The sequence below is a fragment of the Thalassophryne amazonica genome, chromosome 20 (assembly GCF_902500255.1).
Source record: "Thalassophryne amazonica chromosome 20, fThaAma1.1, whole genome shotgun sequence".
NCBI lineage: Eukaryota > Metazoa > Chordata > Actinopteri > Batrachoidiformes > Batrachoididae > Thalassophryne > Thalassophryne amazonica.
This window is the reverse complement of record NC_047122.1, coordinates 59,963,909-60,085,804: the sequence shown is the minus strand read 5'-3', so window position 1 is coordinate 60,085,804 and position 121,896 is coordinate 59,963,909. Positions and strand designations below refer to the sequence as shown.

The window sequence follows — 121,896 nt, the reverse complement described above, 5'->3', positions numbered from 1 at the left end:
TTTGTCAAAGCTCAAACCTTTAGCGCATGCCTTTAAAAGATCTGTCATATGTGTGATATTTTCTCTCTGTAAAAATGACAGTTCCCGTTATTATCAACAAACTGTCCGGAATTAGTTGTTTGAGTAAAACCGTAAGTGAAAAGTGAAAAAGTCTTTTTGCATGTCACAGCCAGAGAAGCCTGTAACTTCTTCTGGGTTGTCTGGGTGTCTTGGTGGCTTTCCTCACTCTTCTCCTTCTTACACAGTCACTCAGTTTTAGAGAACTATCTACTCCATACAGTTTTACCATAGAGTGCCACTGTTTGTATTTCTTCATAACTGATGTAAATAAAGTTCAAGACATATTCAGTGACTTGGAAATGTTCATGTATCCATGCCCTGACTTGTCTGAAGAAAACTGGCAATTAAACTCATTATTTACAGGTATTATACCAAAGGGGCTGATTACGTATTCAACCCATCATCTTGGCTTTTATATTTTTTATTAATTTATATTAAGATGTAGAGATTTGCTTTGAGTTTAAGGAAGATAATTTGACATTTTTATAGTGAGAAGCCTGATTTACTTTTTGTATTTGAAATGGCATAAACAAAATATGTGAAATAGAAAGGGGCTGAATACTTCTGTAAGGCACTGTATGTAAACGTGTATCTATCTGATATTTTTTTATGACAATTGTGTCAACGATACTTATTGATTCATTGATCAGAATGATCCCATTCTGACTGATCATTCCAATTGGAAACCATGTAAACAGAGCGCGTGCTTCGTTCTCACTTTCACAGCCTGATCTGGGGCTTTTTTTTTCCCACCACTGCTCGGGCAGAACTGATGCCAGCGAAGCTCCACCAAATCAGGCGTCTGTTATCTAATAAATAAACAAATGACGATGGCATCACAAGGTCACAGTTGGCAAGAAAATAAGCCGAGGTTGCATATCAGAATGATAATAACCGCAAATGTAAAAACACGATTATGTGAAAACGTGGGTTTTTATTTGTCATCTTTAAAAAAACAAATGGATGAAGGTACAAGTGGCTCGAGACAAAGAAAAAATATCTTTAACTCAGGAACAGTCACGCCAAGCTGCCGTGCACCTCATTTAAGGCACATTTATTTTTATACTTCAGGGTTTAGGGTCCGACGAATCATCACTCTTTGGCTGCACATAGTTCAAGACTGTTACTGAAATCATTTCAGCACAACAGTGAGGCAGGAATGTAGCATTCCTGCATTAAAATTAAAAGGTGCACACATAAGAACAGCAGCAGGATAGATTAAAAAAATAAAAACATATGTATCTCCCAAAATTCTGCAGCCCTACTAAAGTATCTCAGGGAGTTTGTTGTGCGTCGTGATGGTGTCCTGAGATGAATCCTGAGAGGGTTCGCTGGAGTCTGAGGCAACAATAGTAGAAGTGTCCTTGGAGAGGTGTTGCACAGTCTCTCCAGCAGAAGCTGGGGCTTCTGAGGAACTCTGGACCTGGTTACAAACCGCATCCAACCTCCGCTTTTTCTTCACATGGTGGTGATGCGTCTTGGACTTGAGGTGAGCTGTGATTAAGTAAGATGCAGACAGAGGAGGATCTTTAAATGTATACTACTGTCATGGATCACAATCGAACCCTGAACTCAACAGTCAAGTCTCTCTCTCTCTCTCTCTCACTCACACACACACACACACACACACACACACACACGCAGAGTTTTACTTTGCCTACAGCAGAAACTAGCCCCAGCCTCCTGCAGACTGAAATGAAGCAAACCTGGAAGTGGAGAATTTCTTTTTTTTTTTGCAGTTACTTGAATGGCTGCTTAAGGCCATCTCCAAAGGGGTGTTATTTCCCATAGAAGTCCATGTTAAAATGCCCAACAAAGCAGAAATTTACATGTGTACCACCTGGTACAAAAAAAAAATAAAGTTTTGGCCTCAATAGCTAGTTTTCTCCTCAGCAGGGGTGGTGGCCAAGTGGTTAATCCACTTGGTTTCAGTGCAGAAGGTTCCGGGTTCAAATCCCACCCCTGCCACATTTCTCCATGTAATGTGGAGTTGCGTCAGGAAGGGCATCCGACGTAAAACCTGTGCCAATTCAACATGCAGATCCACCTTGGATTTGCTGTGGCGACCCCGAGTGCAAACAAGGGAGCAGCTGAAGGGACTTACTTTTTTAGGTAGTTTTCTCCTCCATGACAACTGAACAGCGGGCTGAATATTTTTATATAGCATCAATTTAACATATTTTAAGCCATAACGTTATGAATAATTAGGAGCAGGGTCACTTTGAGTGTCAGGAAGAGTGTCCTGGTTTTCTGTGATCAAAATACGGTCACACTATGAGGTCTGTTAGAAAAGTATCCGACCTTTTTATTTTTTGCAAAAACCATATGGATTTGAATCACGTGTGATTGCGTCAGACAAGCTTGAACCCTCGTGCGCATGCGTGAGTTTTTCCACGCCTGTCGGTTGCGTCATTCGCCTGTGAGCAGGCTTTGTGTGAGCAGTGGTCCGCCCCTCTCGTCGGATTTTTACTGCGAATAAAATGTCTGAACGATTTGGAGCTTTGCTGCATCAAATTTTTCCAGAAACTGTGAGAGACCTCCAGGTGGACACCATTTGGAAAATTCAGTGCGGAATTCCTCTGCACGTCTGTCTCAATGAGAAGTCTGTCTTTAAGAAGACAGCGCTCCAGTAATTTAAATTTTTTTTATTTGTTATGTTAATACCGTTAGGGCTATTAGCAGGTGTCGGTGGCTTGGTGATGTTAGCTCCACTGCTACGCTACGCTACAGTTACTGTTGCAATAAGATGGCCTTAACTTTTAATACCTGTACCCAAGCCACCTGTCATGAAAACCACCACCCAGTCTGCAAAACGATGCTTTAATAAAACACCCAAACCAAGGTTAGCCTGTTAGCTTTAGCTTGTTCAGTAACTCTGACAAAGGGGGCGTGTTAGGGCGTCATTCGTTCCGCCCAGATCCTGCAGGCTCTCGCCCACGTTCCACCTCTTCACTCATTTATGGATTGGCTGGGACTTAAAGCAGACTGAGCACGATAGATCTTTAAAACGGTTCTCCAGAAAACCCGCGGGTGACATCACACAGGGTGATCTGGCTGGTAAAGTCAAAAGATCCACATCATACTGTGAGACCTGATTCAAACGGCTCACCGCTCCATTCCAGGTCACCGATGATCACTCTGTCGCACATATTGCACATGTGGCGGCTCCGCTTGTTTCTCGTCTTTTCTCCTCCTACTTTGATTGGCAACACATCTGGCTCCTCCCCCTGATTGAAAAAGAAAAAAAAAAGAAGGTTCTAATTTTCTACTTTTGAATCTTGATCTTCATATAACATTGTGATTATCTGCTCAGTGATAATCACCCTGGAAACATGGAAAACTTCAAGGTCAGAAGATTACTATGAGGATTCAACACTTCAGCGTCTGCTAAGTGTTTCTGGTGACAAACATCAAAATCTGTGTTTAAGACTCCTGGTGGTCAATTGTCGCTTCCTGACAAGGTGCATAATACGACCCCTTAAACACCCACGGCCATGACATCGCTTTTGTTTTTTGCAACACTGTACACCCTAATGACGGACCAAAGAAAATAATATAAGAACAGGAAACAAAAATGCAAATAAACAGAAGGAAGAGTTTCTTAATTTGTGACATGCAACACTACATCTGTTCACCTGTTTCAGGAGCTCAGTTTTTGTTTGGTTTGTTTTCACCAAATGTAAATGAAATTAGAAGCATATTGGTGATATAAGATTGTGAATCTGTTATTTGAATACGAAGAAATAAAATTCTACTTCCACTTAAGAAAATCCTTTTTGACAGATTAAATGTGGAAAAAAATTCTTCTTTAAATAAAAATTAGATGAAAAGATGTGCCACAGCATATTTCATCTGAATAAGCTTATAATGGTTTAATTCTTCTGAGTCATTAAAAAATGATTTTTTTTCTTTTAAATATCCAAATTATTTGGTTCAACTCCTTAAATGTGAATATTCTGACACTTTACAGACCTAACAACTAATCAAGAAAATAATCAATTTATTGATTATGAAAGAATGGTTAGTTGCAGCACTAGTGTGAACAAAGTCCTATTTAGGTCTACAACTAATGATTATGCTTGTTACCAATGAAGCTATCATTTTTTATTAATGTATTAATGGAGCACTTATAGTCGGTTAGTCCTTTAATCCAATAAATAATAATCATATGTTCTACCAATAATTTTTTTCAGCTTTACAGTCGAGCATTTTTTCATAAAAAGTATCTGAAAAGATTTTGTGTAAAATCAGCGGATATTTGAGTGCCAGTCTGCACCTCACTTTCAAATATGAGCATGACTGGGGCACGTTTGTTTGAGATACAATGTCAAATATACATTAAATGGGGATTCAATGTTAAATTTAAATGGGCACAAAATCTGGAATCTGGATCAGATCTGGATCAAAATTTGTCAGGTGATACTGAGTGCCAATCTGCACTTCACTTTCAAATATGAGAGTGATTGGGGCACGTTTGATTGAGATATGATGTAAATATACATTAAAAGGGGGTTTCAATGTTAAATTTAAATAGGCACAAAATCTGTAATCTGGATCAGATCTGGATCAAACTTTGTCAGGTGATAGTGAGTGCCAATCTGCACTTCACTTTCAAATATGAGAGTGATTGGGGCACGTTTGATTGAGATATAATGTAAATATACATTAAAGGGGGGTTTCAATGTTAAATTTAAATGGGCACAAAATCTCTAATCTGGATCAGATCTGGATCAAACTTTGTCAGGTGATAGTGAGTGCCAGTCTGCACCTCACTTTCAAATATGAGAGTGATTGGGGCACGTTTGGTTGCAATATAATGTGAAATATACATTAAATGGGGTTTTCAATGTTAAATTTCTCTCATCCAGATCAGATCCGGACCAAACTTTGTCAGGTGATAAAAGATACCATCCTGCATAATAATCTCAAATATGAAAGACATTTGATCTTTTTTGACAGACCTATGAATTTTGGAAAATTTGTTCAATGTTAAAGGATAGGGATTTTGCTCTTTGACATATAACCTTGAAAATTCAATCAGCTCTTGCCTATCAGGATATGAATCTTTTCATAATGATATATGAAAAAATGTGGGCTCCAGGCTGTTCACAAACAATCAAACAGCGGCGAAAGCATAACCTCCTCCAACTTCATTGGCGGAGGTAACAAGTGTCCCATTCGACAATCCAAAGACTGTCAGATGATGTATGTTGTCACTTTTAGACACAGAGGACAAACAGAACTGGGGATTAAATTCAAATAGATGAGTGAAGAATGTGTTAAAAAAAAAGGGTGAATTCAATGGAGAGAAACCAAGAAAGTGATGACAGATGGGAATGAAAGAAGAAAAGAGGGAGTGGCTGCAGTTGGTGGTGGTTGTCAGAAGACATCAGTCCAGGGACCGGGTGGGCACCTTGCTGAGTCGGTCTAGTATCTGCAGCGCAGGGTTCAGCACTTTCGTCTCCCAGTTCGATACGTCCGTCACATCCAGACCGTACACCACCGGCACGCCCACTCCTGGTCCTGCACACACACACACGCCAGTGTGTTGAATTAAACAGTCTTTTTTCTTTTCTTTTCTTTTAATAAATGATATTCAGACTGTATTATTCCAATGACTGTGTGTTTCCAGTAGACCACTGAGGTATTGATTAGTTATACAATCAATGGCTCATCAATCACGCAGCAGCAGGACATCCATCATAATGAGGAAGGTTAACCGTAATAAAAATGTTTAATTCATGACGTATTGATCTGCTGATGATGTAAGTTATAGCATTAATCGAACAGATGAAGGTCCGCTCTGAGTGACGGTCGGAGCGGCTGGAAGCCGAAACAGTTGGAGACGGCAGCTGGAAGCATCGGTGAGGTGAAAAAACACGGCCGCGCCCCGGAGCTCTGCTGACTCACACCAGCTCGATAACGTCCGTCTGTCTCTCCTTCCTCCCAGTCAGTTCTCTTCCACATCCCCCATCAGCTTCCACCCCACCACCCCCCATTCCTGTCACTCTCTCTCTCTTCTGTGTTTCTAAAGCTGCACCAGTCAGCAGTCTCCCGTCCGGGCCTCAGCACTCTGTTTGTTTGTGTTCCGCATCAACAGTCATTGACTGAAGACAGACGGACGTCTGTCTGCGCTGTGGCACACAGAGACAAACGCTCCTCTGCAATAACAACTGCACAGAATGGAAATAAAATCAGAGTGAGTAATCCTCAAGATCTTAAAGATCCAGAGCCACATGAGTTCCTGCAACTGGAACCCTTCATATGATTTGTTCAGCATTAGTGAGCTGCACAAGCAGACATACATTATTTATTTTTCCTAACCCTGTTTGTGTGTGGCACAGAGTCCCAAATAACTAAATAAATGAATAAAGAAAAAGTCAAACAGTGCTCCATTAGTGAGAAGAGGCCATATTTTGATGATCTATACCCAGATTGAATACATACTCCGGTTTTCTGATTCACGGGTTTGATGCGGAAGCAAGGCCGCTTCAGATGGCGCTATCATGGCGGTGCCTCACTCCTGTGCAACCAGTAAACGGGTAAAGAGGTAGAATGTGGGCAAAATCTGGGTGACATGGGTGAGATAAATCAAACCATAACACACCCACTTATCTTCTCGCAATGTTATCCAACACTACTAGGCTGTAGGTGCCCTGACACTTGCACGACTTTAATCCGCGCACTTGCACCCACTCTGCTGTGCATGAGAGTAAACTAGTCTCAAACCCATTGTAAACGTACATGGCTTCGTGCAAGTGCACAAAGAAAATTTTGAAATGTTCAAAATCTGTTACGCATTAATTACGTGAACTTCATGTGAACATTATGCAAACAATTTAAAAACACTGCGTGAATATGAGTGATTGCGTCAGTGCAACGGATCAGAGTGCAGCTCGTCTGAACGATTATAACGAGATGTTAAATCTATCATAAACGTCCTTTAACAGCTACTCATAAGAAGGAATGAACATGCAACTGTTTTACCAAGCCAAGACAATATAAACATGACAAATAATTACCTTTTTAGACAGTGCCAAATGCATTCTCCACCTCATTTAGCGCACAAGAGAGAGAGAGAGAATAAAAAGCTTCTGCTGGAGTGGTCCTCTGTGATTCCGGAAGCAATTGGAGGCGTTTTCAACAGCCAACTCTGAAGAAGAAATGATTAATACGCTACGAAAGAATTATTTTATATACGCGGCGTCCACCGCACAACGCAGGGCATCCAGTGGAACAAAGCGCGGTGTCCAGCTGGGAACACAGGGGGTGGAGATTGTCACAACGATGTGTGTGCAAGTGTGCGGATCAAAGTCATGCAAGTGTCAGGGCACCGTATATATGTAAAAAAACAAACTTATTTGTTCCTGTTGTAAAGCTGGAGATTTTAACATGGGGGTCTAAAGGGAGTGGCAAGCTTTTGTCGCCTGCACCAAGTGGTCGATCATGAAACTGCAGGTTTGGCAATTCTACACTGGCTTTATTTTTCAGCACTGGAGGCTGGGGCGATCTAAGGTGCAGACACGCTGCTAGTGTTTCATGACACTTCGCTTGAGAATAGTGATTTATAAATTATAGAGTCTATTAATGGGTCTTTAATGACAAAATCAACAGAAAAAAATTATATAATCAATCAATCAATCAATCAATCAATTTTATTTATATAGCGCCAAATCACAACAAACAGTTGCCCCAAGGTGCTTTATATTGTAAGGCAAGGCCATACAATAATTACGTAAAAACCCCAACGGTCAAAACGACCCCCTGTGAGCAAGCACTTGGCGACAGTGGGAAGGAAAAACTCCCTTTTAACAGGAAGAAACCTCCAGCAGAACCAGGCTCAGGGAGGGGCAGTCTTCTGCTAGGACTGGTTGGGGCTGAGGGAGAGAACCAGGAAAAAGACATTCTGTGGAGGGGAGCAGAGATCAATCACTAATGATTAAATGCAGAGTGGTGCATACAGAGCAAAAAGAGAAAGAAACACTCAGTACATCATGGGAACCCCCCAGCAGTCTACGTCTATAGCAGCATAACTAAGGGATGGTTCAGGGTCACCTGATCCAGCCCTAACTATAAGCTTTAGCAAAAAGGAAAGTTTTAAACCTAATCTTAAAAGTAGAGAGGGTGTCTGTCTCCCTGATCTGAATTGGGAGCTGGTTCCACAGGAGAGGAGCCTGAAAGCTGAAGGCTTTGCCTCCCATTCTACTCTTACAAACCCTAGGAACTACAAGTAAGCCTGCAGTCTGAGAACGAAGCGCTCTATTGGGGTGATATGGTACTATGAGGTCCCTAAGATAAGATGGGACCTGATTATTCAAAACCTTATAAGAAGAAGAATTTTAAATTCTATTCTAGAATTAACAGGAAGCCAATGAGAGGCCAATATGGGTGAGATATGCTCTCTCCTTCTAGTCCCCGTCAGTACTCTAGCTGCAGCATTTTGAATTAACTGAAGGCTTTTCAGGGAACTTTTAGGACAACCTGATAATAATGAATTACAATAGTCCAGCCTAGAGGAAATAAATGCATGAATTAGTTTTTCAGCTTCACTCTGAGACAAGACCTTTCTAATTTTAGAGATATTGCGCAAATGCAAAAAAGCAGTCCTGCATATTTGTTTAATATGCGCATTGAATGACATATCCTGATCAAAAATGACTCCAAGATTTCTCACAGTATTACTAGAGGTCAGGGTAATGCCATCCAGAGTAAGGATCTGGTTAGACACCATGTTTCTAAGATTTGTGGGGCCAAGTACAATAACTTCAGTTTTATCTGAGTTTAAATAGTCCAGCCTAGAGGAAATAAATGCATGAATTAGTTTTTCAGCATCACTCTGAGACAAGACCTTTCTAATTTTAGAGATATTGCGTAAATGCAAAAAAGCAGTCCTAAGATTTGTGGGGCCAAGTACAATAACTTCAGTTTTATCTGAGTTTAAAAGCAGGAAATTAGAGGTCATCCATGTCTTTATGTCTGTAAGACAATCCTGCAGTTTAGCTAATTGGTGTGTGTCATCTGGCTTCATGGATAGATAAAGCTGGGTATCATCTGCGTAACAATGAAAATTTAAGCAATGCCGTCTAATAATACTGCCTAAGGGAAGCATGTATAAAGTGAATAAAATTGGTCCTAGCACAGAACCTTGTGGAACTCCATAATTAACCTTAGTCTGTGAAGAAGATTCCCCATTTACATGAACAAATTGTAATCTATTAGATAAATATGATTCAAACCACCACAGCGCAGTGCCTTTAATACCTATGGCATGCTCTAATCTCTGTAATAAAATTTTATGGTCAACAGTATCAAAAGCAGCACTGAGGTCTAACAGAACAAGCACAGAGATGAGTCCACTGTCTGAGGCCATAAGAAGATCATTTGTAACCTTCACTAATGCTGTTTCTGTACTATGATGAATTCTAAAACCTGACTGAAACTCTTCAAATAGACCATTCCTCTGCAGATGATCAGTTAGCTGTTTTACAACTACCCTTTCAAGAATTTTTGAGAGAAAAGGAAGGTTGGAGATTGGCCTATAATTAGCTAAGATAGCTGGGTCAAGTGATGGCTTTTTAAGTAATGGTTTAATTACTGCCACCTTAAAAGCCTGTGGTACATAGCCAACTAATAAAGATAGATTGATCATATTTAAGATCGAAGCATTAAATAATGGTAGGGCTTCCTTGAGCAGCCTGGTAGGAATGGGGTCTAATAGACATGTTGATGGTTTGGATGAAGTAACTAATGAAAATAACTCAGACAGAACAATCTGAGAGAAAGAGTCTAACCAAATACCGGCATCACTGAAAGCAGCCAAAGATAACGATACGTCTTTGGGATGGTTATGAGTAATTTTTTCTCATAATTTTTTCTCATTTTTATTAGCAAAGAAAGTCATGAAGTCATTACTAGTTAAAGTTAAAGGAATACTCGGCTCAATAGAGCTCTGACTCTGTCAGCCTGGCTACAGTGCTGAAAAGAAACCTGGGGTTGTTCTTATTTTCTTCAATTAGTGATGAGTAGTAAGATGTCCTAGCTTTACGGAGGGCTTTTTTATAGAGCAACAGACTCTTTTTCCAGGCTAAGTGAAGATCTTCTAAATTAGTGAGACGCCATTTCCTCTCCAACTTATGGGTTATCTGCTTTAAGCTGCAAGTTTGTGAGTTATACCACGGAGTCAGGCACTTCTGATTTAAAGCTCTCTTTTTCAGAGGAGCTACAGCATCCAAAGTTGTCTTCAATGAGGATGTAAAACTATTGATGAGATACTCTATCTCACTTACAGAGTTTAGGTAGCTACTCTGCACTGTGTTGGTATATGGCATTAGAGAACATAAAGAAGGAATCATATCCTTAAACCTAGTTACAGTGCTTTCTGAAAGACTTCTAGTGTAATGAAACTTATTCCCCACTGCTGGGTAGTCCATCAGAGTAAATGTAAATGTTATTAAGAAATGATCAGACAGAAGGGAGTTTTCAGGGAATACTGTTAAGTCTTCAATTTCCATACCATAAGTCAGAACAAGATCTAAGATATGATTAAAGTGGTGGGTGGACTCATTTACATTTTGAGCAAAGCCAACTGAGTCTAATAATAGATTAAATGCAGTGTTGAGGCTGTCATTCTCAGCATCTGTGTGGATGTTAAAATCGCCCACTATAATTATCTTATCCGAGCTAAGCACTAAGTCAGACAAAAGGTCTGAAAATTCACAGAGAAACTCACAGTAACGACCAGGTGGACGATAGTTAATAACAAATAAAACTGGTTTTTGGGACTTCCAATTTGGATAGACAAGACTAAGAGTCAAGCTTTCAAATGAATTAAAGCTCTGTCTGGGTTTTTGATTAATTAATAAGCTGGAATGGAAGATTGCTGCTAATCCTCCGCCTCGGCCCGTGCTACGAGCATTCTGGCAGTTAGTGTGACTCGGGGGTGTTGACTCATTTAAACTAACATTCATCCTGCTGTAATCAGGATTTAAGAAAATTGGACAGATTTCTAGAAATGAGAGCTGCTCCATCCAAAGTGGGATGGATGCCGTCTCTCCTAACAAGACCAGGTTTTCCCCAGAAGCTTTGCCAATTATCTATGAAGCCCACCTCATTTTTTGGACACCACTCAGACAGCCAGCAATTCAAGGAGAACATGCGGCTAAACATTTCACTCCCGGTCCGATTGGGGAGGGGCCCAGAGAAAACTACAGAGTCCGACATTGTTTTTGCAAAGTTACACACCGATTCAATGTTAATTTTAGTGACCTCCGATTGGCGTAACCGGGTGTCATTATTGCCGACGTGAATTACAATCTTACCAAATTTACGCTTAGCCTTAGCCAGCAGTTTCAAATTTCCTTCAATGTCGCCTGCTCTGGCCCCCGGAAGACAATTGACTATGGTTGCTGGTGTCGCTAACTTCACATTTCTCAAAACAGAGTCGCCAATAACCAGAGTTTGATCCTCGGCGGGTGTGTCGCCGAATGGGGAAAAACAGTTAGAAATGTGAACGGGTTGGCGGTGTACACGGGGCTTCTGTTTAGAACTACGCTTCCTCCTCACAGTCACCCAGTCGGCCTGCTTTCCCGGATGCTCGGGATCTGCCAGAGGGAAACTAACGGCGGCTAAGCTACCTTGGTCCGCACCGACTACAGGGGCCTGGCTAGGTGTAGAATTTTCCACGGTGCGAAGCCGAGTCTCCAATTCGCCCAGCCTGGCCTCCAAAGCTACGAATAAGCTACACTTATTACAAGTACCATTACTGCTAAAGGAGGCCGAGGAATAACTAAACATTTCACACCCAGAGCAGAAAAGTGCGGGAGAGACAGGAGAAGCCGCCATGCTAAACCGGCTAAGAGCCAGTAGCTGCGCTAAGCTAGCGGATTCCTAAAAACACACAAAGTGAATAATGTGTAAATAATTTAGAGGTGATTCAGCAGAGGGAGTGCTTTAGTTAAGGCACGTGAAGATTACACTGTGAAACAAATCGTTATCTAGTTAACTAGATCAATCTAACTGCGCAGATTAAACAGCTAACAGATACAGCAAAACACCGCTGTGCTCCGGAACAGGAAGTGAGACAATACCGCAGTGAGAGCCAACCACCAGTAGAGGCAAGCAAAAGTGTGTGTATATATATATATATATATATATATATATATATATATACACACACACACACACACACACACACTCAACAAAAATATAAACGCAACACTTTTGGTTTTGCTCCCATTTTGTATGAGATGAACTCAAAGATCTAAAACTTTTTCAACATACACAATATCACCATTTCCCTCAAATATTGTTCACAAACCAGTCTAAATCTGTGATAGTGAGCACTTCTCCTTTGCTGAGATAATCCATCCCACCTCACAGGTGTGCCATATCAAGATGCTGATTAGACACCATGATTAGTGCACAGGTGTGCCTTAGACTGCCCACAATAAAAGGCCACTCTGAAAGGTGCAGTTTTGTTTTATTGGGGGGGGGATACCAGTCAGTATCTGGTGTGACCACCATTTGCCTCATGCAGTGCAACACATCTCCTTCGCATAGAGTTGATCAGGTTGTCAATTGTGGCCTGTGGAATGTTGGTCCACTCTTCAATGGCTGTGCGAAGTTGCTGGATATTGGCAGGAACTGGTACACGCTGTCGTATACGCCGGTCCAGAGCATCCCAAACATGCTCTATGGGTGACATGTCCGGTGAGTATGCCGGTCATGCAAGAACTGGGACATTTTCAGCTTCCAAGAATTGTGTACAGATCCTTGCAACATGGGGCCGTGCATTATCCTGCTGCAACATGAGGTGATGTTCTTGGATGTATGGCACAACAATGGGCCTCAGGATCTCGTCACGGTATCTCTGTGCATTCAAAATGCCATCAATAAAATGCACCTGTATTCTTCGTCCATAACAGACGCCTGCCCATACCATAACCCCACCGCCACCATGGGCCACTCGATCCACAACATTGACATCAGAAAACCGCTCACCCACACGACGCCACACACGCTGTCTGCCATCTGCCCTGAACAGTGTGAACCGGGATTCATCCGTGAAGAGAACACCTCTCCAACGTGCCAAACACCAGCGAATGTGAGCATTTGCCCACTCAAGTTGGTTACGACGACGAACTGGAGTCAGGTCGAGACCCCGATGAGGATGACGAGCATGCAGATGAGCTTCCCTGAGACGGTTTCTGACAGTTTGTGCAGAAATTCTTTGGTTATGCAAACCGATTGTTTCAGCAGCTGTCCGAGTGGCTGGTCTCAGATGATCTTGGAGGTGAACATGCTGGATGTGGAGGTCCTGGGCTGGTGTGGTTACACGTGGTCTGCGGTTGTGAGGCTGGTTGGATGTACTGCCAAATTCTCTGAAATGCCTTTGGAGACGGCTTATGGTAGAGAAATGAACATTCAATACACGAGCAACAGCTCTGGTTGACATTCCTGCTGTCAGCATGCCAATTGCACGCTCCCTCAAATCTTGCAACATCTGTGGCATTGTGCTGTGTGATAAAACTGCACCTTTCAGAGTGGCCTTTTATTGTGGACAGTCTAAGGCACACCTGTGCACTAATCATGGTGTCTAATCAGCATCTTGATATGGCACACATGTGAGGTGGGATGGATTATCTCAGCAAAGGAGAAGTGCTCACTACCACAGATTTAGACTGGTTTGTGAACAATATTTGAGGGAAATGGTGATATTGTGTATGTGGAAAAAGTTTTAGATCTTTGAGTTCATCTCATACAAAATGGGAGCAAAACCAAAAGTGTTGCGTTTATATTTTTGTTGAGTGTGTATATATATATATATATATATATATATATATATATGTAAAAAATCCACTTGGAACAATTATGTCCAGAGACAGACAGACAAAAAAAAAAGTACATTGTTACAGCATGACATACAGTAGTGTTCAGAATAATAGTAGTGCTATGTGACTAAAAAGATTAATCCAGGTTTTGAGTATATTTCTTATTGTTACATGGGAAACAAGGTACCAGTAGATTCAGTAGATTCTCACAAATCCAACAAGACCAAGCATTCATGATATGCACACTCTTAAGGCTATGAAATTGGGCTATTAGTAAAAAAAAAAGTAGAAAAGGGGGTGTTCACAATAATAGTAGTGTGGCATTCAGTCAGTGAGTTCATCAATTTTGTGGAACAAACAGGTGTGAATCAGGTGTCCCCTATTTAAGGATGAAGCCAGCACCTGTTGAACATGTTTTTCTCTTTGAAAGCCTGAGGAAAATGGGACGTTCAAGACATTGTTCAGAAGAACAGCGTAGTTTGATTAAAAAGTTGATTGGAGAGGGGAAAACTTATATGCAGGTGCAAAAAATTATAGGCTGTTCATCTACAATGATCTCCAATGCTTTAAAATGGTCAAAAAAAAAAAAAAAAAAAGATGCGTGGAAGAAAACGGAAAACAACCATCAAAATGGATAGAAGAATAACCAGAATGGCAAAGGCTCACCCACTGATCAGCTCCTGGATGATCAAAGACAGTCTGGAGTTACCTGTAAGTGCTGTGACAGAAGACGCCTGTGTGAAGCTAATTTATTTGCAAGAATCCCCCGCAAAGTCCCTCTGTTAAATAAAAGACGTGCAGAAGAGGTTACAATTTGCCAAAGAACACGTCAACTGGCCTAAAGAGAAATGGAGGAATATTTTGTGGACTGATGAGAGTAAAATTGTTCTTTTTGGGTCCAAGGGCCGCAGACAGTTTGTAAGACGACCCCCAAACTCTGAATTCAAGCCACAGTTCACAGTGAAGACACTGAAGCATGGTGGTGCAAGCATCATGATATGGGCATGTTTCTCCTACTATGGTGTTGGGCCTATATATCGCATACCAGGTATCATGGATCAGTTTGGATATGTCAAAATACTTGAAGAGGTCATGTTGCCTTATGCTGAAGAGGACATGCCCTTGAAATGGGTGTTTCAACAAGACAATGACCCCAAGCACACTAGTAAACAAGCAAAATCTTGGTTCCAAACCAACAAAATTAATGCCTGGCAGATGTGAAGAAATCATGAAAAACTGTGGTTATACAACCAAATACTAGTTTAGTGATTCACAGGATTGCTAAAAAAGCAGTTTGAACATAACAGTTTTGATTTTGTAGCGTCAACAGCAGATGCTAGTATTATTGTGAACACCCCCTTTTCTACTTTTTTTTTTACTAATAGCCCAATTTCATAGCCTTAAGAGTGTGCATATCATGAATGCTTGGTCTTGTTGGATTTGTGAGAATCTACTGAATCTACTGGTACCTTGTTTCCCATGTAACAATAAGAAATATACTCAAAACCTGGATTAATTTTTTTAGTCACATAGTACTACTATTATTCTGAACACTACTGTATATCATGAAGTTCATTGAAAACTAAAATGTTGATAACTGTCTCCTAATGATCAGGAATCCTTAAATCCTTTTAAGACTCTGGGTCCAAGCTGTCAAAATCATAATCAACAAAGTTTGTGAGAGTTTGGTAACATCAGGGCAATTCTACAATAACGGAATTACAATAATAGCAAAATTTGGTCTTATTCTAGCTTCCCATTAAGTTAAATGACTGAATTACCAAGAAACAAAATCATTTCAGGGATACAAAGTGTTATTTGTCTGTACTCAAAACACACTATCAAAGCCAACAGACCACAAAGGCTGAAGCTGGTTTAACCAGGTACGAATTTTGCATGTGAGGTGTGTTTCAGTATAATACACACACACAATTAAATCCCATTAACCTCCAAGACACACACAGCCAACTCAATTATGGCTTAATCTCTTTGACACACAAAGCAGAGAGGTGACTGACGTTACTGCGCCGCAGCCACGTGGGACCAACCTCAGGAACGTCCGCGTGCACAAGAAAGTCAAACTGCATGGATGTGTTTTTAAATTTCAGTTCAGCGAATAATTTATACTTTGTATTTGTTATCATGGGTATATGTATATTTATATGTACATTTTTTATTTTTATGGTTAAAGGGGTGGGCGGTTATAAGCTTTTGCTTTTGCTTACACCATTTCGGGCACATGGCCACGTTGTTAAACTGTTTTCTTTATGACAGTTTTTTTTTTTTGGTATTTTTGAGTGTGTGTGCTGAATAAATAAATTCATTCATTCATTCAAACTGCAACCTAGATTTCAGCAAAAAGCTACATTTCACTGCATCACCGTCTGGTCAATACTTTCATGTTTATGGCTTTGATTACCGTCAAACACTCAATCATACGATGCATTTTATGTACTTCCTGCGGGAGGCTGGCGTGCTGAATGAAACACCTGCACCATGTGGCTGTGTTCACGTCCATGTGTGTGCGTGTGTGTTTATATACAGTACACAATTGTGCAGTCAGTTTGCCTTTTTTTAAGCAGTAGTTACTGTTCATCAAAGGCTCATGTTTCACTGGCATGGCTATTGTGCCTCTTTTGTGTTGTAGGGAGCCTGTGTTTGGGGCACATTTTGGGCACGGCAGGTGGTTGTGGCAAGCGTCACCTGGCACGCTCGCACTAGATGCACAGCTGATACCGCCCCAGCTGCCCTCCTGTTGCCACCATCTCACCCATTACACTGTCCTTTTATCTCCCTCCACTCCAGCCTCCCACTGGGCAGACTTGGTAAATAAAGGCCAGATACGGCGGGTAACTAGATGCTGGACGGCGCTCAACCAGCCCTAATCTTGTTTGAGATCTCGGTGAAATTTAACCCCGCTAATCCACTCCACGGTGAATGGAAGCGGATAAGAAACGTCGGACAGGACAAACGGCGCGGCGGTTGGCACTGCAGCTCGGACGTGGATATGACACAAACTGTGCGTGCGCCGGTTTTGGGGGGTGCGGGGGGGGGGGGATTGCTCTGCTAACATGAAAGCTCACCTCCTGTCGGCAGCTGCCTGATGAAACAAGAGTCCACCTGTTGTAACAAATGGGCCGAGAGCCATTTGCTGTGTTCCTCTTGTGTTTGTGGTGTGAGGATGTGTGCTTTGCTATAAAACGTAAACCGCCGGCTTGGCTGTGGTTGTCCAGCCGCGCTCCTTTGGCTGCCGTCCACGCTGAAACAGGACAGCTGCTTGTATTAATTAAACAGCCTCCTTCCTCTTTTTTTTTTTAGTTCCTCTTCCACATTTTGGCTCCCTCACCTCTTTCTTTCTCTCTGGAAATGTGATCACCTACAATTCTTTGTCTCTCTACAATACAGTAACTCACAGTCATAGTTTTTTTTTTGGGGGGAGGGGGGGTCAATCAGTCTCTGAGTAGGTCATCAAAAGGTCAGCAAGTAACTCCATTAAGACTACTGCGTATTGATCTCTGAAACTTTGGGTCCTGACTCCTGACAGATACAGGGGAGGACCAGTGAACCTCCTGTTTATCCAACGCAATACGATTCAGTGAAGCGCTGACAGCACCGTAGTGTTTTCACTGGTGTGTATGTGTGGACAAGATAACTCAAAAACAGCTGGACAGATTTCCTTCAGACTTTGTGGGAATGTTACCTGGATAGATATCGAGAGGTGGCAGGGGTGTTGGCCAAGTGGTTAGTGTGCTTGGTTTCAGTGCAGAAGGTTCCTGGTTCAAACCCCACCCCTTCCACACTTCTCCATGCAATGTGAAGTTGCGTCAGGAAGAGCATCCGGTGTAAAACTTGTGCCAAACTGGCATCTCCAAGTGAAAACAAGTCACCACCTTCATGTTTCTGGGCACCTACATCTCTGCAAACCACTCCTGGACCTCCAACATCAGGGCTCTGGTTAAGAAGGATCAGCAGCGGCTACACTTTCTGCATGTCCTCAGGAAGAACAACCTGAACACGAAGCTGATGCTGGCCTTCTGCTGCTGTTGCCCTCTGCCCAGCCTGGAACCAAACGTCATATCTGACTGTTGTGCTCGTCATGCTGCTGTGTGCTCGGGCACAACCTGCCCACCCCCTGCTTGACTGGTTGCCCCCAGGGAGACGCTACAGGTCAACAAAGTCCCACACCAGCAGGCTGACAAACAGCTTCAGCCCCTGGGCCATACATACTGCAAACACCTATGGATACACACACACTCGCCCACAGACTTACTCCCATAAAGACACCCCCTCCGACAAGAAACAATACAACCTACCTCCTCCTGCCTTTAGCACCTTAACACCTTCTGTGCGCCAGCGTTCAAATCACCACCCTAAATGTGCCCCCAATGTTTCGCAATCACCGCCCTAAATGTTTACAGCCACTTTATTCATGTTTCCATTCATATACATGTCCATCTTTTTTTGCACTACTACACAGTATATCTCAATATACAATACAGATTTCATATTTAAACATTTTTTGTGGTGTATAAGATATCTTTTTTCTTTTTTGTGATATATGGTAGCTCAGTCAGAGCACCCCCAATTTCACTGTACCCTGACTACCTGACTACTCTATTCTATTCATTTTCAAAGGGAAATATTTTCCACAAACATTTTATGCTCAAAGTTCTTTTTTTTGTCAGGTGTCTTTGAATCATACTACCAACGTCAGAGCTGCCATGACGGCTGTATATTCCCGCCATGAACAAGCTGCTGTTCAAATGTGAGTAAATGGCAACAGTACAGTAAATAAACAGGAAGAAGTCACACGCTGCTCTTGTTTATAACATTTCTAGATCACATCAGAAATAACTACAACAAAAAGCAAGTCTGGATAAACTGGTTTGATGGAACCCTGTCAATCATCTACAGACACACAGAGGTGACAAAGAGGTCCTTGTGGTGACAATACCCCAGTTTTTCTTCACCTCCATTAGCAGAGTTGCGTTACTGTGTTTGTGCATACTCTATGTGACAGCTACACACTTTGCTGGAAGACAAGGGTGCAAACTCGGCCCACACCTGTTGCCCAGCTGGATCAAATTAATGTCTCTCTCTGCAATCGCCCAGCTCTCCATGTGTCACTCCTCTCTCCCTCTTTACACAGCCGCCTCTCGCTTGTTCAAGACACCAACACCCCCGTTACTTAACACTCACGAGGCCCAACTCAAACGACCATAAACCTGTGTATCCTGGATACAGCAGGCGTTGTTCATGCGTGTCTTTGAGAACATTTCAGGGCACTAGGAATATCCACATACAATAAAATTAACTCCTAATTACTTTAAAAGGTAAATAGTCTGTATTTTGATAACTCTTCTCCATCTGATCTAGATGCTCAAAGTGGTGTAAATGTCAGCGTGCTGCCTCTGAAGGCGTTAATGGTTCTTCCACATTCTGATGAGAATCAACGTTTAGCCATATCAGTAGATCATCGGGAAAGTGTGTCCAAACATTTGTCTGGTGATGTCCGTACTCATATGATGTCCTGGGTGATGGGACTAGAACTGGATGTTGTGAGTTGTGGAAGCCAGCAATAAGGTTTATTGGCCTTGACTTCACGGACAATGCTGGAATCTTTGGAGAATCCGCAGAGACCCTGACTGTAGCACTTGAGAAGCTAAGAAAGGAATCAGGAGTGTCTCGGTTTACAATGGTCCTTCATCAACACGAAGATCCAGGCTTTCAATAACTTCTATCTACTCAACCATGAGAAGTGTATCTGCACTTGTAGAGACATTTGGCTATCTTGGCAGTGAAATTCATGTCTCCAAGACCCCTGCCTTTGAGATCAGGAGGCGCCTGGGAAGAGCTTATGGAGTTGTGACGTTGCTGAACAGACGCGTTTGCCAATGGCAGTATATTTTCTGAAGAATGAAAGTCTAAGTCTTTAAGATGCTGGGGCTTCCCATCTTACTGAATGGCTGTGAGACCCGGATGCTAAACCGTGACTTAAGGTGAGGACTGGACTTTGGGACTTCACCCTAGGTGCCGCCGGAATTAATCTGTGCCAAATTAATGGTTACTTAGGAAGATTCAGATGAGGAGCATCACTTGCCTGGTGAGGGAATGTCAGCATCAACAGTTTGGACATGTGGCACGTTTCCCTGTGGATGATGTAGCACACAGGTGCCTCTACATGACCCCCAGCAGCTGGAGAAGGCCGAGAGGATGCCCACATTTTATCTGATTGAGACAGACCGATGGTTACTTTCGAGAGTTGGAGATGGACCAGTTGTTTGCCTGGGTGGTTGCCATCCAGTACCTACTCTAAGACTGTTCCATAGTGCGGTGGAAGTAGGGATGTGCAGCCCCAGCACAATCTCCCAGACATTACCTAATCTGATTCTAACACAGAATCTCCTCTGGTGAAACATCCCTTCACAGAAAATCATCTCAACACATTTTGTAGTCACACTCCATCCAGAAACTTAAATTCAAGCCAAATTACTAGAATCTGAACTGGTCTGATCTATGGACAGCACAGCATACTAATGAACTGCAAACTAACAGTCACTCTGGTGGAACAGCATCCAGCACAAGAAGGTATTTGTGACTTCACATGCTTTGTTTCTACCTCTTCTCATCACACAGCACATACATTTGTTTGATCTATATTCTAGTCATAGTTCATTATGTTTGCCTGACTGAGGCCTCCTGTCCTTCCTGACCCATCTTCCCCTTTGACCCACTAGTCTCCGTGTGCTTGGGTTGCTCTGTGCAGCCAAGTGAAAACAAGTCACCACCTTCAGGTTTCTGGGCACCCACATCTCTACAGACCACTCCTGGACCTCCAACATCAGGGCTCTGGTTAAGAAGGATCAGCTACACTTCCTGTGTGTCCTCAGGAAGAACAACTTGAACGCAAAGCTGTTGCTGTCCTTCTGCTGCTGCTGCCCTCTGCCCAGCCTGGAAAATGACACATCCTGTTGCTGTGTGCTCGGGCACACCATGCCCACCCCCTGCTTGACCGGTTGCCCTCCAGGAGATGAAACAGGTCAACAAAGTCCCACACCAGCAGGCTGACAAACAGCTTCATCCCCTGGGCCATACAGTAGTGTTCAGAATAATAGTAGTGCTATGTGACTAAAAAGACAATGATCTCCAATGCTTTAAAATGGACAAAAAAAAACAGACACGTGGAAGAAAACAGAAAACAACCATCAAAATGGATAGAAGAATAACCAGAATGGCAAAGGCTCACCCACTGATCAGCTCCAGGATGATCAAAGACAGTCTGGAGTTACCTGTAAGTGCTGTGACAGTTAGAAGATGCCTGTGTGAAGCTAATTTATTTGCAAGAATCCCCCGCAAAGTCCCTCTGTTAAATAAAAGACGTGCAGAAGAGGTTACAATTTGCCAAAGAACACATCAACTGGCCTAAAGAGAAATGGAGGAATATTTTGTGGACTGATGAGAGTAAAATTGTTCTTTTTGGGTCCAAGGGCCGCAGACAGTTTGTGAGACGACCCCCAAACTCTGAATTCAAGCCACAGTTCACAGTGAAGACAGTGAAGCATGGTGGTGCAAGCATCATGATATGGGCATGTTTCTCCTACTATGGTGTTGGGCCTATATATCACATACCAGGTATCATGGATCAGTTTGGATATGTCAGAATACTTGAAGAGGTCATGTTGCCTTATGCTGAAGAGGACATGACCTTGAAATGGGTGTTTCAACAAGACAATGACCCCAAGCACACTAGTAAACGAGCAAAATCCTGGTTCCAAACCAACAAAATTAATGCCTCACAGATGTGAAGAAATCATGAAAAACTGTGGTTATACAACTAAATACTAGTTTAGTGATTCATAGGATTGCTAAAAAAGCAGTTTGAACATAATAGTTTTGAGTTTGTAGCGTCAACAGCAGATGCTACTATTATTGTGAACACCCCCTTTCTACTTTTTTTTTTTACTAATAGCCCAATTTCATAGCCTTAAGAGTGTGCATATCATGAATGCTTGGTCTTGTTGGATTTGTGAGAATCTACTGAATCTACTGGTACCTTGTTTCCCATCTAACAATAAGAAATATACTCAAAACCTGGATTAATCTTTTTAGTCACATAGTACTACTATTATTCTGAACACTACTGTACGTACTGCAAACACCCATGGACACACACACACTCGCCCACAGACCTAGTCCCATAAAGACCCCCTCCCCCACCCCAAGACAACAAACAACCCAGCATACCTCATCCTGCCTTTAGCGCCTTAACAGCACTGACTTCTGTGCCCCAGTGTTCACAATCACAGGGGCCAGTGCTTGTGTGGTCATTGCAAATTCCTGGCAGTGCTGTAATGCTTCAGGAGATTAGCCTACTCAGGTGAGGCGCACTGGTACAGAGCTCAGTCGAGAACAGGAGATCAGCAGTCACAGCAAGACAAAGGGGTAAAACGAAAAGGTGCAGGCCAGAAACGTGGGCCGGATTAAAGAGCAAAATTCCTGGACTATAGGTCAAACCAGGACATATGCAAAGCCAGTCAATGTACGTTCTTCTCCGTTCCATTCCACCATGAAGCTGTGGTTGTTGACGCAACGGACAAAAGTTGCACTATGCAATCTCTCCAATCACACCCACAGAAGCCACTAACTCATCCAGAGCTGTTTAAGATGTCTTGGTGGCTTCCCTCGGCCATAGTTTCTGAGAACTGCCTACTCCAGACAGATTTACCAAACAGTACCATGTTGTTCACTTCTTAATGTTTGATGTAAATGATGTAAGACATATTTAAGACAAATCAAGTCTGGTGCTATGTGCTGCCACATCCACCGCACCACAGAACTACCTAGGAATCTGGATGGCAACCACCCAGGCAAACAACCGATCTGTCCCCACCACTCAAAAATACTGTAACCACCTATGTGCCACAGTCAGGTTACACGTGGCCGTCTTCTTGGTGGCTTCTAGAGCAGTCAGTGTCCTCAACACTGCCTCAAGACATATTCCATGCCTTGGAAAAGCTCATACTGTATGTTCACTCCTTGACTTGTCGAAAGCAAACTGAGTGTAAAAGTGATGATTTACTGTAAAGCAGGGGTGGGCAACGAGGGCCAAGACACTGCAGGTTTTCCTTGCAACCAATCACCTCACCAGGTCGGTTGCTGATGATCTTCTCCCCTGCACATAAACACCTGGTCATCAATGAAATCACTTGCTGAGACACCTGAACATTAATGAAATCACCTGTGAAGGTGACTGGTAGCAAGGAAAACCTGCAATGTCTCAGCCCTTTATGGCACATGGTTGCCCACCCCTGCTGTAAAGGCATACAAAGGGTGCTAATAACTGCTACGTATTCTTTTATCTATAGTTTTCAATTTCACTAGATTAGATTAGATGGAACTTTATTGATCCCTTGGGAAGACTCCTTCAGAGAAATTGAAGTTCCAGCAGCACTGTATAGCAGCACACAGGGTAAGAAGCACACAGAGTATCAAAAGAGAAAAAGAAAAACAGTTTGCAAATATCAATATAAAAACAAATACATAATACAAATACCAGACATACCGATCAATACTGGTTTACTGGCTTCTACCGTTGCTCTCATTCCTGACCTCTGTCTTCCTGTTACTCCTCCTCCCCGACTGAGAAGTTGTACAGTCTGATGGCCTGAGAGACAAAGGAGATTTTGTTGTTGACTAAAATTTCTAACTATATGATGATTTTTGTTTGTTTGTACAGATATTTTGGCATGCACGATCGATAACAATTGTATGGTCTATGATCTATCTACAACCCCTGGCAAAAATTATGGAATCACTGGCCTGTTTAATTTTGTAGAAAAAAAGCAGATCACAGACATGACACAAAACTAAAGTCATTTCAAATGGCAACTTTCTGGCTTTAAGAAACACTATAAGAAATAAGGATAAATAATTATGGCAGTCAGTAACGGTTACTTTTTTAGACCAAGCAGAGGGAAAAAAATATGGAATCACTCCATTCTGAAGAAAAAATTATGGAATCATGAAAAACAAAAGAACGCTCCAACACATCACTAGTATTTTGTTGCACCACCTCTGGCTTTTATAACAGCTTGCAGTCTCTGAGGCATGGACTTAATGAGTGACAAACTGTACTCTCCATCAATCTGGCTCCAACTTTCTCTGATTGCTGTTTCCAGATCAGCTTTGCAGGTTGGAGCCTTGTCATGGACCATTTTCTTCAACTTCCACCAAAGATTTTCAACTGGATTAAGATCCGGACTATTTGCAGGCCATGACATTGACCCTATGTGTTGTGTGTTGGGGGATTTGGCTGGGCATTGTTTTGCTGTTTTTGTGTTTATTTTCCTCCCAGGTGGTTTGGGGCTGATCTCTGGGGAGAGTGTGCTGCAGAAGAGTCTCTCACCTCTGTTACGGTGATCTGCTGCACCTGTTGCACTCACGTGCGGCTCTCTATCAGGACGATCTACGACACCTGTGGCATTCACGTGCAGATCTAAGGACTCTCAGCTGGTGCCAATGAAGAAATGAAGAGTTGCATTTAAGCCAGCAGTGATTAGGGCTGAATTGCCGGAGAATACGACCATGTGATGATTGTTTGGGGACGCTGAGGGCCGCTCCAGATTCTGACATTGCGCCTGTGAAGGAGGACGAGGGTGAGAGGCAAACGCGGTCAGCACACGTCAGAGGTGATTATTCTGCAAGGCTTATCTGTAATTGTAATTTGGCGTTTTTGCGCAGCTATAATTAAATATTGGTGAAAATTGTCTGGTCTGCTCCTCACGGCAGTGGCGCACGGATTGATTATCCTCCACTAGCTGTGAGCAGCAGCCCTTTTGAACTAAATCCGAAAGCAGACCTGAACGTGTAGCTGATAAGTGTGCCTCTAAATAATATTTCGTGGTAACAGTGTTGAATAACCTCACCTCTGTTCCTCCTTCACAGAGTACAGTTCTGGGAAAAGCCACCTGGGGGGGTGTCGGCGGAATTCCTGAGTCCAAAACGTTCAGGCTCCGATCTGTTGAGACGCTGAGAAAGCGCGCCGCCTCTTCACCTCACCAGTTTTGTTTAGTATTTCATGTACAGCACTAGGTGAAAAAAATAAAACTTGTTTCTTTTGGAACTGCTTCTGGTTATTTGACGCTGGGTTCAGTCAGACGCTGGATCGCTCCTCAATCCACGTCCAAACCATGACACTATGTGTCTTTTTGCAAGGAATGTTTTCACAGTTTTTGCTCTATAGCAAGATGCATTATCATCTTGAAAAATGATTTCATCATCCCCAAACATCCTTTCAATTGATGGGATAATAAAAGTGTCCAAAATATCAACGTAAACTTGTGCATTTATTGATGATGTAATGGCAGCCATCTCCCCAGTGCCTTTACCTGACATGCAGCCCCATATCATCAATGACTGTGGAAATTTACATGTTCTCTTCAGGCAGTCATCTTTATAAATCTCACTGGAACGGCACCAAATAAAAGTTTCAGCATCATCACCTTGCCCAATGCAGATTCAAGCTTCATCACTGAATATGACTTTCATCCAGTCATCCACAGTCCACGATTGCTTTTCCTTAGCCCATTGTAACCTTGTTTTTTTCTGTTTAGGTGTTAATGATGGCTTTCGTTTAGCTTTTCTGTATGTAAATCCCATTTCCTTTAGGCGGTTTCTTACAGTTCGGTCACAGACGTTGACTCCAGTTTCCTCCCATTCGTTCCTCATTTGTTTTGTTGTGCATTTTCGATTTTTGAGACATATTGCTTTAAGTTTTCTGTTTTGACGCTTTGATGTCTTCCTTGGTCTACCAGTATGTTTGCCTTTAACAACCTTCCCATGTTGTTTGTATTTGGTCCAGAGTTTAGACACAGCTGACTGTGAACAACCAACATCTTTTGCAACATTGCGTGATGATTTACCCTCTTGTAAGAGTTTGATAATCCTCTCCTTTGTTTCAATTGACATCTCTCGTGTTGGAGCCATGATTCATGTCAGTCCACTTGGTGCAACAGCTCTCCAAGGTGTGATCACTCCTTTTTAGATGCAGACTAACGAGCAGATCTGATTTGATGCAGGTGTTAGTTTTGGGGATGAAAATTTACAGGGTGATTCCATAATTTATTCCTCAGAACTGAATGAGTCCATATTTTTTTCCCTCTGCTTGGTCTAAAAAAGTAACCGTTACTGACTGCCACTTTTTTTTTTCTTGATTTCTTATAGTGTTTCTTAAAGCCAAAAAGTTTGAGTGCCATTTGAAATGACTTTAGTTTTGTGTCATGTCTGTGATCTGCTTTTTTTCTACAAAATTAAACAACTGAATGAACATCCTTCGAGGCCGGTGATTCCATAATTATTGCCAGGGGTTGTATAATCTACCATTCTTTTAAATGTAGATGAAAATAAACTGCAACCAATTTTCTCCTAAATATTACTGACTCTTTCTTCTAGAATTATTTCAAGTAAGTTCTTTTGGATTCTCTTTTCATGCTCTGGGTCACCACAGCGGATCCAATACGGATCTGCATCTTGGATTAAATGGCCACCATGCCAGCCCGAGAACTGACTGATATGATGTTGAATTTTCTGGTTTGGACAAAAAACAACATTCGAGGCCATTCAGAATGCTTGTGCTAGAGTTCCATTTAGAAAATAAAATTTTACATTACGTCAATTTTAGTCACATTTCATGGGTTCTTCTTGTTCATGTGAGGTGACATTTTCAAAGGTTCAGCACTCCTACCCGATACAGCTTGCTAAACCCTATGTGCCACCCTGTGCTCTGTGTTTTCTGAGTGCAGAATTATTTTGTTTCCCAAGGATAAAGAAGAGGTCAACGGGTCACAGAACCTTTTCATATTGTGTGTCTGTTCTATAAGCACTTTGCCAGTTGACATAAGATTCTGCAGGAGGAAGAAGACACTTTACTGTCATTGTACATACAGTAATACATACATCCAAATTCATCCTCTCCATTTAATCCATCCTAATTATATTTAGACACAATCCAACCACTAGGAGCTGTTGTCGTAGTCAGGGGCAGAAACAGAAGCAGACCCCAATGAGCATGTTTAGTGGGCATGACAGTAGGAGGAGACTGGAGTGACCAGAGGAAACCCAAAAAAGAACATGCAAACTCCAGACAGAATGTAACTGGGCATGGGTGGAACTGAACCCCAGACCTTCTTGCTGTGGGGCAGAGGTGCTAAATACTGAGTCACCGTGCTGCATAAATAAATCAAGATGTAAGATATTGGTATAAGACACTGGTTCACTCTAAGTGGAATGAGGAGTAATGCATTCTGTCGTATTTCATGGGTGCTTGGTGTTTGTCTATTTATGCTACTGTTTACAACTACAGTGTTTTATGGCACTTACAATGTGTAAGTGTTGTGAAGGACTTCAAATTTTAGCACCTGAACTGAAACTGTACGTATGGCTTAATCCAATTAAGGGTCGGGGGGCTGGAATTCATCCTAACGGTATGATAATTCATCCTGCTTGATATATTTCATTGTCAAAGAGGTAAACATGATTTCAACCAATGCTTTACTATCATATGTATGTGCTGTGAGAGTTTATGAGTTTCAGACTTTTTAATGGTTCCGAGCTGATGTTATCCGCTGCTAACAGTACAGCGAGGACTGACACTGCAGACGACCGCTGTGTTCCCAAATCCACTGAACGTGAACTTGTTCAACTGATAATGGAATGGAACTCTAAATGCACGGACCAGAGGCAACAGCCACAAACACATTCATGCACAAAGGCAGCTTCAGGAAGATTAACGCGTATGTAAAGGAACAGAGGCATGCAGCGGGGAGGTAGGCAGTCAGAAAAAGTGGTGTTGAGGTTTAGGGGCTGGTGTGGCCTAAGCCACTCGGGTCTAACAGGATTAGGAGGCTGGGTTACTTGCAGGGCATTCTCTGTTGGGGCAGAGACACAGCTGTCTGCGTGGGACACAGAAAACCATTTAGCTTTTATAGAAGTTTCAGGAGTTGCAATAGGGTGGGAAATCATCACCTGTCCCACACAGTTTGGATGAGACTGGAGGTTGTGCAACCGACCCCAAGATATCTCAAAATGTAAGATTGTTTTCAACTACATTTTTCACAGAGATGCTATTATGGTTACAGAAGATGATTCTATTAAATTATAGGCGCCAAAATGTTTCCTTGCATTGCTTTAACACTGCAAGAAAGGTTTTTTTTTAAACACCATTTGGACGGTTACATTTTTCTGCCTCTGTGCATCAACACAACAGAGTTGAAATTATATGTTTTTATAGTGTCGATTTTCAGCTTTAATTCAAGGGGTTGAACAAAAACATCAGTCAGTCTAATTTCAGAGCAAATACGTAATTGAACAAACTAAATATTAGGATTTTATTTGAATATAAATGATCACTTTTACAGCCTTTTTTCTGTAGACATGTCAGGGGATGGACACAAACACTTCCAAGTCACAGAATACATTTTGGACTTAATTTCCACCAATCAGCACAAAAACTGACTAAATTACAGGAATAAATCATTTTATGACTGCATGACAGCATTTGCATTCTAAATTTCAAATAATGTTGATAGACATCCACACAACATTCCAGGAAGAACTACGTATAAACGAAGCCAATGCCAAGATGTGAATCTTGGTCAAAATCAAATTAGGTGTTCTTCAGTCATCCTGCAAACACACAATATATACATGTATACTGGTCACTACAAACCTTTACAATGTTAAATGATGACATCACTGCGGTATCACATATACATTACAATATGAAATTCCATTTTCTGATTTATATGCACTCCAGATCATCCTTCCAGCTCTTCTGGCTTTAAGGTTACTGAGAAAAATGTGGTTTTGAATCATATGATGCCACATACTGATATCATCATGACGGCACATACAAATCAGCATAGAGAAACCCATTTGCTGATTCACATACACCTGAAATCACTGTGGAAAGTGAACTTTTTTTATCCTTTAATGCCACATGACATCATTGGTGACATCATCAAGACACCGCATACAGATCAGAAAGATGACAGTGTGTTGGCTGATTCAGATGCACTTAAAAAGCATCGCTCTCGCTCTCTTTGCGTCAAAGTTTTTACAAAAAAAAAAAAAAGTGATTTTCAGATTATTTACTGGTAAATGGACTGCATTTATATAGTGTGTTTCCATCTGCATCAGAAGCTCAAAGCGCTTTACAATGATGTCTCACATTTACCCATTCACACAGACACACTCAAACATTGATGTCAGGGTGCTGCCATACAAGCCTGACGCTTAACCACTACACCATCACCTCCCCACAATATGAAAGTGTTCAATTCTTCTTCATTTAAGAACGAGCTCGCCGGGCAGCCATCAATAATAAAATCATCATCTTTATGTAACTTCATCTTTAACATGTGATACAGCGACCGTCTGTAAAACTCTAAACATAAGAACTCTTGATTGTAAATCTTCTCTGAATACAACTATAAACATGAGCTTCATCACTTTCTATAAATTACAGTATTAAAATAATAATAATGACTAATGCTGCCTGGCATAGACCATTAACAGGAAATAAGACATTTAACTTAAAAACAGAGTTGGGGGAGAAAATATTTGATCTTTTTTTAAGCACAAATAAGGGATTTAGAATTTAAAAATTAAAAATTATCCTCCTGTAGTAACAAACTACAGAGCACAAACAGAAAAAAACGCAACACTTAGAATCAGGGGTGCTGAAAAAGGGGAGAATAAGAAGGATTCTACGGCCCCATGATTGACAAGGACCCAGAGAGGCCCCTAATACAATTATAATACTGGCAAAATAATATGGGGTAGCCCAGTAAAATTTCTTTTCATGGGATCCAAATTCCCTGGCTGCACCCCTGCTCAGAATTCTACATTCTGTGCATCATCTCATGTGAACAAATATTTCCTAAGAGGCCTTCAATACATTTGTTAATTTTTTTTGTTTAAGCACCCAAACCTCATCTCAGGCTTTCAGATTTGACCCTGATTGACCTTTACCTTTGACTGTCATATTCATGTCATGCAGAGATTTTATTGCTAGGAATTTAAATGGGCAATATGAATGAAACTGGCCAAGCGGCGCCTCCAACGACCAACAGACAAGACGCACAAACTGATTACAACAGAATCAAAAGCATGTCTGGGTGTTTGACCAGTCATTTTCTTCAGGGGGTTGTAGCCTATCACAGCAGACATGGTGTGAGAGGCAAGGGTACACCCTCACTAATAATTAAGAATAAAATATCCGAATTCCAGAGGAAAATCTACCTCACAACATAAAGACCAGTTCATAGAACTTAATGAAAAGATGAAACGGACAACTTCAAAGCAGATCAGGATTGTCGGCGTGAAAGCAGCTCGCTGGTTCCAAGTATCATCTCTGCACTTAAACGTGTTGAAATCTGACCACCAGCTTTTTCTCACAGCACCCACAATCACAGCTGATTGTACAAGCTCCACCTCCTTCCTCAGCAGGAAGCGGTAATAATTAAAGTCGTGGAAGGGCAACGAAGCGAGCACAAAATCAGCCCGCACGTCTGCCCGTCTTCCAGTGCTAATTTGGAACCACCTGAGCACACGATGCGCTTTAATGAACATCCATCCAACTAAGTGAATGCTTGCTGCAAATGTGTGGTTGTTTGTGCGCCAATTTAATGAGAAACGATAAGGAGGAGCGTTTCGCACGTTAACTATTTCAAAAGGAACAACCCAGTGCTGCTGTACTCATCTGTAGACACACATTAAACCTCGGCTGTGCACCCTGGATAAACAACTCAATACCCTGGATGAGAGGCTTATTGTGCGTCTAATGGAGTGCATGAATCTCATCTTGTTACACAAAGTGCAGATTGTTGGGGAACTGAACTGTGGAGCACAAACACACTGTGAGCGGGGCGGCTCAAGGGCACTCACGCTCAAGGAAGCGACTGCGGACCCATTTGTTCTGTCTGCGGGCGTAACGCCTCGTCGCCATCTTCAAAGCTTCGACACCTACAGTGAGTTAACAAGCAAAGAAAAAAAAAAGAGGGTGTTATAGAAGTCAGATCAACTAACCGCATCACCAATCCACCTCCCGCGGGCGGCTCTGAGCGGGTGTTCCTCTGACCTTTGTCTCGCAGGGCTTCCTTCTCCTGCTGGGTGATGCTTTCAGGAGCAGTCAAGTAGTCGTGGAACTCCTTAAAGCCAATAGACTGGAAAATCCCGTGTTGATAGTCCTGACTGGGAGCAGAGGAGAAGAGCAAAAAAATTCTATCATCATTTGTTTCAGATGTTTTTTGATAAGTTGACATTTAGAGACAGCCGGCAGTGACTCATTCCTGATCCTTTATCTCCGCCTCCCTCCCTGAAAAGAGAATATCAGTGTGCACAGATGCGAGGCCCTGCAGGGGACAAACTGACAGAATGACATTAACAGAACTAAACGGTAATGGCAGAGTGACCCACAGGTGCCAGGACTCACTATCCCGACCGCAATGACACCAGACTGGGGCAAATTGTGGAGCAGACGCCTGTTGGTCAAGTCGCCAGACAGAAAAGACGCAGAATGTGACAGGAAATGATTGAAGTCGGTATCAGACCGCTTTGCCTCAATTTGACCCCTATGACCTCGAATAGTTGACACGTTCAGATTTTTATGACATCTTTGAAATTGGCACCTGAGACATGTTCTTTCACCTGAATCCTCTCAAATTTTGGAATGATCACTGATACACACGTTTAGCTGCAACAGAATTCAGTTATATTTTTTACCCGATGGCCATATTGCGAAGGCTTTGCGTCCGTCCGTCTGTCTGTGCTCAGCATATGTCCAGCCCTATTACTGCCTGGTCTTCAAGTTCACAGGGAGCATTCTACTGGATCAGCAAACCTGAGATGGATTAAAGTCCACAGAATGCAGACACGCTGATTCTGAAGGGAACTAAAACATAACATCACAGTTAATCATTTCTTCTGCATCAATCAACATTATGTCATAGACCTTTATAGAAACCAAAGCACTGTTCTCATGCAGAGGTATCGTTTTCAGTCTATCTGGCCATGAACAAAATAACGCCAAGAGTTTTCACCCAGTCACCTTGCAGCACCTTATGTTGTGATTTGGTGCTGTATAAATATACCAAATTGACTATATCCGCTCTCTGTTGGTCAAATGACCTTTGACCTTGGGTGGCCTCAATAGCCTAAACTCAAGGTTTCACTCAAACAGTTTGGGGCCAACATGGATTAATGGTGGTGGAAAGGTTGTGTGTTCATCAAGGATAAAGTGGTTCAATTTAGGAGAGACTTGATCAAACATCGAGGGCATCTCACAGCAGAATATTACGACATCAGTGATTCAAAAAGAAATCATCTGCATGAATCTGTGTTACACACTGAAGGGGTGGTACATGGATACCCATCTATATTATAAAGCCAAGTGGCCTCTGTGTGCGTGTACAACCCCTGGCAAAAATTATGGAATCACCGGCCTCAGAGGATGTTCATTCAGTTGTTTAATTTTGTAGAAAAAAAGCAGATCACAGACATGACACAAAACTAAAGTCATTTCAAATGGCAACTTTCTGGCTTTAAGAAACACTATAAGAAATCAAGAAAAAAAGATTGTGGCAGTCAGTAACGGTTACTTTTTAGACCAAGCAGAAGAAAAAAATATGGAATCACTCAATTCTGAGGAAAAAATTATGGAATCACCCTGTAAATTTTCATCCCCAAAACTAACACCTGCATCATATCAGATCTGCTCGTTAGTCTGCATCTAAAAAGGAGTGATCACACCTTGGAGAGCTGTTGCACCAAGTGGACTGACATGAATCATGGCTCCAACACGAGAGATGTCAATTGAAACAAAGGAGAGGATTATCAAACTCTTAAAAGAGAGTAAATCATCACGCAATGTTGCAAAAGATGTTGGTTGTTCACAGTCAGCTGTGTCTAAACTCTGGACCAAATACAAACAACATGGGAAGGTTGTTAAAGGCAAACATACTGGTAGACCAAGGAAGACATCAAAGCGTCAAGACAGAAAACTTAAAGCAATATGTCTCAAAAATCGAAAAATGTACAACAAAACAAATGAGGAACGAATGGGAGGAAACTGGAGTCAACGTCTGTGACAGAACTGTAAGAAACCGCCTAAAGGAAATGGGATTTACATACAGAAAAGCTAAACGAAAGGCATCATTAACACCTAAACAGAAAAAAACAAGGTTACAATGGGCTAAGGAAAAGCAATTGTGGACTGTGGATGACTGGATGAAAGTCATATTCAGTGATGAATCTCGAATCTGCATTGGGCAAGGTGATGATGCTGGAACTTTTGTTTGGTGCCTTTCCAATGAGATTCATAAAGATGACTGCCTGAAGAGAACATGTAAATTTCCACAGTCATTGATGATATGGGGCTGCATGTCAGGTAAAGGCACTGGGGAGATGGCTGTCATTACATCATCAATAAATGCACAGGTTTATGTTGATATTTTGGACAATTGAAAGGATGTTTGGGGATGATGTAATCATTTTTCAAGATGATAATGCATCTTGCCGTACAGCAAAAACTGCAAAAACATTCCTTGCAAAAAGACACATAGGGTCAATGTCAATGAGCAGATCTGATTTGATGCAGGTGTTAATTTGGGGGATGAAAATTTACAGGGTGATTCCATAATTTTTTCCTCAGAATTGAGTGATTCCATATTTTTTTCCTCTGCTTGGTCTAAAAAAGTAACCGTTACTGACTGCCACAATCTTTTTTTCTTGATTTCTTATAGTGTTTCTTAAAGCCAGAAAGTTGCCATTTGAAATGACTTTAGTTTTGTGTCATGTCTGTGATCTGCTTTTTTTCTACAAAATTAAACAACTGAATGAACATCCTCTGAGGCCGGTGATTCCATAATTTTTGCCAGGGGTTGTATGCGCGCGTGCGTGTATATAGCTTAGATCATGGTGAACCTGGGGAGAGCTGACATTTTCCATTTGGTATGCTTATGTATTTTGGGTCAAAGATGAATGTAGCGAAAATGGAAAGTTGACAGGACTAATATGTTTATGTAAAAAATTAGCCACATAAGCAAATAACAGTGAACAATGTGAGCTGCAATGCACCATGGGAGTTCAGGGTTTTGAGGTTTTACATGCTATTGTGAGCAGCGGAATGGACAACATTAGTTTAACAGTGTTGATAGTGTTACTATTTTATTGTGTTTTTGTAGTTCAATTGGTTTAGTCAGTTTAGTTAAGTGTCATGTTGCTATTACCATGAGAGAGAAGTGCAGTGATTTGATGCCTTCTGCAACAGTCTCTGTTTGTGGGTGTGTAAAAATAAACGCACCTGCTTGCAGCAGAATGCAGAAAAGACAAAAAGCTCTGTGTGCCTATGTGTGTGTGTGTATAACTTCGATCACGGACAAACTGGGAAGAACTGACATTAGCCATTTGGTATGCTTATGTATTTTGGGTAAAGGATGAATGCTGCCCAAACAGAACATTGATATGACTAATATTTCTAGAGAACTATGGATATTAGCTAACAAACTGAACAATAGACATTGATAATTACATTCTGGACTCACACTCCATTCCAGCAGAGGGTGGTAAATCACCTACATATTAAAAGTGCACCTGCGTGCTTGATTTTATTTAGTAAGTTCAATGTAAGTACATAATATAATTGGAAATACATTAAAAAATACATGGATGACAAAAAGTGAAAACACTTATTTCCATTGTGGACCATTTAAAAATCAAATGACAAAAGAGAAGCAATAATAAAATAAAATATAATAATAGTGATAATAAAAACAATGAAAATAATAGTGTATATGTGATAACAAGAACCTAAACAATTTCGAAATACATTAAGACAGTAAATTAACATTAAAAAAAATTATACAATTACCAGGCAATAAAAGGGTCGAGTTCTTTTTGTAAAAACTGTTGAGGTGGTTCTAAAAACATTCTGGACTCACACACCATTCCAACTCATTATAGAACTTTACATTATTTATTACCACCTGTGAAAAATATCAGCTACCTATTTATAAACACTACCCAATCTAGAGCCCATGGATCCCCACGGACAGCATGCTAGATCTAGTTTAATTATGAATTTCTTCACTGTTTATTCCCATTAAATTTCCTTCAGAATTAATAAAGTTCTTTCTTATTCTTTAGGTCTGATGCATTATTTGCCTCTTTGTGCTTTAACTCCCTCTTGTGTTTTCTTGTGGAAAATTTATTATATATGACAGCATTTTAGGGCAACATTCAGGTTTTTTTTTTTTAGACTTCGAGAATAAAGTCATAATATTATGAGAAGAAAGTCGTAATTTTATGAGGAAAAAAAAACTTGTAACGTTACGAGAATAAAGTCATAACATTACATGAATAAAGTCATACTTTTATGGCTTTATTCTCATAATATTGTTTTTTTCCTCATAAAATTACGACTTTATTCTCGTAATATTATGACTCAATTCTCAAAGTCTAAAAAAGAAAAAATGTGGCACTAAAACGCCATCATAATTATAATACGGTTACTACTGGAATAATTACAAGAAGAGGATGGGCAGAAAGCAGAACTAAATCTGGTACGATGTGGAGAGACAGAAATGTGAGAACAGCGACAAAGCTCAATGGAGGAAAGAAAAGAAAGGGAGAGGAGGAAAGGAGAGATTTGACCTTGATGTCTGGCCACAAAAGCAAGGGATGGAGACATGAGGGTAAGGAGGGAGGGGGAGAGAGAGAGAGAGAGAGAGAGAGAGAGAGAGAGAGAGAGAGAGAGAGATATGCAAGAGGAGGGGCGAGCAAAGAGCTGGATGATCAGATTGCTGAGAGGGCAAAAAGTGGTAGAGATGGAAGGAGAGGAGCGAGGGGGGAGGAGGAGGAGGAGGAGGGTACCAGTGGATAAGGTGGGATGGGGTGATGAAAGAAAGGAGGGACGTAAAGACAAAAATGGCAGCATTCCACCAGTGCATCAGCCCCCTGCAGCCACACCCCATCACACACACACAACATGACAACCTCTGAGGAAATAAAACGCTGCACAGCGCATCAGTGAAGCCAAACACGCACAGAACAGAACATACTTAAATGAGAACAGGGAACAGTTCTAGTATATTAAAGGGGTCATATCCTCAGCTTCGGTACCCTGTAAACAGTGCTGAGTGAAGAGGTGGATAGAAAAATAAGCACAATCAGTCCATCTTATTAACACGACTCAAAAACGATAAATACTATCGTCCAGTAACTCTCCAAATTAAAAGGGCTCATGAGGACAAACTGATCAGATGTTGGTTAACTGTGATGCATCAGGTCAAGTGTAACTGCAAGTTTATTTTGCTAGTTTAGCATACCTTATACCTGTTCGCCACCAAACTACAATCATCAAGCTAGCAATAGTACCAACGTACAAATTAAACAACAAAAAATTTTACTTGACGAAAATACTGGAGCACATACTTCTTCGATGGCCAGACAGCAAGATACTATTTCAGATATTTCAAAAGCAACAAACACATTCAGTCCACAGCAACGAGCAGGCCTGTGGACTCAGCTCGCCGGCGCATACAACCCGTCACTCAAACCGACTCCGCCATCATAACTTTATGGCTTAATATATCTTAAACTGACCTTTTTTTAAATAACCACCCCTGTACAAATGTCATGACAGGGGAAACTGGCAATATGGGCCAAACGTTTTACTCATTTTTTTTGTACCAGGTTGTACACGTTTATTAATGCTCTAAATTCAATGAGGCCTCATTGAATTTAAAGCAGAAATTTGTTTGCAAATTAATACAATATAAAAATGACAAGGCTCTATTTTAGCCATTATATAAAACAAATAATGAATGTTTTTAATTCAGTGAAAGCTGGAACATACAGCAGATCTTACTGACTGCACCCGACATATTATTCATTCCCAGGGTTTGATTAATTAGTGAGCACCAGATAAATCCTTAAATACTGGAAGTGCATTGGGGCAGCTGGAGCCCCATAAATCTGAGTGAGTCTGTGTTGGCTTTAGCCATGTTTGTGCCCCGGGCGACGTAAGTGGTTTTTCACAAATATGACACTGAAGAATATTTTTTACCTCCACCAAGTTGGAAGTAGGAGCAGGTTATATTTTCTCCTGTTTGTTTGTTTGTGAACAGACTGTAACCCACAATTTCTCATATATCGTTATGAAATTTTTACTATCTTTAACATTGAATAAATTTTCAAAAAACTTATAACTGTCAAAAAAGATCAAATTTCTTTCATATTTGAGAGCGTTATTTAGGATGGCATCCTTTAATAAGTGACACAGTTTGAAATCTGGATCTGATCCAGATTACAGATTTTGTGGCCATTTAAATTTAACTTCTTAAACCCAAGTTCCCCAATTTGGGGACTTGCCCCGTTTCTGAACATTTGAACACTCATAACTAACCAATGCTGACACCAACATACACTTATCATACATCAAAATGTCAAGCGAAGTCTCCTCTACAAATGTATCCACTTAAATCACATGTCAACTAGCCACAGCTCAAACGCCAAGCAAATAAAGACATAAATCGGAATTCATTTTTTGGGCAAGAAAAACTAATTTACTCTTACCAAGTATTGTTTACTTTCAATTTTTTTTTCTTTTTTTTGCATCCACAACATCCCCTAGGACCTGTCTTATAGCTGATCCAAAGTTTTGCATTGTTGATCTTGTACAAGCTGAGAAATAAATCATAATGTATGGGTATGTGATTTTGGTGAAACAGGACCTAGGGTTTAAGAGGCTAACACCGAAAACCCCATTTAATGTATATTTTACATTATATCTCAGTCAAACGTGCCCCAATCACTCTCATATTTGAAAGTGAGGTGCAGACTGGCACTCATTATCACCTGACAAAGTTTGATCTGGATCTGATCTGGACTGTGGATTTTGTGGACATTTGAATTTAATACTGAAAAGCCCATTTGATGTACATTTTGCATTGTATCTCAATCAAAAGTGCCTCAATCATTCTCATATTTGAACATGAGGTGCAAACTGACACTCAATGAATAGACTAAGTTTGATCTGCGTCTGATCTGTATTGTGGATTGAGCAGATATTGGATTTTAACACTCTGCGTCTGATGCAGATGGAAAAGCGCTATATAAATGCAGTCCAACACTGAAAAGCCATCCATCCATCTTCTACTGCTTAGTTTAATTAAGGGTTGCGGGGGGCTGGAGCCTATCCCAGCAGTGATAGAGCACGAGGCGGGGTATACCCAGGACAGGACGCTAGTCTGTCGCAGGGCCACAAACAGACAAACAAACACAGACACCCACACACACACCTACAGACAATTTGTTAAAGATTCCAATCCACCTAACCCGCATGTCTTTGGATGTGGGAGGAAACCGGAGCACCCGGAGGAAACCCACGCAAACACGGGGAGAACATGCAAACTCCACACAGAAAGGCCACGGGAATTGAACCCACAACCTTCTCGCTGTGAGGCAACAGTGCTATCCACTAAGCCACTGTGCTGCCCCTGAAAAGCCATTTTGATCTATATTTTATATTATAGTTTAGCTTATAAAAGCTCTTTTTTCCAAGGTAAAAATTTATAGAATTGGCGGAGGTTTGCGCTCTACAGTGCTCTGGTTTCGGTTGATTCTTTACCTGTGTTCCTGGACTTTGTGCTGATTGTAGCGAGTGTGAAAGTCTCTGAGCTCCTCTATGAGTCCTGCAGACAACATCTCATCAACACGAGCATCCAACCGCTGGTCCAGCACTGCAAAGACAAAATGCACGTTGTTTGTGTGCACCGTGTCAAAGTGCATACAGAGATGCTCACAGAAAAAAAAAGAAACAGATCTCATCAGGATTTGGTATGCGGATTGGTCTGCGACGGCATTAACGTTATCTGGAAGTTGCAGTTTTTCCCCTCCATTCTTTGAAGCCCCGTCAGGTTTCACGGGAACCCTGAGTTTGCAGCGTCTAGTCACCTCAGACACACATTTTCAAGCTGGACTGAGATTCAGCAACTTCAGAACATTAACATTGTGGCTTTAAGGCGTGTATGTGCACGTTTTGCTTTAATAATGTAATTTTATTGCTAAAAGCAAAATCAACTTTCACTTAAATCACGTGTTTCTTGCAAACTGCATCCAAAGGAGGACACATCCAGGCTGGACAAACTGATCAGACGGGCTGGCTCTGTGGTTGTCATGAAGCTGGACTTTTACAGCTGGACGCTACAGAACACAAGCTGGCATCGCTGGCTACTTTCATTCCTGGTGACGGTGACAGAGAAGGGAACAATGGACAAACTGCTGGACATTATGGACAAAGCCAGTCACCCTCTGCACACCATCGTCAGCAACCTGAGGAGACTGCACTAAAGCATCCAAGTGCACTGAAAACCTCCTTCATCCCTCAGATCATCAGACTGTAGAACTCCTCACTCGGGGCGAGGAGGAATAACAGGAAGACAGAGGACGGGAAGGAGAGGAACAGTAGTAGCCAGTAAACCAGTACTGATCAGTATGTCTGGTATTTATATTGCAAACTGTTTTTCTTTTTTACTTTCATTTTGATACTCTGTGTGCTTCTTACCCTGTGTACTGCTATACAATCTTGTTGGAACCTCAGTTTCCCTGAGGGAGCTTTCCCAAGGAATCAAAGTTCTATTTAATCTCATCTAGGATTTACCAGTAGTTTGATGCATACTTGTTGTCTTTACAATGAATGCTTCAGGGCTCACACTGGTCTCTTGGTGGCTTCCCTCACTTGCACTTTTTTCAAACAACTTTTTAGTGGCGTACATTGGAGTGCTTTTTTTCCACCCTCATAGTGCAATTTTATTGTGACACTGACTCATAATGTACTGGACCATCCAGACACGAGCAGATTTATACAACAATCCACTGAAACTCTTGGTAAAATATAGGCCATCTCAGTCTCATTAATTATATGATTTCCATAGTCAATTTGTTAAACCATGTGTCATCTTAAAGAAGGTGAATTAATCCAAATCACTTATTTCTCTTTTTCTTTTATTGCAGATGCTTTACAGCACTTTAGGATTTGCAAAATTATGCAATAATTGTGTGTGAATTAAAGCCATAGACAGACAGATATAGGTTGGCCAATATCAGATGATATGATCCTTTCACAAATACATCGTTATCGCTGTTATTTTTGCCGTTATTTTTTACAGAATAGATAATGCAGAAAAAACACTTTGCCTGTTGGAAATGATGAACATTACACAGTTTGTCCAGCAAAGGGTGCTTCCGAAAGCATTATTTACAATGCTGCCAAGCATGGCTAGGACTCCGACACCCCTTGGTCACGCTACAAAGAGAGAGAAAACAAGCAGCGCGCGTTCATTTTCAATCAGAATGGGCGTTTTACAGCAACAAGAGATGAGTGGTCCCTAAGTTACAACACAGGTGGGTCAAAAAATAGACATGAATATGAGTGAAGGCATTGTGATGTACATTGGTTGGTTGTTGGTACATATAAAGTTCATGCTTGAACTGTAAAACATTGAGCCTTAATTACATTTCTTCATCATAAGGGTTTGATAAAGAAATGCTATGACTTTTTTTTTTTAACCACATCGGCAGACATAAGAAATAAAGTTTATACTCTCCAATATCTGTTGCATCAGGCCCCTCCAAAAAATCCAAGTCAGCCTCTCTCTAGTATAAATACAAACAGTAGTGGCTAGGCTAGGCCTGGGAAATGAAAGGAACTAATAATCAAGCTACATTAACTTCAAACACACCTGCTCCTATTTTCCATTATGCATGTGATGATAAGATTATACCTGCCACGAGTCCAGACATGTCCGGGAGGTATCAGTGTTCCATGGGATATTACATAAGCATGTCAAATTTGTTTGTGTGTGCGCGTGTGTATTTACCATCCATCTTAGCATGCAGCCAGAAAATGCACGGGTCGGGGAACCTCAGAGGCCCCCCAAGTCCATTGGCACCATCCTGCGCCCTCTGCTCCTCCAGCCAGCGACTATGAGGAACCCCAGTCTTTTCGTGCACTTGCAAACTCCTGCAAATTATGACCAAAATCATGATGACGAAATCTGCACCCTCACCAGTACATGACGGCAAATCATACACACTGTAGCTTTAATAGAATTTCCTTTCATCTGCACAGTGAATTTAGGTTTCCCCGCCTGTATGTACCTGTTAAATCCAGACTAAATTTAAACCTGTTACCAACCTCTGAGTAAACACGACTATAAAAGCACAACAATCAACACAACACACAGTACACCACATCCCATCTGCTCCACGCCTGCTCTCAGTCTGCATTCAGCTCACGTTCCACATTTCAGATGTCAAGATTCAAACTGAAAGCAAAGGTTTTAGTCGCGTCTGACTGCAGCTCAGAGGTTATGATGGAAAAAATTATTCCCGTCCCCACCCGTCAGCTGGAAGAACAGGGTAACCTAACCTGCTCGCGCATATTACCTGAGTGCCATGACTGCAGTGTGTGTGTGTGTGTTCTGGTTCACTGTAGAATGGACGGACACTCATACGCAGTAACTACTCGATACAGAACACAAGCCTGGGAGGCTACTTTCATCGCTGCTTCTCTACCTGTGTTTGATCCTGTAATCCTACTCAACAGAATGAGGATCAAAGGTCAAAGAGATCAAAGGAGTCTTGAGTTACTCAGTTACAGCTACAGTACTTACAGTAGTTTTGTTCAGTTAACTAGTTAGTCAGTTGCCTTTACTTCAGTTTCCTTACTTACGTATAGTCTCAAGTGTCCTTCTCACTTTTACTCTGTTAGCTGCAATCAGTCAGTTACTTCACTAAGTTACAGTTAACATGTTAGTTGATGAGTTGTTTGGTTGATATTACTTATAGGTTACTTGCCTTTGAACAAGTAGAGCCAGTTACTCAATTGGATAAGTAGTTGGGCTACGAGTAGAGGTGGGCGATACCGGGAACTTTGGTATTGATTCAATAAAGTAAATACAGGCCCAGTATCGCCGATATCGATACTTTTTCATATTTAAGCTTCATAGATCCAAAGGATCCAAAAGATCTAGGATAGAATTTCGCCAAACGTTGTACGCGACAACAAAATACTTTATTATCACAATCAACATTTTTGTTTAAAAAATATCACTCAACACAACTTAAAACAAAATCTCCTGAGGTTGAGGGCTGACAGACCACAATACAAGGGTGCGCTGCACCGTGTTGTGTGACACAGCGCAGCGCTGCTCTTACAGACACAGTAGACTTTGATGAATCTGTGTGCACAGCAGTCAGTGCGTGCGGGAGAGAAAATTGTTCAATATCAATACCAGCATTGGTATCGATATTAGGATCATTCCGCCCACCTCTAGCTACGAGTACTCAGAGCTGAGTTTGACTGTCGGTCATACTACCCGTCTGTGTCCTTGGACAAAACACTTCAACTGCATTGTTCTAGTCCACCAACCTGTAACTGGGTACTAGAATTGGCTGGAGAAGTAACCTGCATTGGACTAGAGTCCAGTCCAGGGGAGTCGTAGATGCTCATCTGCTTCGCCCAATGGAATTTGGGAATAAGCATCAGCACCAACAGGCCTCAGTGTCTATACAGGACTTACTACGACACCGACTGATCTGTTAGCTCATCGCAGCCGGAGGCCTACCTCTCCACCAAACTTAACAGGAAGTGGTTCATCTTTTTGAGATATCCTGTTGGCGAATAAACAACACAGGAAACATAACCCGTTTTATTCTATTTCTTTTCTCGGCTGGCGCAGTAGATCTTCCATCTTCATCTCAACTCGTCCTCTGCACCTTCTTCTGTCGCACACAGACAACAAGCTCATTTTTCTGTTAACAGGAACAACAAGCCTCTCACTGATCGATTCCTTTGGACTTAGTGGACAGCGGCGGTGCCAAACAGGAAGATGAGTAAGGCGGGTGCTGAGACACACACACACACACACACACACACACACACACGTGTGTAGCTCTGTAGGGTTCCTCTCCCTGCTCCCAGACACTTATGACATTTTTGCCTATTCAGTGGTGAAAAGAAGCGGTTTACGAACAGCTGTTCAGCCCACAACAATTATAGCTTTTTAACTCAATGCTCGACCCACTGCGTTCATTTTCATCCCATGCAGAAAGTTGAATCCAAAAACATCTAAAAAGCGGGTCCAGTTTGAAAAAAAATCCAGAACTTCCCCTTTAATCCCATATTTGCAAAGTGCAGTGACATGGCATTGTCATGGTGGGGGACCACCTTTGACGCACAGTGCCAACTGTCTCACCTGGAAATCTTGCGTATGTCATTGTGATGTAACATGGCGGCCATTTTGGGGTCCACCTTCATCAGTCGCTCGTATAACTTGGCTCCTTCAAGTTTCTCCAAGTCCAGTTTTCTCTTTGAAGCTCCATTTACTCCTTCGTCAAAGTCCTCGCCCAGCTGTGTAAAACTTTAGAGTTGGTCTTCATGTACTCATATGCAAGTTTGGTTGAGAAATAACACACAATAGAAATCGAAAGTTAGGCAACTATAACTCACACGGTGCTTAATAGTTTTATTTACTTTTTACAGTTAAATACAGTTGGGGTTCCATGCTGAGCATCACCAAAGACAATTGACTGTGCCTACAGTATCTACCCTGCTTAAAAGGAAAATTTAAGCTTGAAACAGGCTGTTGTAGAATCTGTGACATATGTTACAGATGTTCGTGTCTGAACTCCTGTATGATCTAAGACATGGTCAATAAATTGGTCTGTTACAGGGTGCTGTTCTACCGCGATCAGCCACGAACCAAAAAAAAAAAAAAAAAAAAGGTACAGAAAACGGGATTAAATGACTGAATTTGGCTTGGCTGCCAACAGGCTGGCTTATAAGGTGCAGACCTGGCAACCTGCCCAAAAATGAAAGAAAAGAGCTGTGTCCTTGGCCAGACATGGTCAAAAACTGCAACAAATGCTGCTCCAGCTTTACATTTTTACCCTCTATGGATCAAACACGTTTCAAGCCGTAGTCACTACAAATAGCCCCTTTAAACACATCTGAACATGACTGAAGCCGTTCAGACTACAAATACCCTGAAGTTACCACATATTATCAACGATTTTGAGAAATGCAATGAAATTTTTGAACGGTTCAAACATTGGACGCTGATTTTGAATCTGGTGCCAATGATGGCCGCAACTACTACGTATACCAAGTTTGTTCAAGATTGACAAAGATGGATCAAGAAGTTACTATGATGCTTCAGAATGTGCCCCAGTTTGCAATTCGGGATTAAACAGGAAGGAATGGCGCTCTGTGGAATAGCCCTATAAATCTATGAACCCAAAGCCAACTTTGACCAGTATTGATCAGTATGTCTGGTATTTATATTGCAAACTGTTTTTTTTTTTTACTTTCGTTTTTGATACTCTGTGTGCTTCTTACCCTGTGTGCTGCTATACAATGCTGCTGGAAACTCAGTTTCCCTGAGGGAGCTTTCCTAAGGGATCAATAAAGTTCTATCAAAACTAATCTAGGATTTACCAGTAGTCTGACACATACTTATTGTCTTTACAATGAATGCTTCAGGTCTCACACTGGTCTCTTGGTGGCTTCTCTCACTTGCACTTTTTTCAATCAACTTTTTAGTGGTGTACATTGGGGTGCTTTTTTCACCCTCATAGTACAAATTTATTGTCACACTGACTCACAATGCATTGGATCATCCAGACACGAGCAGATTTATACAACAATCCACTGAAACTCTTGGTTAAATATAGGCCATCTCAGTCTCATTAATTATATGATTTCCATAGTCAATTTGTTAAACCATGTGTTATCTTAAAGGAGGTGAATTAATCAGAATCAGTTATTTCTCTCTCTTTTATTGCAGATGCTTTACAGCTAATTGGTATCACTCAAGGTGACTAAACATTTGCATTCTAGCCTTGGTACACTGCACCATGGCCTACACGGGGTCGACATTTAAAGATGCTCCAAGTACACTGAAAAGTACCCCACACCACATTATTTGTCTGATCATAAAGATTTCAAAAAGCATAGTTTAGTCTTCGTATGACTGAATGTAACAGAGCTCCTTTCGTTTAGAGGCATAATATTAATACTTGTTTCAAACACCCGCTGACCTGTATTAGCCTGATGAATGGCGTGGAATAAAAGTCCTAACTTAAACATATTAAGCTGCATTCAAGTGCACCAAAATCTGAATATCCCGAGACTCTGAAAGGATCACATGCTGAGCTCAAATGCAGTACTTTTTTCCTCATAAAGGAGAATGGGCGAAGATAAATGAGCTAAATGAATGAGATCAATTCCATGACGAGGCGTCGACGCAGTGAGCGGTGTGTCTGTTGGTACCCACCCCTGTGTCCACCAGCACTTTCCACAGCAGGGACTCAATGTAATAGTTTGTCCCGCCTACAATGATGGGCAGTTTGTTTTCTCTGTGCATATCTTCTATGTGGAGTTGAGTAAAGGAACAATGACATCACATGGAAAAGAACAAAACCATCACAATTTCAGCTGGCACTCAGTTCTCCCAACATAAAGCTGTTGCACAAAAAACAAGAAGAACTCAAAAATGAAATCAATTAATTCTTGCACTTGTGAAATTACATTCACAATGTAGTTCAGCGCATCGCTGAGTGACTGGTATTGCTGTTTTGCAAAGCAATACCTCGTTTTTCTGGAAAATAGAGTTTGCATTTTCAAAGACGCTCCTTTAATACTTTCACATTTGACAAATATTTACTACTCTTCTGAGGTACATGAGCCAGTTCCACCAAACCTGTTGGATGTACATAGACTGACCCCACAATTGCCGTTTAGGGGCTCGTTTTGGCAATGGTCAAGGTCACTGGGATCAAAGGTTAAATTTTTGGTTTACCTGCCTGCTTGGTCCTACTCCTTTAGCTAGTTTCTGCCAGACTTGGTATGTGGATGATACTTAAACCCAGAAGTGGTCGAGACTGTTTTTGGTCAAGGTCATTGGGGTCAAAGACCAAAATTATAATTTTCATTCTGATGTACCCCAAACTTGGCACATTATATGTAGGTTGGTTCTGGAAGTGCACAGGCAAGATCTAATTTGCAAAAGGTCAATCACAATGAGTATCAAGGTCATTAGTGTCAAATTTTACAATTTAAGTTTTCACTCTGATTTGCATTGAACTTGGGACACATATCAGGGTAGGTTCCAGAAGTGCTCAGCAAGATCAAATTTGCCAAAAATCAATCTTTGGAGCCAAGGTCATTGGGGTCAAAGACCAAAATTATAATTTTTCACTTTGATGTATCCCAAACTTGGCAAATTATATGTAGGTTGGTTCTGGAACTGCAAAGGCGAGATCTAATTTGCCAAAGGTCAATAATTGGGTCTCAAGGTCATTGGTGTCAAAGTTTACAGTTTAAATTTTCACTCCGACTTGCATTGAACTTGGGACACATATCAGGGTAGGTTCCAGAAGTGCTCAGCAAGATCAAATTTGCCAAAAATCAATCTTTCGAGCCAAGGTCATTGGGGTCAAAGACCAAAATTATAATTTTTCACTTTGATGTATCCCAAAACTGGCACATTATATGTAGGTTGGTTCTGGAACTTCAAAGGCGAGATCTAATTTGCCAAAGGTCAATAATTGGGTCTCAAGGTCATTGGTGTCAAAGTTTACAGTTTAAGTTTTCACTCCGACTTGCATTGAACTTGGGACACATATCAGGGTAGGTTCCAGAAGTGCTCAGCAAGATAAAATTCACCAAAGATCAATCATTGGGACCAAGGACATATCTGCCTGTCTGTTTATTGGGCTACTCCTCACATGTCCTTTTGATCATTCCTACATAACTTGGTACATCAACAAAGGTTGGCCCAGAAAATGCCATTGGATTCCAGAATTGCCCTGGCAAGGTCAGCCAGCTGTCAAACATTTGGGTGACGGTTGAGATTGTTGGGCTTAAATGTCTGATTGCTGTAGCTGTTAATGTCTTCATGTTAGTACAGCAGATAATTGTAAGAATCGTTCAAATCCGGTTACAAGCACCAAAATTTGACTGTGTATACCTTTTGGTACATATTGTACAAAAATAACTTTAGCCATTTGAATTTTCAATAGGGGGCCAAGTAGGGGTCAATTAAAAAAATTGCACAGGGGTCAAAATTAAAAAATGTTCCAATCATATTGAAAGTGATACCACATTATGTGTCTGAAGATAATGATTCCAAAAAGGTATAGTTTGGACTATCTGTGACTTAATGCTCTGGAGTTATGGGATAAAAACAGCAAGAATGATGACAAAGGCCAGTTTCAGTTTGTACAGAGGTCAAAAGTTAAAGTTGCTCCAGTTTTGGTAAAATGTGGTGCAAATTATTGGCTGAACTAATAGGATTAACAAATGGAATAGTTCTGACTGTGTTGAATATTTGGTCTCCAAAGTAAAGGTCAAACAATGTCGACGTCCATTGGATTCTATGATATGTGACATATGTTACCCCATAACATCATAATTAAGCATGACACATGGTGGAAACTATTCCTTTTTAAAACCCTATTAACTCAACCAATAATTTGCATCATATTTTACCATAATTGGAGCAACTTTAACTTCTGACCCCTGTACAAACTGAAAGTGACCTTTGTCACCATACTTGTTTTTACCCCATAACTCCAGAACATTCAGTCACACATAGTCCAAACTATACCTTTTGGAATCTCTGTGATCAGACACATAATGTGGTATAGCTTTCAATATGATTGGAACTTTTTTTTTTTTTTTTTTACCCCTATGCAGTTCTTCAATTGGCCACCTACTGAAAATTCAAATGGCTAACGTTATTCTTCTAAAATATGTACCAAAAGGTATACAGTCAAACTTTGGTGCTTGTAACTGGATTTGAAGGATTCCTCTGCAAATATTCTGTTATCTGCTGCACTATGTGGAGACAATTACACAGATCGACTCATCTCCACTTTCCAACCGTCTGAAATACAGAGCTCTCCCCATTACCGATACCATCCGTGACTGTGTGACTCACATTAAATCAAAATTCGAGTCAATTTCCGAAACAAAAGGCGGCATAACCGGGCATTCATCCGATCACCTTTACATTTGTTCCATATTCATTACTGATATTTCTGGTGTCAACTTGAGGGGTTTTACTGAGCAGTTGGTGTGGAGTTTGTAATAAAAGGCCAATATTGACTCCATGTGTCCAGTTGATGATCTTATCAGCTACACTGCCCTCAGTTACTGTAAATGCAGACAAAAATTAGTAATACCATGTGATAATGCTGTTGGAAGTCTTGTTTAATGTGTATTTGTCTAATATTGACCTGGAAAGACATTGTTTATCAAGTGTTCCAATGAGGATGTTACATTTACGGTCCACGTGCTGTGTTTGTGTGCAGAATCACCAAACTACAGTTCTTGCCTGTTGACATTTTCCAGATTTTCTGCACTGCCTCCTGCTGTAAACTCTGCCAGTTATTTCGTCGCCACTTACACTGACCACTTTGAGCTTCTCCATCTGGTTTATCTAATGCAGATATGGCAAAGAACCTGCTATACGACTCTAAATTCAAATTGTCTAAAAGCCTGTTTTTGTTTATTTTGAGTAGAAATGTCGATGTTAGGAGTGGTAAAATGATGACCGGATACCATCCTACATAACACTCTCAAACATGAAGAAATTTGATCTTTTTTGACAGTTATGAATTTTCGAAAATTCGTTCATTGTTAGAGGGTAAGGATTTTTTCAATTTTCCAAGATTTTTCCTGACTTTGACCTTTGATCTATGACCTTGAAAACTGAATGAGTTCTTGCCTATCAGGATATGAATCCTCTGTAAAAATGTCAAGGATATAAGAAAAATTGCAGGCTACAGGCTGTAATAAACAGAGAGACAAACAAACAAAAGGGTGAAAACTTCATTGGTGGAGGCAGTAAAGCAACTTACAAGATTCAGATGATATCTGATTTGATATTTTAATTTTTTTATATATATATATATTTGTCAGTTTGGCTCTAATTTATCCCACTGAAATGTAGTTGACTCCTTGACTGCAGATGTTCAAAAGCTGATATTTGAAAACATGATTAAAGCCGCTTAAAAGCAATTGAAATCAATTCATGTCAAAGAAAGGAACAATCAATGTTGACGATGAAAACAGTTGCCTTTTTTCTGTCAATAGACTCATTAATTGACTCACTTTACCTTCTATTCATCACAGTCACCATATACTTGCCAATTTTTCCAAAAACTTTCTATATGTAAAGCTGAACATTTAAAAAGCATAAAATGTTTGCGAGTTAATGGCTAGATGTGAAATTTTCTGATGTATTCAAACAGCGGGTGAATTGCGCTGTGCCACGCCCTTTACTGCTCTCACTCTTCTTTGCTGTCGCATTTTCTCCTGTCTTGCAGCTTTCCTTCCCCTCGTGCCCTCCCCCCTCCCCCCAGCTCTCCCCCTGTCCCTACTATAGGATAATTAAATAACTCAAACAAGATAAAGGTCCCATCAGCCCCCCCCCCCCCACACACACACACACAGACACACACAGAGAGAGAGAATAGGGTGCAGACTGCACCACCCTGCTTGCAGAGGAAAAGTGCAGAAGACAGGAAGGAGACTGCTGACAAGCGGCGAGGAAAACTGAGGGAGGGGGAAGATGGGAAGAGCTGAAAAGGAGGGGGAGAGCTGAGCAAAGAGACTAAAAGAGGAAAAGAGGAGCAGGTTAAGACTTAGTTTATGTGTGTGGTGTACTGAGTAAAGGACTGATCACTGATGATGTGTCATATGTCCTCCTCCTAACATATCAATCCTGTCAGCCTTCTCCGGCTGTCACCCCACCGCTGCCGCCCCTCCTCCACTGGTCTCCATCGTTTCACTCCTACTTTACAGTTTGAAATCCTCCGCGCTGCTTCTCTCCCTTCTAATCTGCATTCATCATCTCTTCCAGGCAGCGGACTCAAACAGCTCCCGGCCTATTCCCGGAGCTCCCAAATCCCTTCACCGTGCTGCTTCACAATCTATTAATACCGTCCGCAGGTTTACTGTTTTGTCTCGCTACATCTGTGTGATGGGAGTTGTCTTCTGGGAGGGTGTGACTGCCCGATATATATATATATACACGCCGCCGTCACACCCTCCTATAAACATGGTCTCTGGCGATCTGTCGCTGCACCATCTGCTAAACCAGGACACATCTTCTCCACGCAGCTCCTGGCTAATTAATGCACGACAAATCGACCAACTTCTCTCCTACCGTTTAATAATCTGAGGGAAGGTGTGACAGGGAGGAAGGAGGTGTTACGGAAAATCTCGCTCCTGTTGTTGCACATGTTTCCAGGAAGGATATGAGAGCCAGAGCTTTGTTCCGGAACTGCACCACCGTGTAGTTGCTGACCAGCGGGTCCATGAAGCTGATCATGTGATGTTTGCACTGAGCGCATTCCTCAGGTGTCACTTTGTTGGTGATGATGTCCAGACCCCGGTATACCTGAAGACGAAACAAAGCAACCAATCACCAGAGAGTAATCAATAAAAACACAATTAAAGGATGTAAGGAGTGTGTCACGCATCACATTTGCGAGTGTTTTTTTTTCCTGGTCTGTGTTTAGTTAGTTTCATGTGTGTTTGTCTTCATGGTTTTTCACTCTATTAGACTTGCTCCTGTGCTTTTTTTCTGACATCCTTTCCATGTTCTCTTCGTTAGCTTAACTTCCTGTTTCCAGTCTTCTGGGGTTCACAGGCCTCTACACTTCTGTGTTGAACTGTTTTCTGGACTTTATCACTGCTTTTAGAATGTTCTTTCGTCCCCAGATTGTCTCGCTTTACGCCTGCTCTCTCGCGTTATTTCTTCATGTTTACCTTTGTGTTTTTGATCGATGCTGCTTTTGCATGTTTAATCATTTTTGCCTGCTCTTCCTGGTTTTGGTCACCTGTTACGTTTGTTAAATGCACTCTGAATCTCTGCTTGTCTCTTTGGATTAGGTGTGCAGTCAATCTGAGTGACACCTGCCATCCAGGTGACTGATCACTAGTTTGAGCATTTTATTGCAAATATCTGAGATAATTTTACTTTATATGGAGTTAATTGTACTAATGGCCAATCTATGAAGTCTATGCTCCAATATTTTCAAAGCGAGAAATTTTAGTATTAATTAATTTGTACGTTACAACAGTTAGCGGTAATTATTAGTTATTGATAGCTGTACAATGTGAGCTACACTGATAGAGGGACGATTACTGAGGCTACATGCATATCATAGCATTTAATACCTGCATCCAAGCCACCTGTTATTAGTTACCATCCAGTCTGTTACAATATACATTAATCACCTGATGCTGCGTTACGCAGCTTGTTAGCCTTAGCAAGCTTGATAGTTTCAAAGTAGGCCACATGCTACTTCTTTACCTAGAAGTTAGGCAGAGTTAGGCATCACCAAAATGGCGACAGCCAAAACCACGCGCACTTATGCGTCAAACCTGCTCTTCAGAAATCCAACACGATATCACAGAGAGTTTGAGCAGTATTTTTACAATTTCTCAACCTCAGCGAACAGTGTCTCACACAGTCAGCCAGTGTCCAGGTATGGGGTTTCTGTGACATATGTCACAGAAGTGCAAAACAAGCCACTTCAGGTAAAATTCTGCATACAGCTGGAGAGCTTCACCGTGCACAGTGACAGAAGTGGGAGATTTCAGAAACTCCAGACATATGTCACTGCACAGGATGATAAATAACTTATGCTGCACAATACGACCCCTTTAAGTCAATGCTAGCAGTATGGTGTGGAAGCACTCAGACCATTTCTGAAAATTATCCACGCATCCTCTGGCCAGCTTGCGTCACCCTGAGAAGGTCTCCCTCATGGAATGTAACAGCCAAGTGTCAGTCTGTCAACACACACACCCACAGAGATCAGACTGAAGAGTTTGGTAAAGTACTGAAGAGTTTGGTAAAATACTGTCTCAGAGCTGCAGGATCTTTGGATCAACTTCAAACCGGCAACAAGCATGTCACCGATCCACAGTTTGTGGTTATTTATGTCCATAATATGTTTTGGTCCACAGTGGTGGCACAACATGGTATTTCACATCTGGGTGGTGAGCTCGATTTGGATAATGTTCGCGATCTCAAAAATGGGACTAGTAATTTAACCATCTGTCTCTTTCTGTTGTCAGAATACTAAAAAAAAAAAAAAAAAAAGCAATAATAAAATTGCCGAATACATGTTGCTCATGCTGTTGCTCTCAGTCGCCAAGCAAATTTCTATTTAATAAGTTTAAAGTTGTCCATCAAAACAAAGAAACCAGATTATGGGCAATGCCAATATATTATCACTATATGATAGAATCAAGGATGTTGGATGTAAAATAGTCTTTGGTATGTAAAGAGGTGAGACACTTCATGCTGCTACATGGTTTAAAAAAAAAAAAAAAAAACTTCTTCTGGGAAGAAGTCAGTCATTTTATACCTGCTTGATTAGAAAAATGGGGATGTTAGAAGTGCCTGACTGCCCCACAAACTTTCATCATTCTTTCCTTCCGTCAGTCTCTCCATCTATCTAGCTAAGTCATGGCCTCCGAGTTGTAGGGGATGCCAAGGTGTACTGAGTAGGTTCTCTCTGCAACATGTCCGGGGTGTACTACAGGGTTTTGTTCGATGTGGGAATACCCAGAAAATCCCCATAAGGGAGCTTCCCAATTACCAGTAACTCATAGTTACCTATGAACCAACATAAGTAGTGTACTATTATTACTGGGCCATACCAAAATACGAAATGGAGTAAAATGGGGACTGATATTCAGGAAATGGGGTAATATGTAATGGAATGGAGCAGAGTTCACCAGACTGACTCCAAATAAGTAGTTTTATTTAACTGTTTGGCTTTTGTTTTTTGTGAGATGCACTCAGTACATGTACATGTAGTAGGGGCAGGTGCGCCATCTGACATTCAAGAGATGAAACTTCAGTCAATCGGTCAGTCTGCTTCATTTCGTTACGTTTTACCCCATTTCGTTATTATCAATCCCCATTTCGCTAAGCAAATTAAATGAAAGTACTTAACTGAATCATATTTGGAGTCAGTCTGCTCCATTTTGCTACGTTTTACCTCCATTCCGTTATTATCAGTAACCATTTCGCTTAAAAATTATTAAATAAAAGTACTTAATTGAATCACATTTAATCATATTTGGAGTCAGTCTGGGTCAGTCTGCTCCATTTCGTTACATTTTACCCCCATTTCGTGATTAACAGGCTCCACTTCGCCCCATTTTGTCCATTTCGTATTTTAGTATAGTAGTGCCTTATTCTGCAGAGGTTAGCAGTCATCCATATTCCTGCATCTGCTTGCGGTGTGATCCACACTGTCGTCAGGAAGCAGGTACACATGCAGTGTTCATTTGTGCAATTCAGGCAGTGATGGGCACAGTTCTGCTAATCTGCTAACCGCTAATTAGCAAAGCTAATGTTTTCATTAGCAGATTAGCTTTTCAGCTAACTTTGAAAACCATCAGCGGGCCAATTAGTGTCTGCTAAATTCAGTTCTGCTAACTTTCAGTCCACTAACATTTCTTTGAGCTGGTAAAGTGAGTAAATTTAATGGTCAAAAACATTTGTAAACCTTAAAATCATACATGTTAGTTCCTCTTTATGAATGCAGAACGCGAGCTAACACTTCCGGTTCACAGGTCAAAGCACACAAGCGCTGGTAAGAAGACAAGAAGTTACACTGTGGACAAAAACAGTATGTAAGCAGCTCAAAAGTCAGTAATTTTATTTATTTAACTTTCGTGCATTTGTTTTGTGTTTATGAACACAATACAGGTGAGCCGTAGCTCCGTTAATGGTTTATAAATATATAATATAGAGATTGCCTGAATTTACCCAGCAGCCCCTGCGGCGCTTAAACTCGAAACTGGCGTATCAGTAGCAGACAGTGTAATCTGATGTGGCCGCGACCGAGTCAATACTAAAAGTTAGCGGTAACTTCCGCTAAATTTTTTTTAACGGTTTATCATTTTAACATTATAAAACTTAACTTCTCAGTTAGCGGTTTAATTGTTACCGAAGCTAACTTTTCGGTTAGCTGTGCTCACCAGTGGATTCAGGTGATAGAATTTGGTTAATCTTTTATGAATTAGCAACATGGTTTTCTTCTGTGAGGCAAAGATGATAGAAATCCCATGAAATATCCATGGATAAAGGAGACAAGTTGGGCGAAATTCCCAAAACACCAGAGCAGAGGACTTGGAAAGAGCTTCTGCGCCTTGAGGATGAACTTAATTAGACCAGAAACTTGCATTTATACTCAAAACGGTTTGATACAGAAAAGTAATGTGAAGATGGAACTTCTACCAGGGAACCAAGGAAATGTATTCTGGATTAGGAGTGAAACAAAATCATTGATGTAGCAAAAATCACTGGCAGCAAATGGGGGGGGAAAAAAAAAGAAAAAGAAAACGCTATATCACAGACCCAAATTTTGTATATGAAACGTGTTGCGATCGTGAGGTAACGCATATAAAACTGAAGCATAGTTGCTATGCTCTGAATTAGGATGAGATTTAAATACACGTTAAATATGTAGACTGGTGTTGTTTCTTCACAATGACTGGTCATATGTCAGTCTGTCTCAGTGTTCAGTTCAAACAGAGTCATGGTGCAGACCACATCTTCTCCAATACATCTGAACTTCATTGTCAAAAATCTTCAGGCCGTCTAAATCTCACACTCCAAGACTTCTTTAAGCCAATTCTATTGGGATGCAATTACAATCAGAGGAAATTTGTGATGGTGAAATAAAATACAGACATTTTGGTGTCACTGTAATTCCGTTACCATAAACTTACCCATTATGGTGTTTAACACGACTCGCATAGACGCTAATCAACGCAGCTGTGCACTGGTTATTGGTTGTGTCTTTGATGATATTATGTGAGGATTGCATGAGTGAATGTCAATCTTTAGCTCCAACAAAAAACAGGTCAAAATCGGGGAGCCAAGTAGAGCAAGCTGGCGCGATAAATCATTCACGACTTCTCGAGGCGCCGGAAGGACACTGTCAGCAAAAGGAAGGATGGATGGAAAGACCGGCGAACGCATGAAGCAGATAAAGGAAAAGAACAAATCAATGGTCTGGGTACGAAAGAAGTTTGTAATGAGTGAAATCATTTTAGGGGAAGGGACAAACAACAGGAGGAAAAGAGAGCACACAAAACGGCACGGTGTGCTCGTTACAGGGAACAGGATGCTCCCTCGAAATTTGCTCACATTATCCACCAGCATCCCCGCTTGCTGCATCCTCCATTAAATCTGGACTCTACAGAGCGAAAGATGGAGATGGAGACCAGAAGGAAGGCAAAATTGTGGTTTCTGAGCAACTTTTTAAGTTGCTACACAGTAAATTTTGCAGAGTAAAATATACTCTGCTGGGATAACATTCGGTCCCAGTCCAAATAGAGTTAAATACACTCTACTGTCTTGTCAAATCAAGTTTTTCAACTCCAATAAGAGTCATTCACAGCATGACAGTTGATTTTACACTGTGATAGAGTTGATTTAACTCTATTTGGACTGGGACCAAATGTAGTCCTGGCAGAGTATATTTTACTCTGCAAAATTTACTGTGTACTTGAGGGAAAATACCCTGCAGTGGTATACATACAGGAACTACCATATTTCTTGGAGTATTAGCCACATTTTTTTTTCTTTTACTAGTTTGGGAAGTCCTGCGACTTATATAGCGAAAAATCACGCATTTGTTAACCCCCCCTCCCCCGAGCATCCGCGCACCTTTTCTAATGAAAGCTGACTCAACGTTCACCCAAAATGAATGGTTTTATGAAAGTTGGTTAAACACCCACCATGAAATAAAATAATTTTGTGACCTCAAAACATCGCAAAAAAACCAAAAAAGTTTTTCCTCTTCAACAGGCTTTTTTTTTTTTTTTTTTTTTGACAGGTACGATTTTTACAGGGAGGGTCCACTGGTCCTAACCGCTTTATATTATTTGATTGTGTATATTACAACCCCAAACTGATTTTAAAGTTCACAAATAAATGTAATACTTTCAAATAGATAACAAACCAGATCCAGTTTGGTTCAATTCATAAAAAAGAAAACATGATTTTGTTGACATACATCATTAATCACGCATTCGTTAACCCCCCCCCCGAGCATCTGCACACCTTCTTTTCTAATGAAAGTTGAATAAACGTTCACACAAAATTAATGGTTTTATGAAAGTTAATTAAACACCCACCATGAAATAAAATAATTTTATGACCTCAACACATTGTAAAAAGCAAAAATAAAACATGATTCTATTGACATACATCATTAATCAACTTTAATTCTACTGCTTGCCTATAAATGTTGAATTGAAAATCAACAAATAATTGTAATACACCATAATTAAATAGGGTTTTTTTTTTTTTAAATGTTAACACTTTTATAACATTACTTAACCTACTTTAATGCAACATACAGCCTACCATAAATGTACAAACAACAATATGCTCTCCTTAATACTAGGACTAGGACTAGTGGACCCTAGGGCAAGCAGACCCAAGGACAAGTGGGAAGTTCCCCACTTATACTCCCCAAATTTTGGTACTGGGTCGAGCATCACAGTTTCACCAATCGCTAATGGGTCAATCACAGACTTCCCTTCTGATCACAACCAGAAACCAATCAGCTCCTCGACGGGGATTGGGAGAGTGCACACTTCTACCAAGACAGAGCCCTAACGAAAAAAAATTAGCTTCGCTAATTAGCCATTAGCTAGTTAGCCACTGCATTTTAACCACTTTCAGACTTCGGCTTCTTCTCTCCGATTCTCTGAAAAATGTTTACACCCTTTCATTCTCTTAGACAGTAGCAACATTCTCTCTCCGTTTCAATCTCACTGTCTCCACCGCGTCTCGCCATCTTTCCTTTAGTCCAATCTTGCCTGCCGCTAGAAGAACACAGTTCATCTGCATGTTGCCACATTAAAGTGTGTTAAACATACATACACAGCAGTTATTTTAATTTTGCCGTAACGAGGACAAGAAGACCCAGGAGTAAATGCGGGCAGGAGAAGACGGCCGCGTAAATCAGGCAATTAAAAAGAGCCACTTAAGTGGAAGATGTGAAGAGAAAAAGGCTTTACGTGTGAAATGAGAAAGAAATTAAGGCTTCCAGCTGAAGCGGTGAAATGAGCTCCAAGTTGTAGCACTGTTCACATTCATGAAGGAATCAAAAGATTAAAAAAAAAAGAAATAAACATGCAAAATTGATTTGACACATATCCTGAAAGAACTACAACAAAGATATCAGGAGGAGAAAGAAACACCAATAACAGATCGTCTGTTATAACATAATTAAGACTTCAAATGTAGGAAAAACGTCCTTTCCACGGCACGGATTGGAAACGATAAAGTGGAATACTCCAGGTTTTGCTTCAGCGAATGTTGGTTATATTTTACACGCTTCAAGGAAGCATACAGATACTTTACATTATATATTTCATCATATCTCTGATGTACAGAGATCTTAGGGATTTCAGCTCCGATCAGTACTTTGAAATACCACAACATGTATGACACTGACAGAACTAGTACAGTCTGGTACTTAAATATCAACAGTCAAGATGTGCTTATTGTGTGAACATTCACTTTTAATTCAAAGGGTAAAACAAACATATCGCTTTAACTATTTAAGAGTTGCAGCCATTTGTACATACAATCACCGGCCACTTTATTAGGTACACCTGTTCAATTGCTTAACTCAAATAGCTAATCAGCCAATCACATGGCAGCAACTCAATACATTTAGGGATCCAGACGTGGTGAAGACAACTTGCTGAAGTTCAAACCGAGCATCAGAATGGGGAAGGAAAGGGGATTTAAGTGACTCAGAATGTGGCCTGGTTGTTGGTGTCAGACAGGCTGGTCTGAGTGTTTCACAAACTGCTGATCTACTGGGATTTTCACACACAACCATCTCTAGGGTTTACAGAGAATGATGTGAAAAAAAGAAGATATCCAGTGAGCAGCGGTAGTATGGATGAAAATACCTTGTTGATGTCAAGGGAGAATGGACGACTGTAGCAGAACATCGCCCCGTGGAACAGGGGTGTTAAAGAGATTAATAGTATAGAATAGAATAGAACAGAATATAGAATGCCAAGAAATACAGTATAATTTGTCAGCATTAAACAACAAGAAAAACAGGAAATACTGAGGTGATTGCTGGCCACTAGCCCTAAGCTTCACTAAAAGACGCAGAATTTAGCTGAGGCCAAGGCACGCTCCATTTCCTAATAAAATGAATTAAAAGAGTAAAAAGCGTAGAACTATACTATGCCAGTATGTTAGCTATACAAAAGGGAAAATAAGTGTGTCTTAAGTCTGGACTTGAAAGTCTAGACAGAATCTGACGGTTTTATTGACGCAGGGAGATCATTCCACAGAACAGGGGCACGATAAGAGAAAAGCCCCGGTCACAACCCACCGTGCGTTTTTTTTCGCCGTACGTTTTCTGCGGATGCCACGGCCACTACGTTTTTGTGAAAACATATGGAGGCAGTAGCAAGAGGAGGGAGGGAGTACGTTCAACGCACGTCTCTAGGAGTGTAACGATAAAGAGAGTTGACAATAAAGCAGTGTGTGTGTGTGTGGGGTCGCTTTTCTTTTTTATGAGCGGGACCGGAGCGGCAGGTGTTTTTCGCCGTCGGCGATGCATGAGCATGTCCAGCCTGCAGCGGTAAGTTGTACGAGTGTTTACTTGCCTCAAAAGTTACAGCTAGTTAACAGACTGAAGCTGTGGAGTGTCTGTGTTGCTGACGTTTGGAAATAAAGTCCAAGTTCAAATGAGAAGCTGCGTTGTGCATGCAAGTCTGTCGGCCACCGTAGTATGTGGTGAGTGCCGTAATCCGTACTGCCTACGTACGGATTTGGTTAATTCAATAGTAACTGAATGAAAATTTGCCGCTTTGAATCCGTACTGAGGCAGTACTCATAACGTGCGTCATCTGTACTGCTGGTGAATCCGCAGCGAAAGTTCTGCATGCACTAAAACCTCTACAGCGTGTCTGTGTGCTCCTAAATTCATACTGAGGCAGTACTTACGACATACAGATCTCCAAATTTAGCCCACGTTTTTGCAAGTAGACTGCACGCACGTGCAAGTACAGCGGGTTGTGACCACGGCTAAAGCTCTATGATCCGCAGACGTCTTATTCACCCTAGGGACAAAGTAGTCCTGCACCCTGAGAACGCAAAGCCTGGGACGGTACGTAAGGTTTAATTAGGTCAGCTAGGTAGGGAGGTGCCAGTCCATGAACAATTTTATAGACTAGTAGCAGAACCTTAAAATCTGATCTCACTGGGACAGGAAGCCAGTAAAGAGACGCCAAAATGGGTGTAATGTGGTCAAAACCAGATGATGAGGTAAAACTCATTCTAAAGTCAGTTTTAAGCAGAAACAAGGCCATTTTAAGCAGAAATGAGGCAATAATCCGTGATGCTTTGAAATGACTGATGCGCAGTGAATGCATCAGCTAGCAGCTCATGCTGCCGCGGTGCTTTGATCGCTTCCTCCGTCTTTTATTATGAAATAATGCTGAATTTACATGGAAATGATTGTTGTACAAAAGCGTCAGATATCTGTCACTGAGACAGATGATGACTGGAGGGCAGTTTGAAGCAGAAACGAGGTGATAATCAGTGAACAGCGGCTAATGACGCATGCGCAGTGAAGGCAGGGCGGGCCGAGTTTTAGGGGGGGATCGTTCGGTCGGCGACACAGGATCTGGCTCAGATGATCCACAGGGAAAACTAACTCATCTTGCATTCAATTTTCAAACTAATTTGAGGAAAACATTTAGAGACACAAGAGACGCAGACACAGGGACCTATTCTCTCCATCCTCATCCTACCCTTTCTGCAAAGCAAAGCTACCCCCCAACCCCTCCTAACTCTGATTAAATCAAATCCCTTCAGCTTCTCCCAAGTCATTCAGGGTCACCACAGCAGATCCAAGATGGATCATCCCCATGTTGATTTGGCACATTATACATCAGATGCCACCCCACATTACATGAAGAATGGGCAGGGGTAGTCTTGAAGCAGGAAACTTCTGCTCTGGAAACAAGCTCACTAACCCCCCACCCTTTCAATTAGCTTTTATAATTCCAAACCTGGTAGTTCCCAAAGACATACATTAACCAAAAGACAGCAGTGGAACCGCCCTGCATCTTAAAAAAGCATGTGAATGGATGTGACCTGTGGCTTGTGTGCCAATAAGTACGTGCCAAACAGCTGAATGTGCATGAGTGTGTGAGACAACGGGCGTTCAAACCCTGCAGAGCCTGCAGTCGGTCAGCCTCACACCCCGCGGGAGGCATCTGTTCCTCTGCTGTGCAAATGAAGATGAGCACAGACAACAAAAAGAGCATAAAAAAATTAAATAAAGAGGCTGACGGGGTCATAGATGGACACTCGGAGTGCACACGCCTGCACCAAAAGGAAACAGAGCCCTCCTCTGCCCCTCCACCTGTGAGTGCTGGATAACGTTCTGTAGATCTTTGGGATAATTCAAGACACACCTGGATCACTTGCAAAGATTTAGTCAGTTTTTAATCCCCCCAGTTAAAGAACTTGTTACTGTGTGCCTGACAACCCTAAGACAGACTTTGACAACAACAACAACTCGTTGGAAAATGGTCCTTGAATCACGTAAGAACTAGCGATGAGTATCTGCCGATGATGAGTCCAGATCCAATACGTCGTTCCTCTGAAGACAAACAGTTCAGTTTTTATTTCTTCTAACGTGGGACTTCTCTTTCTATAGATTTACCGGCCAAAGTGCAACCTTCAGTGTTTTATTTTTACCCATCTCTTTAAATGCCTTCCCCAGTTACACCTCCATAAAAATATAACTATGTCCCTGAATCCCTTTTTACCCCCCACCCCCCAATCTGAGGCAGCACCCTTCACCACCCATCCTGTCCTCCTCTCTCCTTCTCTCTGTAGGGAACGGCCCAGTAATGCCAGACTAATAAATCATTCATGGCATTACCCCGCCCCCACCCCCCCACCCCACCCTAGCTCCAGCTCCTCCTCTTCCTCTATCCTGACATCCTCCTTTCTGTCGCAGCTTTACTGTAGTAGTGACCGCATCGCCACACCCGCAGACCAGCACAGATCAGAAGAACTACAGCTGGTCAGCTCTGTCTTTTGGATGACTCCTACAGGCTTTAAAAATTAGGCAGCACAAATCAGACACAGGAAGCAGCATCCAACCCACCCCGAGTTATAACAAATATGTCAAATCCCAGACAGGTCACGGCCACACCAGACGGACAGACAGCAGAAGAGTGGATGAGAGAGAGAGTGGTATCAAAAGGAGGATCCGGTGTGAATTGTTGGTGCATTTCTCCCCAATACAGTAGCTGCGGACATAGGTTTACATATAGTACCCCTTACCTAATTACATTTTCCCCTAGTGCACATATCCCATGTTATCAAGTAATATATGCATTGTCAAACATAGTGCCTACCGTATCTTCCAGAGCGTAAGGCCTTGTCCCCACGGAAACGGAACTTTCCCTATAAGATTTTCCTTTTTCGTTGTTTTCAAAAAGTGTTCCGTAAACACTACACATTTCAAGAAATATCTTTGTCCACACAAAAACCACCTGAAAATGCTGAACATATGCCAGGCTTGTAAAGCTTCCACAAAAAAAAAAAAAAAAAAAAAAAAATGGAGACGATGACGTGGCATGTAGATAACCGGTGTAAGGAGCTAATCAATGTAGCAGCAGAAGCTAGAACTTTACAAGACGGCACACAAAGTAAATATAAAGTCTTCCTTCGGATTCATCATCACAGCCTGATGAAAATTGCTGTCCATACAAGATGGAAATACTTTAATTCCTTATAGTGGAAACTGCTTGTGAATAAAGGCGGAATTTTTAAAGAAGTCTCTCTGTGTTTGTCTGCTGCAGGTGCACTTCTCAGCCCGAGCTAGAGGACGCCACTGCTTTGTCCCACCGCTAAGAAGAAGAAAAAAAATAACTTTTCTTAAAAGCTGAAAGCCCTTTCTGAAATTATTTTATGAGCATTGCAGTGCAACATTTATTCATGATCAGCATTCATCACAGCCATCCTTCGTCTCTTTACCATTCTGCTAACATCAAAAATAAATCCCCTTAAGGATCCACCAAGACAGAAACAAAATAAGTTAAATTACACTGTTAACAACATGTCATTAATTATGAGCGGCTGAGCGTAGTGCAGTGCTTTATGCAGTGTACCGGCCCCCTTCCCCACTCGTGTTGCACTACAAGTTAGGAGATGAGCAGGTTTACGTTGATAGAATATGACGTATTTTGAAAAAGAGCATGGTCTCACATGGTGTTGCCAGGTCTCTGTAACAAAAACAGCCAAATTGCCACTCAAAACCAGCTTAAGAGGAAAATAAACCCAACAAAAAACAGCAAAACTAAAACTTAATGAAAGGAAACTGTTGAAAGTGCGCACAGGCAGCAGTATAATTAATAAAATGGAATACTTCAAAAGTAGCCCAATTCCATGGAAACCACAGACCTGGCAACACATCCCCCCACAACACAGCAATCAAGTTTGAACTGTTACTGATTTTGTGGCTTATTTTGAGTCATGTTTCCTTGTTGACCCCTTCTCACTTGCCTAGCATGAAAAATTGTACACTAGGTGATTTATCATCCAATTATGTCACACATGAAAAGATTTTTACGGAGGTAGAAGGTGATGAGGAAACGATTCATATTCATCAATAAGGTAAGAAAACAGACTAGTTTTTTTATATCCCAAATGCTCTTGAATGAAGTGTACACTCCAAGTGAAAACAACTCAAGAAGTAGCCGTAATAATAATATTAATAGTCAAAACAGTTAAATGAAAGAGCTTCGTCACTGACGTGACATCTGCGGTCCATGCTCCAGCGCCCTTCACCATCACCCGTCGGCACAGTCACAGCTAAGCATACATTGCTCGGGCACAGTACAGAGCACTCACACTACTCAAAAGAACTAGACTTGAAGGGTTAAACTTGCTTGGGCACAGTACAAGTCGCCTTGTGTGAATTGTACGCATACAGAGTGACTTTGATTTGAATCCCAAACTAACAAGAAGACACATTCCAGGTTAAGTAGCGACTCGACTTGATGTGGGTTCTTTTGGCTTGTGGCTCACATTCCACAAAACGTGTGAAAGATTGTTACTCTGTCACTACTTGCACCATGAACATTTTCCAAGGGTCACCGGCCACCAACGTTTTCAACACCCCCACTTGTACACAAAAGCATTAGTGCATGACCTGTGAAACTGACACCCCCCCCCCCCCCACACACACACACACACACACACACACACAACCTCCAAAGACCGCCTTCTCACACTCACAGAACCGATCACTCACACAGTCAAAACTTGAAATTGTTTGGAGTGATACTGTTTATTATGTGGCAGCAATTTTTAGCTATTGCTTTAAAACGTGATTGTACGAAAAGCGTTTAATAGAATCGTTGCTACTTTTTGGGGGGGAGCTCAAAGTATTTGGAATAGAATGTCATTTGCTCAAGTTTACGTAACGGAACGCTTCTGTTACTGGTGATTGACATCCACACAAACTTGATCCGCGCACTGCCACACAATTTGTCGTGCCAATGTGAACCACTTTGTTGCACCGGATGCCACACTTTGTCCCGCTAGATGCCACACGAAGCCTCCGCTCCTCTTTCCATGACAAAAACTCCTGTAAGAGTGGAATGTGCCGTTCATTTCCAAACTGGACGCTGTGTTTTATCCGGGACGTCGTCTGACTAGCACAGGAATTGTGAAAAGACGTGGACATCAGCACTTTTTCGGCACATTGAGACAGACGGGCGGAGGAATTCCGCACGTCACGGCGGTGCCGCATGGCACAAAGCAACTCTGTGATGAAGCCTCATGGGACATGTTCTGGCATGTCCAGGCACATCCACAATTTCTCGGGTAATCACTCGATAGAAAAACCATGGACAGCTGTCTGAACGCCATCTCAAAGCCGTCCTGTGAGACCAAAATAGAGGTGTTCCTTTGTCTCGCTCCATCAGCAAATCGGTTGTGACGCGCGAAGCCTCCGCTCGGCTTTCCATGACAAAATCTCTTGTTAAAAGTGAAATCTGCCGGAAAATGGGTGATGTCCAGCTCTTGTGATAACCAGAGAAAGTGCACACGACGGTCTCGGATCCACAGAGCCATCCATTTAAAAATGATCCGGTGGTTTGTGGCTCTCGATGGCGGCACGGAGCACGGTGCGCTGAGCGTCCTTAAAGTCGTCCTTAAAGCTGTAGTAACAGTCCTTATTCTCTACCAAGCCCGTAACATTTTCACCGAAAGCCAGATCAATTTTTCTAATGGCTTCCAGCTGCCAGTCTCTAACACTTTCTGAAAAAATTCTGATGGAAAAAAAGCCCAAATCACTCCACCATTTCCTGGCAATGAAACAACGACGAGAGGGGTGGACCACTCCTCACTCAAAGCCTGCTCACAGGCGAATGACGCAACCGACAGGCGTGGAAAAACTCACGCATGCGAACGAGGGTTCAAGCTTGTCTGTCGCAATCACACGTGATTCAAATCCATATGGTTTTTGAAAAAAATAATAAGGTCGGATACTTTTCTAATAGACCTCGTAAAATAATAATTTCGTAGTCGATGACGCATTTGCTCTCAGAATTTGGCTGATGAAACCATCTCTCAGTGGTGTCCAAACTATTCCACAAAGGGCCGAGAGGGTGCAGGTTTTCTTTGCAGCCACTGACTCCACCAGGTGATTTCACTGATTAACTTCCCTTTGAGCAGGTAGGATGAGTTCATCAGTGACATCACCTGCTGGAGTCAGTGGCTGCACAGAAAACCTGCACCCTCTTGGCCCTTTCTGGAATAGTTTGGACACCACTGCCATCTCTCATTGCTCCATGAATCACAAAGACATGATCTATAGCTGCAGGTTGTCTCATGCGCGTTGTGTGGCGGATAACACATTTGGAATCTTGTCTCAGGTAATTATTTTATACATACATACATATACATACACATATCTATATATACATACACATATCCATATATCTATATCTATCTATATATACACTCAACAAAAATATAAACGCAACACTTTTGGTTTTGCTCCCATTTTGTATGAGATGAACTCAAAGATTTAAAACTTTTTTCCACATACACAATATCACCATTTCCCTCAAATATTGTTCACAAACCAGTCTAAATCTGTGATAGTGAGCACTTCTCCTTTGCTGAGATAATCCATCCCACCTCACAGGTGTGCCATATCAAGATGTTGATTAGACACCATGATTAGTGCACAGGTGTGCCTTAGACTGCCCACAATAAAAGGCCACTCTGAAAGGTGTAGTTTTGTTTTATTGGGGGGGATACCAGTCAGTATCTGGTGTGACCACCATTTGCCTCATGCAGTGCAAAACATCTCCTTCGCATAGAGTTGATCAGGTTGTCAATTGTGGCCTGTGGAATGTTGGTCCACTCCTCTTCAATGGCTGTGCGAAGTTGCTGGATATTGGCAGGAACTGGTACACGCTGTCGTATACGCCGGTCCAGAGCATCCCAAACATGCTCAATGGGTGACATGTCCGGTGAGTATGCCGGCCATGCAAGAACTGGGACATTTTCAGCTTCCAAGAATTGTGTACAGATCCTTGCAACATGGGGCCGTGTATTATCCTGCTGCAACATGAGGTGATGTTCTTGGATGTATGGCACAACAATGGGCCTCGGGATCTCGTCACGGTATCTCTGTGCATTCAAAATGCCATCAATAAAATGCACCTGTGTCCTTCATCCATAACAGACGCCTGCCCATACCATAACCCCACCGTCACCATGGGCCACTCGATCCACAACACTGACATCAGAAAACCGCTCACCCACACGACGCCACACACGCTGTCTGCCATCTGCCCTGGACAGTGTGAACCGGGATTCATTCGTGAAGAGAACACCTCTCCAACGTGCCAAATGCCAGCGAATGTGAGCATTTGCCCACTCAAGTCGGTTACGACGACGAACTGGAGTCAGGTCGAGACCCCGATGAGGACGACGAGCATGCAGATGAGCTTCCCTGAGACAGTTTCTGACAGTTTGTGCAGAAATTCTTTGGTTATGTAAACCGATTGTTTCAGCAGCTGTCCGAGTGGCTGGTCTCAGACGATCTTGGAGGTGAACATGCTGGATGTGGAGGTCCTGGGCTGGTGTGGTTACACGTGGTCTGCGGTTGTGAGGCTGGTTGGATGTACTGCCAAATTCTCTGAAACGCCTTTGGAGACGGCTTATGGTAGAGAAATGAACATTCAATACACGAGCAACAGCTCTGGTTGACATTCCTGCTGTCAGCATGCCAATTGCACGCTCCCTCAAATCTTGCGACATCTGTGGCATTGTGCTGTGTGATAAAACTGTACCTTTCAGAGTGGCCTTTTATTGTGGGCAGTCTAAGGCACACCTGTGCACTAATCATGGTGTCGAATCAACATCTTGATATGGCACACCTGTGAGGTGGGATGGATTATCTCAGCAAAGGTGAAGTGCTCACTATCACAGATTTAAACTGGTTTGTGAACAATATTTGAGGGAAATGGTGATATTGTGTATGTGGAAAAAGTTTTAGATCTTTGAGTTCATCTCATACAAAATGGGAGCAAAACCAAAAGTGTTGTGTTTATATTTTTGTTGAGTGTATATATACATATATACATATATATACATACATATACATATACATACATATACATATATATACATATATATACATACACACGAGGGCTGTCAATAAAGTATAGGTCCTTTTTATTTTTTTCAAAAACTATATGGATTTCATTCATATGTTTTTACGTCAGACATGTTTGAACCCTCGTGCGCATGCGTGAGTTTTTCCACGCCTGTCGGTGACGTCATCCGCCTGTGAGCACTCCTTGTGGGAGGAGTCGTCGTCCAGCCCCTCGTCGGAATTCCTTTGTCTGAGAAGTTGCTGAGAGACTGGCGCTTTGTTTGATCAAAGTTTTTTCTAAACCTGTGAGACACATCGAAGTGGACACGGTTCGAAAAATTAAGCTGGTTTTCAGTGAAAATTTTAACGGCTGATGAGAGATTTTGAGGTGATACTGTCGCTTTAAGGACTTTTCACGGTGCGAGACGTCGTGCAGCGCTCTCAGGCGCCATCATCAGCCTGTTTCAAGCTGAAAACCTCCACATTTCAGGCTCTATTGATCCAGGACGTCGTGAGAGAACAGAGAAGTTTCAGAAGAAGTCGGTTTCAGCATTTTATCCGGATATTCCACTGTTAAAGGAGATTTTTTTAATGAAAGACGTGCGGACGGGTCTGCGCGTCGGGACGCAGCCGACGCGGTGTGGCGGCACAGGAAAAACACCTCCGTGTTGATAACCATTTGTAAAATCCAGGCGGCTTTTGATGGCTTTCAGTGGAGTGAGTATATGAGAAATTGTTTAACAGCTGGACATGTTCCAACTTGTCCTTAAGGCTTCCAACAGAGGTGTTTTTCCTGTGGCGGAGCGTCGCAGCAGCTGCGAGCCGACGCTGCAATCCGCCCGCACGTCTTTCATTAAAAAAATCTCCTTTAACAGTGGAATATCCAGATAAAATGCTGAAACCGACTTCTTCTGAAACTTCTCTGTTCTCTCACGACGTCCTGGATCAATAGAGCCTGAAATGTGGAGGTTTTCAGCTTGAAACAGGCTGATGATGGCGCCTGAGAGCGCTGCACGACGTCTCGCACTGTGGGAAGTCCTTAAAGCGACAGTATCACCTCAAAATCTCTCATCAGCTGTTAAAATTTTTTACCGAAAACCAGCTTAATTTTTCAAACCATGTCCACTTTGATGTGTCTCACAGGTTTAGAAAAAATTTTGATCAAACAAAGCGCCAGTCTCTCAGCAACTTCTCAGACAAAGGAATTCCGACGAGGGGCTGGACGACTCCTCCCACAAGGAGTGCTCACAGGCGGATGACATCACCAACAGGCGTGGAAAAACTCACGCATGCGCACGAAGGTTCAAGCATGTCTGACGTAAAAACATATGAATGAAATCCATATAGTTTTTGAAAAAAATAAAAAGGACCTATACTTTATGGACAGACCTCGTATATATATATATATATATATATATATATATATATATATAAACAAATATCAAGAAGCAGCTTGGATTGAAGCTGAAACTGCAATTACTTTAACTGCGAGTTAAGTTGGACACACGTGATTAATTGATTTAATATTTTAATCAATCGACAGCCCTGTTTAAAATATTATTTAAGTACTGGACATCTTGTTTTCATTCAGTATTATATCTGTCCCAGTTTATTTTGCGAATTTAAAAAAAACAAACAAAACAAAACAAAAAAAACAAGAGATATGATCAGAGCCTAACAACTGTGATCCAATCCGAAACTTGGGTGTTGTGATTCGTTAAACCCAAACAATATACGTACAAGTCAAATACATTCCGGAAATGCCCCCTTTGCAGTTGCTGGATTCCGTTTTGGGAGCCACCAGCTTACAGTATCCACGAAGGCAACACTGAACACCAGCGGCAAACCTCTATGGATAACATGTTCTTTTAATGAGTGCATATTATCCACTTGCATGTCCAATGAACTGTGGGCAGGAGGCATGAACCGGGACGGGGGGTGATAATAACACAATGGGAGTGTTAGGGAGTGTGGGAACCAGTTCTCTCGGAGACAATATACACTTCCCAGTGGCCACAGCGCACCCATTCACCATCAGCTGCCGGGGCGGCATAGCACGGCACTGAATGTGCACCAGCTCAGCACAATGCTGCTTTCTCCCAAACAAGACCAGACTGTTTCCTCTCCCAAAGACAACACCGTTCAGCCTCGTTCTCACATAAGCCGTCTCTTTCTCACTCGCGGTGTGTCTCCATCTCTGTCGCATACATCGCCAGGAATCGAGCAACAAGGCCAGAGACTGTGGAGCGCGGTGCGGCCTGCGGCGTTCTAACTAGGCCACTGTTTGGAGCTGCTGCTCGCCAAGATATTCTGGTCTGAAATGTCATTAGTGCAACCCAGTTTACCCACAACCAGGTGACTGGTGGAGAAGCTGCTCCCCGCGGGCAGCGGCGCTCTCCAGGACACGAAAGAAGGGGGGAAAAAGTGACAAAACCTTCTTAATGACAATGACATTAAATATCGGAAGTGGATGAAGCAGAGAGATGCTGAGTGCGTCTCAGTGCTACGTGACTCAAACTCAAACCGCTATCCCGCCTTTTGCTTCGGGAGCGTACCCTCTGGTTGCTGTGGCAACAGAGCCTGAGAACCAAACGTGGAGGGCGGGACAGAGAAAGATGAGTGGAACGACGCAAGCTTTAGAAATGTGATTGAAACGCCGCCGTCGCATAAACACAGACGAGGGTGTGTTATCCTATTGCCGCCATAGTGCGGCAGATGGCCCTCGGAGGTTTTTGTTTATAGAGAAAACAAAATAAATAAAATAAATTATATAAATAAATAAATAAATTTACAAAACCGCAAGCTGACAACTTGAAATTCCTGATTTTGTCCCATAATAGACTGATTTCTAATTATATCCATTTGGTTTTGTACCAATGACTGGCAATCAATGGGACAATGCTGCCCCCGCGACCCGACTCCGGATAAAGTGGAAGAAAATGGATGGATGGATGGATGTTAGAGGTGGGTGATACAACCCAAAATTAACATCAGTATTTTTCTGGTGATGCAAAATACAAAAAAATGCACTGTGCACAATTTCTCCAATCACAGCCAGAGAAGCCTATAATTTCTTCTGGGTTGTGTGGGTGTCTTGGTGGCTTTCCTCACTTGTCTCTGTCTTGCACAGTCACTCGGTTTTTGAGAACTGCCTCCTCCAGACAGAGTTACCATACAGTACCACACTGTTTGTATTTCTTAAAGACTGACAAAAATTAAGTTCAAGACATATCAAGTTAGAAGAATCCAAACGCACAGTGTACATTTACTGTATGCACTAACAGAAAAATGGTTTTATATGTGTGTGTGCATATATTATATATTATAGTGGTCCCTCGTTTATCGCGGGAGTTACGTTTTAAAAATAACCCGCAATAGGTATTTTTATTATTTTAGGTTATTTTATTTTTTGATTTTTTATTATTTTACACTTGTCCTATCAATTTTACTGCCCTGGAAACTATGTCAATAAAATCAGGGTGATACAAATCTTAAAACAGGGCGATACAAAAAAGACACTGAAAATACCAGGCTTTGTATTGCTTCGCTTTTCATCCAATCTTGAGCCCCCATTTCTCAACCCCAGCAATGACACACCCCCATTTTGTGTTCCCCTGGTGACAAGTGCAGGATCCTGATACAGGATCCAGATCATTTCATTCAACCAAGATGAGAGAGTTTTAGCCTCACTAGCAGGGAGAATTTTACAACTTAAGTCTCATACTGAAGTTGTGAGACTCCAAGAAGTTAGTAAAGAGGACACTCATGACTTTATAGAGAGACATAAGAACAAAAACACCACCAGGAAAACAGAGTGATGTGAATTTGTTCAATGAATGGCTGAGTGGAACCAAGAAGCAGAACAGAGGGCTCCTTGGTCTTTCTCCAGTGGAACTTGACAAATGGGGTTGACAATAACTACTCGTATATGGTTCTTGTTCTTTATTTTTGTTATAATATGTGATAAATATCTTGTTATATGTCTGTTTATTTATCACGCCCTGTATCTGATACAGATATATCGGGGCATGATGCATGAACAGATGTGATAAGGTAGGTGTGTGTGTGTATATATATATATATATATATATATATATATGTGTGTGTGTGTGTGTGTGTGTGTGTGTTATAAGAGCCAAGTGGCCTCTGTGTGCATGTGTGTATGGCTTTGATCACGGAGACACTAGGAAGAGCTGACATTTGCCATTTGGCATGCTTATGTATTTTGTGTCATGGGTGAATGCTGCGAAAATGGAAAGCTAATATTTTTTTGGAGAAATCAGCAATATTAGCTGACAACAGTGAACAATGGATGCTGTGCTGCAGTGCACCATGGGACTTCAGGGTTTTGGTGATTTAAATGTTATTGTGGTTCATGTTAGATTAATAGTGTTGTTACGGTTATTGATTTATTGTGTTTTTGTAGTTCAGTTGGTTCAGTCAGTTTAGTTAAGTGTCATGTTGGTGTTACCATGAGTGGCAAGTGTAGTGCTTTCGATGTCTTCCGCCACCATCTCTGTTTGTGGGTGTGTAAAAATAAAACCACCTGCTTGCGGCAGAATACAGAAGAGACAAAAAGCTCTGGCTCAGTTTTTGTTCTTCCATGCAGCTCGTCACAATATATTAAAAGAGATGTGGTGTCTGTGTACATATATATGTGCATCCATGTGTGCGTGTGTTTAACTTTGATCACGGACAAACTGGGAAGAGCTGACATTTGGCGTTTGGTATATTTATGTAATTTTGGTCAAGGATGAATCGTGCCAAAACACAACACTGATAGGACTCATATTTTTGGAGAACCTACGGATATTAGCTAACAACACTGAACAATGGACTTTGATAATTACATTCTGGACTCACACGCCATTCCAGCAGGGGGCAGTAAATAATCTATATGTTAAAAGTGTGCGTGTGTGATTTTATTTACTAAGTTCAATTTCAGTACATAATATAATTGCAAATATGTTAAGAATACACAGATAACACAAGCAAGTGAAAACACTTATTTCCATTGTGGTCCATTTAAAAATGAAATGACAAAAATAATATTAATAGTGAAAACAAAAATTATGATAATAATAGTGCGTATATGATAAGAAGAACATAAACTGACATTGGGGTGAAGGTGAGGCATTATTGTAAAGCGCTTTGAGCATCTGACGCAGATGGAAAAGCATAACATAAATGCAGTCCATTTACCGTTTACATATTCAATGACTTAGAAATGTACATGTATCCACCCCCTGACTTGTTTAAAGAAAACTGGCCAAAGCAGACATCACCTTAACCCATCATCTTGGCTTTGACATTTTTATTTAATTTATATCAAGTTGTAGAGATTTGCTTTGAGTTTAAGGAGGATAAGCTTGAATTACTTCATGAATATAAAATGACATAAACCAATTAAAATGTGTAAAATCCCAAGGAGCTGAATAGTTTTTCAAGGCACTGTATATACAGGGGCAGCTTTATAATAGTTAAGGGCAATTCTACGGCATTATCCGGTTATCTTTGTGACTGAGCTCAGACATGAAGGACACATCCATGTCTCAGTCTGTTCGCACTCACTTTAGTTTCAAATGCTCGCATACATTTTCATCCGCTGTTCATTTTCTCTTCAAAAACTGTCCTCGCTATTGATGCATTTTTTCCAACCGTCAAGGCTTCAGTAGACGATTGCCATGTATGTTGATTGGACTACTACAAGCTGTCAGAAGTGCAAAATAACTGTATTTTCCTGACTATAAGTCACAGTTTTGTTCATACTTTGGGAGGTCCTGCAACTTGTACTCTGGTGTGACATATACTGAGAAAAAAAAAAATTCATTCATTTTTTTGTCCTTTATCCGGGTCATGGTGTTAGCAAACCAAGCAGCCTCACCCATACTTCCTTATCCTACACCGTGTCCTGAAACTCTTTCTGGGGGATCCCAAGTCTTTCCCAAGTCAGCTGGGAAATGTCCAGGGTCTGTCCCCGGGGCCTCCTCTCAGTTGGACATGTGTGGAAGACCTTTATACATACAACAATATGAATATGAATATTGAATACTGAATTGAATGAATATGAATATTCTTAATTCATAATTGGGAATATTCTTAATTCATAATTGGGATTTGGCTGTTCAAGTGGAACTGTTAAAAAAGTGTTTTTCACTGCTCAGCTGCAACACTACAGGCTATCTAGCCTCAAGGTCAATTGCCCACTGTTTACCTCCAGAGGAATTTATTCAGACCTTGGTGAGATTATTTGGCTCCATTCTTATCTCAACCTACAAAGCCAATAACTGACTTACACATGGACTGAAGCATGCTCCGGTTTCTCCTTTTACCTCTCTTCCTGCCCCTCCCCCCCTGCGGCAGGCCCCCGTTCTTCCCAAGCTGGCAGGCGGCGCGACTTGACAGTTGCAGCGGCTACCAACACACTCACATCGACTCAATTGGAAAACGGACTGTTCAAGTTTAGTGCACATAAACAATGTCAAATGTATATGTGTTGTCTTAATTCTGATGTGTGCCATTATTATGGTAAACAAGTAATAACTGTAGATTAATTGCTGTTTGTATGTGGAATGTGAGTGCGGAAATCTCGTTGTTGTAATGACAATGACAATAAAAGCTATCTATCTATCTAACAAAATGTGTCCTCTACTTTTAACCCAACCTAATTACACTTAAGAGAAAATCCAACCCCTAGGAGCAGTGGGCAGCCACAGTCTGGCGCCCGCGGACCAACGCAGACCCTAAATAAGCATGTTTTTGATAGCGGGAAGAAAGCGAAGTGCCCTGAGGAAACCCATGCAGATTATCTTGCGACAATGACGGTGGTGTGCTATGAGATGCTGTATTGTGAAAAAGGAATACTTCAATTAAAAAAACAGAATAATGATTATGTGTTGATGTCGGTCTCCTTTTTTAATTACGATGATGATTATTATTATTTCTGGGAGGTAAACACCCTCCTATACTTATGTATATAATGGTGAAGTTTCTTACAATTGTTGGCCAGTTCCACTAATAAGTCGAGCTGCAACATTTAATCAATTATGAATCGACTATTAAATTAATCGAAAAGAATTTGGATAATTGATTAATCATTCTTTTTTAATTCATTTGAATTTTTTTTATTTCAGCCTCTGAAATGTGAATACTTTGGTTCATTTTCCTATTGAAAACCACTCGACTAATTGAGAAAATAATTGAGTGATTAATCATTCATGAAAATAATCATTTAGCTGTAGCCTTTGAATGACTTTTCCCCCCAAAAAGCCATTTATGTTTTGTTTAATGATGCTTAAGTAAACACTTCTGAAATGGATATTCTTCTGTGACTGGAAGAGGACTTACTTTGGCTATTTGTCCGAAAAACGCTGTGACAGGAGCATGAAGAGTGATGGGGGGGGGGGTTATGTTTAGGGTTAAGGGAAGGGAGAGTGAAGTTGGGGGTCTGGAGGGGATTATGGTTAGGGAAGGGAGAGGGTGGTTGGGGGGTCATGTTTAGGGTTAGGGGAAGGGACAGTGTGGTTGGGGGGTGTGGGGCTTATGGTTAGGGGAAGGGAGAGTGAAGTTGGGGGGTCATGTTTAGGGTTAGGGGAAGGGAGAGTGTAGTTGGGGGGTGTGGGGGTTATGGTTTGGGGAAGGGAGAGTGAAGTTGGGGGTCTGGGGGTGTTATGGTTAGGATTAGGGGAAGGGAGAGTGCAGTTGCGGGGTCTGGGGGGTTATGTTTAGGGTTAGGCAAAGGGAGAGTGCAGTTGGGGGGTCTGGGGGGTTATGGTTAGGGGAAGGGAGAGTGAAGTTGGGGGTCTGGGGGTGTTATGGTTAGGGTTAGGGGAAGGGAGAGTGAAGTTGGGGGTCTGGAGGGGATTATGGTTAGGGAAGGGAGAGTGTGGTTGGGGGGTCATGTTTAGGGTTAGGGGAAGGGAGAGTGTAGTTAAGGGTCTGGGGGTGTTAGGGTTAGGGGAAGGGAGAGTGAAGTTGGGGGGTCTGGGAGGTTATGCTTAAGGTTAATGGAAGGGAGAGTGAAATTGGGGAGGTCTAGGGGGTTATGTTTAGGTTTAAGGGAAGGGAGAGTGTAGCTGGGGGGGTCTGGAGGTTTATGGTTAGGGGAAGGGAGAGTGAAGTTGGGGGGTCTGGGAGGTTATGCTTAGGGTTATTGGAAGGGAGACTGAAATTGGGGAGGTCTAGGGGGTTATGTTTAGGTTTAAGGGAAGGGAGAGTGTAGTTGGGGGGTCTGGGGGTTTATGGTTAGGGGAAGGGAGAGTGAAGTTGGGGGGGGTCTAGGAGGTAATGTTTAGCGGAAGGGAGAGTGAAGTTTGGGAGTCTGGGGGGTTATGGTTAGGGGACGGGAGAGTGGAGTTGGGGGGGGTCATGGTTAGGGGAATGGAGAGTGACGGGGGGAGGTCTGGGGGGTTATGGTTAGGGTTAAGAGAAGGATTAGAAATAGCAAAATAAAAAAAACACGTCATGAAAATGTTAAAAAAAAAACCTGTGACCCGCTAAAGAGGGTCACGTGATGACGTCATCGCGCTATACCAATCACACCATGTTCCGGACAAATAGCTAAAATCGCCTTCCGTTCACGGAAGAACATCCACTGCCAAACACTTCCGTTCTTGTTTGTCAACCAGCACCTTTCGAGAAGACACGTGCTTGAATGCAACGCCGTGTGACACAAACTCACTGAATTCACCGTGTAAGTTGAGTTAAAATCAGGGTTTTTGCCGATAGTTGAATGATTTTATTCGATCATCGCGAGCCTTCTGGCTGCCATCGATCAGGGACTTAAATTCTCTCCTACCTGCATTGAGTCGGCGCTGATTATTTCGCCCTGAAGCCGCTTTCCGATCTCGATCGCCAGCTTGGACTTGCCGGTGCCAGTGGCCCCCAAAATTACGACTATGGACGGGACCACGGCCCGCCGGAAAACACCACGGACGCTCCGAGAGGACGCCGCCATGACGCTGCTCCTCCGTGCACGGCTGACGCCTCCGCGCACGCGCGCTGGGCGCACAAATAAGGGGCGGGGTCTGTAGCCAGGAAACCAGTATCTGTTACCATGGCAACTGTAACTGATCGCCACGTGAAAGTGGTGATTATGAGCTTAAATTTTTTCAGCTGCAAAATTTACGTTATCAAGCATAAAACTGGATAAAGAAAAAAAAAGAGACTGAAACAAAGATAAGGTACCACATTAAACTGAGATCTCCCTCTGCAAGATGCACTGAGAAAAAGACACAAAGGATGCAATTTAGCAAGTTCTTGCAAAAAAATTCTTATTGAGGTTAGTGTTTATCTGAGTCAGTTTGACACAATAGAAACACCTGTTTTATTCCCAAATGGCTAATTAACCAAAAGTGGACAAACCTTCTCCAGCTCAAAAAATAAAAGTTTGGTTGTTTTTTTTCTGTTCCACACAGGATGAGAATGTGGGACAGGAGATTTTTATGCTCCTGAAACTGCCTCCCATTTCCAGTAGAGGACTGTGTGTTTCTGCTTTGGGAAGCTGATACTTCACACATGCTTGTACAACCCCTGGCAAAAATTATGGAATCACCGGCCTCGGAGGATGTTCATTCAGTTGTTTAATTTTGTAGAAAAAAAGCAGATCACAGACATGACACAAAACTAAAGTCATTTCAAATGGCAACTTTCTGGCTTTAAGAAACACTATAAGAAATCAAGAAAAAAAGATTGTGGCAGTCAGTAACGGTTACTTTTTTTAGACCAAGCAGAGGAAAAAAATATGGAATCACTCAATTCTGAGGAAAAAATTATGGAATCACCCTGTAAATTTTCATCCCCAAAACTAACCCCTGCATCAAACCAGATCTGCTTGTTAGTCTGCATCTAAAAAGGAGTGATCACACCTTGGAGAGCTGTTGCACCAAGTGGACTGACATGAATCATGGCTCCAACACGAGAGATGTCAATTGAAACAAAGGAGAGGATTATCAAACTCTTAAAAGAGAGTAAATCATCACGCAATGTTGCAAAAGATGTTGGTTGTTCACAGTCAGCTGTGTCTAAACTCTGGACCAAATACAAACAACATGGGAAGGTTGTTAAAGGCAAACATACTGGTAGACCAAGGAAGACATCAAAGCGTCAAGACAGAAAACTTAAAGCAATATGTCTCAAAAATCGAAAATGCACAACAAAACAAATGAGGAACGAATGGGAGGAAACTGGAGTCAACGTCTGTGACTGAACTGTAAGAAACCGCCTAAAGGAAATGGGATTTACATACAGAAAAGCTAAAGGAAAGCCATAATTAATACCTAAACAGAAAAAAACAAGGTTACAATGGGCTAAGGAAAAGCAATTGTGGACTGTGGATGACTGGATGAAAGTCATATTCAGTGATGAATCTCGAATCTGTATTGGGCAAGGTGATGATGCTGGAACTTTTGTTTGGTGCCGTTCCAATGAGATTTATAAAGATGACTGCCTGAAGAGAACGTGTAAATTTCCACAGTCATTGATGATATGGGGCTGCATGTCAGGTAAAGGCACTGGGGAGATGGCTGTCATTACATCATCAATAAATGCACAAGTTTATGTTGATATTTTGGACAATTGAAAGGATGTTTGGGGATGATGAAATCATTTTTCAAGATGATAATGCATCTTGCCATAGAGCAAAAACTGCAAAAACATTCCTTGCAAAAAGACACATAGGGTCAATGTCATGGCATAGGGTCAATGTCAATGAGCAGATCTGATATGATGCAGGTGTTAATTTGGGGGATGAAAATTTACAGGGTGATTCCATAATTTTTTCCTCAGAATTGAGTGATTCCATATTTTTTTCCTCTGCTTGGTCTAAAAAAGTAACCGTTACTGACTGCCATAATATTTTTTTCTTGATTTCTTATAGTGTTTCTTAAAGCCAGAAAGTTGCCATTTGAAATGACTTTAGTTTTGTGTCATGTCTGTGATCTGCTTTTTTTCTACAAAATTAAACAACTGAATGAACATCCTCTGAGGCCGGTGATTCCATAATCTTTGCCAGGGGTTGTATATTACTTCCTCTTCAATAGTTTAACATTAGGGTTAAGATACGGATTCGGAATTTAATGTCTCTTAAATGCATAAAAAGTTATGGACATTTGAATGCTCAACATCCATGCAACAGCACTGCACACTACCAGCGATCTTGCACAGATGTAGAAGAGGTGACTGAGAAGTTTTGTGACCCTGAAAAGCTATGGTGGGCTTCTTCATCGTTTGCATTCGGAGAACATTTCTCAATATTGCACCCAGTGAGTAAAAACGTCAGATATTCTTGAGAAATGTTGGTTTCTCAAAATTCAAACAATGGAGAAGCATGCCACAGTGTTTCAGGGTCAGGCACAAAACTTCTCAGTCGCCCCTCATAGAATACTAGAATGGTCCTGGTCCAGTTTTAGAAGTTTCCACCTTCCCATACTATGTTGATGTCTACTGTGTCAAACTGACCTGGACAAACATTTTGCACGATAAATGGTAAATGTACTGCCTTTATATACCACTTTTCCATCTGCATCAGACGCTCAAAGCGCTTTATAATAATGCCTCACATTCACCCCGATGTCAGGGTGCTGCCATACAAGGTGCTCACTACACACCGGGAGCAATAGGGGATTAAAGACCTTGCCCAAGGGCCCTTAGTGATTTTCCAGTCAGGCTGGGAGTTGAACTGAGGATCTTCTGGTCGCAAGCCCAACGCCTTAACCACTAGACCATCACCTCCCTTGATCCTCTCAAAAATTTGCGGGGTCATACAAAACTCATTCATTTTTCTTCTGTGAGGGCTTGGTAAATTCATTATATCTTTCTTTGTAATACTTAATGTTTATTGAATGGCTTTACTGCAGAGACTGTAGGGTAGTTGGCACCGTTTCTATGGAAACTTCACTGTGTGTTGTCACAGCAGAGATGCCAGGATGGGTTACCTTGGAGAAGATTCAGAAAAACCCATTAACAGGGAGATGGAAAATTGCATTCACTCCTACCTGTGGGTTTCATAGAGGAAAACAGAACCAACCAAACCATAATATTGCAAAGCAGCTCAAATTGAAACATTTCAATGATTCTGAAAGAATGATGTTTAAAAAATATGTAAGAAAATGTTGGACATATATGGAAAATTAAAAAAAAATGTTTTATGGACAGACAGTATGAAAAAATTGAGAGAACATGCTGGAAGGAGAGTAGAGGGAAGCCATCAAGACACCCATGACAGCACTGAAAGATAGGCTTCTACGGATGAGAATGGAGAAACCAGGAATGGTTTTACATTTGCCTGTTGGATCCCCATTCATAGTTTCATGTAGAAAAAAATAGCAGTCCTAGACCAGAACCTTGGTGTACACCACTGCAGAAAAAAAACACTTTATTGATTTTTGTCTTTGTCCTTTAAATGATGACAGTTGCACATCAAAGGAGTCAACTGACCTTGACATGATGGAAGATGTGCACCAGCACCAGGACAATCTTTATGAACTGGTCAAAAGTGGAACACCAGCCATGGACTTTGTGGACCCCAACATGACAGGTTTTAACAGCTCTATCATTTGACAGCAGACTATACTTTGTCCACCCCAGATACCATCACTCCAGCAGCTGTTTACCTGGTTTACCACTGAAGCAGGTAAACCAGGAGGCCTTCATCCAGGAACTCCACCCACAACATCTTGCAAATCCCCAGTTCTCCTGCAACCAGAACATGAACGAGCCCTTCAATCCAGAATTGGGTAAAGTAAAGTGTCAGAGTGACCTGAGAAAGTTTCTCCAACACTTACCTGAGACAAGGCAGCAGCTGCTGCAGAGGATGGAGAACCTCACAGTGCCATGAGGTGGTGGTCAATCTTAGATTTTCTATTCGGTATTTTCTTTGCATCAAAACTGTTGCAAAACTGAAATATATATACACTCAACAAAAATATAAACGCAACACTTTTGGTTTTGCTCCCATTTTGTATGAGATGAACTCAAAGATCTAAAATTTTGGCATTGTGCTGTGTGATAAAACTGCACCTTTCAGAGTGGCCTTTTATTGTGGGCAGTCTAAGGCACACCTGTGCACTAATCATGGTGTCTAATCAGCATCTTGATATGGCACACCTGTGAGGTGGGATGGATTATCTCAGCAAAGGAGAAGTGCTCACTATCACAGATTTAGACTGGTTTGTGAACAATATTTGAGGGAAATGGTGATATTGTGTATGTGGAAAAAGTTTTAGATCTTTGAGTTCATCTCATACAAAATGGGAGCAAAACCAAAAGTGTTGCGTTTATATTTTTGTTGAGTGTATTTTTACCTGAGGCCAAAATATGGCCATTGCGTATTTCAAAGACTTTGCGTCCGTCCATCTGCCTGTGCTCAGCACAACTCCAGTCCTATAACTGCCAGGGTCTTCAAATTCACAGGGAGCATTCTTGGGACACAGACCTTGGACAGGTTTAGAGATGGCAAACCTTGACCTATTTGAAGAGGTCAAAAAGTCACATTGTTTCCTACTTTTAATGCTCATAAGGCTGAGAGTATTTTAGCATCGTGTTGTATTATAATTCTACTGGTCAGCAAAGCTGAATGTGTTTATTTTGTTGACTTTATTGATGATTTTACTCAAGGTCCTTAACAATTTGAAACTATTATTGCCAACACACAGTTAATGCCCTGATTGGGTACCTGATTGTTTTTTCAGTCTGCAGAAGTGAAGAATCCTATGAAAAAAATCGGCAGCAGGAGATCTGCTGAACAGATACTGAATAGAGACCTTCACAACCTGTATGAGATGCTCTTATATTAATTTGGGCCTGTGTGCGACTGCATCCATACATACATACATGGTAAAAAATTAACTTGGTGACAGACCACAAAACCCTGGAGCTTAGATACAGCCCATCATCAAAACCATGGGTCAAGCAATATGTGCAGCTGGTTGAGTAGATAAAGAGCTGGTCTGCCAATATGCAGTCCTGGGTTTGAATCCCGCTGATGTTAACTGTCTGTGTCCTTGGGCAAGACACTTCATCTACATTGTCTCAGTCCACACAGCTGCAAATGGGTACTGGCCTCAGCTGGGGAAGTAACCTACGTTGGACTGGCATCCCACCCAAGGGGAGTCGTCGGCTCTCACCTGCATGAGCTATAGAATCTGGAAGATAAGCTTTGGCACAATGGGCCTTGGGGCCTATATAGGATTTTCCTGGAAAAGGCATTGCAGATCCCTTTGCGTTGAGGTATTTAAAGATTTGGAGCTGTGTAAATAAATTGCACTGAATTGAGCGGCAGCAGCAGTAAGTTCTCTCCGATGTGCTTTAAGAGTACACGAAGAGTTTTTGCTGTTGCCGTTTTCCTGCAGCGTGAAAATTCCATCTGATGGTAGTTTTCATGATGGAAAACCATCTGTTTAAGTTATTACTTATTTGACTCTACCCAATCCATGAATTATGTTGAACGTTCTCCAAGGTAACCCATTCTAGCATCTTCGCCATAGCAACAAGTACCTTTCTTCAACACAATGGAGATGCAACCGTTTCCATAGAAACAATGCCAATTCTTCTGCAACCTTTTATTTTCTGGTCATCATATTATCAACCTGTTCTGATTACAAGTGATGTTTCTTTTTAATACCCCCCCCCCCCCCCCAAAAAAAACTGCCAGATGATAACTGGCAGCTGTTTTATCTGTGTGTGAGAAAACAAAATACGTTTGATTCATCCAGAACTCTTTTATGTATTGCCACACCCTACTCGATCAAAATGCAGACATTAGAATTTTAAGAAATTTGATCATATTTCCTACTTTTTTTTTTTTTGCCTCATTTAATTGGCTCCATGTGATGGCAGATGTAAATTACTGAAAGATGTTACAGTCTGTTATGTCTTCAAAAAGACATCAGCAGGCTACGAGACCTTTGTTCTTTTTTTTGTGGTACAACCTGCTTCCAGAAATTAGATCAATTCTATCACATCTTAAACTTCCATTTTCTACTTTGACAACCAGCAGGATAGTTTGATTTTATGGTTCTGAAATTGTCTGCACAATATAAAAGGTATAATTTTTTTTGACTTTCACCTAATTTTACCATTGCATTTTATCTCTTGTATAACTCTGAAACTCTCTTGAAACAACGCCACTGAAATTTCCTGTACAAAATATTGCATTTACAATGTAATAAGACAAACAGGTATAATGTCAAACAATTTAATTTTCTGACTTTGTCTTCATACATACAAGTTTAATGAGGTACAGGAAAAAAAGTGCTAAGACAAGGCTCCAAAAATCACCGTAGCTAAACTTTTAATGAAAGCAACGTTCACTGCTACAACTGTGCCAACAGCAGATCAGTGATGATGAACATTAACCAGACAACTTGAAAAAGAAAAGCAGAAAACTGCTAAAGGTTCCAGCCAACTGAAAGGAGGAAACAAACAAACAAAAAAAAAATCAAATAACCAGATCAGAGCCACTGATGGTTTGTGCTGAATTCACAGTAACGGCCTTTAACCAAAATGTACTGTCATATAACTTACAGACTGACTTTGAGGGGTACGTCTTGTACGCACAGTATAATGTTGCAACTGGAGGCTTGTAGATTTGCTCAAGTATCACCTGTGACCTCATCACAGGAGCAACAGACTACGAGAAGTGTCCTGAGTTCCATTTGAGAATCGGGTATTGTACTCAGCGTGGTCAGTTAGTGTACAGTACGACTGTAGTTTAAGGGCTACAGTTGTTCTGTCGCATGGATTAGAGGCTGGGGCAGTTGTCGGTCCCTAAAGGCTACGGTTTAAGGCCAGGTTTAAGAGCACTCCAGCCTCTGGGACTGAAGTGAACACACGCCATTCCCCTCCACATGGACATGATGTTCAAAGAAAGGCCAAAAACATAAATACCAATTTTCAGCACATACCCACCAATAAAGCTGTGATCGCTACAACCAATAAACAGTCATTAGCTCAAAGTGAAACAACTCTAAGAAAACAGAGTATAAAACTGTCATTTTTTTTCCACACAAAATACAAAAACCATTGCAAAAAAAAAAAAAAAACAAAAAAAAAAAACACAACAAACAAAGTGAGAAAGTGGCTAGTGTGATCGGTTGAGTTTTATTTGGATTTTTTCCCCCCATAATCCTTGTATTAACAAAAAAAGAAGCTTTGAGTCATCTCCGTAAAGTCAGCAAGCTGGGCCCTGATTTAAGACAGAGGGTGGAAGAAAACATAACGGACTGCGCTGTTTTGTTTTTTGTAAGAGGGACACAGCAGAGAGTACCATGTAGCGTAACAGTCCACAAGATCACCTACATACACTTAAAAAGGCAGTACAGCAAGAAAGGAAAAAAAAAAAAAAAAAAAAATCAGGTGGCAAGATTCAAGAAAACTGGAACTTTGTGAGCATCACTTGAACATACGTTAGTATAAATGTTGCCGACAGATTAATCTGATCTCAACAATAATAATAAAAGCTATGATAAACTTTGAACAGCAGTCCAGCTATGCCATACAATCCTTCAAAACTTAAAGTCATTTCAAATGGCAACTTTCTGGTTTTAAGAAACACTATAAGAAATCAGGAAAGAAAATTGTGGCAGTCAGTAACGGTTACTTTTTTAGACCAAGCAGAGGGAAAAAAATATGGACTCACTCAATTCTGAGGAAAAAAATTATGGAATCATGAAAAACAAAAGAACGCTCCAACACATCACTAGTATTTTGTTGCACCACCTCTGGCTTTTATAACAGCTTGCAGTCTCTGAGGCATGGACTTAATGAGTGACAAACAGTACTCTTCATCAATCTGGCTCCAACTTTCTCTGATTGCTGTTGCCAGATCAGATTTGCAGGGTGGAGCCTTGTCATGGACCATTTTCTTCAACTTCCACCGAAGATTTTCAATTGGATTAAGATCCGGACTATTTGCAGGCCATGACATTGACCCTATGTGTCTTTTTGCAAGGAATGTTTTCACAGTTTTTGCTCTATAGCAAGATGCATTATCATCTTGAAAAATGATTTCATCATCCCCAAACATCCTTTCAATTGATGGGATAAGAAAAGTGTCCAAAATATCAACGTAAACTTGTGCATTTATTGATGATGTAATGACAGCCATCTCCCCAGTGCCTTTACCTGACATGCAGCTCCATATCATCAATGACTGTGGAAATTTACATGTTCTCTTCAGGCAGTCATCTTTATAAATCTCACTGGAACGGCACCAAACAAAAGTTCCAGCATCATCACCTTGCCCAATGCAGATTCGAGATTCATCACTGAATATGACTTTCATCCAGTCATCCACAGTCCACGATTGCTTTTCCTTAGCCCATTGTAACCTGTTTTTTTTCTGTTTAGGTGTTAATGATGGCTTTTGTTTAGCTTTTCTGTATGTAAATCCCATTTCCTTTAGGCGGTTTCTTACAGTTCGGTCACAGACGTTGACTCCAGTTTCCTCCCATTCGTTCCTCATTTGTTTTGTTGTGCATTTTCGATTTTTGAGACATATTGCTTTAAGTTTTCTGTCTTGACCTTCCCATGTTGTTTGTATTTGGTCCAGAGTTTAGACACAGCTGACTGTGAACAACCAACATCTTTTGCAACATTGCGTGATGATTTACTCTCTTTTAAGAGTTTGATAATCCTCTCCTTTGTTTCAATTGACATCTCTCGTCTTGGAGCCATGATTCATGTCAGTCCACTTGGTGCAACAGCTCTCCAAGGTGTGATCACTCCTTTTTAGATGCAGACTAACGAGCAGATCTGATTTGATGCAGGGGTTAGTTTTGGGGATGAAAATTTACAGGGTGATTCCATAATTTATTCCTCAGAATTGAGTGAGTCCATATTTTTTTCCCTCTGCTTGGTTTAAAAAAGTAACCGTTACTGACTGCCACAATTATTTTTCCTGATTTCTTATAGTGTTTCTTAAAGCCAGAAAGTTGCCATTTGAAATGACTTTAGTTTTGTGTCATGTCTGTGATCTGCTTTTTTTCTATAAAATTAAACAACTGAATGAACATCCTCCGAGGCCGGTGATTCCATAATTATTGCCAGGGGTTGTATATCCAATTAAGGGTCACGGGGGGCTGGAGCCTATTCCAGCAGTCATGGGGCGTGAAAGACAGGTGGGAATCAAACCTACGACCTTACTGTGAGTTAACAGTGCTCACCACGCTATTGGATTAAACATATTTAGAAAAAAAATGTTTCCATCACCCTCCAAATTGCAGAATTTGAAGTAACAAATTGAAAATGCGCTTAATGGAAATGTGTATTTGGGGGGGGGGGGGGGCTTAAATATCGCAAAGGTTTTTTTGTTTTTTTTTTTAAACGTTTGCACAAAGTGGTTTTTCCAGGCGATTCTAAAAAGGCATATTTCAAGAAAGCGGAACGGAAATGCTTTCTTTTATTACGGCTCACATACATACAGAAAGAGTAACGATGTTCTAAAATACGACGTGTGGACAGAAGAACGATGACAAGAAATGTTAAACACGTTCAGAAATAACATTATGGCAATACTGGATTAAAAAAAGGCAGTATTTAGTGGGAATTAGCCTTCTGTCGCCATGACTACTGGAAGGCGTTATCGTGAGAAGATGAAACCCAGTCAATTCATAACTGTGTCAAGTTGATACTCTGACGATATCGATTAACGTTTGCGCAAATGTGAAAGGGAAACCCAGCTACAGGCAGACGATCTGAAACGTCAAACTCTAACAGAGAGAACTTAAGAAGAAGAGAGATGGGAAATGTTAAGTAACACACAACCTTCCTGCGGGGAGCTGCAGGTGGGCGGGGTCAAGGTGTCTGGAGGGGACCAGCTCAAGAAGACTTGACTTAAAAAAAAAAAAAAAAAAAAAACACAACATAACACTTTGTGGTTGCCTCATCTTTCCACCTGCTGATAAGGATGTGCACGTGACAGCCCTGCTTTAGAAAACTCAATGACCAATGTTCTGTGGAACTAATCGACATTATTACGTCGATGTTATTTGGTGTGACTAATAACACCAAGAGTTGCACTTACCACATTAGCATCAACTAAGTTTTTGTTGAAGATAGCCCTTTGAGAGCAAAATGGGCCATGTTAGCCCAACCCCCAGGTAAGATCATGTGAAGCTGGTGGGCGTCTACGACTCCCCCTGCATGAGACATTAATCCATTGCAGGTTACTTTCTGAAGTAATGCTGATACCCATTTATAGCTGGACAGACTGAGATGATGCATTTGTCCAAGGATACAGATCAAAGTCTACATACGGGTAGCAGAAGAAAGCAGTTGGACAAAATCCAGCACAAAGAGAGACGTTCATCCCAAACCTGAAATTTGGTCATTTCCAGAAGCCTTTGTCATTACAAAGCGAAGACCTTTTATATCCACAACAGCAATTTGTTGCCAGATCAAGGTTTTCATTACATGGCTATTAACCTACACCCAAGGTTTCATAACATCAGTCCCAAGCTTGCTGCCTTTAAAGTCTAATGAACCTCGTGAACCACTCAGAAGCCAATGTGCAAACCACAAAATAAGAAGGGAAGGGGGTGGGGGGACAAAAAAAAATAATCCACCCGCACTATTCCAGCGCGCTCAAATCAAAGTGAACTTTAGTGTCATGTTCGTGTAGTTCCAGTCCGCTGAGCCTGGAGCTCAGCACCTTTTGAGGTGCGCCAGCTTCTGCAGCAGCTGCAGCTGTCTCGCTCTCAGCTGCTTCTTCTCCGCCGCCTTCATCCTCTCGTTGGCCTGCAGCTGCTGCAGGTACTCTGTGGCTTGGGTGAGAATCGCCACCTTTGGCGTTTTGGGGCATTCCGCTAATCCGGGATCTCGTCTCGCAGAGACAGGAACCGCGAGCGCAGGTCATTCCGTCTCTTGCGCTCCAGGAAGTTGTGAGCTTTGCGTTTGTCGGTGTCCTCGCAGTCGGAGGACTGGGGGCTTGTGAGGTGAGAGCGGGGCTTCTGAGGAGCGTACTGGAAACGGGAGGAGGAGGGCGGAAATGAAGGCGACACGGGAGAGGTCGGAGAAGAGGCGGTGACGTCAGGCGTGTCTGACCTGATTGCAGCGATGGTCACATGAGACTTCCTGCTGTGTAAGTTCAGGTGGGCGTGACCAGGCCGCAGCTGCTGGGGCTGGGCTGCCTGGGTGGGGGCCTCCTGTCGAACCTTCTTGCGGGGAGCCTCGGCTGTCAGGGTCAGGGTGTCCGGGGAGGGCGCGGCGTAGTTATGCTGCTGTTGGTGGATGGAGATGTGGAAACGTTTCATGCTGGGGTCGTGGGGATCCGCTCGCACAGTTATGGTCACCGGCTTTCGGGCGTTGACTAGTCGGCGAGGTTTGTGCTGCCGCTTCTTGTGGTCGACCGTCACCACGTCGATCTCCGATTCATCCTCGTCTTTGTCATCTTCATCATCTGAAAGCAGAGCACAAATTAGAACAAGATGTTTGACCTCACACACACAAACCCATTCCCAAAGACAGCCCCACCCACCAACTCAATAATTCTACAAAGGTTTATTAGAAACCACTCCAGAAAACTTGTGTGATCTTTCACACCCTTATACGCAACTGGTGTGAATCAGCGCGGACCTTCTTGAGCTCATACTCAAGAAGCATTCGTTTATTCTTCCATCTCCCCAACTTTTCTAAACTAGTGTTAATTCTACCACTTGATTTCAGCTGTACTGTTGTAAATGTGATGAGATTAGTTTCACATTTGTAGATTGAACATGCAGTATCGGTAGGTGGTCCAACTCAGAGGTTGTTGTCCTTCTGAAGATGGCCATCACTTCCAGAAGGGAGCTGCACTCTTCTAAAATCAGAAAGGGACTGCAAACTGATTCTCAGCTACCCAGTGACGTTGCAAATCACTTTCACTTCAACAGTTTTGGGTTTAATTCCTCTAAAATATACAAAACCTCTTGAGGTTTAACAATACAACAATGGTCCAGTGTCCAAGACTTCATACGGTCTCGTCAGAAATCATGCAATGGCTTTGTGCATTTCCGTAAGTGGACCAAATCAAGTACTGCATTTAAAGCATAGAGTGTGCATGCATGCAAGCCTAGAATGAGAAGTCAAAATCCTACACCACTTTCATCAATTCAGTGTTTTGCAGTTGTGAAATCTCGCGCCGTCTGGCGGTCCGTGACTCGCGCAAGAGATCATTTCAGCAGAGTTCCGATTTAGGGCAGAATGGAAACACACCCCATGAAGCGTGGACAACAAGACAACATCGGCGCACAGCAGAAGTTTATCACAGCTGCTACACGTCCTCTAGATAACCCTCTCAACTTGAGAGAACGTCATCGTCATAATCGCCTGTGAACTCGCTGAATCAGCGCCATCCACATCCTCGCTTTGCCATTGTTTATATATGCTGCAAGACAGCGGAACTCTGCTAGCACTGTGGTGCATTCTGGCAAGTGTAGGCAGCCACCAGGGGCATTATGGTAAACTACGAAACACCAAAAGTGGCTAAAATTAGGTGGAAAAAGTTAATCACTTTTACAGCCAGTAGAGGGAGAGAGAGGGTCGTTATGCAAAGACATTTTTAAAATTAATGCAGATCATGTTGTCAAGATCTTTCACGCTCACAAGCGTTTGTACACCAGTAATGTAAATAAGTGAACGTGTGGGCAGGTTCGTTCAGCGCCAGCTAGTGTAGGAAATAACTCAAACTAATCGATCATCTTCTACTTCCAACTTGAAAGGGCTCGTACTGATTCAGAGTCAACTTTGTCATTCATACTGTACAGCTGAGCAAAACTGGACTCATCTGAGCTCATGCAGACAAACATTACCAAGGATCACTGTTCCAGAGGCTGCGCGAGAAAGAACAGAATTGATTGAAATTGACCTAAGGTGTAATTAACTTAATTTTGCTCATGTCAGTGACAGGATGTGGACATTTTATTTTTACCCTCGTCTCTCAACCGGTGTCGTTTTTTTCCCCAGTTAAACTGATCACGTGCAAAAAGAAGAAGAAGAAGAAGAAAAAAAAAAAAACACAACAACAACAACATGAATGAAAAAGTGAATACTTCAAAATGTTCAATAGTTCAGCTCATCAATCTTTATCAGAACATATGCACCTATAAAATAAGTAAACTGCCAATTGTAAATCAAGGTAAAAATAGTGATATTGATTTGGAGTCATATCGCCCAGCCCTAGAGACTGCATGCTATGCTATCTCCTGCTGAATGGTTCAGAAATAATAATAATAATATTCATTTATATAGCACTTTAACAAAGGCAGACAAAGTGCTTCACAAACCAAACCATGTGTCAAATTATGAACATCAGATTTTAAGGGTCTATATCTGTACAGCTTATGTATTGCTCCTTAAAAAAAAAAAAGCTTAACTTCAAAAAGATCTCAGTTGACCCCGTCAACCTCATCCAGCTCCATTCAGTGAACTGGCTACAACCAAATTCACTGACAACCGGTGCTGCAGCCTGTTCAGCAGAGGAATGCAACAAGTTCTCTCTGTAACATTCCACAAACTACTATGTAGAGTTCAAGGTCAACAGCACATGGCACCGTACCAGCAACCTCAATCATAGGGGAGAAAAAAAAAAAAAAAAAAAAGTCCACCTGGAATCCAGAAAATTTAGGCAAGACAAACACAGTGTCCTTCCCCTCTCTCCCTGTTATAGAGTTCTAAATTAACATCTACCTTTACAGATTTCATGTCAATTCCACAGGAGCGACTGCAAAGAGGATTTTGAGAAAGGCAGCGAGCGAGCAGCTGGTCTGCTGGAGCCGGGGCCAGGCAGCAGCTGTCTCAGTGGGCGTGTCGCTCTCAGCGCTGGAAGCATGTGCTGCATGCGCCAAGGTAACGCAATGCAGTCATAACACGCCGTGCCAGTCCTGAATGCCCGATAACAGCCAAGCAAAGTAAAATAAATAAAAGACTGCAGTTGCACTGTGTAACGTAACGTCGCCATCTTCACAGGCAACTGCATATTTTACATTATGCAGGTTACTGACCTGACGAGTCTGTTTGGGACTCTGAACCAGAGGACACTTGTTTCTTGCAGCCAACAGTTTTGGGTAAAGTCAGTACGGCAGCTGGGTCCACACAGTCTGCTGCCAGGGCGCTGAGGGGTAGAACATCTGCAGGAACACAGTGCGCTCTCCCCGGGGACACAACGCTAGATCCGGCTGGGATTTTAGCCGCGGTTCCCGTCCCGGAACAAGAAGAAAACCGCTCCCCTACAACTCTATCCCGCTTCTGCCCGACTGAGAAGCCGCTCCACATGCAGTCCTGGATGATGATGGAGCTCAGGTTCCCTAACGAATCATTGGTTGTGGTCAGTTTGCAGGGCAGGTCCTGCTGGTCCTCGTCCTGTCCCTCTCTCTCCAGCCTGTCCCCCAGAGACGGGTAAAGGTGTCCGTTCCTGCTCGAGCCTTCCACTGTTCGGATCGGTGACAACGGGGGCGTCGGCACCAACTCGAATTTCTTCCAGATGTCCTCACTGGGTGCTGTGGACTTGAAGAAATCCTCATCGGGGTCATGGTCATCGTAGAAGTAATGTTGGTAGCAGTCAAAGTGATCCATGTCCCAGTTTTCATCACGAGGCGCGGCGACGCTCAGGCCTGGCATCGGGTTGAATCACTCGCCCTTTCTTCTGCCTGAAGAAAGAGAAACCAGCAGCTTGCTTTATTTGCAGCACATTATAGAGCCTACATATGTTCCTCAAAAATACTAAACCAAATGTGCATTCACCTCATGTCCTATAGGTGGCAGCGTAGTTGCTAGGGTTCAACTTTGAATTTTTGCACTCCAAGTGGAGCGTTTGTCTCATATGTTAATATTCTTTATGACATCTGAGAAATATCCAGGTCAAGAATCCAAAGAGAGACTCTCCACTTGGATCAAATAAGATATTAAATCTAACAATAAAAAGTTAAATATTTCAACATCAATGTGATGTTGGATAACTTCTGTATGAAAATTTTGTTTGCTAGTAACAATGTGGTTCAAAGTTTTGTTTTTGTGTGGAGCCACAGTGACGCCATCGCTCCCTGAAAGATGTGCAGCCCTACTTAGAATTGTTTTCACCAGCCGCCGCTGATAACACACCACGCTGTGTGTATTTATACAGCAAGTGCAGCTTTGGCTCCGTGCCTGAAATTTAGGGATCAGGAAGGTGAAGGAGGAGGCACCATATTAATCCCAAATAATAATGTACAGTATTGTGCAAACGTGTGAGACACATTTCTAAAAATTGATTAAACATACACACACAAACATATACACATATATAATAAATAAAACCCAGCAAAAATGTGTAACCACTTTTCACTCTTGAAATGCATGTTATTTTAGGTATGAAATTACAAAGAAAATTAAGGTTTCTTTTTTTAATTAAGTCTTTGTGTCGTCATATACTGAGTAATACAGGTACAAAAATAAATAAAGAAAAAATAAAACATTGTAAGGACCACAACATAATTATTTACACTTTGTGTCGAGTATTTTAATATATTTTTTATACATATACACACACACACATATACATATTTTATATTTTGTACATTATTTTTCACAATAAATAACACTCACAAACAACTTAAAAATTGTTTCGAAAATTATTTATTTTAAATATGTCATTTTAGATTTGCAGTCAAATATTTTAAAAAAAGTTATAATTTTACAAAGTTAAAGGTTATAGTTCAACGTGCTGCAGCACTCCGCTGTACTTATGTGTTTAAAAAAGGGCTTATTTCTGAATATTTTGTTTAAAACTAGTTTATTATACGCTCTGAGGTTAGTCACACACCCGGATGTGTATACAAACGCAAAATACCTTTCAAAATAAAAGCGTAGAAAGCTTAAGAATTCTTGTCGACACTACATACTAAAAGTGTGGTTTAGTTTCAAAGTTAAAATTAAACTTATTTGTCCGGGTCGAGTTACGCAACACTGCTTCATTACACAACGCTCGTTTTACTACAGTGACGGTAAGTCACTGACTGAGATGATTAATTGGACAGAGCACAGATACAGAAGAAGAATGTGAAGCGCTTCGTTCCTTTTCGCTTCATCGCACTCGCGAAGCTCGTAAACAAGTGCGTGCGCAATGCAAAATAAACAACGAATTCTCAGACTATAATCTTAAACTCGCTTCCCGTGACCCACTCGTGATAGTGTCAGAGTTCTACCTGGTAATGTAAGCCCTGTCCGTGTCCTCATAGATCCGCCAGGGGTAAAAAGTGTGGAGAAAAAATAAATAAATAAATGAAGCAGCAGACGCACAGCGAATCCTGAAATGAAGCCTGCTTCAAACCGCTTCCCGTCGTTATATACTGTCCGGAGAAGTGAGATTGTTGGGTGAGAATGTCGATGTTCTCTCGGCTGTAGGCTGAGGTAGTATGATGACTTCCTCCGCAGACTGCTGCGGTGATATAAGCGCCCAGAAAAGGAGCAGAGTTGACTATTATGCAGAAAAGGCGGGGCGTAGTAGGAAAGCCACGCCCAACGATTAAAGGCGCAAGACACAAAACAGGCGGGAACGGATGCAGCGGTTAACCTGTGTTTGTAGTCATTTTACAAAGATAATCGTAAATTTGTGCAGCGACAAGGGATTTAACGGTTTCGCTTTTACTGAATAAAAAAACACTTTGCTTTTTAAGTCTGATGCATTTGTTGGAAATGTCACATTTCTGTCACATCATATATGACAAGCAACGTATAAATGCATGTACAGAGCCTGCACTGTTTTCACTCTGTTTTACATAAGCAAAGCAAATATGCTTTTCGAGTGATCTGCTGCATGAAAGTTAACCACAGTCTCATAAGTTCACCGTATTACATATTTATGAATCAAAATAATAAATGACAGCTTTCATACAAGAAAACTGGTCAAATTTAAGCTTGAGTCTCCCATGTGTCTTCTAGCAAACTAGTTGAAATTTCATGTCTTCATTTGAAGAAAATCCTTAGTAAAGAGGCTTCGGCTTGGTGCGCAGACGGCAGGGCCACGGCGCTGGAATTTCGCACAAAACACTGGAAATATACTTTTTTGCTGCTTTTTTCTGATGGGAATGTACTTTGGAGACACTATGATGAAATAAGATTGAAAGCAGTGAGGCTTTTGTGGAAAAGTCAGCAGCAGGAGGAAAGATCACTGAAGCCGCGGGTCACGAGCACAGCTTCCCCGAGGCCTCGAGCAGCAACTGCAGACCCATCAGCGCAGATACACCGAGGCCGCGCGCCACCAGCGCAGTGTAGATTCATCCCGGCTCGCGGTGACCAACAACACAGGCAGATAACATCGGCGATTGCCAGCAAACAGCCCACAAGTTGACCATGGGGCCTAAGAAGGTTCTGACGGCGGAGGAGGGTGATGACATTAAAAAGTCTCTGGACTTTATATCGGAGGAGATTTCTGTTGTGAAACTGCAGCAGAAATCAATCATGGATCTGGTGGAGGAGGTAAAGGCAGTACGGCTCCAGAACGCCGAGAAAGACCGGCGTCTGGTTCATTTGGAAAATCGAGTGGCTGAATTGGAACAATACACCAGAATTAATGACGTCATCATCACAGGTCTTTACATCAAACCACGGTCCTATGCACGGGCGGTGATAGATGAGCGCGGAGGGGAGCCCAGTGAGCAGGAGGTCAGCTCTGTGGAGCAACAGGTGGCTGACTTCCTTCAACCCAAGGTATAGAAATGGATTTGAGCAATATTGAAGCGTGCCACCCTCTGCCCCGGAGAGATGACGGTGACAAACGAGCCATCATCATGAGATTTATTAACAGAAAACACAAAACCGCACTGTTAAAACAAGGAGGAATATTGAAAGGGTCAAACGTTTTCATCAATGAACATCTGACCAAGCAAAAAGCCGACACTGCCAGAAAAGCACGCTTCTTAAAGAACTGTAAAATATTCATTAAATTGAACAGAACGCCTGAACAAGCAAAAGTCATAGTAATAAGAAACATGGAGGAGCTGGACAAATATGAACAATAAGGTATGAGGACTCAAACACAACACAACACCATGAGACAGACCGGAGCAACCTATTCATCCACATCATCTACACATGGACACAAGACGGTTATAATGACCAAGGAAAATGATCTGTTTATTTCTGCCCAGGAGCTCTGCCTAGAAACATTTAATTATAATAATTCTGCTAACCGCCCCTTCGAATCTGATAATGATCCAGATTCCTTTTTTTAGTGAGAATATCGTGCGACAGTGCAAATATTTCACAGAACAATTCAAAGATTATAAAATCAACGATGAAGATTTTTCAATTATACATTTCAACAGAAGTCTTTCTCATAATATGTCCAGTATTAATGATTGTTTGAAAACATCCCAAAAAAAGTTTTTCAGTTATTGCAATTTCAGAAACATGGTTAACTAAGGATAATAAATATCTATGAGGGTAGGCTGAAAAGTTCTAAGACTGACTATGATGCAGTTGTCGAATTGAACAAATTCAGGGTTATTTTTCTACATAGTTTCCCTGTAACTCCACACACTTCTTCCAGCGGTGCTTGAGTGCTTTGATTCCCTTGGCATAGAAGCTTTCATCTTGAGAGTCAAAATAGTCCTCAGCCATCACCTCATCATTGCTCCGATAGTGCTTCCCAGCCAAGTTTTTTTCAGGTTTGGGAACAGATGAAAGTCCGAGGGTGCCAAGTCAGGGGAGTATGGTGGGTGATCTACCAGTTCAAATCCACACTCGTGGATAGTGGCCATGGCCACTGTTGACTTGTGAGCTGGGGCATTGTCTTGATGGAACAGCACCCCTTTCGTCAGCTTTCCTGGTCGCTTCTTTTTGATAGCCTTGCGTAACTGTCTCAGTAGGTTAGAATAGTACTGTACTATGGTTTGTCCCTTTTCAAGATAGTCCACGAACACAATGCCCTTGGCATCCCAGAAAACTGAAACCAAGACCTTCCCCGCCCGCAGACGAAACGACCTTGACCTTCTTTAGAGGTGGTGACCTTGGGTGTTTCCACTGCATTGATTGTTTTTTTGTCTCTGGTTCAAAGTGGTGAACCCAACACTCATCCTGGGTAAGAAAAAGTTCCATGTAATTGGCTGGATCCTCTTCAAATTGCGCCAAGTTTGCCTTCGACATGACTAGCCTGGTGCGTTTCTGATCAGGCATCAGAAGACGTGGCACCCACCGAGCTGACACCTTTGACATTCAAAGTTTTTCATGCAGAATGTGTTCAATTCTCTCACGGGATATTCCCACAGCATCTGCTAGCTGATTAATCATCGATCGTTTGTCGTCCATCACCATTTCATGAACAAGGTCAATGTTTTTCTGGGTTGTGGCTGTTGCAGGCCACCCAGACCTTGGGTCGTCTTCAAGGCTCTCTCTGCCCCTCTTAAATTCAGTTGCCCACTTCTGCACTGTAGCTATGGAGGGATCTTCATCCCCTAATGTAGCAACCATATCTGCATGAATGTCCTTGGGCTTTAACCCCTTCTTATGCAGGTACTTAATCACACCGCGATGCCAGATTTTGTCCATTTTTGCCATTTACCTCTACCACACACTTTCAAACTTGGCTATGAACCACAAACTACCTCACAACCTGGAAGAAAAAAAACACAGTTAGTCATCAGAAGAGTTGAACTTAATGCATGCCAAGTTTTATTGAAATGACATTTCTCCTTCTTGGTGAGTCTTAGAACTTTTCAGCCTACCCTCGTAGTATATCTTGATGGTTACGAACTGTTCCTGGTTAATAGGCAGGCGAGAAGGGGCGGAGGCGTTGCACTGTATGTACGATCAGATTACAACTGTAAATTAGTTAACAACATGTCATTTTCAGTGGACATCATCATGGAATGCGTTACCGTAGAAATTACATTTATAAACTCCAAAAACATGGCTGTCAGTTGCATTTACAGAGCTCCTGGGGCAAATATTGACACCTTTGAAGATGTTGTCTTGGGCATATATAACAAAATTAACAGAAATAAACACTTATTTATCTTTGGAGATTTCAATATAGATTTTTTAAATCCTCACAATCATCCACAAATCACCTCATTTATAAACACCTTGTACTGTTTGGGACTGTTTCCAACCATCATTCATCCTAGCAGAATAACTATGGACTCAACAACTCTTATCGACAATATTTTAACCAACGCTGTATCCGGTAATCTGACTACTGGTCAGTGATATTACTGATCATTTGCCTGTTTTCTCAGTTTTTGCATTGGAGGGCTGTTATAAGTATCGAAGTAATACTAAAATCATGAGTAGAAAAGTAACACCTGAATCAATTGAAAATTTAAGGGAGGATTTATCAAGTCAGAACTGGTCAGATGTTTTTGTTGTTGATGGTGACAGGTCATATGATGCTTTTATTTCCATTATTTCCAGGTTATATGACAAACACTGTCCTCTTGTTGACAAAGTGTACAAAAGTACAATAAACAAAAGTACAATAAGTACAATATACCATGGATAACTAATGGACTTCAGAGGGCATGTAAAAAGAAAAACTTACTGTATAAACAGTTCATAAATCTACAAACTAAGAAAGCTGAAAGTAAATATAAAACATATAGTAATAAGTTAACCAACATCATGAGACTCAGTAAGAAAAAATATTACAGTGAGTTACTTGTCAAAAGTAGAAATAACATCAAAAATACATGGAACATTTTAAATGAAATAATAAATAACAATAGAACTACTAGAGATTATCCTTCATTTTTTCATATTAATAACAACATCATAATTGATAAGTCCATTGCTGACCACTTTAACGAATACATTGTTAATGTGGGTAAAACTCTTGCAAGTAAAACTGATTCATCGACTAATAACTTCTGGGTAAATAATTCAACATTTAAGTCTGTTTCAATGTGTATTGGTGGTACCGATGAAAGGGAAATACTTGATCTGGTTCATGGTTCAAAAAGTAAGAAATTGACTGATTTCAATAATTTGGATATGGCTTTATTAAAAAAATTATTGATTGCATAGTAAAACTGTTCAGTTACAATTGCAATATGTCTCTGTAAATATGTACTGGTAAATTTCCCTCTCAAATGAAAATAACTAAAGTAATACCTCTGTTTAAAACTGGTGACAAACACACCTTTTCTAATTATAGACCTATATCACTCCTGCCACAATTTTCCAAAATTTTGGAAAAAATATTTGCTAAAAGATTGAATGATTATTTATTGAAGCAGGACATAATAAGAAGAACAATACGGATTCAGAAAGTTTCGAACTACATCACAGGCTTTGATGGACTTTGTGGAAAATATATCAACTGCAATTGACAATAAACAATACACAGTAGGTGTTTTTTTTTTTTATTTGCAGAAAGTGTTTGACATGATTAACTATGGAATAGTATTAACTAAGCTGCAGAAATACGGTATCAGAGGTCTGGCATATGAATGGATAACTAGTTATTTACATGGCAGATTTCAGTATGTTCAATTTAATAATACAAACTCTGAGCTCAGGGAAGTCACATGTGGGTTGCCACAGGGTTCAGTGTTGGGTCCTTTGTTGTTTATATTGTATATAAATAAGTTGGGTGTCGAGATTACTGAGATGTGTCCTTTTTGCGGATGATACCACTGTGTTTTGCAGTGGTGATAATCTTGAACAGCTTCTGGACATGGTGGAGAAAGAACTGGAAAAGTTTAAGGCTTGGTTTGACGCTATTAAGCTGTCACTCCACCTTGGGAAAACCAAATGTATTATATTTGGAAATAAACAAGCACCCAAATGTAAAAATTTAACCATAAACAACAAGGGAATTGAGTTAAAGAGAACTAATTTTTAGGTATTGTAATTGATAATAAACGTAGCTAGAAATCACACATAAATTATGTCAAATCGAACTTGTCAAAAACTATTGCCATTCTGTATAAAGCCAAAGATGCACTGCCGCAAGAAGGGTTACTTACTTTATATCATTCTCTGATGGTACCATATATGACATATTGTGTTGAGTCGTGGGGAAACACTTACAAATCAAACATCAATCCAATATTTCTTTTGCAAAAACAAGCCATACAAGTTATCTGCAATAAACATTATCGTGATCCAACTCATTCTCTATTTGTGTCTTTAAATTTATTAAAATTCAGAGATTTGGTCGATTATATTACAATTCAAACTTTGTTTTGTGCGAAAAACCAAGCCTTACCGAGACGTGTCCAGAATCTGTTCAGATTGAGGGAACCCATTTATAGTTTAAGAGGTTGTGCACTTTTTATGAAACCATCAGTAAGAACAAATGTAAAGGGTTTTTGTGTGTCTGTGGTTGGGGTGAAGAAATGGAACCAATGTTCAACAGAGATTAGAATGTGTGGTACCTTAGTAGGATTCAAGAAACTACTCAAAAAGAACATAATGTCAAGGTATCATAAAGATAATAATATGATTTGATTTATAGGGACTGTTTAAATTAGAAATGGGTACGTATGTGTATATTTGAATGTATGTAGGTGTAAGTATATTTATGTCGGTGCATGTATGTGTGTATGTGTATATATGTATGTGTGTGTATATATATATATATATATATATATATTTATTTATGTGTTATGTGAGTGTGTATATGTGTATGTATAGATGTATATATATGTGTATGTTAATGTATATATGTATGTATATAGGTATATATGGCATGGCCCAAGCAGAGGGTCACCCCCTACAGACTGGTCTGCTTGAGGTTTCTTCCTAAGAGGGAGTTTTTCCTCACCACAGTTGCCTAGTGCTTGCTCTGGGGGTCGGTCAGGTTAGTCCTTATTTGAGTAAAGTGACTTGGGTCAAATGTGTTGTGATTTGGCCCTTTATATATATATAGATATATATATATATATAGAATATATAGATATATATATATATATATATATATATAATATAATTATACATGAAGTGTAATTGAATATTGCAGTGTATGTCTGTGTGTTGTGAATTTGTGTTTATGTTATTATGACTGTTAGAATTGTTGGACTTCTACTAGCAGGGGTGGGCGTTGATAAGCTTTGCTTCTGCCCACACCCTTTCGGACTCACAGGCTTTGTTTATATAATATTCATGTTATTTGTATGTTTTGTTCTTTCGGATTTGTGTGTGTGCCGAATAAATTCATTCATTCATTCATTCAAATAAAAAAGTAAAGTTTATTTGTATAGCACCTTTCAAGAAAAAAATCACAAAGTGCTTTACAGTAATTTGTGATACACAGAAATTAAAAACAGCAGTAACATAAAACACCTGTACAAATGGGTCTTGCTTCTCCTTAGAAGTTCCAACAGAGTTCACAGAATATAAGTGTATAGGCAGTGCCTTCCACAGTTTGGGAGCCACAACCTCAAATTAATTTTTTTTAATTAACCTGGTTAGTCAAATTGAGATCGAGACCTCTTTTGCAAGGGAGACTTGGACAATTATAAAGTTTCCAATTCACCCAATCTGCATGTCCTTGGATGGGGGAGGAAACCCACGCAAACACAGGGAGAACATGCAAACTCCACACAGAAAGGCCACAGGTGGGAATCGAACCCATGACCTTCTTGTTGTGAGACAACAGCCACCATGCTCCTTTGGTCTTCAGCCTAGACCTTGGTACTACCAACATGTTCTGGTCCGACGACCTCAGAGGCCTGTTTGTCACATAAGGGTGCCAGAGTTCACTGATGTAGAGGTATTTGACACTGCAGAACTCTTAAGTCATCACCAATATTTTAAATTGCAGTCTGAACCGAATTGGGAGCCAATGCAAATAACACAGATATAGGTGTTATGGTACCTCTCAGATAATCTTGCAAGTTGCCCTGCAGCCGCATTCTGGACTGTTTGTAGGCGGTGAACAGAGTAGACAGAGGTAAGGTTCTTGCCAATGAGGGACCAAACTCCTCAAGAGCACAACAAGAATTTCAGTTTTTGCTGTATTAAGCCACAAATGGTAGCAGCCATCCATTTTTTAAATTACATTAATACAGTTTGAACATTTTGTGAAGTAAAGGAACTGTACAGCTATGTCATCGGCATAACAATGATATGAACATCATCAAAGAACTCAAAAATGTGTCCAAAGTGGAGCAAAATACAATGTAAATAAAATAGGGTCCCAGAAGGGAACCTTGGGGCACAACCACAGGAGAGAACGCCGAAGAGGACGTATCTTTTGCTGCAGCAACTGATAAATTTTGTATTGTTGTACTTATTTTGCACTGGTTCAAGAAAGCAAATTCCTTGTATGTGAACATGTACTTGGCAATAAACCTGATTCTGATTATCCTTCAGAATGTCTGAACATACCGGTATTTTTTCAATTAATTTGTGTCATGTTGTACAGATTAGTTTTCACTGTGAGTTTAAAGGATGTCTTTTTAGAAAATATAATTTAAAGAAGACTGATTTTCATTTGAGGTCACAGTGCTTCACTTTTCTACATTTTATGTTACAACCTTATTCAAAAATCGAAGTCAATTTTTCCCCTCAAAATTCTACTCACAACACCCCATAATGACAATATGAAAAACTTTATTTTGTCGATGTACCTTTGGCAGCAATTACAGCCTCAAGTCTTGTTTCTGTACCCTTTCCCAGATTTGTGCCTCAAGACAATCTGTCTCAGAGGTCTACAGACAATTCCTTTGACTTCATGCTTGGTTTGTGCTCTGACATGCACTGTCAACTGTGGGACCTTATATACTCAACAAAAATATAAACGCAACAGTTTTGGTTTTGCTCCCATTTTGTATGAGTTGAACTCAAAGATCTAAAACTTTTTCCACATACACAGTATCACCATTTCCCTCAAATATTGTTCACAAACCAGTCTAAATCTGTGATAGTGAGCACTTCTCCTTTGCTGAGATAATCCATCCCACCTCACAGGTGTGCCATATCAAGATGCTGATTAGACACCATGATTAGTGCACAGGTGTGCCTTAGACTGCCCACAATAAAAGGCCACTCTGAAAGGTGCAGTTTTGTTTTATTGGGGGGGGATACCAGTCAGTATCTGGTGTGACCACCATTTGCCTCATGCAGTGCAACACATCTCCTTCACATCATTCGTGAAGAAAACACCTCTCCAACGTGCCAAATGCCAGCGAATGTGAGCATTTGCCCACTCAAGTCGGTTACGATGACAAACTGGAGTCAGGTCGAGACCCCAATGAGGACGACGAGCATGCAGATGAGCTTCCCTGAGATGGTTTCTGACAGTTTGTGCAGAAATTCTTTGGTTTTGCAAACCGATTGTTTCAGCAGCTGTCCGAGTGGCTGGTCTCAGACGATCTTGGAGGTGAACATGCTGGATGTGGAGGTCCTGGGCTGGTGTGGTTACACGTGGTCTGCGGTTGTGAGGCTGGTTGGATGTACTGCCAAATTCTCTGAAACGACTTTGGAGACGGCTTATGGTAGAGACATGAACATTCAATACACGAGCAACAGCTCTGGTTGACATTCCTGCTGTCAGCATGCCAATTGCACGCTCCCTCAAATCTTGCGACATCTGTGGCATTGTGCTGTGTGATAAAACTGCACCTTTCAGAGTGGCCTTTTATTGTGGGCAGTCTAAGGCACACCTGTGCACTAATCATGGTGTCTAATCAGCATCTTGATATGGCACACCTGTGAGGTGGGATGGATTATCTCAGCAAAGGAGAAGTGCTCACTATCACAGATTTAGACTGGTTTGTGAACAATATTTGAGAGAAATGGTGATATTGTGTATGTGGAAAAAGATTTAGATCTTTGAGTTCATCTCATACAAAATGGGAGCAAAACCAAAAGTGTTGCGTTTATATTTTTGTTGAGTGTATGTAGACAGGTGTGTGCCTTTCCAAATCATGTGTAAAAATTAAGCTGCAGAAACATCTCAAGAATGATCAGTGGAACAGAATGCACCTGAGCTCAATTTCATGGCAAAGGGTGTGAATACTTATGTACATGTGACTTCTTAGACATTTTTTATATTGTTGCCCTTTCAGCTGCTCCCGTTTTGTTCGGGGTCACCACAACGGATACAGCCAGATCTGCACTGGTATTTGGCACGTTTTATGCCAGATGCCCTTCCTGACACAACTCCAGTGTAACCTGGAGAAACACACACAGCCACTGGTTTTCCGAAGAGGTCTCTCATCCAAGTACTAACCAGTTCCCGCGCTGCTTAGCTTCTGAGATCTGACGGGATCAGGCTGACACAGAAGAGACCGGCTGCTCTTGGTTATTTTAATAAGTTTGCAAAAATCCCCCCCCCCAAAAAAAACTTTTTCACATTGTCATTATGGGGTACTGTGTGTCAAATTTTGAGGAAAAAAATGAATGTCATCTATTTTGGAATAAGGCTATAACATAACAAAATGTGGAAAAACTGAGCAAGATCTGGGTTGCTGAGAATGAGATGAGGAAACTGTGTGTGACATTGTGACGGTCACAGATGATTCCACGTGGACATATGGCTGCAGCATCCGTTGTCATCTCCACGTCTCTGTAATTGATACTGAAGCTTGAATGATGCCTTTCCTCTGAAGGAGTTGTTCTGAAAGCACATCTCTCTCTTTTCTCTCTCTCTCTCTGTCTGCAGTCTTGTGTGTTTCTCCTCAACATCTGCCCACACTGTTTTTCCTGCATGTGAAACCTTTGCCGTTAGGAAGTTGTAAAGGGTTTGGCTCCTCTGCAGTTTCGTAGAGCAGACAGTGAAACCTTTTGTCTGTGCAGGTCATCACACTCCTCCTTATAATCCAATCTTCTGTCACTCATCCTGCTTGTTTTCCCACTTCCCAGCCCCCCACTGCTGTTTTCTTCTCCAGCCACCACCCCTGATCAGATGATCTAGTTGACACTACACCAACCAACATGACTTTAATGCTGTTTTTCCCATCGTTTCGGGGATAAAAGAAGAACTATCAGACAGCAAAAACACAATCAGCAATCCTTCAATTCTCTCCAGTTTGAATCCCATTCTTTCCCTTGATAACCCCTTTTGTTCGCTTCCTTTTATCTCATTCCTTTGTTTTCCACCCCCGCGATATATACTTTCGAACACTTAACACCCTGCTCGCTTTTTGCATTCATGATCAAACATGAAAGAGGTGCAGGGAGCCACGCCCTTTTAAGTAGTTTGCACAGATTAAGGGTCTTTGGCCCTCAAAAAGAGTCCACACTGATTTAATCATTTATCTCTTTAAAGGTCTGAATCACATTCCCGTTTGACTGACGTTGAAAGTGCGAATGAGCGTTTGCAGATTCTTGAACCAGTGTGGTGAGAGGGAAATGTAATGTAATCACCAGCACTGACTGTTCAACTGTTTAACATTAAAACAACACAGTAACCTGTGATGTACAAGCTGTTAAATGTACATCACAATATAAATGTACAAGTAAATATACACATGTCTCTAATGGTGTTTTATGATTATGCATGAGTTCATCACATGATGTCTGTGTGACTGTATTATGACATCATTGCAACCAATCACAAATATTTTGCTAATCTTTTGGTCATCCATGTAGGCCTTTTGGTTGCTGAGATATACAAAAAAGGGTGTTTTTCAGACCATGTTTTTATATATATATATATATATATATATATATAAATAAATTTAGCTTTACCAGTTTGACAATCAGTTGTGCTTTGCAGTACCCTTTAATTTGTTTGTGCCCTTTCAAATACAGAAAACAAAAATTTCTAAAATTTTCTTCCTTAAACTCAAACTGAAAGCAGATTTCTACTTATGCAACCCAATATCTTGGCTTTTATATTTTTAATTAATTTATATAAAGTTGTAGAGATTTGCTTTCATGTTTAACATTTCAGCTACTCCAAGATCTAATGATCCATCTCAGCTTTTTGGTAGTTGAAATGTACACACACACACACACACACACACACACACACACAAAAAAAGGTTTTTTTGGGCTATACGTACCTTGACCTCTGACCAAATTGCTCCTAAATCTTATCACCTCTAGATATCTCTCCAAATAATATTCACACCAAATTTGATCCATCTAGGCTACTTGGTTGTTGAGATGGACAAAAAAGGTGTTTTTTAAGGGGTGTGTGGACATGTTTTTCTCAGCTGTGACCTTTGACCAAACTACTCCAAAATCTATTCACCTGTAGATACCTATCTAAGTAATATTCCCACCAAGTTTTAAGGAAATCCATCTGGCTGTTTTTGACTTATCTTGTCCACAAAGAGACACACAGACCCCCCCCCCCCCCCCCCCCCCCCACACACACACACACACACACAGACACACACTCACGGCAGTAAAAATAGCTTCCTGCTCTCTGCTTCGCTGGTGTGCACAGTAAAATGAGTGCATTGCATTCGGCTTCTTCATCCATCCATGTTTGCAGGCTTCAGTGGACGTCATGTCTTATCTGAGGAACTGCTGCTTGCACAAAAAGGTCACCATGTTTCAATATTTACAGAGACTCGTGTCACAGTTCACGTTTCTGCTGTTTTATTCTGGTCTCTGGGTTTTGCTGTTTCTGGTCTTCTCTCCCATGCATTCCATGCTGTTTTATTGCTCTCTGGTTTTTCTCGTTTGTGTTATTTATTCCTCGTGTTCCCTTATTACTGGTATTCTCCTCTGTGATAGTTGCTGTATTTTTTGCTAAGATGTCTTCTGCCAGGAAGAATCAAGTCTGGAAGCATGTAATGGTGCCACACTTCACCCAGGCACACAGCTGGTTCTTTATCACCTCCAGAACATAACCAGCTACGTGTCACAGACAGATGACACCATTGGGTGTCCCCTTGGCCTTCTTCAGCTCCTGGAGTCTTGAAGTCTGAGGGACCAGCGTGCTGGATCATGCACAGAGAAACACAGCACATGATAAAAAAATTTTGTAGTTGACATTCCCTCACAATCCAGGTGATTGTCCTCATTTGAGTCTCCAGAAGTAACCGTTTATTTGACATGCTCCAGAGGTACCCAAGGATACTCCAAAGTTTTCTCCTTAGGTCACTGATTAGTGTCCATGTTTGAAAATGACTTTTGTTTTCCTTTAAAGATATAAGGATCACCAAATATCTATGTCCAGCATCATCACACCATAAGCTCTTCCTAAGCCTTTCCTGATTTCACAGACAGAGGACCTGGATGTCACTGCTGAGATAAGTGACTCTACAAGTTCTTCACTTTCAGCACATACAGATACACTTCTGATGGCCAAGTCTAAGAAATGATTTAAAACCTGGATCTTTTTCTGGATCGAGGACAGTCGCAAACCCAGACACTCTGAATCCTCACTCAGCTTCTCAGAAGCTGAAATAAGGGCATGCATGGATTCTGCAAAGATGACAGCATCATCAGCAAACGTAAGGTACGTAAAGCTTCCCTCACCAACTAAAGCCCAGAAGCTGCTTCCCACAACTCTACCCGACACTCAGTCCCTGCAAGCATGGAACAATCGGAGCAAGAAACCAAAGAAAAGGCAGCAATTCAGATTGTTTTTTGTTTTGTTTTTTTCTACCTCCATCAAGAAGTTGCTTTTGGCCTCATCAGTCTGTCTCTGCATTTGTCAGCAGGATACCTCAAAAAGATACATGGATACGGTGGATGAGGTTCTGACTTCCTCTTTCCTGCTGCTACACATCAGAATTTTGGCTCTTTGTTGGGACTGTTTACACTGAGACTGCTACCTGCTGCTTTGGACTTGAATTAACAGTCTTTTTCAAGACTTTTTTTACTTTTTTACCTTTTTTTTTTTTTTTTTACTTTTTTACTGTGCTCCAACGCCTAAAGAAGACCTCTAACGGTCGAAACATCGCAACGGAGCACTTTTATCTGCTAACTTTCATCAGCGTTGGCAAGCTAACTAGCTTGCTAACGCTTTCGTTTTTATTTTATTTTATTTTATTTTATTTTTTTTTTTTCTCTTTTAGCACTGTTGTCGTGCGTTGCCTGTGCTGCTTCATGGCCTGTTTGGTGCCTTGATTGGGGCACTCCTTCTGCTGAATCACCTTTAAATTATTTACACATTATTCACTTTGTGTGTTTTTAGGAATCCGCTAGGTTGCGTAGCTACTAGCTCTTAGCCGATTTAGCATGGCGGCTTCTCCTGTCTCTCCCGCACTTTTCTGCTCTGGGTGTGAAATGTTTAGTTATTCCTCGGCCTCCTTTAGCAGTAACGGTACTTGTAATAAGTGCAGCTTATTCGTAGCTTTGGAGGCCAGGCTGGGCGAATTGGAGACTCGGCTCCGCACCGTGGAAATTCTACAGCTAGCCAGGCCCCTGTAGTCGGTGCGGACCAAGGTAGCTTAGCTGCCGCTAGTTCCCCCCTGGCAGATCCCGGGCAGTCGGGAAAGCAGGCTGACTGGGTGACTGTGAGGAGGAAGCGTAGCCCTAAACAGAAGCCCCGTGTACACCGTCAACCCGTTCACATCTCTAACCGTTTTTCCCCACTCGACGATACACTCGCCGAGGATCAAACTCTGGTTATTGGCGACTCTGTTTTGAGAAATGTGAAGTTAGCGACACCAGCAACCATTGTCAATTGTCTTCCGGGGGCCAGAGCAGGCGACATCGAAGGACATTTGAAATTGCTGGCTAAGGCTAAGCGTAAATTTGGTAAGATTGTAATTCACGTCGGCAGTAATGACACTCGGTTACGCCAATCGGAGGTCACTAAAATTAACATTAAATCGGTGTGTAACTTTGCAAAAACAATGTCGGACTCTGTTGTTTTCTCTGGGCCCCTCCCCAATCAGACCGGGAGTGACATGTTTAGCCGCATGTTCTCCTTGAATTGCTGGCTGTCTGAGTGGTGTCCAAAAAATGAGGTGGGCTTCATTGATAATTGGCAAAGCTTCTGGGGAAAACCTGGTCTTGTTAGGAGAGACGGCATCCATCCCACTTTGGATGGAGCAGCTCTCATTTCTAGAAATCTGGCCAATTTTCTTGGATCCTCCAAACTGTGACTGTCCAGCGTTGGGACCAGGAGGCAGAGCTGTGGTCTTATACACCTCTCTGCAGCTTCTCTCCCCCTGCCATCCCCTCATTACCCCATCCCCGTAGAGACGGTGCCTGCTCCCAGACCACCAATAACCAGCAAAAATCTATTTAAGCATAAAAATTCAAAAAGAAAAAATAATATAGCACCTTCAATTGCACCACAGACTAAAACAGTTAAATGTGGTCTATTAAACATTAGGTCTCTCTCTTCTAAGTCCCTGTTGGTAAATGATATAATAATTGATCAACGTATTGATTTATTCTGCCTTACAGAAACCTGGTTACAGCACGATGAATATGTTAGTTTAAATGAGTCAACACCCCCGAGTCACACTAACTGTCAGAATGCTCGTAGCACGGGCCGTGGCGGAGGATTAGCAGCAATCTTCCATTCCAGCTTATTAATTAATCAAAAACCTAGACAGAGCTTTAATTCATTTGAAAGCTTGTCTCTTAGTCTTGTCCATCCAAATTGGAAGTCCCAAAAACCAGTTTTATTTGTTATTATCTATCGTCCACCTGGTCGTTACTGTGAGTTTCTCTGTGAATTTTCAGACCTTTTGTCTGACTTAGTGCTTAGCTCAGATAAGATAATTATAGTGGGCGATTTTAATATCCACACAGATGCTGAGAATGACAGCCTCAGCACTGCATTTGGTCTATTATTGGACTCTATCGGCTTTGCTCAAAAAGTAAATGAGTCCACCCACCACTTTAATCATATCTTAGATCTTGTTCTGACTTATGGTATGGGAATAGAAGATTTAACAGTATTCCCTGAAAACTCCCTTCTGTCTGATCATTTTTTAATAACATTTACATTTACCCTGATGGACTACCCTGCAGTGGGGAATAAGTTTCATTACACTAGAAGTCTTTCAGAAAGCGCTGTAACTAGGTTTAAGGATATGATTCCTTCGTTATGTTCTCTAATGTCATATACCAACACAGAGCAGAGTAGCTACCTAAACTCTGTAAGGGAGTTAGAGTATCTCGTCAATAGTTTTACATCCTCTTTGAAGACAACTTTGGATGCTGTAGCTCCTCTGAAAAAGAGAGCTTTAAATCAGAAGTGTCTGACTCCGTGGTATAACTCACAAACTCGTAGCTTAAAGCAGATAACCCGTAAGTTGGAGAGGAAATGGCGTCTCACTATCTTAGTGTTGTGTGGGCCGCTGAAGAGGAGGTACTGCTGGCCCACCACCACCAGAGGGCGCCCTGCCTGGAGTGCGGGCTCCAGGCACCAGAGGGCGCTACCGCCTCACGAGAGCAGCCAGGGTGACAGCTGTCACCCATCACTGGACACAGCTGTTCCACTCAGCACGGAGGTATATCAGCAGGACGGCGTCTCCACCTCAGTGCCGAGATATCGCCTTGAGATAGAGGTAACCTTCTCTGCAGCATATTCTGTGTTATCTGATAATACTTGTTAAACCTTTCAGGACAGCTGACTACCGAAAGCCGATTGCTTGGATAAGTACTCACCTTCCTGCTTTATTGTGACGAGAGGTGGAGGCGGCTTCTCCCCTCTCCGTGTTACTGGGTGCAGCCGCATCCACACCTGTGTGTTGTTGCTCTCTCTTGCCAGCAGTACCGGATCCGACGAGCGGAGGCAGTGGCCACCTGGGAATTCGGGACTTGGCGGTTCCAGTACTTCCAGGGTTCGGTGGCAGAGGAGATCTGGGTGGTTCCGGTTCGACTTGGACGGACGTCTCCTACCTTCGAGCCTGCCCACACGACACCAGCAGAATTCGGCTTAACCCCAAATTGTTGATTGTTGTATTGGTTGTGCTCGTTTCACAACAGTAAAACTTGTTATTTACCTTCTCCATTGTCCGTTCATTTGCGCCCCCTGTTGTGGGTCCGTGTTCCTACACTTTCACAACACTTAGAAGATCTTCACTTAGCCTGGAAAAAGAGTTTGTTGCTCTATAAAAAAGCCCTCCGTAAAGCTAGGACATCTTTCTACTCATCACTAATTGAAGAAAATAAGAATAACCTCAGGTTTCTTTTCAGCACTGTAGCTAGGCTGACAAAGAGTCAGAGCTCTATTGAGCTGAGTATTCCATTAACTTTAACTAGTAATGACTTCATGACTTTCTTTGCTAACAAAATTTTGACTATTAGAGAAAAAATTACTCATAACCATCCCAAAGATGTATCATTATCTTTGGCTGCTTTCAGTGATGCCGGTATTTGGTTAGACTCTTTCTCTCCGGTTGTTCTGTCTGAGTTATTTTCATTGGTTGCTTCGTCCAAACCATCGGCATGTTTATTGGACCCCATTCCTGCCAGGCTGCTCAAGGAAGTCCTACCATTATTTAATGCTTCAATCTTAAATATGATCAACCTATCTTTGTTAGTTGGTTATGTACCACAGGCCTTTAAGGTGGCAGTAATTAAACCATTACTTAAAAAGCCATCACTTGATCCAGCTATCTTAGCTAATTATAGGCCAATTTCCAACCTTCCTTTTCTCTCGAAGATTCTTGAAAGGGTAGTTGTAAAACAGTTAACTGATCACCTGCAGAGGAATGGTCTATTTGAAGAGTTTCAGTCAGGTTTTAGAATTCATCATAGTACAGAAACAGCATTAGTGAAGGTTACAAATGATCTTCTTATGGCTTCGGACAGTGGACTTATCTCTGTGCTTGTTCTGTTGGACCTCAGTGCTGCTTTTGATACTGTTGACCATAAAATTTTATTACAGAGATTAGAGCATGTCATAGGTATTAAAGGCACTGCGCTGCGGTGGTTTGAATCATATTTGTCTAATAGATTACAGTTTGTTCATGTAAATGGGGAATCTTCTTCACAGACTAAAGTTAATTATGGAGTTCCACAAGGTTCTGTACTAGGACCAATTTTATTCACTTTATACATGCTTCCCTTAGGCAGTATTATTAGACGGTATTGCTTAAATTTTCATTGTTACGCAGATGATACCCAGCTTTATCTATCCATGAAGCCTGAGGATACACACCAATTAGCTAAACTGCAGGATTGTCTTACAGACATAAAGACATGGATGACCTCTAATTTCCTGCTTTTAAACTCAGATAAAACTGAAGTTATTGTACTTGGCCCCACAAATCTTAGAAGCATGGTGTCTAACCAGATCGTTACTCTGGATGGCATTTCCCTGATCTCTAGTAATACTGTGAGAAATCTTGGAGTCATTTTTGATCAGGATATGTCATTCAAAGCGCATATTAAACAAATATGTAGGACTGCCTTTTTGCATTTACGCAATATCTCTAAAATCAGAAAGGTCTTGTCTCAGAGTGATGCTGAAAAACTAATTCATGCATTTATTTCCTCTAGGCTGGACTATTGTAATTCATTATTATCAGGTTGTCCTAAAAGTTCCCTAAAAAGCCTTCAGTTGGTTCAGAATGCTGCAGCTAGAGTACTGACGGGGACTAGCAGGAGAGAGCATATCTCACCCGTGTTGGCCTCTCTTCATTGGCTTCCTGTTAATTCTAGAATAGAATTTAAAATTCTTCTTCTTACTTATAAGGTTTTGAATAATCAGGTCCCATCTTATCTTAGGGACCTCGTAGTACCATATTACCCCATTAGAGCGCTTCGCTCTCAGACTGCGGGCTTACTTGTAGTTCCTAGGGTTTGTAAGAGTAGAATGGGAGGCAGAGCCTTCAGCTTTCAGGCTCCTCTCCTGTGGAACCAGCTCCCAATTCAGATCAGGGAGACAGATACCCTCTCTACTTTTAAGATTAGGCTTAAAACTTTGCTTTTCGCTAAGGCTTATAGTTAGGGCTGGATCGGGTGACCCTGGACCATCCCTTGGTTATGCTGCTTTAGACGTAGATTGTGGGGGGTTCCCATGATGCACTGTTTCTTTCTCTTTTTGCTCCGTATGCATCACTCTGCATTTAATCATTAGTGATCGATCTCTGCCCCCCTTCACGGCATGTCTTTTTCCTGGTTTTTTCCCTCAGCCCCAACCAGTCTCAGCAGAAGACTGCCCCTCCCTGAGCCTGGTTCTGCTGGAGGTTTCTTCCTGTTAAAAGGGAGTTTTTCCTTCCCACTGTTGCCAAGTGCTTGCTCATAGGGGGTCGTTTTGACCGTTGGGGTTTTCATAATTATTGTATGGCCTTGCCTTACAATATGGAGCGCCTTGGGGCAACTGTTTGTTGTGATTTGGCGCTATATAAGAAAAAAGTTGATTGATTGATTGATTGATTGATTGATTTCAGTGAAAGCTGACAATGATGGTTTTCATGGGTGAAGGAAGAGTTGATTAGATTTTGAAACCAGTGCAGATCCAGAATAAATTGTAATTGAAATTTTTATAATGACCCCTGAAATTAGCACGGCAACCATATATGTTTTAATGAAGTCAGTCTGTGAATGGATCAATTAAACTTCCACACGTAAAAACTACTGCATGTTCAACTCAGAAATTCTGAGTCCTAATAAATACAGATGAGGAACAGCAAACCTCCTATTTTGGGCCATATTGACACCTTTTAACATGTAAAATGGCCATAATATGGTATAAAGACAGACAAGCCTACCAAGTTGCTTGTGTGTCTGTGTGTTTCTGCTATATATGTGCAATTTAGGGTTATAGAGGGTTGTGGATCATAGGAGAAATTTGGCTGTTAAATAAACAATCCAGTCCTGCAGTGCAACAAATTCAACCAGACACATGCTGCAGCTGCTGCAGCCTCTGATTCTGTAAGTAATCAGCAGATATGATAAACCTGCACTCATCGTAGCCTCATTGTGCGTTCTGAACTCCAGATAGCTCTGCAGGGTTGAAGAAGGAGCAGCAGCATTCCCCCCCCCCCAAGTAAATTTTCTCCCATATTTCAGCCCTCCCTGCTTCCCTTGATACTGCTCCCCTGCAGATTTGTGCTGCAAACACTGACAGTTGACAGTTCACTTGAACACACCGTGTGCTTTAACATGATGCATACATGATTTCTCTCAAATCATTTTCCTACAATTATCTCAAAAAGAAACACATGGTTATCAACCAGTAGAGCATCTGAAGTTATTAGCACGTTCTTGTATTTTTTTTTTTTTTTTTTTTTTTTACAACTGTAAGTTGTAAAGACGGATTCCAATCCTTTTGGCAAACTTTCATATCTTAAAACTCAACAACCAGAAAACTCTCAAAACTGAAATTTTTATACATTAATACTGGAAGGTCAGCACTCTGAGTGCCAAAAAACTAACATTTCTAAATGCCTTGTTTTTTTGTTTGTTTGTTTGTTTGTTTGTTTGTTTGTTTTACTGAATTTTGGGTTTCAAATGTACCAGAAGTCTTGAAATGTTCACATCGCCCACTAGATGGTGACAAAAGCTGCTCAAATGTGCATTATTAATTTCAGAAGTTAACTTTTGGTGAAAATAAGGTGAGCGGACACCCAAAAATCAACCTAAAGTTCTGTGTCTTGCTCTTTTGGATAACTTACTTGCATGATTACATGTAACATATATTAATGGTGATATAACTCAGTTTCTATAAAAGGTATTTACCAACTGGTGGCACCATAGAGAAGAAAAAAAGACCAAAGTGGGCATCATTATACACTGAACCAGCCATATCAAATAGGCCAGACCACAGTCTTTTTTAACTAATTGAATAAAGTGCTTACTCCTGACCAGGGATGGCACAATACTACTTTTTCATGTCTGATACAGTAGCGATACTGGAACCTTCAGTATCTGCTGATACCAATACATTTCATTTATATAGCGCCAAATCACAACAAAGTTACCTCAAGGCGCGTTGGTAAGGCCTAACCTTAGCAACCCCTAGAGCAAACACACAGGCGACAGTGGTAAAGAAAAACTTCTTCTGATGACAATAACACTCAGATACCCCTTTTCTCCAGCTAATCTTTTAAGAAACATGTGTCTGTGTGTACTGTGTTAACCCAGCCATCTAACAAAACATCAACCGAAACTGTGAAACAAATTATTTTCTCTAAAGGGGAATATATATACGTATATATATATCCAATCCAGTCATTATTGCAGGCCGATGCAGATCCAAAATATCAGATTGGAGCATCTCTGCTGTTTAAATAACAAATGTTTCAGTATCAAGATGGCAGGTAAAAATACTGTATAATAGAGATTAATGTTTCTTTTATCTCAAAATAATGCATAGAGGAACCTCGGCCATGAACCTCTTCCCTGGTCATCTTAAAATTTATTCCTCCTGCATCTGACTGTGAGCTTCCACATTAATGAGGGAACACCTGTAGTGTGAGACACACCCGCCAGAGTGTCTGTGTGTGACCACAGACACACAAACACCCGCCAGTGTGTTTGTGTGAGACCGCAGACACACTTCACGTAATGTTGGCGAGCAGACTGGAAATGTGACAGGAAATGGTGCCCACTGGATGGTGTTGACATCCTGCAGACACGTTTGTCAGATACTCATGACATCGAGAAAATGTGTTTCTGCTTATCGACGCTGCCGTCAGCAGGAAGGAGAATGTCTTGTATTTAATTAGAAGTACTGTATATTGACTGTAATTCCTGGAAATGCTGCACCTCAGTATTTACACTCTGCTGTATACTTGAATTGCCTTCCATATATAAACATGCCTGTGCAGTTAAAAACTGAACTGACAAATTGATTTTAATCAGGATGTTGCACAGCTAATGATTAGCAATTGTAGAAAAAGCATCAAACTGTTGGGAAATCCATGAAGGCTGATGAGGCAGAATGAATCCCAAGGATGAGCAAACAGCATTTAATGGAGTAGAACTGTATAATGTCCTATTAATATTTCACAATTTCAGAAGACTGGTGATGATGATATGTGCAGGCAGAGCGTACGTGGAGCCGCATCTGACAGCTGAGCTCTTTGTACAGCACTGAATTTCCATCATTTGGTGGTCAAAGATGCAAACGCTTTCTAGTGACAGAAGATCTCTCTGCTGCTTGCAGTTACTGACCTGGACGCTACCTGCTCCAACCCACTGCCACCAGTTGATCCGTGTCCGATCCCCAGCAGTACTAGGGGAGCTACGACCACTACCTTTGCACCCTCCAGGACCAAACCAAACCAACTTTTTTAGGTTCCTTAGATGACCCCAAAACACAATCAGGATGTTCCCAAAAATAAAAACTGGCCTCAAGCCAGTTATCCAAGATGACGTCCAAGATGGCCACCAAAATAGGGTTTTTTTCACTAAAACACCAATGATTTTTGTCATTATTAAGTCTATTGTTTGTTCCTACTATGTATTTTAATGATAAGGGTCTATTGGCGGCCATTTTGGACACCATTTTAAATGTTAAACCCATGAATAAATTTAGTTTATGCACAAATGAATTTGCTGTGACCTGCCATGGTCTTCCCATTGAAACTCTGTGATATTTAAGTTGTTTATATGTTCTCTAAAGGTGTTTTAGTGAAAAACCCTATTTTGGTGGCCATCTTGGATAACTGGCTTGAGGCCAGTTTTATTTTTGGGAACATCCTGATTGTGTTTTGGGGTCATCTAAGGAACCTAAAACAGTTGGTTTGGTTTAGTTTTTTGGGGGGGTGGGGTGGGGGGGTGCAAAGGTAGTGGTCGTAGCTCCCCTAGTCCAGTACACCTTGCACCTGTCAGCTTCTGACAGCAGGTTCCAAGTTCTACATACCCTAAAATCCTGTCATGACTTGGACCTCCGCCAAAGACTGGTCCAAGATTCTGTACATTATCGCTAAAGATTAAAATCTTTAACTATATTTTGTCTCTTGAGTCTTTCTAGTATAACATCCTGCTCCACACAGATTTAACATACAGTATCATGCCATCTGGGAATGAATCTGACTTCTGCCATCTACAACCCCTGGCAAAAATTATGGAATCACCGGCCTCAGAGGATGTTCATTCAGTTGTTTAATTTTGTAGAAAAAAAGCAGATCACAGACATGACACAAAACTAAAGTCATTTCAAATGGCAACTTTCTGGCTTTAAGAAACACTATAAGAAATCAAGAAAAAAATATTATGGCAGTCAGTAACGGTTACTTTTTTAGACCAAGCAGAGGAAAAAAATATGGAATCACTCAATTCTGAGGAAAAAATTATGGAATTACCCTGTAAATTTTCATCCTCAAAACTAACACCTGCATCAAATCAGATCTACTCGTTGACATTGACCCTGTGCCATGACATTGATCCTATGTGTCTTCTTGCAAGGAATGTTTTCGCAGTTTTTGCTCTATGGCAAGATGCATTATCATCTTGAAAAATGATTTCATCATCCCCAAATATCCTTTCAATTGTCCAAAATATGCATTTATTGATGATGTAATGACAGCCATCTCCCCAGTGCCTTTACCTGACATGCAGCCCCATATCATCAATGACTGTGGTAATTTACATGTTCTCTTCAGGCAGTCATCTTTATAAATCTCATTGGAACGGCACCAAACAAAAGTACCAGCATCATCACCTTGCCCAATGCAGATTCGAGATTCATCACTGAATATGACTTTCATCCAGTCATCCACAGTCCACGATTGCTTTTCCTTAGCCCATTGTAACCTTGTTTTTTTTCTGTTTAGGTGTTAATGATGGCTTTCGTTTAGCTTTTCTGTATGTAAATCCCATTTCCTTTAGGCGGTTTCTTACAGTTCGGTCACAGATGTTGACTCCAGTTTCCTCCCATTCGTTCCTCATTTGTTTTGTTGTGCATTTTTCGATTTTTGAGACATATTGCTTTAAGTTTTCTGTCTTGACGCTTTGATGTCTTCCTTGGTCTACCAGTATGTTTGCCTTTAACAACCTTCTCATGTTGTTTGTATTTGATCCAGAGTTTAGACACAGCTGACTGTGAACAACCAACATCTTTTGCAACATTGCGTGATGATTTACTCTCTTTTAAGAGTTTGATAATCCTCTCCTTTGTTTCAATTGACATCTCTCGTGTTGGAGCCATGATTCATGTCAGTCCACTTGGTGCAACAGCTCTCCAAGGTGTGTTCACTCCTTTTTAGATGCAGACTAACGAGCAGATCTGATATGATGCAGGTGTTAGTTTTGGAGATGAAAATTTACAGGGTGATTCCATAATTTTTTCCTCAGAACTGAGTGATTCCATATTTTTTTCCTCTGCTTGGTCTAAAAAAGTAACCATTACTGACTGCCACAATCTTTTTTTCTTGATTTCTTATAGTGTTTCTTAAAGCCAGAAAGTTGCCATTTGAAATGACTTTAGTTTTGTGTCATGTCTGTGATCTGCTTTTTTTCTACAAAATTAAACAACTGAATGAACATCCTCCGAGGCCGGTGATTCCATAATTTTTGCCAGGGGTTATATGCCCAAGTACATGCAATTTGTGTGCACACTGCACACACGGAGAGCCGTGCGCACCCAGTTACACTCACAATCAACAGCATGGATTGACAAGCTGTCGCTACTCAGTTGCTCCTCTTTCTTTTTTCTTTGGTGACTTTTATTGCATTGTGGGTAGTAATCAATTCTGTGAGAACAGGCTGTACCCTGAAGAGAGAGAGAACGAGACAGAGAGAGACAGAGAAAGAGATAAAGCCAGACGGCTAGATGGAAGGAATAAGAAATGAATGCTGCTAAAAGAGAGAAAAGGGGAATGGTGGGGAAAGAAACAAAATTATTGGGGTGTTGGGGGTGCCGTGGGGGGAGGTACAGCCTGCACCCCCCCCCCAAACCCCCCCCCCCCCAAAAAAAATCTATGTGCAGTAGGGTGCATGAGTTAAGGGACAGAGCGAGGGAGAACTGCATGATGGAGAATGAGGGAGGTGACAAGACAGCAGTTCACAGGAACAGGCTTGAGAAAATGTTGCAATTACATAACTGATATTTGGCAGAGAATTCTTGAGGCACATGTACTGACAGACATCCACAGAAGCTCACACATGCACAATGAACACCAATAATCGATAAACACATACACACACATACATGCATGCACAGAAAGTGAAGTCAATCAACACAAACAAACACTATAGTGTATAACTTTAGCACCTGTTGCATAACTGTTGTCTGAGATGTTCTAAAGTCTCATTCATGCTCCATTTACGTACGTAAAACTGCCCGTGGTTTACATTTGTTTGTATGTTATGCAAAACATCCACTAGAGGGCATTGCACCGGCTCGAAAGTTTCTAACATGAAGCTTTTGAACATTTGAAGAGATTGTAAAAATATTTCTATTGCAAAGCAGACATGGAAATTAACAATAAGTTTTTTAAAAGTTGGGCTAAGTTTCACTTTTTTGTGCATAAATAAGCCTTAAGCCTATATTAGTATATTCTCTACTGTAAGCACACAACAGTGACCTAGGATGTGACCAGACCTAGGCTTCATACATAAGATCACTTCAAGCTATTTCTAACTTCAAACCATGCCTATGTTGAGAGTAGAGGTGCCAAAATCCTTTCTTTTAAAGGATCGCAAATGAACGTGGATGAAGGTATAATAATAATAATATTATATGTCAACTATTAAAAATAATAGTTGATGTTGGGTGAATTACACCCAATTACAGGAAGACACCTAGAGCACATGTCATGCTATTTCAACTGTATTTCATGGATGTTGTGATAATTTAATTCACCACAAGTCCAGGCAGCAGCTCATTATATATGGTATCATGAATATAGAAAACAAACTTGCTTTATAATGTGTCTCAGCCTCAATTCAAACCTATTCTGCCTCATCTTGCACCAAAGTAAGGAGGACATGGGATCAAACCCCAGAATTAAGTCTGTTCTCATAACTGCTGCATCCATCCTGGCAGTTTAGACCCATCCTCTTCCACTTATGTTGTCGGACTAGATAAACGCTCCGTCCCTGTGTTCCTGTAAAACGCTTGGCGCACTGCAAATATCCGCTTATTTTCCTCTCTGCAGCAGCTCAGCACGGCCCACTTGGTGAAGACACCTCACAGTGAGAATCAACATTTTGAGCTCCTGGCTGTGGAGTACATTTGACTGCCCAGACCTTGAAACTGAAAATGATATTGGACATGTTTTGTCTGTCTTCATGTGATAACCTCACAATGATACATTTTTATTCAAAAGCTCCTGTAGATCCCATAGTCTAAGACAAAGAAAGAACTTCACTCTGTGTATATACCTGCAGTCATTTTCCCCTCACTGAAGTCACTGCATGTGTATTTATTCAGTGAATTACAGTCTGACCTGCAGCTGGGGGCTCGACTCTCTCGTCTGTCCATACATGAATGAAGACACGGTGACGATCCGACCTTGAAGAGCTGATAGAGAACAGTTTGTGTATGGACCTGGAATTTGGACAGAGAACACCAGTATGTCTCAGAAAGAACATCTTAAATAACTTGATTATAAAAACTAGTGCTGACGGTAACAGTGTTACATTAAAGCTACAGTGTGCAGAATTCAGCATTCACAAGCATTGGTTGATTGGTGTATAATTCTGCAACAATGAATTGATACAATCAAAACATTTAATTGTTGTTTTAATTGTTCTTACACCTTATTAGCATTAATAAAGGATAATCTGCCAACTGCAAAATTAACTGAGATAATGCAAAACAAGTAAAACCCTAAAACATTTAAGCTACTGATAACTTTTACCACATGAATTAATATTTGGCTTGTTTGTTTGTTTTTTTTTTTTCCTTAAAGCTAAACAGCCTTTCAAATTTCACAAAATGGAGAAAATTTCATTTCTACACTGTAAACCCGAATGTTCAGTAAGTCCTTTTGGCTGCTCCCTTGTTTTCACTCAGGGTCGCCACAGCAAATCCAAGTCCAATGTTGAGCTGGCACAAGTTTTACACCGGATGTCCTTCCTTACGCAACTCCATGTTGCATGGAGAAATGTGGCAGGGGTGGAGTTTGAACCGAGAACCTTCCACACCAAAACCAAGTGCACTAACCACTTGGCCACCACCCCTGCATGTAAACCCAAATGTTCAAATTAATTAAAAAGATTAAGTAGTGTAAACTCAAGGTTTTAAGAAAATGTTCTACTTACTTAAATATTTCAAGTTTCTGTAACATGGTCTTGCTTTTTTAGTAAATTAAACTCAGAATTTTTGACTGATTTGACTAACTATATATTAAGTGCAAAACTTCAAAAGATGACTTAAGCACAGCTTAAAAGAATTAAGTAAGGTAACCCTTTATTTTACAGTACCCTTAATACATAGTACCTACCACACTTAGTACAATGTATTAGTCTATGTAATAATCTGTAATTACTTGTACTCAGTTGTACATCCATAATGGAATAATGTGTACTAGTGTTTTGTATGTACATAATGTAATAAAAGACCATTGTTACAAATGTGTACTAAGAGATTGTGGTACATATTACATTATGTACCTAATGTACCTAAAGAATTTAAAATTCTTCTTCTTACTTATAAGGTTTTGAATAATCAGGTCCCATCTTATCTTAGGGACCTCGTAGTACCATATCACCCCAATAGAGCGCTTCGCTCTCAGACTGCAGGCTTACTTGTAGTTCCTAGGGTTTGTAAGAGTAGATTGGGAGGCAGAGCCTTCAGCTTTCAGGCTCCTCTCCTGTGGAACCAGCTCCCAATTCAGATCAGGGAGACAGACACCCTCTCTACTTTTAAGATTAGGCTTAAAACTTTCCTTTTTGCTAAAGCTTATAGTTAGGGCTGGATCGGGTGACCCTGAACCATCCCTTAGTTATGCTGCTATAGACGTAGACTGCTGGGGGGGTTCCCATGATGCACTGTTTCTTTCTCTTTTTGGCTCTGTATGCACCACTCTGCATTTAATCATTAGTGATCGATCTCTGCTCCCCTCCACAGCATGTCTTTTTCCTGGTTCTCTCCCTCAGCCCCAACCAGTCCCAGCAGAAGACTGCCCCTCCCTGAGCCTGGTTCTGCTGGAGGTTTCTTCCTGTTAAAAGGGAGTTTTTCCTTCCCACTGTAGCCAAGTGCTTGCTCACAGGGGGTCGTTTTGACCGTTGGGGTTTTACATAATTATTGTATGGCCTTGCCTTGCAATGTGAAGCGCCTTGGGGCAACTGTTTGTTGTGATTTGGCGCTATATAAAAAAAAATTGATTGATTGATTGATTGAAAATACTAGTACACATTATTCCATTATGGATGTGCAACTGAGTACAAGTAATTACATATTATTACATAGACTAATACATTGTACTAAGTGTGGTGGGTACTATGTATTAAGGGTACTGTAAAATAAAGTATTACCTTAAGGAATTACATATGAAAATATCTGAGCTGACTTATTGAACACTTTGGCAGGGGTGATACCCAAGTAGTTCAGTGCAGAAGGTTCCTGGTTCAAACCCCACCTCTGCCACACATCTCCATGTAATGTGGAGTTGCATCAGGAAGGGCATCCGGCATGAAACTTGTGCCAACGCAACATGCAGATCCACCGCGGATCTACTGTAGCGACCCAGAATAAAAAACAAGGGAGCAATTGAAGGAACTTGCTTTCACTTAATGAACACTTTAATTTAATTGTAACCATGAGGTACATGTAGCATATAATAGAAAGTTTTAAGTTCTGGGAAAAATTGATTTTTAAGTTTATGAACCCAAGAATTTTGTGGGAATTGATTGCCTCGGTATTTCTGAGTTCTGTAAGCTTGTTCAGGTTTAAAGTGTACCGAAATCCAAGCATTGTAACATTGGTTTTTTTTATAACGTGGCAAAATTACAGCTCATTTTAATGAAGCGGACATATCTATCTGGGGGACAATTCCATAGTAAATACTGTCTGTTCCTTCATCGCCATCATGCAGACTAGCTACAGAAGGAAGCGTGTGTGCGCATTCATGAGGTTTTGGATTACCTGTGACCCATCGGGGCACAGTGAATCAGTCTAGGAAAGTGATGTACTCAGCCCCAGTATCAAGTAGATGGCAAATATTACTTATTGAAGCTTATACATTTATTTTTCCATGAATTATTTCTATAATTTGTGTATATAAACAACTGTTTTCATGTTTAAACAGAAATTATGACAGTTGTATTATTATAGTTTCTAAAGGACTTATATCACTATATAAAACACACATTACATAGCTGGTTTGCTGGAATATAATTTGTACATGCATCAGCATATATTTAATAATTTTGAAGAAATCTTTATAATCATTAGTTTTTTTCATTATATCCTAAGTTGATTCACTGTGCCCCGTGGAAAATCGATTTTAAACACCTGTAAATTACACTTGGGGAGACATAAATAACACAGCCTTATAAACAATAACTTGCTGTATTAAATCCACAACAGAATGACCTAAACTTATGCATAATGTGTTTATGCTGCCATAAAACAACATTTCTGATCCACTGTGCCCAGGCTTCCCTTATTAAGAAAGAAAAATACACATACTCTGCCAGCAAATGTACGATTTCAGCATTTTCAAATGATTATAACCACTAAACTTTATTTTTTAAAAAGTTAGCTAGCTTAATGCTAACTGTTTGCAAAACTAGCTTAAGCGCTAATCTGTTAACAATAAAGTTAGCTTTGTTAGCTGTTAGCTGTGCCCACCACTGCTTTTAAAGATAACGCTAAACTTTATTTATCCTGAAGGGAATTAGTTTGCCAGAGTACAGAAACAGTAAACAGTTGGTTAAATACACAATTACAGAGTTGCCTTGTCTGCGTGGTGTTAACATCAGAGAAAATGTGTTGACTTTTTACATGTTTTCTTTTTTGCATAAAATGTTGTCTCCCATCCTATGAGTGACCGATAAAGCTCTGAGTTTATTTCCTGTGATAAAAGCAGATATGCGCTGCTCTGTTGCTAACGTTTTTAGCTGTGTCGCTATGCACCCCCCCATCCATGTGGCACTTTTGTGTGAGTATTGACCTCAGCTGTCTTTGCATTGACACTTTCTTGACTATAAATTCTTCTTTAGGTCCACAAAGGCCCAGAGGGTCTCCCTTCACCCGTCACAATCTCCTTAACTCCTTGTGCACCGCCACAGAAACGCCCCTCCATTGTTTGTTTCCGCTCCCTGCTGAGGAAGATACAATGGTTAACTTTTAAACAATACCTGCTCCAGCAGCTCCTCCAAGTCAGTGTGGAAACTTTTATGTCTTCTTTTGTGTGTCTGAAGAGTGTGAAACCTGCAGGCAGAAGGTCCCTGGTTCAAGGAAATCAACCTTGTCTGGGAATATTTCTCCTTTGCAAACATGTTTGCAACCTTAAAAGACTCTTGTTGCAACATGCATCTAAATAAATGTCTT

At 41.3% G+C, this 121,896-nt stretch overlaps 2 protein-coding genes and 1 long non-coding RNA gene across 4 annotated transcripts; 1 reads left to right on the top strand and 2 right to left on the bottom strand.

Moving 5' to 3' along the window:
• Window positions 1-993: 993 nt before the first annotated feature.
• On the bottom strand, window positions 994-75,728 carry trit1 (tRNA isopentenyltransferase 1). Of its 2 annotated transcripts, none has more exons than XM_034160942.1 (11): window positions 75,535-75,728; window positions 50,276-50,416; window positions 45,284-45,382; window positions 43,205-43,359; window positions 40,826-40,968; window positions 38,575-38,686; window positions 31,027-31,139; window positions 30,834-30,911; window positions 5,474-5,583; window positions 3,170-3,287; window positions 994-1,554 (listed from the first exon to the last, which is right to left on the bottom strand). In XM_034160942.1, the coding sequence occupies exons 1-11, from the start codon at window positions 75,691-75,693 to the stop codon at window positions 1,325-1,327; spliced, it is 1,458 nt and encodes a 485-aa protein (XP_034016833.1). In that variant the 5' UTR covers window positions 75,694-75,728; the 3' UTR covers window positions 994-1,324. The 2 variants fall into 2 exon arrangements, with proteins under 2 accessions (XP_034016833.1, XP_034016834.1); XM_034160943.1 differs by having other exon boundaries at window positions 43,205-43,356.
• LOC117501968 lies at window positions 22,198-35,959 on the top strand. The gene is made up of 3 exons (XR_004558145.1): window positions 22,198-22,331; window positions 30,090-30,095; window positions 35,947-35,959. It is a non-coding gene; the product is annotated as an uncharacterized LOC117501968 (long non-coding RNA).
• A 10,395-nt stretch (window positions 75,729-86,123) lies between the features above and the next one.
• On the bottom strand, window positions 86,124-92,179 carry myclb (MYCL proto-oncogene, bHLH transcription factor b). The gene is given in 4 exon segments (XM_034161190.1): window positions 86,124-86,542; window positions 86,545-87,132; window positions 89,714-90,358; window positions 91,892-92,179. Coding segments are annotated over 3 exon segments (1,368 nt in total). The 5' UTR covers window positions 90,330-90,358; window positions 91,892-92,179; the 3' UTR covers window positions 86,124-86,378.
• Between the last annotated feature and the right edge of the window lie 29,717 nt (window positions 92,180-121,896).

Excerpts from the sequence above, each read along its gene's own strand:
- trit1 (XM_034160942.1), bottom strand. The coding sequence starts at position 75,693 with ATGGCGGCGTCCTCTCGGAGCGTCCGTGGTGTTTTCCGGCGGGCCGTG. Across the intron at positions 40,969-43,204 it reads GACATACGCAAGATTTCCAG|GAGTTTGCAAGTGCACGAAA; the intron begins GTGAGACAGTTG and ends CATAATTTGCAG. Across the intron at positions 1,555-3,169 it reads CGGTGACCTGGAATGGAGCG|CTCACCTCAAGTCCAAGACG; the intron begins GTGAGCCGTTTG and ends ACTTAATCACAG.